This window comes from Pseudophryne corroboree, unplaced genomic scaffold, assembly GCF_028390025.1.
Source record: "Pseudophryne corroboree isolate aPseCor3 unplaced genomic scaffold, aPseCor3.hap2 scaffold_165, whole genome shotgun sequence".
In the NCBI taxonomy this organism is placed as follows: Eukaryota; Metazoa; Chordata; class Amphibia; order Anura; family Myobatrachidae; genus Pseudophryne; species Pseudophryne corroboree.
This window is the reverse complement of record NW_026968285.1, coordinates 723,843-868,021: the sequence shown is the minus strand read 5'-3', so window position 1 is coordinate 868,021 and position 144,179 is coordinate 723,843.

Genomic DNA, 144,179 nt, shown 5'->3' with positions numbered 1-144,179 from the left:
AGGTAGCCACAGCCGTGAACTACCGCACTGTACACTGGTTGATAAAGAGATAGTAGTATACTCGTAACAACTAGTATGACTGACTATGACGGTATAAAGAATGAAAAAAAAACCACGGTTAGGTGGTATATATTATAATACAATTATGGATGGACGGACTGCCTGCCGACTGCCGACACAGAGGTAGCCACAGCCGTGAACTACCGCACTGTACACTGGTTGATAAAGAGATAGTAGTATACTCGTAACAACTAGTATGACACTATGACGGTATAAAGAATGAAAAAAAAACCACGGTTAGGTGGTATATATTATAATAATACAATTATGGATGGACGGACTGCCTGCCGAGTTCCGACACAGAGGTAGCCACAGCCGTGAACTACCGCACTGTACACTGGTTGATAAAGAGATAGTAGTATACTCGTAACAACTAGTATGACTGACTATGACGGTATAAAGAATGAAAAAAAAACCACGGTTAGGTGGTATATATTGTAATACAATTATGGATGGACGGACTGCCTGCCGAGTTCCGACACAGAGGTAGCCACAGCCGTGAACTACCGCACTGTACACTGGTTGATAAAGAGATAGTAGTATACTCGTAACAACTAGTATGACTGACTATGACGGTATAAAGAATGAAAAAAAAACCACGGTTAGGTGGTATATATTATAATACAATTATGGATGGACGGACTGCCTGCCGACTGCCGACACAGAGGTAGCCACAGCCGTGAACTACCGCACTGTACACTGGTTGATAAAGAGATAGTAGTATACTCGTAACAACTAGTATGACACTATGACGGTATAAAGAATGAAAAAAAAACCACGGTTAGGTGGTATATATTATAATAATACAATTATGGATGGACGGACTGCCTGCCAAGTTCCGACACAGAGGTAGCCACAGCCGTGAACTACCGCACTGTACACTGGTTGATAAAGAGATAGTAGTATACTCGTAACAACTAGTATGACTGACTATGACGGTATAAAGAATGAAAAAAAAACCACGGTTAGGTGGTATATATTGTAATACAATTATGGATGGACGGACTGCCTGCCGAGTTCCGACACAGAGGTAGCCACAGCCGTGAACTACCGCACTGTACACTGGTTGATAAAGAGATAGTAGTATACTCGTAACAACTAGTATGACTGACTATGACGGTATAAAGAATGAAAAAAAAACCACGGTTAGGTGGTATATATTATAATACAATTATGGATGGACGGACTGCCTGCCGACTGCCGACACAGAGGTAGCCACAGCCGTGAACTACCGCACTGTACACTGGTTGATAAAGAGATAGTAGTATACTCGTAACAACTAGTATGACACTATGACGGTATAAAGAATGAAAAAAAAACCACGGTTAGGTGGTATATATTATAATACAATTATGGATGGACGGACTGCCTGCCGAGTGCCGACACAGAGGTAGCCACAGCCGTGAACTACCGCACTGTACACTGGTTGATAAAGAGATAGTAGTATACTCGTAACAACTAGTATGACTGACTATGACGGTATAAAGAATGAAAAAAAAACCACGGTTAGGTGGTATATATTATAATACAATTATGGATGGACGGACTGCCTGCCGACTGCCGACACAGAGGTAGCCACAGCCGTGAACTACCGCACTGTACACTGGTTGATAAAGAGATAGTAGTATACTCGTAACAACTAGTATGACTGACTATGACGGTATAAAGAATGAAAAAAAAACCACGGTTAGGTGGTATATATTATAATACAATTATGGATGGACGGACTGCCTGCCGACTGCCGACACAGAGGTAGCCACAGCCGTGAACTACCGCACTGTACACTGGTTGATAAAGAGATAGTAGTATACTCGTAACAACTAGTATGACACTATGACGGTATAAAGAATGAAAAAAAAACCACGGTTAGGTGGTATATATTATAATACAATTATGGATGGACGGACTGCCTGCCGAGTGCCGACACAGAGGTAGCCACAGCCGTGAACTACCGCACTGTACACTGGTTGATAAAGAGATAGTAGTATACTCGTAACAACTAGTATGACTGACTATGACGGTATAAAGAATGAAAAAAAAACCACGGTTAGGTGGTATATATTATAATACAATTATGGATGGACGGACTGCCTGCCGACTGCCGACACAGAGGTAGCCACAGCCGTGAACTACCGCACTGTACACTGGTTGATAAAGAGATAGTAGTATACTCGTAACAACTAGTATGACTGACTATGACGGTATAAAGAATGAAAAAAAAACCACGGTTAGGTGGTATATATTATAATACAATTATGGATGGACGGACTGCCTGCCGACTGCCGACACAGAGGTAGCCACAGCCGTGAACTACCGCACTGTACACTGGTTGATAAAGAGATAGTAGTATACTCGTAACAACTAGTATGACACTATGACGGTATAAAGAATGAAAAAAAAACCACGGTTAGGTGGTATATATTATAATAATACAATTATGGATGGACGGACTGCCTGCCGACTGCCGACACAGAGGTAGCCACAGCCGTGAACTACCGCACTGTACACTGGTTGATAAAGAGATAGTAGTATACTCGTAACAACTAGTATGACTATGACGACGGTATAAAGAAAGAAAAAAAATACCACGGTTAGGTGGTATATAATTATACAATTATGGATGGACGGACTGCCTGCCGAGTGCCGACTGCCGACACAGAGGTAGCCACAGCCGTGAACTACCGCACTGTACTGTGTCTGCTGCTAATATAGACTGGTTGATAAAGAGATAGTATACAACAATATACTACTATACTGGTGGTCAGGCACTGGTCACCACTAGTCACACTGGCAGTGGCACTCCTGCAGCAAAAGTGTGCACTGTTTAATTTTAAATTAATATAATATTATGTACTCCTGGCTCCTGCTATAACAACCTGCAGTGCTCCCCAGTCTCCCCCACAATTATTATAAGCTTTTATACATTGATGTGCAGCACACTGGGCTGAGCTGAGTGCACACAGACTGAGTCACACTGTGTGACTGCTGTGTATCGTTTTTTTCAGGCAGAGAACGGATATAGCAGAGAACGGATATATTAAATAAAAGTTAACTTAACAACAACTGCACTGGTCACTGTGGTAAACTCTGTCTGCACAATCTCTCTCTCTCTCTCTCTCTTCTAATCTATTCTAATGGAGAGGACGCCAGCCACGTCCTCTCCCTATCAATCTCAATGCACGTGTGAAAATGGCGGCGACGCGCGGCTCCTTATATAGAATCCGAGTCTCGCGAGAATCCGACAGCGTCATGATGACGTTCGGGCGCGCTCGGGTTAACCGAGCAAGGCGGGAAGATCCGAGTCGCTCGGACCCGTGAAAAAAAAGTGAAGTTCGTGCGGGTTCGGATTCAAAGAAACCGAACCCGCTCATCTCTAATAAGAATCCTTTTGGAAATCTGCAGTCTTTTATCTGGAGATTCCCAAGCTTTTTTACATAACTCATTCAGCTCGTGTGAGGGGGGAAAGGTTACCTCAGGCTTCTTTCCCTTGTACATATGTACCCTCTTGTCAGCGACAGGGGGTTCCTCTGTGATGTGCAAAACATCTTTTATTGCCATAATCATAAATCGAATGGATTTTGCCAATTTTGGCTGTAACTTTGCATCATCGTAATCGACACTGGAGTCAGAATCCGTGTCGGTATCTGTGTCAACAATCTGGGATAGTGGGCGCTTATGAGACCCTGACAGTCCCTGCAACATAGGATCAGGCATGGGTTGAAACCCTGACTGTCCCAAAGCTTCTGCCTTGTCTAATCTTTTGTGCAATGAGTTTACACTAGCATTTAAAACATTCCACATATCCATCCAATCAGCTGTCGGCGGAGACACCACATTCATTTGCTCCCGCTCCTCTCTAATATAGCCTTCTTCCTCAGACATGTCGACACACGTGTACCGACACACTTCACACACAGGGAATGCTTTTTCTGAAGACAGTTTCCCCACAAGGCCCTTTGGAGAGACAGAGAGAGAGTATGCCAGCACACCCCCCAGCGCTATATAGCCCAGGAATAAAACAGTAACTTAATGTTTGCCCAGTAGTGCTGCTGTATGTAATTTGCGAATTATGTGCCCCCCCCCCCTCTTTTCAACCCTCTTGTCTAACGTGGTATAAGCAGGGTAGAGTCCGGGGAGCTTCCTCTCAGCGGTGCTGTGGAGAAAAAAATGGCGCTGGTGAGTGCTGAGGGAGAAGCCCCGCCCCCTCGGAGGCGGGCTTCTGTCCCGCTTAAACTGTAAAATTGGTGGGGGCTTATACATATATAAAGTGCCCAGCTGTATATATGTTATATTTTTGCGAAAGAGGTTTATATTGCTGCCCAGGGCGCCCCCCCTGCGCCCTGCACCCTTACAGTGACCGGAGTATGTGAGGTGTATGGGAGCAAAGGCGCACAGCTGCAGTGCTGTGCGTTACCTCAGTGAAGATCATGAAGTCTTCTGCCGCCTCTGAAGTCTTCTTTTCTTCTCATACTCACCCGGCTTCTATCTTCCGGCTCTGCGAGGGGGACGGCGGCGCGGCTCTGGGACGGACGGCGAGGGTGAGATCCTGCGTACCAATCCCACTGGAGCTAATGGTGTCCAGTAGCCTAAGAAGCAGGACCTTGCAACTCAGAGAGTAGGGCTGCTTCTCTCCCCTCAGTCCCTCGATGAGGGAGTCTGTTGCCAGCAGTGCTCCCTGAAAATGAAAAACCTAACAAAATACTTTCTGTCAGAAAGCTCAGGAGAGCTCCTGAAAAGCACCCAGTCTCCACTGGGTACAGTATCAAACTGAGGTCTGGAGGAGGGGCATAGAGGGAGGAGCCAGTGCACACCCAGAACTAAAGTCTTTCTTAAAGTGCCCATGTCTCCTGCGGAGCCCGTCTATCCCTATGGTCCTTACGGAGTCCCCAGCATCCTCTAGGACGTTGGAGAAAATAGGATTTTAATACCTACCGGTAAATCCTTTTCTCTTAGTCCGTAGAGGATGCTGGGCACCCGTCCCAGTGCGTACTGTGTCTGCAGTTATTAAATGGCCCTTAACTCCAGAACATTTATGTGGAGATGAAAACATCCAAGGAAGACTTGACCATCTTCCTTGGATGTTTTCCCCCTGTGTGACTGCTCTCCAGCCTCAGAGGGTTGCATCCGTGGTCCCTAGGATCCCGTCCTGGATCCCGAACCATCGCCCCTCTAGGTGGTGAGAACTGTGCAGCCACCAATGGAGTGAGATTCTGGTCTTGGAAGACAGGATTATCCTCCGGTGCATGTGTAGGTGGGATCCGGACCACTTGTCCAACAGGTCCCACTGGAACACTCTGGCATGGAACCTGCCAAACTGAATGGCCTCGTAGGCCGCAACCATCTTCCCCAGCAACTGAATGCAATGATGGATTAACACTCTTGCTGGTTTCAGAATTTGTTTGACCAGACTCTGGATCTCCAGAGCCTTTCCACTAGAAGAAAACCTCTTCTGTGTCCAGTATCACTCCCAAAAACAACAACCGCGTCATTGGGACCAACTGCGATTTTGGCAAGTTTAGGAGCCAACCATGTTGTTGAAGAACTGTCAGGGAGAGTAGATGTTTTGCACCAACTGGTCCCTGGATCTCGCCTTTATCAGGAGATCATCCAAGTACGGGATAATTGTGACTCCTTGCTTGCGAAGGAGAACCATCATTTCCGCCATCACCCTGGTGAAAATCCTCGGAGCCGTGGACAGACCAAACGGCAACGTCTGAAATTGGTAATGACAATCCTGAATTGCAAACCTCAGGTAGCTTGATGCAGTGGCTAAATGGGAACATATAAGTAGGCATCCTTTATGTCTACCAAAACCATGAAATCTCCTTTATCCCCCGGACTGGAGATCACTACCCTGAGAGATTCCATCTTGAAATTGAATTTCTTTAGGTAGAAATTAAGGGATTTCAGATTTAAGATTGGTCTGACTGAGCCGTCCGGCTTCGGGACCACGAAGAGGCTTGAATAAAAACCTTCTCCCTGCTGACTAAGGCTGATTTGAACAATCGGTGAGGGGGAACGTCTTGAAACCCCAGTTTGTACCCTTGGGACACTATTTGTAAAACCCACGAGTCCAGGTCCGAATGAATCCAGAACTGACTGAAGAGTTTTAGACGTGCCCCCCACTGGTGCGGGCTCCTGCAAGAGAGCCCCAGCGTCATGCAGTGGATTTGGCAAAAGCAGAGGACGATCTCTGCTCCTGCGATCTTGAAGAGGCTACAGACCTCTTCCCTCTTTTCCTTCCTCTACCTGCAAAGAAAGGGGAATCTTAACTTCTTGCATATCTATTGGGCCGAAATGACTGCGTCAGATAATGATGCGTCTTCATCCGTTGAGAGGGAACATAGGGCAAGAAGGATGACTTACCTGCGGGAGCTGCCGAGATCAAATTAACTAGGCCGTCGCCAAACAAGGCTTCACCTTCATAGGGAAGAGACTCCCTTTCTTCTTGGAGTCAGCATCAGCATTCCCTTGGTGAATCCACAATGCCCTCCTATCCGAGACTGCCATGAAATTGGCCCGTGAGCACTTGTGCCCGGTGTAGGATTTTTAAATATGTGTAGTTTACTGTATGCAAAGGTTTAAAACCTTTTAGGAACTGAGATCTAAGGTGTATTACATGTAGTTTAAAAAAAACAAAAAAGGTTTATTTTATGGCAGTAGTTTCCAAACTGGGGTTCTTGCACTGGTAGCATAGTTTGGTGGTCCAGGACCAATTAAAATTATTTATACTTTATTAAATTGGCAAAACCATTCCCTCACAACATAACTGAACCTGAGGATGACATGCTATAAACACAATTTACTTAATTTTATATTTTTTTCTGAATTTCTCAATAAAAAAAACTTTGGCCTAGGGGTGCCGTGAAACAAATTTTGATACTCTAGGGCAGGGGTGTCAAACCCATGGGCCGCATGCCGCCCCCAATGCATCCTTTTGTGGCCCACAGGCCGGGGTCCGACAGGGGTCCTTTTGTGGCCCGATCACCTTGCTTAGAGCGAGGGCAGGAGAGTGCAGCCAGAGTCTTTGCTTTCTATGTGCGGCACCATCTTCTCGAAGAGATCACCGGGAAGATAGTGCCCCTTCCACTGGCTACAGCACAGGTATACTGGGGTGGGGTAGCAAACTGGGGGCCCCAATGGGCCCCTCCAGCAGTCCCTCTACCAAAACACGTCTTTTGGTGGTTTTGCGGTGTTGTTATAACTACATGGTGACGATACTGTAGCACAGAGATTTTCAACCATTTACAACTCACGTCACACAGAACAAGATTTAAATATTGACAAGGCACACTGAAATATAATGGTGATGCATGGTGCAGTATCGTGTCCTAGGATGTCATGTCGCAGCTTCTCCATAGGTAACGCCTGAACAGGCCCGGTGACAGGGGGGACAAAGGGGACACTTGTTCAGGGCTCCAAGTATTAAGAACAGAAATAATGGGGCCACAGTGCCAATATTGCTTTTTAAAGTGTATCCACCAACTGCTCAATTTAAGCAGGAAAACAATTAACAGGCCAACTAAACCCTCCCCCCTCCTTTTACCCCATCACTTTGTCCAGTCCCTGTGGTCCACACTGTATTGCCATGATTATGCATGTTGCTGTGCTGGCCCTTTTCTGAATGTCCCTGCCACCGCCACCGAAGAGCTGGATAGCCCAGTATGAAAACCACCTGCCGGCCTCACTGACGGTCCGAGTCAAAGGCTCCATTTTTCTTTAAAGATCCCTCTGCCAAGTTAAGGGGGGGTTGAGGGGGCCCCAGAGATATCAGTGTACTGGGCCCCGAGATTTCTGTTGCTGGCCCTGACCCTCAGGGGCGTATCTACCCCTTGGCCAGGATGGCACTTGCCAGGGGCACCATCCAGCTGTGCCAACCGTGGCTAAGGGATAGAGTTCTGCAGTCTCGGCGTGGGACTGACCAATTAGACGGTGAGGGAAGGATACTGAAATTGTCCCAACCCTGTTACAGTTTGAAACGCCCCTCCACTGCTGTCCACTGCTTCACTCCTAGCTCTGCCCCTTTGAAATTATTAATCCCTACCCCCCGGTAGGCGGAGTTCTCCAGGCCCATACTCAGGAGTTACCACTGCTGTACATTATGTGCCGGTTGTAGAGGCAGAGCGGGGAACATCAGAGAACGCCACAAATTACACAGTGGGCAATGAGATGGCTGGAGACAGCTGCACAGCCATGCCTTGCAAGTTCGAGAGAGCTGTTGAATTTCAGCACTTCAAGTCAGAGCCTGCCCCCTGCTGCCCAAGCAGTCCGTGACAGTTAGTGTCGAGGAGGGGGGGATTTGTGCATGTGTGCTATCAGTGTGTGTGTGGGGGGGTGGAGGATGTGTGTGACTGTGAGGGAGCTGTCAGTGTCAGTGGGGAGAGGAGCAGGAGGGAGTTGTCAGTGTGTGGAAGTGATGAGAGTTGTCAGTACTGGGGAAATGTGTGTGTGTGTGTGTGTGTGTGTGTGTGTGTGTGTGTGTACTAGATTTAGGAGTGTGTGTTTGTGAAAGGTTTCAGTTGGGGAATTAGAGTTCATACAGTAATTAAATGTTTTCATATTGAGAACTACATCTCCCAGCATATACAGTGTGCTGGGGATGCTAACAAGCTTTATTTAAAAGTTTAAAAAACATTGCTTTTATGACTGCAATGGTTAAAAAGGGAGAGCTATAAATCAATTTATCAGTGAATGATCGCAGTTTGAGCTGTTACATTTTACTGAACCACCTATCCCTCCACACTCACTACCTGTCCTCAGGATACATTTACCATCCCGGCAGACGGTATACCGGCGGTCATTTGACCGATGTTGGAATCCTGACACCACTTGGGAGACTGGTGCCGGCACACAGACAGCCAACATCCCGAAGGCGAGTATTGGAGGGAGGGTTAGGACCGGGGGAGGGGGTGTTAGGGAAGGCACTAGGAGGGGGGGGGGGGGGTTAGTCCTAGCTGCCACCCCCTGAGGGTTAGCCCTATCCGCCACCCCCCCAGAGGGTTAGGATTAGGTATCATGTGACTGCTGGAATCCCGAGCGCCGGATGCCATACCCAACCCCCTTTACTTTTTCAGGCATTTCTATCTCTCCTCTCTCTATGGTGTTCCGATTGCCCACTTTCCCTTGTGCTTTTCTCTCTCTCTCTCTCTCTCCTTTGTTTAGAGCATCAGTTTCTGTAGTCCACTTTATCCTTATTTTTTCCAGTGTTTCACTATCTCTCTGATGTAATGAGGATGTATGGTCTAGAGGGATCAGTAATGCATTGTACTGTATAGAGGCGTCAGGGATGTAGCGTAGGGTATAGAGGCGTCAGGGATGTAGCGTAGGTTATAGAGGCATCAGGAATGTAGCGTAGGGAATAGAGGCATCAGGGATGTAGCGTAGGGTATAGAGGCGTCAGGGATGTAGCATAGGGAATAGAGGCGTCAGGGATGTAGCGTAGGGAATAGAGGCGTCACGGATTTAGCTTAGGGAATATAGGCATCAGGGATGTACTAGCAGGTATATAGAGGTCAGTGTACTGTATAGAGGGTAGAGATGAGCGGGTTCGGTTCCTCGGAATCCGAACCCGCCCGAACTTCAGGTTTTTTTACACGGGGCCGAGCGACTCGGATCTTCCCGCCTTGCTCGGTTAACCCGAGCGCGCCCGATCGTCATCATCCCGCTGTCGGATTCTCGCGATGCTCGTATTCTATCGCGAGACTCGGATTCTATATAAGGAGCCGCGCGTCGCCGCCATTTTCACACGTGCATTGAGATTGATAGGGAGAGGACGTGGCTGGCGTCCTCTCCGTTTAGACTAGAGTACTAGAGAGAGACACAAATTTTGGGGAGCATATTATTAGGAGGAGTACTACTTGCTGCTGATAGTGTGACCTGTGACCACCAGTTTAATTAATCCGTTCTCTGCCTGAAAAAAAACGATACACAGTGTGACACAGTCACATACCATATCTGTGCTCAGCCCAGTGTGCTGCATTATATGTAATACTGTATATCATTATCTGACTGTGCTGAGTGCTCACTGCTCACACAGCTTAATTGTGGGGGAGACTGGGGAGCAGTTATAGCAGGAGTACATATTTTAAGTACAGTGCACACTTTTGCTGCCACTGCCAGTGTGACTGACCAGTGACCACTGACCACCAGTATTGTGATTGTCTGCTGACCACCAGTATATTGTGATTGTCTGCCTGAAAAAGTTAAACACTCGTCGTGTGGTGTTTTTATAAACGCATTCTGCAGACAGTGTCCAGCAGGTCCGTCATTACATAATATATACCTGTCCGGCTGCAGTACTAGTGTGATATATATATATATTTTAATTTTATCTCATTATCATCCAGTCTATATTAGCAGCAGACACAGTACGGTAGTCCACGGCTGTAGCTACCTCTGTGTCGGCAGTCGCTCGTCCATCCATAATTGTATACCACCTACCCGTGTTTTTTTTTTTCTATCTTCTTGATACTAGTAGCTTACTTTAGGAGTCTGCAGTGCTGAGTCTGACAGACAGTGTCCAGCAGGTCCGTCATTACATAATATATACCTGTCCGGCTGCAGTACTAGTGTGATATATAATATATATATATTTTAATTTTATCTCATTATCATCCAGTCTATATTAACAGCAGACACAGTACGGTAGTCCACGGCTGTAGCTACCTCTGTGTCGGCAGTCGCTCGTCCATCCATAATTGTATACCACCTACCCGTGGTTTTTTTTTTTCTATCTTCTTGATACTAGTAGCTTACTTTAGGAGTCTGCAGTGCTGACAGACAGTGTCCAGCAGGTCCGTCATTACATAATATATACCTGTCCGGCTGCAGTACTAGTGTGATATATATATATTTTTTAATTTTATCTCATTATCATCCAGTCTATATTAGCAGCAGACACAGTACGGTAGTCCACGGCTGTAGCTACCTCTGTGTCGGCAGTCGCTCGTCCATCCATAATTGTATACCACCTACCCGTGGTTTTTTTTTTTCTATCTTCTTGATACTAGTAGCTTACTTTAGGAGTCTGCAGTGCTGACAGACAGTGTCCAGCAGGTCCGTCATTACATAATATATACCTGTCCGGCTGCAGTACTAGTGTGATATATATAGATATATATTTTAATTTTATCTCATTATCATTAGAGATGAGCGGGTTCGGTTTCTTTGAATCCGAACCCGCACGAACTTCACTTTTTTTTTCACGGGTCCGAGCGACTCGGATCTTCCCGCCTTGCTCGGTTAACCCGAGCGCGCCCGAACGTCATCATGACGCTGTCGGATTCTCGCGAGACTCGGATTCTATATAAGGAGCCGCGCGTCGCCGCCATTTTCACACGTGCATTGAGATTGATAGGGAGAGGACGTGGCTGGCGTCCTCTCCATTTAGATTAGATTTAGAAGAGAGAGAGAGAGAGAGATTGCTGTGATACTGTAGATTAGAAGAGAGTGCAGACAGAGTTTAGTGACTGACGACCACAGTGACCAGTGACCACCAGAGACAGTGCAGTTGTTTGTTTTATTTAATATATCCGTTCTCTGCCTGAAAAAAACGATACACAGTCACACAGTGACTCAGTCTGTGTGCACTGCTCAGCCCAGTGTGCTGCACATCAATGTATTGTATAAAAAGCTTATAATTGTGGGCGAGACTGGGGAGCACTGCAGGTTGTTATAGCAGGAGCCAGGAGTACATGATAAATAATATTATATTAAAATTAAACAGTGCACACTTTTGCTGCAGGAGTGCCACTGCCAGTGTGACTAGTGGTGACCAGTGCCTGACCACCAGTATATTAGTAGTATTGTATACTATCTCTTTATCAACCAGTCTATATTAGCAGCAGACACAGTACAGTGCGGTAGTTCACGGCTGTGGCTACCTCTGTGTCGGCACTCGGCAGGCAGTCCGTCCATCCATAATTGTATTATAATATATACCACCTAACCGTGGTTTTTTTTTCATTCTTTATACCGTCGTCATACTAGTTGTTGTTACGAGTATACTACTATCTCTTTATCAACCAGTGTACAGTGCGGTAGTTCACGGCTGTGGCTACCTCTGTGTCGGCACTCGGCAGGCAGTCCGTCCAACCATAATTGTATTATATACCACCTAACCGTGGTTTTTTATTCATTCTTTATGCCGTCGTCATACTAGTTGTTACGAGTATACTACTATCTCTTTATCAACCAGTGTACAGTGCGGTAGTTCACGGCTGTGGCTACCTCTGTGTCGGCACTCGGCAGGCAGTCCGTCCATCCATAATTGTATTATAATATATACCACCTAACCGTGGTTTTTTTTTCATTCTTTATACCGTCGTCATACTAGTTGTTACGAGTATACTACTATCTCTTTATCAACCAGTGTACAGTGCGGTAGTTCACGGCTGTGGCTACCTCTGTGTCGGCACTCGGCAGGCAGTCCGTCCAACCATAATTGTATTATAATATATACCACCTAACCGTGGTTTTTTTTTCATTCTTTATACCGTCGTCATACTAGTTGTTACGAGTATACTACTATCTCTTTATCAACCAGTGTACAGTGCGGTAGTTCACGGCTGTGGCTACCTCTGTGTCGGCACTCGGCAGGCAGTCCGTCCAACCATAATTGTATTATAATATATACCACCTAACCGTGGTTTTTTTTTCATTCTTTATACCGTCGTCATACTAGTTGTTACGAGTATACTACTATCTCTTTATCAACCAGTGTACAGTGCGGTAGTTCACGGCTGTGGCTACCTCTGTGTCGGCACTCGGCAGGCAGTCCGTCCATCCATAATTGTATTATAATATATACCACCTAACCGTGGTTTTTTTTTCATTCTTTATACCGTCGTCATACTAGTTGTTACGAGTATACTACTATCTCTTTATCAACCAGTGTACAGTGCGGTAGTTCACGGCTGTGGCTACCTCTGTGTCGGCACTCGGCAGGCAGTCCGTCCAACCATAATTGTATTATATACCACCTAACCGTGGTTTTTTTTTCATTCTTTATACCGTCGTCATACTAGTTGTTACGAGTATACTACTATCTCTTTATCAACCAGTGTACAGTGCGGTAGTTCACGGCTGTGGCTACCTCTGTGTCGGCACTCGGCAGGCAGTCCGTCCATCCATAATTGTATTATAATATATACCACCTAACCGTGGTTTTTTTTTCATTCTTTATACCGTCGTCATACTAGTTGTTACGAGTATACTACTATCTCTTTATCAACCAGTGTACAGTGCGGTAGTTCACGGCTGTGGCTACCTCTGTGTCGGCACTCGGCAGTCCGTCCGTCCAACCATAATTGTATTATAATATATACCACCTAACCGTGGTTTTTTTTTCATTCTTTATACCGTCGTCATACTAGTTGTTACGAGTATACTACTATCTCTTTATCAACCAGTGTACAGTGCGGTAGTTCACGGCTGTGGCTACCTCTGTGTCGGCACTCGGCAGGCAGTCCGTCCATCCATAATTGTATTATATACCACCTAACCGTGGTTTTTTTATACCACCTAACCGTGGCAGTCCGTCCATAATTGTATACTAGTATCCAATCCATCCATCTCCATTGTTTACCTGAGGTGCCTTTTAGTTCTGCCTATAAAATATGGAGAACAAAAAAGTTGAGGTTCCAAAATTAGGGAAAGATCAAGATCCACTTCCACCTCGTGCTGAAGCTGCTGCCACTAGTCATGGCCGAGACGATGAAATGCCAGCAACGTCGTCTGCCAAGGCCGATGCCCAATGTCATAGTACAGAGCATGTCAAATCCAAAACACCAAATATCAGAAAAAAAAGGACTCCAAAACCTAAAATAAAATTGTCGGAGGAGAAGCGTAAACTTGCCAATATGCCATTTACCACACGGAGTGGCAAGGAACGGCTGAGGCCCTGGCCTATGTTCATGGCTAGTGGTTCAGCTTCACATGAGGATGGAAGCACTCAGCCTCTCGCTAGAAAACTGAAAAGACTCAAGCTGGCAAAAGCACCGCAAAGAACTGTGCGTTCTTTGAAATCCCAAATCCACAAGGAGAGTCCAATTGTGTCGTTTGCGATGCCTGACCTTCCCAACACTGGACGTGAAGAGCATGCGCCTTCCACTATTTGCATGCCCCCTGCAAGTGCTGGAAGGAGCACCCGCAGTCCAGTTCCTGATAGTCAGATTGAAGATGTCAGTGTTGAAGTACACCAGGATGAGGAGGATATGGGTGTTGCTGGCGCTGGGGAGGAAATTGACCAGGAGGATTCTGATGGTGAGGTGGTTTGTTTAAGTCAGGCACCCGGGGAGACACCTGTTGTCCGTGGGAGGAATATGGCCGTTGACATGCCTGGTGAAAATACCAAAAAAATCAGCTCTTCGGTGTGGAGGTATTTCACCAGAAATGCGGACAACAGGTGTCAAGCCGTGTGTTCCCTTTGTCAAGCTGTAATAAGTAGGGGTAAGGACGTTAACCACCTCGGAACATCCTCCCTTATACGTCACCTGCAGCGCATTCATAATAAGTCAGTGACAAGTTCAAAAACTTTGGGTGACAGCGGAAGCAGTCCACTGACCAGTAAATCCCTTCCTCTTGTAACCAAGCTCACGCAAACCACCCCACCAACTCCCTCAGTGTCAATTTCCTCCTTCCCCAGGAATGCCAATAGTCCTGCAGGCCATGTCACTGGCAAGTCTGACGAGTCCTCTCCTGCCTGGGATTCCTCCGATGCATCCTTGCGTGTAACGCCTACTGCTGCTGGCGCTGCTGTTGTTGCCGCTGGGAGTCGATGGTCATCCCAGAGGGGAAGTCGTAAGCCCACTTGTACTACTTCCAGTAAGCAATTGACTGTTCAACAGTCCTTTGCGAGGAAGATGAAATATCACAGCAGTCATCCTACTGCAAAGCGGATAACTGAGTCCTTGACAACTATGTTGGTGTTAGACGTGCGTCCGGTATCCGCCGTTAGTTCACAGGGAACTAGACAATTTATTGAGGCAGTGTGCCCCCGTTACCAAATACCATCTAGGTTCCACTTCTCTAGGCAGGCGATACCAAGAATGTACACGGACGTCAGAAAAAGACTCACCAGTGTCCTAAAAAATGCAGTTGTACCCAATGTCCAGGAAAACAAAGTTTGGAGCACCTAATAAATGTGCAGGGATGGCTGCCTAAACCGTGACCACCAATAGAGGGGATGTCTCCCTATCCCCAAATGAAGCAAACTGGATAATAATATTTAGGTGGTGACAGTAGGGGGCGCCAAACCACAAGTGACAAAATCCTCTAATACAGATAATTCAAAATAAAACATATATAATTATATGACAGATGGTGGGATACGTCCCTTATATTTACTTGGTTTTGAGCGTGTAGAGAGTTCTTTTACTCTCCTGAGTCGGCCGATCTTTGTTCCCAGGATCTCTTTATAACATCCAATGTCATAGAAAACAAACAAAGGAGGAAAATCCTAGTGTAACACCGTTTTATTCTTTTCTAAAACAAGACTTCTTTAAAAACAACTAAAACATAATCCTAATCCGGTACAGATAGAGCACATGCAGCGGTGTGCAGCTTACTAAATGTGAGAATCGGATAATTACCAGATTGTTAGAGGAAACAAAGTCCTCGTTACAGCAAAAGATCTCAAACACCAGTCGGCCTCCCGGGAAATGGCGTCCTGGGTTTTTGCAGCAATCACCTCTCCCACAGAAAGAAAAACGCCACCTTCAACTGCGCCAACGCGTTTCAGGACTTGCTAGTCCCTTTCTCAAGGCTAGTGTGCTCTCAACTAACAAAATCTCCCCTTTTATTCCCTGATCGACCAATGAAAACATTAATTAACAGTAAATGTGTTTCATGTGTAAAAAACATGGCCACCTCCATTTGTTATACACGGTTACCTTGGCAACCTTCTCTAATGAACTTTCATTCCTCTAGACAAAATAATGCACGATATATCTCATGTAGATCACCCTTGTTAAACTCTTAACCCCACCTTCCATAAAGCAGAAAAAAGGTTCTGAGTAATCCATAAGAATAAGTTCTTTATGATCCCGATACGTCACTTCCGGTTCTCTTGCCCGTGACGTGATTCCAAAGGTTCCTATCGTGTATCCCCGTTGCTAAGTGACGGCTGTATTCAGGCAATGCGTCACGTCATTTCCTGTCCTGACGCTTCTCCCTGTTGCTAAGCGACGGTTGTTTTCAATCACTGCGTCGCGTCACTTCCGGATCTGACGCGACGATACTCTCTGTCTCCCTGGCGAGATGTAAATGATGCCAGAAGCGTTCTGTTGCTAGGTGATTAGTTCTAACAAAATCTGTGCCGTCCCTTGCATATTTGCTCATAATGGGGAATGTCGACCTTTTTTCTGCTTTATGGAAGGTGGGGTTAAGAGTTTAACAAGGGTGATCTACATGAGATATATCGTGCATTATTTTGTCTAGAGGAATGAAAGTTCATTAGAGAAGGTTGCCAAGGTAACCGTGTATAACAAATGGAGGTGGCCATGTTTTTTACACATGAAACACATTTACTGTTAATTAATGTTTTCATTGGTCGATCAGGGAATAAAAGGGGAGATTTTGTTAGTTGAGAGCACACTAGCCTTGAGAAAGGGACTAGCAAGTCCTGAAACGCGTTGGCGCAGTTGAAGGTGGCGTTTTTCTTTCTGTGGGAGAGGTGATTGCTGCAAAAACCCAGGACGCCATTTCCCGGGAGGCCGACTGGTGTTTGAGATCTTTTGCTGTAACGAGGACTTTGTTTCCTCTAACAATCTGGTAATTATCCGATTCTCACATTTAGTAAGCTGCACACCGCTGCATGTGCTCTATCTGTACCGGATTAGGATTATGTTTTAGTTGTTTTTAAAGAAGTCTTGTTTTAGAAAAGAATAAAACGGTGTTACACTAGGATTTTCCTCCTTTGTTTGTTTTCTATGACATTGGATGTTATAAAGAGATCCTGGGAACAAAGATCGGCCGACTCAGGAGAGTAAAAGAACTCTCTACACGCTCAAAACCAAGTAAATATAAGGGACGTATCCCACCATCTGTCATATAATTATATATGTTTTATTTTGAATTATCTGTATTAGAGGATTTTGTCACTTGTGGTTTGGCGCCCCCTACTGTCACCACCTAAATATTATTATCCAGTGTACCCAATGTCCACTTAACCACGGACATGTGGACAAGTGGAGCAGGGCAGGGTCAGGACTATATGACTGTGACAGCCCACTGGGTAGATGTATGGACTCCCGCCGCAAGAACAGCAGCGGAGGCACCAGTAGCAGCATCTCGCAAACGCCAACTCTTTCCTAGGCAGGCTACGCTTTGTATCACCGCTTTCCAGAATACGCACACAGCTGAAAACCTCTTACGGCAACTGAGGAAGATCATCGCGGAATGGCTTACCCCAATTGGACTCTCCTGTGGATTTGTGGCATCGGACAACGCCAGCAATATTGTGTGTGCATTAAATATGGGCAAATTCCAGCACGTCCCATGTTTTGCACATACCTTGAATTTGGTGGTGCAGAATTTTTTTAAAAACGACAGGGGCGTGCAAGAGATGCTGTCGGTGGCCAGAAAAATTGCGGGACACTTTCGGCGTACAGGCACCACGTACAGAAGACTGGAGCACCACCAAAAACTACTGAACCTGCCCTGCCATCATCTGAAGCAAGAAGTGGTAACGAGGTGGAATTCAACCCTCTATATGCTTCAGAGGTTGGAGGAGCAGCAAAAGGCCATTCAAGCCTATACAATTGAGTACGATATAGGAGATGGAATGCACCTGTCTCAAGTGCAGTGGAGAATGATTTCAACGTTGTGCAAGGTTCTGATGCCCTTTGAACTTGCCACACGTGAAGTCAGTTCAGACACTGCCAGCCTGAGTCAGGTCATTCCCCTCATCAGGCTTTTGCAGAAGAAGCTGGAGGCATTGAAGAAGGAGCTAACACGGAGCGATTCCGCTAGGCATGTGGGACTTGTGGATGCAGCCCTTAATTCGCTTAACAAGGATTCACGGGTGGTCAATCTGTTGAAATCAGAGCACTACATTTTGGCCACCGTGCTCGATCCTAGATTTAAAGCCTACCTTGGATCTCTCTTTCCGGCAGACACAGGTCTGCTGGGGTTGAAAGACCTGCTGGTGACAAAATTGTCAAGTCAAGCGGAACGCGACCTGTCAACATCTCCTCCTTCACATTCTCCCGCAACTGGGGGTGCGAGGAAAAGGCTCAGAATTCCGAGCCCACCCGCTGGCGGTGATGCAGGGCAGTCTGGAGCGACTGCTGATGCTGACATCTGGTCCGGACTGAAGGACCTGACAACGATTACGGACATGTCGTCTACTGTCACTGCATATGATTCTCTCAACATTGATAGAATGGTGGAGGATTATATGAGTGACCGCATCCAAGTAGGCACGTCACACAGTCCGTACTTATACTGGCAGGAAAAAGAGGCAATTTGGAGGCCCTTGCACAAACTGGCTTTATTCTACCTAAGTTGCCCTCCCACAAGTGTGTACTCCGAAAGAGTGTTTAGTGCCGCCGCTCACCTTGTCAGCAATCGGCGTACGAGGTTACATCCAGAAAATGTGGAGAAGATGATGTTCATTAAAATGAATTATAATCAATTCCTCCGCGGAGACATTGACCAGCAGCAATTGCCTCCACAAAGTACACAGGGAGCTGAGATGGTGGATTCCAGTGGGGACGAATTGATAATCTGTGAGGAGGGGGATGTACACGGTGATATATCGGAGGGTGAAGATGAGGTGGACATCTTGCCTCTGTAGAGCCAGTTTGTGCAAGGAGAGATTAATTGCTTCTTTTTTGGGGGGGGTCCAAACCAACCCGTCATATCAGTCACAGTCGTGTGGCAGACCCTGTCACTGAAATGATGGGTTGGTTAAAGTGTGCATGTCCTGTTTTGTTTATACAACATAAGGGTGGGTGGGAGGGCCCAAGGATAATTCCATCTTGCACCTCTTTTTTCTTTTCTTTTTCTTTGCATCATGTGCTGATTGGGGAGGGTTTTTTGGAAGGGACATCCTGCGTGACACTGCAGTGCCACTCCTAGATGGGCCCGGTGTTTGTGTCGGCCACTAGGGTCGCTAATCTTACTCACACAGCTACCTCATTGCGCCTCTTTTTTTCTTTGCGTCATGTGCTGTTTGGGGAGGGTTTTTTGGAAGGGACATCCTGCGTGACACTGCAGTGCCACTCCTAGATGTGCCCGGTGTTTGTGTCGGCCACTAGGGTCGCTAATCTTACTCACACAGCTACCTCATTGCGCCTCTTTTTTTCTTTGCGTCATGTGCTGTTTGGGGAGGGTTTTTTGGAAGGGACATCCTGCGTGACACTGCAGTGCCACTCCTAGATGTGCCCGGTGTTTGTGTCGGCCACTAGGGTCGCTAATCTTACTCACACAGTCAGCTACCTCATTGCGCCTCTTTTTTTCTTTGCGTCATGTGCTGTTTGGGGAGGGTTTTTTGGAAGGGCCATCCTGCGTGACACTGCAGTGCCACTCCTAGATGGGCCCGGTGTTTGTGTCGGCCACTAGGGTCGCTAATCTTACTCACACAGCTACCTCATTGCGCCTCTTTTTTTCTTTGCGTCATGTGCTGTTTGGGGAGGGTTTTTTGGAAGGGACATCCTGCGTGACACTGCAGTGCCACTCCTAGATGGGCCCGGTGTTTGTGTCGGCCACTAGGGTCGCTTATCTTACTCACACAGCGACCTCGGTGCAAATTTTAGGACTAAAAATAATATTGTGAGGTGTGAGGTATTCAGAATAGACTGAAAATGAGTGTAAATTATGGTTTTTGAGGTTAATAATACTTTGGGATCAAAATGACCCCCAAATTCTATGATTTAAGCTGTTTTTTAGTGTTTTTGGAAAAAAACACCCGTATCCAAAACACACCCGAATCCGACAAAAATAATTCGGTGAGGTTTTGCCAAAACGCGTTCGAACCCAAAACACGGCCGCGGAACCGAACCCAAAACCAAAACACAAAACCCGAAAAATTTCAGGCGCTCATCTCTAATTATCATCCAGTCTATATTAGCAGCAGCTTACTTTAGGAGTCTGCAGTGCTGAGTCAGACAGACAGTGTCCAGCAGGTCCGTCATTACATAATATATACCTGTCCGGCTGCAGTACTAGTGTGATATATAATATATATATATTTTAATTTTATCTCATTATCATCCAGTCTATATTAGCAGCAGACACAGTACGGTAGTCCACGGCTGTAGCTACCTCTGTGTCGGCAGTCGCTCGTCCATCCATAATTGTATACCACCTACCCGTGGTTTTTTTTTTTTCTATCTTCTTGATACTAGTAGCTTACTTTAGGAGTCTGCAGTGCTGACAGACAGTGTCCAGCAGGTCCGTCATTACATAATATATACCTGTCCGGCTGCAGTACTAGTGTGATATATATATATTTTAATTTTATCTCATTATCATCCAGTCTATATTAGCAGCAGACACAGTACGGTAGTCCACGGCTGTAGCTACCTCTGTGTCGGCAGTCGCTCGTCCATCCATAATTGTATACCACCTACCCGTGGTTTTTTTTTTTCTATCTTCTTGATACTAGTAGCTTACTTTAGGAGTCTGCAGTGCTGACAGACAGTGTCCAGCAGGTCCGTCATTACATAATATATACCTGTCCGGCTGCAGTACTAGTGTGATATATATATATTTTTTAATTTTATCTCATTATCATCCAGTCTATATTAGCAGCAGACACAGTACGGTAGTCCACGGCTGTAGCTACCTCTGTGTCGGCAGTCGCTCGTCCATCCATAATTGTATACCACCTACCCGTGGTTTTTTTTTTTCTATCTTCTTGATACTAGTAGCTTACTTTAGGAGTCTGCAGTGCTGACAGACAGTGTCCAGCAGGTCCGTCATTACATAATATATACCTGTCCGGCTGCAGTACTAGTGTGATATATATATATATATATATTTTAATTTTATCTCATTATCATCCAGTCTATATTAGCAGCAGACACAGTACGGTAGTCCACGGCTGTAGCTACCTCTGTGTCGGCAGTCGCTCGTCCATCCATAATTGTATACCACCTACCCGTGGTTTTTTTTTTTTCTATCTTCTTGATACTAGTAGCTTACTTTAGGAGTCTGCAGTGCTGACAGACAGTGTCCAGCAGGTCCGTCATTACATAATATATACCTGTCCGGCTGCAGTACTAGTGTGATATATATATATATATTTTAATTTTATCTCATTATCATCCAGTCTATATTAGCAGCAGACACAGTACGGTAGTCCACGGCTGTAGTTACCTCTGTGTCGGCAGTCGCTCGTCCATCCATAATTGTATACCACCTACCCGTGGTTTTTTTTTTTCTATCTTCTTGATACTAGTAGCTTACTTTAGGAGTCTGCAGTGCTGAGTCAGACAGACAGTGTCCAGCAGGTCCGTCATTACATAATATATACCTGTCCGGCTGCAGTACTAGTGTGATATATAATATATATATATATTTTAATTTTATCTCATTATCATCCAGTCTATATTAGCAGCAGACACAGTACGGTAGTCCACGGCTGTAGCTACCTCTGTGTCGGCAGTCGCTCGTCCATCCATAATTGTATACCACCTACCCGTGGGTTTTTTTTTTTCTATCTTCTTGATACTAGTAGCTTACTTTAGGAGTCTGCAGTGCTGACAGACAGTGTCCAGCAGGTCCGTCATTACATAATATATACCTGTCCGGCTGCAGTACTAGTGTGATATATATATATTTTAATTTTATCTCATTATCATCCAGTCTATATTAGCAGCAGACACAGTACGGTAGTCCACGGCTGTAGCTACCTCTGTGTCGGCAGTCGCTCGTCCATCCATAATTGTATACCACCTACCCGTGGTTTTTTTTTTTTCTATCTTCTTGATACTAGTAGCTTACTTTAGGAGTCTGCAGTGCTGACAGACAGTGTCCAGCAGGTCCGTCATTACATAATATATACCTGTCCGGCTGCAGTACTAGTGTGATATATATATATATATATATATATATTTTAATTTTATCTCATTATCATCCAGTCTATATTAGCAGCAGACACAGTACGGTAGTCCACGGCTGTAGCTACCTCTGTGTCGGCAGTCGCTCGTCCATCCATAATTGTATACCACCTACCCGTGGTTTTTTTTTCTTCTATCTTCTTGATACTAGTAGCTTACTTTAGGAGTCTGCAGTGCTGACAGACAGTGTCCAGCAGGTCCGTCATTACATAATATATACCTGTCCGGCTGCAGTACTAGTGTGATATATATATATATATATATATATATATTTTAATTTTATCTCATTATCATCCAGTCTATATTAGCAGCAGACACATTACGGTAGTCCACGGCTGTAGCTACCTCTGTGTCGGCAGTCGCTCGTCCATCCATAATTGTATACCACCTACCCGTGTTTTTTTTTCTTTCTATCTTCTTGATACTAGTAGCTTACTTTAGGAGTCTGCAGTGCTGACAGACAGTGTCCAGCAGGTCCGTCATTACATAATATATACCTGTCCGGCTGCAGTACTAGTGTGATATATATATATATTTTAATTTTATCTCATTATCATCCAGTCTATATTAGCAGCAGACACAGTACGGTAGTCCACGGCTGTAGCTACCTCTGTGTCGGCAGTCGCTCGTCCATCCATAATTGTATACCACCTACCCGTGGTTTTTTTTTTTCTATCTTCTTGATACTAGTAGCTTACTTTAGGAGTCTGCAGTGCTGACAGTGTCCAGCAGGTCCGTCATTACATAATATATACCTGTCCGGCTGCAGTACTAGTGTGATATATATATATATATTTTAATTTTATCTCATTATCATCCAGTCTATATTAGCAGCAGACACAGTACGGTAGTCCACGGCTGTAGCTACCTCTGTGTCGGCAGTCGCTCGTCCATCCATAATTGTATACCACCTACCCGTGGTTTTTTTTTTTCTATCTTCTTGATACTAGTAGCTTACTTTAGGAGTCTGCAGTGCTGACAGACAGTGTCCAGCAGGTCCGTCATTACATAATATATACCTGTCCGGCTGCAGTACTAGTGTGATATATATATATATATATATTTTAATTTTATCTCATTATCATCCAGTCTATATTAGCAGCAGACACAGTACGGTAGTCCACGGCTGTAGTTACCTCTGTGTCGGCAGTCGCTCGTCCATCCATAATTGTATACCACCTACCCGTGGTTTTTTTTTTCTATCTTCTTGATACTAGTAGCTTACTTTAGGAGTCTGCAGTGCTGACAGACAGTGTCCAGCAGGTCCGTCATTACATAATATATACCTGTCCGGCTGCAGTACTAGTGTGATATATATATATATTTTAATTTTATCTCATTATCATCCAGTCTATATTAGCAGCAGACACAGTACGGTAGTCCACGGCTGTAGTTACCTCTGTGTCGGCAGTCGCTCGTCCATCCATAATTGTATACCACCTACCCGTGGTTTTTTTTTTCCTATCTTCTTGATACTAGTAGCTTACTTTAGGAGTCTGCAGTGCTGAGTCAGACAGACAGTGTCCAGCAGGTCCGTCATTACATAATATATACCTGTCCGGCTGCAGTACTAGTGTGATATATAATATATATATATTTTAATTTTATCTCATTATCATCCAGTCTATATTAGCAGCAGACACAGTACGGTAGTCCACGGCTGTAGCTACCTCTGTGTCGGCAGTCGCTCGTCCATCCATAATTGTATACCACCTACCCGTGGGTTTTTTTTTCTATCTTCTTGATACTAGTAGCTTACTTTAGGAGTCTGCAGTGCTGACAGACAGTGTCCAGCAGGTCCGTCATTACATAATATATACCTGTCCGGCTGCAGTACTAGTGTGATATATATATATTTTAATTTTATCTCATTATCATCCAGTCTATATTAGCAGCAGACACAGTACGGTAGTCCACGGCTGTAGCTACCTCTGTGTCGGCAGTCGCTCGTCCATCCATAATTGTATACCACCTACCCGTGGTTTTTTTTTTCTATCTTCTTGATACTAGTAGCTTACTTTAGGAGTCTGCAGTGCTGACAGACAGTGTCCAGCAGGTCCGTCATTACATAATATATACCTGTCCGGCTGCAGTACTAGTGTGATATATATATATATATATACATATTTTAATTTTATCTCATTATCATCCAGTCTATATTAGCAGCAGACACAGTACGGTAGTCCACGGCTGTAGCTACCTCTGTGTCGGCAGTCGCTCGTCCATCCATAATTGTATACCACCTACCCGTGGTTTTTTTTTTTTTCTATCTTCTTGATACTAGTAGCTTACTTTAGGAGTCTGCAGTGCTGACAGACAGTGTCCAGCAGGTCCGTCATTACATAATATATACCTGTCCGGCTGCAGTACCAGTGTGATATATATATATATATATATATATATATATTTTAATTTTATCTCATTATCATCCAGTCTATATTAGCAGCAGACACAGTACGGTAGTCCACGGCTGTAGCTACCTCTGTGTCGGCAGTCGCTCGTCCATCCATAATTGTATACCACCTACCCGTGGTTTTTTTTTTTTCTATCTTCTTGATACTAGTAGCTTACTTTAGGAGTCTGCAGTGCTGACAGACAGTGTCCAGCAGGTCCGTCATTACATAATATATACCTGTCCGGCTGCAGTACTAGTGTGATATATATATATATATTTTCATTTTATCTCATTATCATCCAGTCTATATTAGCAGCAGACACAGTACGGTAGTCCACGGCTGTAGTTACCTCTGTGTCGGCAGTCGCTCGTCCATCCATAATTGTATACCACCTACCCGTGGTTTTTTTTTTCTCTATCTTCTTGATACTAGTAGCTTACTTTAGGAGTCTGCAGTGCTGACAGACAGTGTCCAGCAGGTCCGTCATTACATAATATATACCTGTCCGGCTGCAGTACTAGTGTGATATATATATATATATTTTAATTTTATCTCATTATCATCCAGTCTATATTAGCAGCAGACACAGTACGGTAGTCCACGGCTGTAGCTACCTCTGTGTCGGCAGTCGCTCGTCCATCCATAATTGTATACCACCTACCCGTGGTTTTTTTTTTTCTATCTTCTTGATACTAGTAGCTTACTTTAGGAGTCTGCAGTGCTGACAGACAGTGTCCAGCAGGTCCGTCATTACATAATATATACCTGTCCGGCTGCAGTACTAGTGTGATATATATATATATATATATATATATTTTAATTTTATCTCATTATCATCCAGTCTATATTAGCAGCAGACACAGTACGGTAGTCCACGGCTGTAGCTACCTCTGTGTCGGCAGTCGCTCGTCCATCCATAATTGTATACCACCTACCCGTGGTTTTTTTTTTTCTATCTTCTTGATACTAGTAGCTTACTTTAGGAGTCTGCAGTGCTGACAGACAGTGTCCAGCAGGTCCGTCATTACATAATATATACCTGTCCGGCTGCAGTACTAGTGTGATATATATATATATATTTATATATATTTTAATTTTATCTCATTATCATCCAGTCTATATTAGCAGCAGACACAGTACGGTAGTCCACGGCTGTAGCTACCTCTGTGTCGGCAGTCGCTCGTCCATCCATAATTGTATACCACCTACCCGTGGTTTTTTTTCTTTCTATCTTCTTGATACTAGTAGCTTACTTTAGGAGTCTGCAGTGCTGACAGACAGTGTCCAGCAGGTCCGTCATTACATAATATATACCTGTCCGGCTACAGTACTAGTGTGATATATATATATATTTTAATTTTATCTCATTATCATCCAGTCTATATTAGCAGCAGACACAGTACGGTAGTCCACGGCTGTAGCTACCTCTGTGTCGGCAGTCGCTCGTCCATCCATAATTGTATACCACCTACCCGTGGTTTTTTTTTTTCTATCTTCTTGATACTAGTAGCTTACTTTAGGAGTCTGCAGTGCTGACAGACAGTGTCCAGCAGGTCCGTCATTACATAATATATACCTGTCCGGCTGCAGTACTAGTGTGATATATATATATATATATTTTAATTTTATCTCATTATCATCCAGTCTATATTAGCAGCAGACACAGTACGGTAGTCCACGGCTGTAGCTACCTCTGTGTCGGCAGTCGCTCGTCCATCCATAATTGTATACCACCTACCCGTGGTTTTTTTTTTCTATCTTCTTGATACTAGTAGCTTACTTTAGGAGTCTGCAGTGCTGACAGACAGTGTCCAGCAGGTCCGTCATTACATAATATATACCTGTCCGGCTGCAGTACTAGTGTGATATATATATATATATATATTTTAATTTTATCTCATTATCATCCAGTCTATATTAGCAGCAGACACAGTACGGTAGTCCACGGCTGTAGCTACCTCTGTGTCGGCAGTCGCTCGTCCATCCATAATTGTATACCACCTACCCGTGGTTTTTTTTTTTCTATCTTCTTGATACTAGTAGCTTACTTTAGGAGTCTGCAGTGCTGACAGACAGTGTCCAGCAGGTCCGTCATTACATAATATATACCTGTCCGGCTGCAGTACTAGTGTGATATATATATATATTTTAATTTTATCTCATTATCATCCAGTCTATATTAGCAGCAGACACAGTACGGTAGTCCACGGCTGTAGTTACCTCTGTGTCGGCAGTCGCTCGTCCATCCATAATTGTATACCACCTACCCGTGGTTTTTTTTTCCCTATCTTCTTGATACTAGTAGCTTACTTTAGGAGTCTGCAGTGCTGAGTCAGACAGACAGTGTCCAGCAGGTCCGTCATTACATAATATATACCTGTCCGGCTGCAGTACTAGTGTGATATATAATATATATATATTTTAATTTTATCTCATTATCATCCAGTCTATATTAGCAGCAGACACAGTACGGTAGTCCACGGCTGTAGCTACCTCTGTGTCGGCAGTCGCTCGTCCATCCATAATTGTATACCACCTACCCGTGGGTTTTTTTTTCTATCTTCTTGATACTAGTAGCTTACTTTAGGAGTCTGCAGTGCTGACAGACAGTGTCCAGCAGGTCCGTCATTACATAATATATACCTGTCCGGCTGCAGTACTAGTGTGATATATATATATTTTAATTTTATCTCATTATCATCCAGTCTATATTAGCAGCAGACACAGTACGGTAGTCCACGGCTGTAGCTACCTCTGTGTCGGCAGTCGCTCGTCCATCCATAATTGTATACCACCTACCCGTGGTTTTTTTTTTTCTATCTTCTTGATACTAGTAGCTTACTTTAGGAGTCTGCAGTGCTGACAGACAGTGTCCAGCAGGTCCGTCATTACATAATATATACCTGTCCGGCTGCAGTACTAGTGTGATATATATATATATATATATATATATATATTTTAATTTTATCTCATTATCATCCAGTCTATATTAGCAGCAGACACAGTACGGTAGTCCACGGCTGTAGCTACCTCTGTGTCGGCAGTCGCTCGTCCATCCATAATTGTATACCACCTACCCGTGGTTTTTTTTTTTTCTATCTTCTTGATACTAGTAGCTTACTTTAGGAGTCTGCAGTGCTGACAGACAGTGTCCAGCAGGTCCGTCATTACATAATATATACCTGTCCGGCTGCAGTACTAGTGTGATATATATATATATATATATATATATTTTAATTTTATCTCATTATCATCCAGTCTATATTAGCAGCAGACACAGTACGGTAGTCCACGGCTGTAGCTACCTCTGTGTCGGCAGTCGCTCGTCCATCCATAATTGTATACCACCTACCCGTGGTTTTTTTTTTTTCTATCTTCTTGATACTAGTAGCTTACTTTAGGAGTCTGCAGTGCTGACAGACAGTGTCCAGCAGGTCCGTCATTACATAATATATACCTGTCCGGCTGCAGTACTAGTGTGATATATATATATATATTTTAATTTTATCTCATTATCATCCAGTCTATATTAGCAGCAGACACAGTACGGTAGTCCACGGCTGTAGTTACCTCTGTGTCGGCAGTCGCTCGTCCATCCATAATTGTATACCACCTACCCGTGGTTTTTTTTTTCTCTATCTTCTTGATACTAGTAGCTTACTTTAGGAGTCTGCAGTGCTGACAGACAGTGTCCAGCAGGTCCGTCATTACATAATATATACCTGTCCGGCTGCAGTACTAGTGTGATATATATATATATATTTTAATTTTATCTCATTATCATCCAGTCTATATTAGCAGCAGACACAGTACGGTAGTCCACGGCTGTAGCTACCTCTGTGTCGGCAGTCGCTCGTCCATCCATAATTGTATACCACCTACCCGTGGTTTTTTTTTTTCTATCTTCTTGATACTAGTAGCTTACTTTAGGAGTCTGCAGTGCTGACAGACAGTGTCCAGCAGGTCCGTCATTACATAATATATACCTGTCCGGCTGCAGTACTAGTGTGATATATATATATATATATATATATATATATATATATTTTAATTTTATCTCATTATCATCCAGTCTATATTAGCAGCAGACACAGTACGGTAGTCCACGGCTGTAGCTACCTCTGTGTCGGCAGTCGCTCGTCCATCCATAATTGTATACCACCTACCCGTGGTTTTTTTTTTCTATCTTCTTGATACTAGTAGCTTACTTTAGGAGTCTGCAGTGCTGACAGACAGTGTCCAGCAGGTCCGTCATTACATAATATATACCTGTCCGGCTGCAGTACTAGTGTGATATATATATATATATATATATATATATTTTAATTTTATCTCATTATCATCCAGTCTATATTAGCAGCAGACACAGTACGGTAGTCCACGGCTGTAGCTACCTCTGTGTCGGCAGTCGCTCGTCCATCCATAATTGTATACCACCTACCCGTGTTTTTTTTTCTTTCTATCTTCTTGATACTAGTAGCTTACTTTAGGAGTCTGCAGTGCTGACAGACAGTGTCCAGCAGGTCCGTCATTACATAATATATACCTGTCCGGCTGCAGTACTAGTGTGATATATATATATATTTTAATTTTATCTCATTATCATCCAGTCTATATTAGCAGCAGACACAGTACGGTAGTCCACGGCTGTAGCTACCTCTGTGTCGGCAGTCGCTCGTCCATCCATAATTGTATACCACCTACCCGTGGTTTTTTTTTTTCTATCTTCTTGATACTAGTAGCTTACTTTAGGAGTCTGCAGTGCTGACAGACAGTGTCCAGCAGGTCCGTCATTACATAATATATACCTGTCCGGCTGCAGTACTAGTGTGATATATATATATATATATTTTAATTTTATCTCATTATCATCCAGTCTATATTAGCAGCAGACACAGTACGGTAGTCCACGGCTGTAGCTACCTCTGTGTCGGCAGTCGCTCGTCCATCCATAATTGTATACCACCTACCCGTGGTTTTTTTTTTCTATCTTCTTGATACTAGTAGCTTACTTTAGGAGTCTGCAGTGCTGACAGACAGTGTCCAGCAGGTCCGTCATTACATAATATATACCTGTCCGGCTGCAGTACTAGTGTGATATATATATATATATTTTAATTTTATCTCATTATCATCCAGTCTATATTAGCAGCAGACACAGTACGGTAGTCCACGGCTGTAGCTACCTCTGTGTCGGCAGTCGCTCGTCCATCCATAATTGTATACCACCTACCCGTGGTTTTTTTTTTTCTATCTTCTTGATACTAGTAGCTTACTTTAGGAGTCTGCAGTGCTGACAGACAGTGTCCAGCAGGTCCGTCATTACATAATATATACCTGTCCGGCTGCAGTACTAGTGTGATATATATATATATTTTAATTTTATCTCATTATCATCCAGTCTATATTAGCAGCAGACACAGTACGGTAGTCCACGGCTGTAGTTACCTCTGTGTCGGCAGTCGCTCGTCCATCCATAATTGTATACCACCTACCCGTGGTTTTTTTTTTCCTATCTTCTTGATACTAGTAGCTTACTTTAGGAGTCTGCAGTGCTGAGTCAGACAGACAGTGTCCAGCAGGTCCGTCATTACATAATATATACCTGTCCGGCTGCAGTACTAGTGTGATATATAATATATATATATTTTAATTTTATCTCATTATCATCCAGTCTATATTAGCAGCAGACACAGTACGGTAGTCCACGGCTGTAGCTACCTCTGTGTCGGCAGTCGCTCGTCCATCCATAATTGTATACCACCTACCCGTGGTTTTTTTTTTTCTATCTTCTTGATACTAGTAGCTTACTTTAGGAGTCTGCAGTGCTGACAGACAGTGTCCAGCAGGTCCGTCATTACATAATATATACCTGTCCGGCTGCAGTACTAGTGTGATATATATATATTTTAATTTTATCTCATTATCATCCAGTCTATATTAGCAGCAGACACAGTACGGTAGTCCACGGCTGTAGCTACCTCTGTGTCGGCAGTCGCTCGTCCATCCATAATTGTATACCACCTACCCGTGGTTTTTTTTTTTTCTATCTTCTTGATACTAGTAGCTTACTTTAGGAGTCTGCAGTGCTGACAGACAGTGTCCAGCAGGTCCGTCATTACATAATATATACCTGTCCGGCTGCAGTACTAGTGTGATAGATATATATATATATATATATATATTTTAATTTTATCTCATTATCATCCAGTCTATATTAGCAGCAGACACAGTACGGTAGTCCACGGCTGTAGCTACCTCTGTGTCGGCAGTCGCTCGTCCATCCATAATTGTATACCACCTACCCGTGGTTTTTTTTCTTTCTATCTTCTTGATACTAGTAGCTTACTTTAGGAGTCTGCAGTGCTGACAGACAGTGTCCAGCAGGTCCGTCATTACATAATATATACCTGTCCGGCTGCAGTACTAGTGTGATATATACAGTGCCAGATCAAGGTCCTCATGGGCTTGGAGCTGAAGTCTATGATGGGCCTATTGTGTGTCGCCGCAGGGGGTGGGGCTACTGATATGGGGGTGTGACCAGTGCTGTGGGGTGTGGCTAGCATCATGAATTGCATAGCTACCCACCTACCTTCAACCCCCTCAATCTCCCTCCCCTAGGTCTCACGGAGCATTCACACCACAAATGAGCCGTAAACAAAGAATGTGATTAGTACCCTGCTACCCTCTCTCCCCTTAAACTACTCACTCCCTGCTTCCCTCACTCTTAGGGTGTGCTTAACTCTGTATTACTAACTCTGTTCTTCAATTACTCAGCCCTGCACCTCTCCCTCTTTCCATGCCTTGCTCAACACAGTCCTGCTACCCTCTCAGGGGCCTGCTGACACTGGCAGACTCCCATCCAGGGCCCTGCATCCTGAATACAGAGGTGGAGGTGAGCCGTGGGGCAGATGAGAGGGCAAGAGGCTGATGCTGCACTCTGCAGCTGGACAGATAGTGGCTGTCAGTCCTCCTGCGCCCTAATGTGTATTCTTTTGCTCTCAAAAATAGAGCACCGTGGCTTTCCCTCAGTATATCAAACCCTGCCTGACAGCCCCAAGCCACACAGCAGGCTCCATAGAATCAAATATCCTGTGCAGTGAAGAAGATAAGAGGAGGGTGGGAGCCTGGAAAGCACACTCTTGTTGGTCTCCTCCACTTCCTCTGGTGCACGACTGATAGGACAGCGCTGCTGACTGTCCAGAATGCATCCTGAGGGACCCAATATTATTTTTTATTTTATATTTCAAATCAGATATCAAAGTGGCGGTACAGTTCTTTACACACACACACACACACACACACACACACACACACACACACACACACACACCCCGCCCCATTTAAACACATGAAGTAGTCAAAGTGGAAATTTTGAAGTGAGGATATGTAAAAGTGAAGGCTGTAACTTTGTGCGCCGGGGTGAGGCCACTCAAAAGGGGGCGTGTCCTTAAGTGTAGTTTACCACACCATATACCCCTTATACACATTATGCACCACAATAGTAGGACCCCTTATACTATCTAGTACTGGTGCAACTTTCACATTAAGGTGACACAGTATGAGCCGAAATTCACATTATAGCACACAGTATGAGCTGAAATTCACATTATAGCACACAGTATGAGCTGAAATTCACATTATAGCACACAGTATGAGCCGAAATTCACATTATACCACATGGTATGAGCCGAAATTCACATTATACCACACGGTATGAGCTGAAATTCACACTATACCACACAGTATGAGCCAAAATTCACATTATAGCACACAGTATGAGCCGAAATTCACATTATAGCGCACGGTATGAGCCGAAATTCACATTATACCACATGGTATGAGACGAAATTCACATTATATCACACGGTATGAGACGAAATTCACAATATACCACACGGTATGAGACGAAATTCACATTATATCACACGGTATGAGATGAAATTCACAATATACCACACGGTATGAGACGAAATTCACATTATATCACACAGTATGAGAGGAAATTCACATTATAGCACACGGTATGAGCCGAAATTCACATTATAGCACGTGGTATGAGCCGAAATTCACATTATAGGACACTGTATGAGCAGAAATTCACATTAAGCCACACAGTATAAGCCGAAATTCACACTGAATGAGACAAAATTCACATTATGCCACAGTATGAGCCACAGGTCACATTATGCCACACAGTATGAGCCACAATTCACACTGAATGAGACAAAATTCACATTATGCCACACTGAATGAGACAAAATTCAGGTACAGGGAGAGTGACAGCAGGGACATAGAGACAGGGAAAGTGACAGCAGGGACAGGGAGAGTGACAGCAGGGACAGGGAGAGTGATATGGAAAGTGACAACAGGGACAGGGAGATTGACATAGGGACAGAGAAAGTGACAGCAGGGACATAAGGATAGGGAGAGTGGCAGCAGGGACAGGGAGAGTGACAGAAAAAGTGACAGCAGGGACATAGGGACAAGGAAAGTGACAGCAGGGACAGGGAGAGTGACAGCAGGGACAGAGAGAGCAAGGACATACAGTAGGGACTAGGGAGAGAGAAAGACAGCAGGGTAAGAGATTACCTAATGAGCAGCAGTGGTGCGGAGGAAGCTGTGGTCGACGGTGCAGAGGATGAGGAGGCTGTGGGTGGTGGAGGAGGCGGCTGTGGGTGTCTGTGGCGCGGAGGAGGCTGGGGGCATCTGCAGCGGTGTGGAGGAGACTGTGGTGAGTGGTGAGGTGGATGAGGAGGCCCTGGGCCGCAGCGGTGCAGAGAAGGCAGCTGTGGGCGTCTGCGGTGCAGAGGAGGCTGTGGTCGGCGGCCTTAGGTGCGGCTCCTAAGACTGCCACTATTTCTAATCTGCTGCGGACAGGCAGCCAATCAGGAGCGGCCGCTCCTCATTAGCTGCCGGTTCGAGAGCTCCAGTTGGCACGTGAATAGCGCCAAATTTGAAAAGATGCGGCAGGGGTCTTCAATGTCAGTGCTTGCAGTGCCAGTAAGCCATACCGGTGTATACCGGCCCACTTTGAGCACTGAACACACGTATAGAAATATAAACACCGCCACACTTTGACACACATATATTCACACCGCCCCACTTCGACACGCACACATATATATACACCGCCACACTTCAATACACACACATATATATATATATATATATATATATATATACACACACACACATATATATACACACACACACACACACACACACACACATCTCTGCATATATATACCTGTACATGTATGTATAATATGCTTTGCATACTATAATACAGACACTATACATATATTTATTTTATATACATGTTTTGTTTATATAATTATAATTAATATTATATTTTGACTAGAATTTTTTTTATTTTATATATATATATATATATTATATATATGTATATATATATATATATATATATATATATATAATATAAAAATATATACTGTAGCTTTATTAAACAGCTCCTCAACTTGTCCTCAGCATACTGTATCATATTATTAAGAGGCTAGAGCAGGAGCAGCAGCCAGGCAGACAGCAGCCCGGACAGCTCACCTCAGTCATTGCATTACAGAGGGTTATCAGACGCCGGGCCGCCTTCACGGAGCAGCAAACGTACATCACTGCTGTGCTGTGATATGAATGTGAAGTCTGTGGCTGTGCGCACACTGCACAGTAGTGGCGCGGCGGTACCTTTGTGATGTCACACGTGGCGCGAAGGAGGAAGCAGTCCCCGTCCGTATGCGGCACATGAAGGGCTAGGAAAGACTTTCACTGCAACGCTCCATGCAGGAGGCCGGCATTTGATCCACGGGCGCCGCAGCGATGGGGAAAGATGTTGATGCTGGAAGGGGGCGGGGCCTAGGACACTGCAGGCAGGCTGCAGTAGAAGGAAACATTTGTTTCCTATCTACAGCAGCACGGAGCTCTGCAGATGCGGTGGGCCTATTTGGAGTGTGGGCCTGGAGCTGCAGCTCCATCAGCCCCTTTGTTAATCCGGCCCTGGATAGATATATATATATATATATATATATATATATTTTAATTTTATCTCATTATCATCCAGTCTATATTAGCAGCAGACACAGTACGGTAGTCCACGGCTGTAGCTACCTCTGTGTCGGCAGTCGCTCGTCCATCCATAATTGTATACCACCTACCCGTGGTTTTTTTTTTTTCTATCTTCTTGATACTAGTAGCTTACTTTAGGAGTCTGCAGTGCTGACAGACAGTGTCCAGCAGGTCCGTCATTACATAATATATACCTGTCCGGCTGCAGTACTAGTGTGATATATATATATATTTTAATTTTATCTCATTATCATCCAGTCTATATTAGCAGCAGACACAGTACGGTAGTCCACGGCTGTAGTTACCTCTGTGTCGGCAGTCGCTCGTCCATCCATAATTGTATACCACCTACCCGTGGTTTTTTTTTTTTCTATCTTCTTGATACTAGTAGCTTACTTTAGGAGTCTGCAGTGCTGACAGACAGTGTCCAGCAGGTCCGTCATTACATAATATATACCTGTCCGGCTGCAGTACTAGTGTGATATATATATATATATTTTAATTTTATCTCATTATCATCCAGTCTATATTAGCAGCAGACACAGTATGGTAGTCCACGGCTGTAGCTACCTCTTTTGTCGGCAGTCGCTCGTCATCCATAAGTATACTAGTATCCATCCATCTCCATTGTTTACCTGAGGTGCCTTTTAGTTGTGCCTATTAAAATATGGAGAACAAAAATGTTGAGGTTCCAAAAATAGGGAAAGATCAAGATCGACTTCCACCTCGTGCTGAAGCTGCTGCCACTAGTCATGGCCGAGACGATGAAATGCCAGCAACGTTGTCTGCCAAGGCCGATGCCCAATGTCATAGTACAGAGCATGTAAAATCCAAAACACCAAATATCAGTAAAAAAAAGGACTCAAAAATCTAAAATAAAATTGTCGGAGGAGAAGCGTAAACTTGCCAATATGCCATTTACCACACGGAGTGGCAAGGAACGGCTGAGGCCCTGGCCTATGTTCATGGCTAGTGGTTCAGCTTCACATGAGGATGGAAGCACTCAGCCTCTCGCTAGAAAAATGAAAAGACTCAAGCTGGCAAAAGCACAGCAAAGAACTGTGCGTTCTTCGAAATCCCAAATCCACAAGGAGAGTCCAATTGTGTCGGTTGCGATGCCTGACCTTCCCAACACTGGACGTGAAGAGCATGCGCCTTCCACCATTTGCACGCCCCCTGCAAGTGCTGGAAGGAGCACCCTCAGTCCAGTTCCTGATAGTCAGATTGAAGATGTCAGTGTTGAAGTACACCAGGATGAGGAGGATATGGGTGTTGCTGGCGCTGGGGAGGAAATTGACCAGGAGGATTCTGATGGTGAGGTGGTTTGTTTAAGTCAGGCACCAGGGGAGACACCTGTTGTCCGTGGGAGGAATATGGCCATTGACATGCCTGGTGAAAATACCAAAAAAATCAGCTCTTCGGTGTGGAAGTACTTCAACAGAAATGCGGACAACAGGTGTCAAGCCGTGTGTTGCCTTTGTCAAGCTGTAATAAGTAGGGGTAAGGACGTTAACCACCTCGGAACATCCTCCCTTATACGTCACCTGCAGCGCATTCATAATAAGTCAGTGACAAGTTCAAAAACTTTGGGCGACAGCGGAAGCAGTCCACTGACCAGTAAATCCCTTCCTCTTGTAACCAAGCTCACGCAAACCACCCCACCAACTCCCTCAGTGTCAATTTCCTCCTTCCCCAGGAATGCCAATAGTCCTGCAGGCCATGTCACTGGCAATTCTGACGAGTCCTCTCCTGCCTGGGATTCCTCCGATGCATCCTTGCGTGTAACGCCTACTGCTGCTGGCGCTGCTGTTGTTGCTGCTGGGAGTCGATGGTCATCCCAGAGGGGAAGTCGTAAGCCCACTTTTACTACTTCCACCAAGCAATTGACTGTCCAACAGTCCTTTGCGAGGAAGATGAAATATCACAGCAGTCATCCTGTTGCAAAGCGGATAACTGAGGCCTTGACAACTATGTTGGTGTTAGACGTGCGTCCGGTATCCGCCGTTAGTTCACAGGGAACTAGACAATTTCTTGAGGTAGTGTGCCCCCGTTACCAAATACCATCTAGGTTCCACTTCTCTAGGCAGGCGATACCGAGAATGTACACGGACGTCCGAAAAAGACTCACCAGTGTCCTAAAAAATGCAGTTGTACCCAATGTCCACTTAACCACGGACATGTGGACAAGTGGAGCAGGGCAGGGTCAGGACTATATGACTGTGACAGCCCACTGGGTAGATGTATGGACTCCCGCCGCAAGAACAGCAGCGGCGGCACCAGTAGCAGCATCTCGCAAACGCCAACTCTTTCCTAGGCAGGCTACGCTTTGTATCACCGCTTTCCAGAATACGCACACAGCTGAAAACCTCTTACGGCAACTGAGGAAGATCATCGCGGAATGGCTTACCCCAATTGGACTCTCCTGTGGATTTGTGGCATCGGACAACGCCAGCAATATTGTGTGTGCATTAAATATGGGCAAATTCCAGCACGTCCCATGTTTTGCACATACCTTGAATTTGGTGGTGCAGAATTATTTAAAAAACGAGAGGGGCGTGCAAGAGATGCTGTCGGTGGCCAGAAGAATTGCGGGACACTTTCGGCGTACAGGCACCACGTACAGAAGACTGGAGCAACACCAAAAACGCCTGAACCTGCCCTGCCATCATCTGAAGCAAGAAGTGGTAACGAGGTGGAATTCAACCCTCTATATGCTTCAGAGGTTGGAGGAGCAGCAAAAGGCCATTCAAGCCTATACAATTGAGCACGATATAGGAGGTGGAATGCACCTGTCTCAAGCGCAGTGGAGAATGATTTCAACGTTGTGCAAGGTTCTGCTGCCCTTTGAACTTGCCACACGTGAAGTCAGTTCAGACACTGCCAGCCTGAGTCAGGTCATTCCCCTCATCAGGCTTTTGCAGAAGAAGCTGGAGACATTGAAGGAGGAGCTAACACAGCGATTCCGCTAGGCATGTGGGACTTGTGGATGGAGCCCTTAATTCGCTTAACAAGGATTCACGGGTGGTCAATCCGTTGAAATCAGAGCACTACATTTTGGCCACCGTGCTCGATCCTAGATTTAAAACCTACCTTGGATCTCTCTTTCCGGCACACACAAGTCTGCTGGGGTTCAAAGACCTGCTGGTGAGAAAATTGTCAAGTCAAGCGGAACGCGACCTGTCAACATCTCCTCCTTCACATTCTCCCGCAACTGGGGGTGCGAGGAAAAGGCTCAGAATTCCGAGCCCACCCGCTGGCGGTGATGCAGGGCAGTCTGGAGCGACTGCTGATGCTGACATCTGGTCCAGACTGAAGGACCTGACAACGATTACGGAGTCGGACATGTCGTCTACTTGCACTGCATATGATTCTCTCCCCATTGAAAGAATGGTGGAGGATTATATGAGTGACTGCATCCAAGTAGGCACGTCAGACAGTCTGTACTTATACTGGCAGGAAAAAGAGGCAATTTGGAGGCCCTTGCACAAACTGGCTTTATTCTACCTAAGTTGCCCTCCCACAAGTGTGTACTCCGAAAGAGTGTTTAGTGCCGTCGCTCACCTTGTCAGCAATCGGCGTACGAGGTTACTTCCAGAAAATGTGGAGAAGATGATGTTCATTAAAATGAATTATAATCAATTCCTCCGTGGAGACATTGACCAGCAGCAATTGCCTCCACAAAGTACACAGGGAGCTGAGATGGTGGATTCCAGTGGGGACGAATTGATAATCTGTGAGGAGGGGGATGTACACGGTGATATATCGGAGGATGATGATGAGGTGGACATCTTGCCTCTGTAGAGCCAGTTTGTGCAAGGAGAGATTAATTGCTTCTTTTTTGGTGGGGGTCCAAACCAACCCGTCATTTCAGTCACAGTCGTGTGGCAGACCCTGTCACTGAAATGATGGGTTGGTTAAAGTGTGCATGTCCTGTTTATACAACATAAGGGTGGGTGGGAGGGCCCAAGGACAATTCCATCTTGCACCTCTTTTTTCTTTCATTTTTCTTTGCGTCATGTGCTGTTTGGGGAGTATTTTTTTGAAGGGCCATCCTGCGTGACACTGCAGTGCCACTCCTAGATGGGCCAGGTGTTTGTGTCAGCCACTAGGGTCGCTTATCTTACTCACACAGCTACCTCATTGCGCCTCTTTTTTTCTTTGCGTCATGTGCTGTTTGGGGAGTGTTTTTTGGAAGGGCCATCCTGCGTGACACTGCAGTGACACTCCTAGATGGGCCAGGTGTTTGTGTCGGCCGCTAGGGTCGCTTAGCTTACTCACACAGCTACCTCATTGCGCCTCTTTTTTTCTTTGCGTCATGTGCTGTTTGGGGAGTGTTTTTTAGAAGGGCCATCCTGCGTGACACTGCAGTGCCACTCCTAGATGGGCCAGGTGTTTGTGTCGGCCACTAGGGTCGCTTAGCTTAGTCATCCAGCGACCTCGGTGCAAATTTTCGGACTAAAAATAATATTGTGAGGTGTGAGGCGTTCAGAATAGACTGAAAATGAGTGGAAATTATGGTTTTTGAGGTTAATAATACTTTGGGATCAAAATGACCCCCAAATTCTATGATTTAAGCTGTTTTTTAGTGTTTTTTGAAAAAAACACCCGAATCCAAAACACACCCGAATCCGACAAAAAAAATTCGGTGAGGTTTTGCCAAAACGCTGTCGAACCCAAAACACGGCCGCGGAACCGAACCCAAAACCAAAACACAAAACCCGAAAAATTTCAAGTGCACATCTCTAATGTCAGTAATGCAGTGATGGTTATAGAAAGGTCAGTGATGTAGTGTAGGGTATAGAGGGGTCAGTTATGTAGTGTGGGGTAAAGAGGGGTCAGTAAAGATACTAAGCTGAAGTACTTAGAACACTTCTTGAATTAAGACACAACCTGCAAGAAAAAGTATGCAATATGGGTGAAAAGGCAAATGTCAGAGGTCTGATACAAGTGACCAGCTCCACACCTTGCACCACATAGCGTTATGTTAAACTGGGATATGTTCTTTTTTGGTGTGTGTGTGTGTGTGTGTGTGTGTGTGTGTGTGTATGTGTGTGTGTGTGGGGGGGGGGGGGGGTGCCAAAGGAAATTTTTGCCATTGGCTCCTTTGGTCTAGAACCAGCCCTGATCACAAAATATTTTTGTCTGAGCAGACTGGACACTGATCAGCGTTGGCTCATTCTCAGCCCCCCGCCCAGCCTCTGCTGCCAACAGACTGCTATTAGCTAGTTAACCTTCTGCCTTCCCTATCTATGACACAGACTGCTGCTAATGCTACCAGAATGTTCCCAGTGGCTTCACACCAACAGTGAATCCCAGCCGATGATGTAGGGCAGCGTGTGGGGGAGGGGGTCAGTTGCTGTGGCTCCAACATGGTAACCGCCAATGGACTGCAATGCTTTATCGAAAGGGGGGGCGCCAGTCCCTTACTTTGCCAGGGGCGCTTGGACCCCTAGCTACACCACTGTTGACCCTAACCGATACCCCTAAACTAACCATAATTCCTGCAGTAAAAATCCATGTTTCTATGTATATAGGGGGTCATTCCGAGTTGATCGCTTGCTGCCGTTGTTCGCTGCGTAGCAATCAGTTGAAAAAAAATGGCTAATCTGTGCATGCGCATGCTCCGTAATGTGCATGCGCATCGTACGGGTACAAAGTCCATTGTGGTTTTGCACTAGTTCTAGCGATTATTCCAATCACAGAACAGGCCACAAGGAGATTGACAGAAAGAGGGCGTTTCTGGGTGTCAACTGACCGTTTTCAGGGAGTGCTTGGAAAAATGCAGGCGTGGCAGAAGAAATGCAGACGTGGCTGGGCATTCGCTGGATGGGTGTGTGACATCAAAAGCCGTCCCTCGGTTGTTAGAATCAACGCACACGAAGTGTAACTACAGTGCTGGTCTTATTTTGAAACGATTTTGCAGGCGCTCTGCTACTCAAGTATTCACACTTCTCCAAAGTGAATATACACTCTCCAGTGGGCAGCGACAATGCGTTTGCATGGCTGCTAAAAACTGCTAGCGAGCAATCAACTCAGAATGACCCCCATAGTGTATTGCAAGAAAATATCTGTAAATCCAATGGTACCGTAAGTGCGGTATATACTCGCACTTCTTTGCGGGGTGAGAACATCTCCCCTAAGTGAAGTCAGCCCTATGAATAGAGTTTGTGTGATCCCTGTGCAGCAGTCACAGAAAGGGTTCATCTCTGCAGTTTGTCACTCAAATTACATTGCTGCATTTTTTCTAGAAGTGGATCTGAGAGCTGTTACCCGCAGACCAGCTACAATAATTATCCTGGGTACTCACTAGACCAGTGGTTCTCAAACTGCACCCTGGGGTGCCTCAGGACACTTGCAGGGGTGCCTTGGATTGGTGGTCCAGGACCAATTCAAAATATTTATAGTTAGTGTTATAGGCAAAACCAGTGCTGTTGGCTGGCAATCATAACATATGTGCACAAGCAGAAGCAAATCCTGTCCCCTACCAAAGGGCCAGTGCTAGGGTGTTTGGCGCCTCCCTGCAAACTATTAATTTGGGCCCTCTCTCCAATACTTAATAAAGGGACAGTGCGCTCCTTAAAAAAAGAAGGTGTGGTATCACAAGGAAGGGGCATGGCCACACAATAGCACCCCAAATCAAAATACGCCACACAGTAGCACTATCTTATTGTCATTACACCGCATGTAATAATAATAATAATAATAATAATAATAATAATAATACTACCCACAGTCGCAGTGCCCTTTATACACATAACCACCATATCAGTGCAGCTTACACACATAATGCCAACAGTAGCAGTGCCCCTTCTACACATGCCCACGGTGGCAATCCTTTACATGGCAAATATCAACCTGGTTTTGCCATGTAAAGGATTGCCACTTTAAAAACAAACAATCAAACAAACAAAAAAAAAAAACAACAGGAAAAAACACAAAATCTCTCACTTTCTGATTCTCACACCCTATTACATTCCTCCCTATATATTTAAATGTTTCTATTACTGTATGTTCCCTCTTCCCTTCTCCAAACTATACACATCAACATTTTTTAGTATTTCCAGGTAAGTTTTGTGATGTAGGCCATGCACAATTTTAGTTGCCCTAATGTATTTACAGCCTTCTGCAGATATGGCTTCTGGAACTGAACACAGGATTCTAAATGTGGCTGTACCAAGGACCTATACAGTGGCATTACAGGTTGAGTATCCCTTATCCAAAATGCTTGGGACCAGAGGAATTTTGGATATCGGATTTTTCTGTATTTTGGAATAATTGCATACCATAACGAGATATTATGGTGATGGGACCTAAATCTAAGCACAGAAGGCATTTATGTTTCATATACACCTTATACACACAGCCTGAAGGTCATTTTAGCCAATATTTTTTATAACTTTGTGCATTAAACAAAGTGTGTGTACATTCACAGAATTCATTTATGTTTCATATACACCTTATACACACAGTCTGAAGTTCATTTAATACAATATTTTTAATAACTTTGAGTATTAAACAAAGTTTGTGTACACTGAGCCATCAAAACACAAAGGTTTCACTATCTCAGTCTCACTCAAAAAAGTCCGTATTTCGGAATATTCCGTATTTCGGAATATTTGGATATGGGATACTCAACCTGTATTACTTTTTTCTGCTACTGGTTCTTTAACCTATGCAAACAAGCATCTGACTTGCCTTTCCTATTGCTTTGTTACATTGCTCACCTGAAATAGTAATACTTAGATAGCTTTCCTCTTGCCATTATAATGCCCTTAATATTATAGTTAGCCTTTGCATTTTTGAGACGTGTATGATTTTGCATTTTTTGGCATTAAATGTTGCCATGTTCTTGACCATTCCTCTAGTCCAGGGGCGGAACTGCCAGAGACAACGGAGTCAGTTGCCGCCGGGCTCCAGCCCTAAAGGGGCTTCCTCCATTGCCCCCCGGCTGTTACGTGCCCTTCCTACTAAATAGACAAAGGCGCTACCAGCAGGGTCTCGCAGTTTGTACATTCCATGCCGTAACACCCTTCTTTCCACCTTCACAATGAAGCTATTGGTACTTTGCAAAAAAAAAATTATTAGCATTGCAACTCAGCAGATCAATGCAGTGTGCAGCCACACACTCCATATATCTGCTCAGCCACAAAGCTGATTATTTCTTCACAAAGTACAAGGTGAGCTCCAAATAGAATTCTCTAGCTTAGATTATACCTTTCTATGCAAGGGTAAATAGCTCAATTGTTTGACTGCAATGCCACAGGAAATGGTTTGGATCCAAGACAGTGTGAATGAATAATAAAGAAACCTTAAGATGAGTTCATGAATGTTGTATAAGTATTAGTGAGAGAAGGGGTCAGGAGCATGCTAGGCTGCAAAAAATAAGGTAGGCTGCAAGTGAAAGTAATGATCTCCTATATATTTTCCCAGATCTGTCACTCTGTGTGGCTAACTCGGGGGGAAGTCACAGCAATGGGCGGAGACGGCATCTGCAAGACGATACACCAGTGCCAGCAGCAGACCGTAACAAAGTGACAGATCAGGGAGAATATATAGGAGGTAGGGAGGTGGCCATGGTACATGGCTGGCCAAGGGACACTAGCTCATGTACCCCTTTACCACTGAGGCTGGCCACCAAGGATGGACCTGTCACCAGTGCACATGCAATAACCTCTTCTGCTGCCCTCTTTGCAACTCAGATTGCCCAGTGCTCCCCTTCGCTAACAGTCCACAAAGTTTCCCCATCTCACGATCTGCCTCCTCACCCCCACTTTCATCTCTACAGCACACGCGCATATCATACAAGATCCCATCATGCGTACGTAGGTCTGAAATGCAAGAGGGAGGTTGGGGGGAGATTGGCATGCGCCAGCAACACCACACAGCTCACTGTGACCACAGTGGAGAGGCGCTGCAACAGGACAATACACCAACCTCGGAGCAAGGAACTGCGTCGGTCAGGAGGAGAACTATTTCAATAGCATAAAAAGGTTAATGCGTCCCACCCTATGGACACCAGACTCATCAAGTCACTGTTGCCAGAGTCTCATACAATGACTCTGAACCTCTAAGCACACTATTTGACTGTCCACACCCTGCTGTGCCTATTACCCATCTCCTCCACCACCCTCAACACTGACCCACACATCATTCACCCACAAAGATACAATAAAGGTAGTTTGGATAAATTAGCTAAATGAAATGGATTTAACCAATTTATCTAAATGACCATTTTTGGATGTTTTCCAGTGTTTGTGAGCAGATGGTCAATTGTCCTTTGCTGCCACATATTAGCATAATTTTGTTTCAACTAGAAAAAAAAAATTGGACAGATAATCTAAGTGTGGATCCAGTTTAAAGGTCAGTATTCACGGCCCGATTTTGGGGAGAGATGTGTGCTGAGCGAACTGCTCAGCACACATCTCTGCCCCCGCTCAGCACAGCGTGATGTGTGCTGAGCGTACGGGGGGTGGGGGGGGGGCGCTCATTTCACCCCCTGTGTAGGGCATTCTGTGTGTATCCAGTTTAACAGGTGTGAGCATCATACAACTACTGACTTGCGAGTAACTATACAGCAGCTCCATACCTTGTGACTTGAAGAAACACCAGTTAACCCCGGGAATGCTGCAGTCAAAGCAACAATTCCTCTTCTTACAATCTGCTGCACTTATTGTGGGGTAGCCGCAATCCCTTCTGCTGTACGGTTCCACATTACATTGTTTCTTGTCACTTCCTGTTGATGCAGTAAGGAAACATCCAGGAATTACAGCAGCTTAGTTTTTTTTTTTTTTAACTGGGGCAATTTAGCTAGATCACAGGGCAATTTAGCTCCTTTGGTCCTTTTTTAGGACCAGTTAATCAGACAGTTGAGCAAACTGAAAAACAGCTAACAGGAAATTTCCACTTAAATGGTATTTTCTAATCTTATCTGACCATGACTAAGAATAAAGGATACACAAGATAAACTCTTAGAGCCATGGACCTTATCCATGTTTAAGCTCCATCAAATCTGTAATCAATAGCACTACATGCTCCCACTTTACCACTGTACTATATACTCTACCTGTGTTTTTAAGGTAAAAACACCATTTAACCCCAGTGACACTTGAATTAAAGCAGCAGCCTCTGGAATAGCATTCCTTAGCATTAATCCCAGGAAATCTGCAATCTTCACGCTCTTTGATAGCCATGCTACATTGCTGTTTACTTGGATGGAGCAGAGAGCACAACATCAGGACATAGGAAATATTACAATGCATGATAAGAAAGGTGTGAGTTCTACAGCAAGGCCTCTAACCCTTTGCCAGTGCCAAATACATAGGGCTTAACTCAGATCTGATCACAGCAGCAAATTTATTAGCTAAAACCATGTACACTGCAGGGGGGGGGGGTGTATAATATGTGCAGAGAGAGTTAGATTTTGGTGCGGTGTGTTCAAACTGAAATCTAAATTGCAGTGTAAAAACAAAACAGCCAGTATTTACCCTGCACACAAACAATATAACCCACCTAAATCTCTCTGCAAATGTTATATCTGCCCCCCCCCCAACCCTGCAGTGCACATGGTTTTGCCCACTAGCTAACAAATTTGCTGCATCTGGGAATTACAGCAGCTTAATATTTCTTTTTACAGAAGGTTCAGCAAATTAAATTATTTAGTGAAATACTGTAATCATAACAGTTACAGGGATATTGTAGGTAGATTTATTGTCAGTGGATAAATGTAAAAATTAAACCCTTAGGCATAGTTCCAAAATGCTGTCATTGCAATCCAGATTTTAAGGATATCATGCTTGAGCACAGGTGACTTAATTAGAACTTCGGTCAATGTGAATTAACCATTGGACTCAACCATGGTTATCCTTAAAACCCAGGGGTCTATTTAAGATCGATCTTAATCGATGTTGGGCTTCCAGGTTGAAAAAAAAACACACATTTACTAACATTTTAAAATTTATATAAAAAATCATCTGTTCGTAAATGCAGTGCACATGGTTTTGCCCAACTGCTAACAAAAATCCTGCTGCGATCAACTCAGAATTACCCCCCATGGCCCTCATTCCGAGTTGTTCGCTCGCAAGCTGCTTTTAGCAGCATTGCACACGCTAAGCTGCCGCCTACTGGGAGTGAATCTTAGCATCTTAAAATTGCGAACGAAAGATTTGCAATATTGCGATAAGACATCTCTGTGCAGTTTCTGAGTAGCTCGAGACTTACTCTGCCAGTGCGATCAGTTCAGTGCTTGTCGTTCCTGGTTTGACGTCACAAACACACCCAGCGTTCGCCCAGACACTCCTCCGTTTCTCCAGCCACTCCCGCGTTTTTCCCAGAAACGGTAGCATTTTTTCCCACACGCCCCTAAAACGGCCTGTTTCCGCCCAGAAACACCCACTTCCTGTCAATCACATTACGATCACCAGAACGATGAAAAAAACGTGAGTAATATTCCTAACTGCATAGCAAATTTACTTGGCGCAGTCGCAGTGTGAACATTGCGCATGCGCATTAAGCGGAAAATCGCTGCGATGCGAAGAAAATTACCGAGCGAACAACTCGGAATGACCACCTATGTGCACTGCAGGGAAGGCAGATTTAACATGTGCAGAGAGAGTTAGATTTGGGTGTGGTGTGTTCAATCTGCAATCTAATTTGCAGTGTAAAAATAAAGCAGTCAGTATTTACCCTGCACACAAACAAAATAACTCACCCAAATCTTACTCTTTCTGCACATGTTATATCTGCCTCCCCTGCAGTACACATGGTTTTGCCCAACTGCTAACAAAATTCCTGCTGCGATCAACTTGGAATTACCCCCATCGATTGATGTTTTCACACTGCTCGTGTATATAAGACATAGGGCCTAATTCAGTTTGGATCGTAATACGCGTTCCAACCGCAAAAACTATGAAGAGGATGGGGGCATATACGCAAGGTCCATCCTGTGCGTGTGCCTACATTTTCTCCGGGTGCCCCGCAGAAAATGCGAATGCCTCTGCCTGTCAATCAGTAGAGGGCGTACCTTCGCAGGTATATCGCGATCATGAGCCATGTCTCCCATTTTTGTCATTATAGGTGCTCTGTGAGCTGCTGGCCATGCCCCAGCCCCTCTGTCTCCCGTGAATAGAGATTGAGGCTTATTCAGACCAGATCGCTTCAATTTATTTTCACCCAGCGGGCAATCTGGTTTGCACTGCACATGCGTATGCGCCACAATGCGTAAGTGCGACGGTCCGGAGATCACAAGAAGATTGACAAGAAGAGGGTGTTTGTGTGGGTGGCAACTGAATGTTTCTAGGGAGTGTCCGGAAAAACACTGGAGGGACCCGGCGTTTTGTGGGAGGATTTGTGACGTCACCTCAATGGCTGAGTAAGTGCTGAGCTGTGCAGCTCTTGTGCACATGTGATCACACACCTGCACAGCAAATTTTCCCTTCCGCTGTAGGCGACAACTACCTGATTACAGGGATGCAAAAAACACACCCTAGCGATCAGGTCTGAATTACCCACAATGTGCATATTTGCAGAGCAACAAGCTACAGGGAGCCTTCCACCCCCCCCCCCCCCTTTCCCATGGGAAGGGGGGGGGGGTTGTTTGGGTTAGCTGGACATTCCCCAAAAAAGTGACTGTCCTGCAAAAATTGGGATAGTTGGGAGGTATGTTCAAATACATTTATTGTTTTGCATGCAGGGTAAATACTGGCTTCTTTGACATTTAGCCACAAATGCTGCACAGCTGAATTACAGTATTACACTGCAATTAACAGTTATGCTAGGACATTCCCCCTCCCAAATCTACCTCTCTCTGCATGTTACATCTGTCCCACAGTGGCGTGCGGTGAGGTCAGTGGCTAGTGAGGCACTACAGCCATAATGTCCGCCGAATCCTGCCGATGACCCTTAGCCAATGCCCACTACTGCCTCTGAGCTGATACCCGCTGCCACCGCCAATGGCTTACAAACTCGCCCACAATCAACTGACCCAGCCCTCCACCACTAATTTCTATCTCAGTCCGATGCCGCCAATGCCCGCTGCCTGCCTGCTCATTGTTCTCGTTATATATTATAAATTTTTAAAGAAAAAAAAAATGGAGTGAATGGAGTGTTTGGGACTGGGAAGGGTGAGGGAGGAGGACATGAATGCAATTTTGTTGTCCAGGGCTTCCATTAACTTAAAGGAGAAGGGTCTGAATGGGTTAAAAAAAATGCGTGAGGTCCCCCCTCCTTAGTATAACCAGCCTCGGGCTCTTTGAGCCGGTCCTGGTTATTTAAATACTGGGGGAAAAATTGGACAGGGGTTCCCCGTATTTAGACAACCAGCACCGGGCTCTTAGACCGGTCCAGGTTCCAAAAATACGTGGGACAATAGATGTAGGGGTACCCCATATTTTTAAAACCAGCACCGGGCTCCACTAGCCAGAGAGATAATGCCACAGCCGGGGGACACTTTTATGTAGGTCCCTGCGGCCCTGGCATTACCCCTCCAACTAGTCACCCCTGGCCGGGGTTCCCTGGAGGAGTGGGGACCCCTTAAATCAAGTGGTTCCTCCCCTCGAGGCACCCAAGGGCCAGGGGTGAAGCCCGAGGCTGTCCCCAGCACCCCTGGGTGGTGGGTGCCGGGCTGATAGCCATGTGTGTAAAAAAAGAATATTGTTTTTTCGTTGTGGAACTACAAGACCTATAAAAGTGATGGATTGGGTGACTATTACAATACCCACTGTTGCTGTCTGAAAAATGATGGATTTATAGATTGCTCTGCCGAGACATGTTTTTTTCTAAAATGCACCACAGGTATGGATGGATAGTATACTTGACGACACAGAGGTAGGTAGAGCAGTGGCCTACTGTACCGTACTGCTATATATTATATTATTTATTATTATTATTATCCTTTATTTATATGGGGCCACAAGGGTTCCGCAGTGCCCAATTACAGAGTACATAAACAAATAATCAAACAGGAAAACAGCAACTTACAGTTGACGACAATATAGGACAAGTACAGGGTAAATAAACATAGCTACATCAGCAGATGACACTGGAATAAGTATCAGGTGGCAGAAGACAGCTGGATTTGGTGCAGCTGAAGATTATTAAAGTAAGAAAAGAGTAAGCACATGAGGGAAGAGGGCCCTGCTCGTGAGAGCTTACATTCTAAAAGGGAGGGGTAGACAGACAGGGGTGAGACAGATGGGGTACATAGAGAGCATGGAACAGAGGTTTAGGATGAGATTTGGCTGGGTTTGGTGAAGAAGTGGGTCTTGAGAGCCCGTTTGAAGTTTTGTAGAGAGGTGGAGAGTCTGAGGGGGAGAGGTAGGGAATTCCAGAGAAGTGGTGCAGCACGTGAAAAATCTTGGAGGTAGGAGTGGGAGGAAGTAATCCGTAGGCAGGAGAGTCGGTGTGCATTAGCAGAGCGAAGAGGACGGGTGGGAGTGTAAAGCGAGATAAGATCAGAGATGTAGATGGGAGAGGAGTGGGTGAGGGCTTTGTAAGCAAGTGTGAGAAGCTTGAAATGGATTCTGAAAGGGAAGGGGAGCCAGTGAAGGACTAGTAAGAGAGGAGAGGTGGACGTAGTGCGTTTGGTGAGGAAAATGAGCCGGGCAGCAGCATTGAGGATAGATTGGAGTGGAGAGAGGTATTTGTCAGGAATGCCAGTCAGGAAGAGATTACAGCAGTCCAGTCTGGAGATGACCAGTGAGTGGATAAGAGTCTTAGTAGCATCCTGGGTCAGAAAGGGTCTGATCCTGGAAATATTTTTTAGATGAAAACGGCAGGTTTGTGAGAGGTGCTGAATGTGTGGTTTGAAGGATAGGAAGGAGTCAAGGATTACTCCAAGACAGCGCGCTTGGGGGGTAGAGGAGATAGTAGTGCCATCAATAGATAATGAGATTGTAGGAGGTGAGATTATGCGGGAGGGAGGGAAGATGATCAGCTCGGTCTTAGACATGTTAAGTTTAAGAAAGCGCTGGGATATCCAGGAAGAGATAGCAGAGAGACAGTTGGAGATACGAGTGAGGAGAGTAGGGGAGAGGTCTGGAGAGGAAAGATAGATTTGAGTGTCATCAGCATAGAGATGATATTGGAAACCAAAAGAACTAATGAGCTTACCCAGTGAGGACGTATAGAGAGAGAAGAGAAGAGGACCAAGGACAGAACCTTGGGGTACCCCTAGTTAGTGGAAGTGAGGGGGAGGTGGAGTCATAAGAGGAGACAGAGAATGAACGGTCAGAAAGGTAGGACGACAACCAAGAGAGGGCAGTGTTACGCAGACCAATGGAGTGAAGGATTTGCAGTAGGAGAGGATGGTCCACAGTGTCAAAAGCAGCAGAGAGATCAAGTAGAATAAGTAGAGAGTAGTGTCCCTTAGATTTAGCAGCATGGAGGTCATTGCATACTTTTGTAAGGGCAGTTTCAGTGGAGTGGAGAGGACGGAAGCCAGACTGGAATGGGTCAAGCAGTGAGTGTGAGGAAAGAAAGGAAGTAAGGCGGTTGTAGACAATACGCTCAAGGAGTTTGGAGGCAAAAGGGAGGAGAGAGATGGGTCGGTAGTTGGAGAGAGTGTTTGGATCAAGGGTAGGTTTTTTAAGAATAGGAGAGATGAGAGCGTGCTTGAAGGCAGAGGGGACAGTGCCTGATGAGAGGGAGAGATTGAGAAGGTGGGAAAGATGGGAACAAGCAGAAGAAGAGAGGTGGCAAAGGAGGCGGGAGGGGATAGGGTCAAGTGGGGAGGTGGTGAGTGGACAGGAACGAATGAGGGCCATGACTTCCTCTCCAGATGCATGGGAGAAAGATGACAGAGTTGGTGCGAGGGATGGGGAGGGTTGGTAAGGGATGGGAGAAGGCTGGTTACTGATAGTCTGGTGTGATGTGATGTCCTGACGTATGGAGTCAATTTTGGATGTGAAGTAAGTGGCAAAGTCAAGAGCAGAGAGTGAGGAAGGGAGACGAGGTGGAGGTGGGCAGAGGAGTGAGTTGAGAGTGGCAAAGAGGCGCCGGGGGTTGGAAGACTGGGAGGAGATGAGGTTCTTGAAGTATGACTGTTTAGCAAGAGAAAGGGCAGCACTGAAGGATGAGAGCATAAGTTTGAAATGGAGGAAGTCTGCCTTAGAGCGTGATTTCCTCCAGTGTCGCTCAGCAGTACATGAGCATTTTTGCAGATATCTGGTGCATTTGGTGTGCCAGGGTTGAGGTGTTAATTTGCAAGGGTGAATAGTGGTTGGTGGAGCAACAGAGTCAAGAGCAGAAGTAAGGGAAGCATTGTATGTTGAAAGTGGCTTGTTCAGGGCATGAGAGAGAGAGAATAGGAGAGAGAAGTGAGTCAAACAGGGAGGAAAGGAATGTGGTGTCAATAGCTTCAATGTTACGCTTAGTGATGGTAGCCTTAGGAGGTAGAGATGGGGAAGTCGAGAGAGATAGGTTGAAGGAGAGCAGGTGGTGGTCAGAGAGGGGAAATGGGGAGTTGGAAAAATCAGAAATATCACAGCGGTGAGTGAAGACCAGATCCAGTGAGCTCCCATTCACATGGGAGGGTGAGGAGGTCCACTGGGAGAGACCAAGTGAAGAGGTGAGGTTAAGGAGTTTAGAGGCAGGGGATTGTGTGGGGATGTCAATAGGGATGTTGAAATCGCCTAGGATAATGGTGGGAATGTCAGAAGAGAGGAAGTGAGGAAGCCAGGAAGCAAAGTTGTCGATGAATTTGGAAGCAGTGCCAGGGGGGCGGTAAATGACAGCTACTCTAAGATGGACTGGTTGGAAGAGGCATATGGCGTGGACCTCAAATGTAGAGAATATAAGGGATGGTTCTGGTGGTATGAGTTGGTAGGAGTAACTAGAAGGTAAAAGGACCCCAACACCACCCCCATGGCGACCCCCAGGTCGGGGTGTGTATGTGAATGTAAGGCCCCCAGCAGAGAGAGCAGCAGCAGAAGTAGTGTCAGAGGGCATAATCCAAGTTTCAGTAATGGCTAGTAGGTGTAGGGAGTTGGAAATGAAAAGGTCATGAGTGGGGACCAGTTTGTTACAAACAGATCTGGCATTCCAGAGGGCACAGGATAGGGGGTATGAGTTTGTGGGAGAGATGTGAATTAGATTTTCAGGGTTGCTGTAGCGATGAGGTGGGATTAACTTTGAAGGCAGGGATGATGAGAGAGTAGTGATGGTACGGGTGCCTGAGCTAGGAGGGGAAACTGCAGGAGGTGGGCAGGGAGGGAGGTCAGTGTGATGTGGATGGGGGTGTGGGGAGGTGACAGGGAAGGGAGAGAGAGAGCAGGGCTGAGTTGTGGGGTAGCAGGACCATGGGGCAGAGGTGAATGAAAGTGGGGTAACAGGAAAGGTGGGGGAAGGAAACAGAGGGATGGAGGGGAGACAGAGGAGGGGAGAGAGGAGGAGGTGGAGGAGACTAGTGGGGAAGGATAAAGATACATTATTAGGTAGACACTGAGTGATGTGGGGAGTATAAGAAAACCTTGACATAGTGTTAAGTAGGTAAATAGGTTGAAGTAGTGGAAGTAGGAGAGGAGACTGTAAGGCAATCCGAGCAGAAGAATTGCAGAAATGCAGGTGAGAAAAGCAGTGTAGGCTCAAGGGGTGTAGATTTAGTATGAAATGAGTCAAAAGCGTAGATAAAGTGGGTGCAGAAATGTATTTGGAGTGTAAGAAATGAAAGGATTGTGAGAGGTTTAAGAAGCAATGGTAATTATGTTAGATGTTTTAAGTGTTTGCAGGTAAAATTGCATTGGTGCAGCTGTGCTTAAAAAACAAAATTACAATAATACAGATACAGGCATTTGTAGGTGAAATGGATGGTTTATGAAATGTCCAAGTAAGGTAGTTCTGTGCTATGTAATCAGATGCAACAATCAGGAGGTGAGTGATCTGAGGAGTAAGTGACTCACATTTGTTATTAGTTCTTCAGTTTTCTTTGTTTTGTTAGATTGGTGTGCTTCTGTTTTCCTTCTTTTTCACTTCGATTGAACGCTGATTGAACACTGCTGTTATGTGTCAATTTTATCATGCTTTGATAAAAATGCACGCTTAGATCAATAAATGCACAGCCAAATGGCTTTGCACAGCCTACACCATTGGACTTAAGTAGAAGACTATTACAAGTGAAACCAATAATTGAAATCTGTAACCACACCCCACCCCCTCAAATGCCAGGCAATAAATTACCTTAAAAACAACAACCAGGCATTCCACAAAGATTAAACTGGGTCTATATCATTAAAAACTTTAAAAAAGTACTTCAAAATCACATACTATGCAATAATGTTTCAATTTGCATAACCCAGCAGAATTAGCTTTGCATATATAGATATAGTGCAGCAGAATATATTGGTGGTTGTAGTCAATTGTAATTACCTGTAGGTGACAAGAAGAGAAGAAACGTCAATTCACAATCGATATCAGCTGAAGATAAATTAACGCTGATTGAACGCTGCTGTTATGTGTCAATTTTATCACGCTTTGATAAAAATGCACGCTTAGATCAATAAATGCACAGCCAAACGGCTTTGCACAGCCTACACCATTGGACTTAAGTAGAAGACTATTACAAGTGAAACCAATAATTGAAATCTGTAACCACACCCCACCCCCTCAAATGCCAGGCAATAAATTACCTTAAAAACAACAACCAGGCATTCCACAAAGATTAAACTGGGTCTATATCATTCAAAACTTTAAAAAAGTACTTAAAAATCACATACTATGCAATAATGTTTCAATTTGCATTACCCAGCAGAATTAGCTTTGCATATATAGATATAGTGCAGCAGAATATATTGGTGGTTGTAGTCAATTGTAATTACCTGTAGGTGACAAGAAGAGAAGAAACGTCAATTCACAATCGATATCAGCTGAAGATAAATTAACGCTGATTGAACGCTGCTGTTATGTGTCAATTTTATCACGCTTTGATAAAAATGCACGCTTGGATCAATAAATGCACAGCCAAACGGCTTTGCACAGCCTACACCATTGGACTTAAGTAGAAGACTATTACAAGTGAAACCAATAATTGAAATCTGTAACCACACCCCACCCCCTCAAATGCCAGGCAATAAATTACCTTAAAAACAACAACCAGGCATTCCACAAAGATTAAACTGGGTCTATATCATTCAAAACTTTAAAAAAGTACTTAAAAATCACATACTATGCAATAATGTTTCAATTTGCATTACCCAGCAGAATTAGCTTTGCATATATAGATATAGTGCAGCAGAATATATTGGTGGTTGTAGTCAATTGTAATTACTCAGCAGAATTAGCTTTTCATATATAGATATAGTGCAGCAGAATATATTTGTGGTTGTAGTCAATTGTAATTACCCAGCAGAATTAGCTTTGCAAATATAGATATAGTGCAGCAGAATATATTGGTGGTTGTAGTCAATTGTAATTACCCAGCAGAATTAGCTTTGCATATATATAGTGCAGCAGAATATATTGGTGGTTGTAGTAAATTGTAATTACCCAGCAGCAGCTCTACTGCACTCAACATCACCAGTGCTCACAATATATATAATGCTATATACTATGCCATAGTGGTGCTTACTATATAACACCCCCTACTGCGTTCCCCCTGGCAATGAGCATGACACCCAGAGAGTGAAACCCCTGGCAATGAGCATGACACCCAGCACGTGAAACTCTTGGCATTGAGCAGTTTTTGTAAAAGTAATTAGAAGCTTTACTGTAGGGCATAGTGTATCACAGATATTGTGGTGAGTGACATAATATGTTCCAAAGGGCATTAATGTGTGGGGCTTAACATGGTGGAAATTACTGTACTTTTTTCCCTGTGGTGGCCGAGGTCTGTTGGTGCAGGGTCAAGAACTGGGGTGTAAGGTAGTCTTTGCCTGCAAGGCTACGCTCATTTTATGGAGACCATACCCATACATTTAAGTGTGGCATATACCTGCGCTTGCTCGCGGGGTGAGAACATCTCCCTAATTGAATTCAGCGATATGAATAGAGGTTGTGCAGCAGCAAGCGCAGGTATATGCCACACTTATGGTAACATTGGATTTGCAGATATTTTCTTGCAGGGGTGTTTCTAAACAATTTGGCTTCAAATGCGAGATTTAAAAATGCGTGCCCCCCGCAACCATTGGCATTAAAAATTGTGCCCCTTCCCCATATATATATATATATAAAAAAAACTATATTTGCGTGAGCGCTCCGGACGGGATGGGGGGGGGGGGCGTGACCTCGCAAAAATGGGTATGGTCTCCATAAAATGGGCGTAGCCTTGCAGGCAAAGACTACCTTACACCCCAGTTCTTGACCCTGCACCAACAGACCTCGGCCACCACAGGGAAAAAAGTACAGTAATTTCCACCATGTTAAGCCCCACACATTAATGCCCTTTGGAACATATTATGTCACTCACCACAATATCTGTGATACACTATGCCCTACAGTAAAGCTTCTAATTACTTTTACAAAAACTGCTCAATGCCAAGAGTTTCACGTGCTGGGTGTCATGCTCATTGCCAGGGGTTTCACTCTCTGGGTGTCATGCTCATTGCCAGGGGGAACGCAGTAGGAGGTGTTATATAGTAAGCACCACTATGGCATAGTATATAGCATTATATATATTGTGAGCACTGGTGATGTTGAGTGCAGTAGAGCTGCTGCTGGGTAATTACAATTTACTACAACCACCAATATATTCTGCTGCACTATATATATGCAAAGCTAATTCTGCTGGGTAATTACAATTGACTACAACCACCAATATATTCTGCTGCACTATATCTATATTTGCAAAGCTAATTCTGCTGGGTAATTACAATTGACTACAACCACCAATATATTCTGCTGCACTATATCTATATATGCAAAGCTAATTCTGCTGGGTAATGCAAATTGAAACAATATTGCATAGTATGTGATTTTTAAGTACTTTTTTAAAGTTTTGAATGATATAGACCCAGTTTAATCTTTGTGGAATGCCTGGTTGTTGTTTTTAAGGTAATTTATTGCCTGGCATTTGAGGGGGTGGGGTGTGGTTACAGATTTCAATTATTGGTTTCACTTGTAATAGTCTTCTACTTAAGTCCAATGGTGTAGGCTGTGCAAAGCCGTTTGGCTGTGCATTTATTGATCTAAGCGTGCATTTTTATCAAAGCGTGATAAAATTGACACATAACAGCAGCGTTCAATCAGCGTTAATTTATCTTCAGCTGATATCGATTGTGAATTGACGTTTCTTCTCTTCTTGTCACCTACAGGTAATTACAATTGACTACAACCACCAATATATTCTGCTGCACTATATCTATATATGCAAAGCTAATTCTGCTGGGTTATGCAAATTGAAACATTATTGCATAGTATGTGATTTTGAAGTACTTTTTTAAAGTTTTGAATGATATAGACCCAGTTTAATCTTTGTGGAATGCCTGGTTGTTGTTTTTAAGGTAATTTATTGCCTGGCATTTGAGGGGGTGGAGTGTGGTTACAGATTTCAATTATTGGTTTCACTTGTAATAGTCTTCTACTTAAGTCCAATGGTGTAGGCTGTGCAAAGCCATTTGGCTGTGCATTTATTGATCTAAGCGTGCATTTTTATCAAAGCGTGCTAAAATTGACACATAACAACAGTGTTCAATCAGCGTTCAATCGAAGTGAAAAAGAAGGAAAACAGAAGCACACCAATCTAACAAAACAAAGAAAACTGAAGAACTAATAACAAATGTGAGTCACTTACTCCTCAGATCACTCACCTCCTGATTGTTGCATCTGATTACATAGCACAGAACTACCTTACTTGGACATTTCATAAACCATCCATTTCACCTACAAATGCCTGTATCTGTATTATTGTAATTTTGTTTTTTAAGCACAGCTGCACCAATGCAATTTTACCTGCAAACACTTAAAACATCTAACATAATTACCATTGCTTCTTAAACCTCTCACAATCCTTTCATTTCTTACACTCCAAATACATTTCTGCACCCACTTTATCTACGCTTTTGACTCATTTCATACTAAATCTACACCCCTTGAGCCTACACTGCTTTTCTCACCTGCATTTCTGCAATTCTTCTGCTCGGATTGCCTTACAGTCTCCTCTCCTACTTCCACTACTTCAACCTATTTACCTACTTAACACTATGTCAAGGTTTTCTTATACTCCCCACATCACTCAGTGTCTACCTAATAATGTATCTTTATCCTTCCCCACTAGTCTCCTCCACCTCCTCCTCTCTCCCCTCCTCTGTCTCCCCTCCATCCCTCTGTTTCCTTCTCCCACCTTTCCTGTTACCCCACTTTCATTCACCTCTGCCCCATGGTCCTGCTACCCCACAACTCAGCCCTGCTCCCTCTCTCCCTTCCCTGTCACCTCCCCACACCCCCATCCACATCACACTGACCTCCCTCCCTGCCCACCTCCTGCAGTTTCCCCTCCTAGCTCAGGCACCCGTACCATCACTACTCTCTCATCATCCCTGCCCTCAAAGTTAATCCCACCTCATCGCTACAGCAACCCTGAAAATCTAATTCACATCTCTCCCACAAACTCATACCCCCTATCCTGTGCCCTCTGGAATGCCAGATCTGTTTGTAACAAACTGGTCCCCACTCATGACCTTTTCATTTCCAACTCCCTACACCTACTAGCCATTACTGAAACTTGGATTATGCCCTCTGACACTACTTCTGCTGCTGCTCTCTCTGCTGGGCGCCTTACATTCACACACACACCCCGACCTGGGGGTTGCCATGGGGGTGGTGTTGGGGTCCTTTTACCTTCTAGTTACTCCTACCAACTCATACCACCAGAACCATCCCTTATATTCTCTACATTTGAGGTCCACGCCATATGCCTCTTCCAACCAGTCCATCTTAGAGTAGCTGTCATTTACCGCCCCCCTGGCACTGCTTCCAAATTCATCGACAACTTTGCTTCCTGGCTTCCTCACTTCCTCTCTTCTGACATTCCCACCATTATCCTAGGCGATTTCAACATCCCTATTGACATCCCCACACAATCCCCTGCCTCTAAACTCCTTAACCTCACCTCTTCACTTGGTCTCTCCCAGTGGACCTCCTCACCCTCCCATGTGAATGGGAGCTCACTGGATCTGGTCTTCACTCACCGCTGTGATATTTCTGATTTTTCCAACTCCCCATTTCCCCTCTCTGACCACCACCTGCTCTCCTTCAACCTATCTCTCTCGACTTCCCCATCTCTACCTCCTAAGGCTACCATCACTAAGCGTAACATTGAAGCTATTGACACCACATTCCTTTCCTCCCTGTTTGACTCACTTCTCTCTCCTATTCTCTCTCTCTCATGCCCTGAACAAGCCACTTTCAACATACAATGCTTCCCTTACTTCTGCTCTTGACTCTGTTGCTCCACCAACCACTATTCACCCTTGCAAATTAACACCTCAACCCTGGCACACCAAATGCACCAGATATCTGCAAAAATGCTCATGTACTGCTGAGCGACACTGGAGGAAATCACGCTCTAAGGCAGACTTCCTCCATTTCAAACTTATGCTCTCATCCTTCAGTGCTGCCCTTTCTCTTGCTAAACAGTCATACTTCAAGAACCTCATCTCCTCCCAGTCTTCCAACCCCCGGCGCCTCTTTGCCACTCTCAACTCACTCCTCTGCCCACCTCCACCTCGTCTCCCTTCCTCACTCTCTGCTCTTGACTTTGCCACTTACTTCACATCCAAAATTGACTCCATACGTCAGGACATCACATCACACCAGACTATCAGTAACCAGCCTTCTCCCATCCCTTACCAACCCTCCCCATCCCTCGCACCAACTCTGTCATCTTTCTCCCATGCATCTGGAGAGGAAGTCATGGCCCTCATTCGTTCCTGTCCACTCACCACCTCCCCACTTGACCCTATCCCCTCCCGCCTCCTTTGCCACCTCTCTTCTTCTGCTTGTTCCCATCTTTCCCACCTTCTCAATCTCTCCCTCTCATCAGGCACTGTCCCCTCTGCCTTCAAGCACGCTCTCATCTCTCCTATTCTTAAAAAACCTACCCTTGATCCAAACACTCTCTCCAACTACCGACCCATCTCTCTCCTCCCTTTTGCCTCCAAACTCCTTGAGCGTATTGTCTACAACCGCCTTACTTCCTTTCTTTCCTCACACTCACTGCTTGACCCATTCCAGTCTGGCTTCCGTCCTCTCCACTCCACTGAAACTGCCCTTACAAAAGTATGCAATGACCTCCATGCTGCTAAATCTAAGGGACACTACTCTCTACTTATTCTACTTGATCTCTCTGCTGCTTTTGACACTGTGGACCATCCTCTCCTACTGCAAATCCTTCACTCCATTGGTCTGCGTAACACTGCCCTCTCTTGGTTGTCGTCCTACCTTTCTGACCGTTCATTCTCTGTCTCCTCTCATGACTCCACCTCCCCCTCACTTCCACTAACTAGGGGTACCCCAAGGTTCTGTCCTTGGTCCTCTTCTCTTCTCTCTCTATACGTCCTCACTGGGTAAGCTCATTAGTTCTTTTGGTTTCCAATATCATCTCTATGCTGATGACACTCAAATCTATCTTTCCTCTCCAGACCTCTCCCCTACTCTCCTCACTCGTATCTCCAACTGTCTCTCTGCTATCTCTTCCTGGATATCCCAGCGCTTTCTTAAACTTAACATGTCTAAGACCGAGCTGATCATCTTCCCTCCCTCCCGCATAATCTCACCTCCTACAATCTCATTATCTATTGATGGCACTACTATCTCCTCTACCCCCCAAGCGCGCTGTCTTGGAGTAATCCTTGACTCCTTCCTATCCTTCAAACCACACATTCAGCACCTCTCACAAACCTGCCGTTTTCATCTAAAAAATATTTCCAGGATCAGACCCTTTCTGACCCAGGATGCTACTAAGACTCTTATCCACTCACTGGTCATCTCCAGACTGGACTGCTGTAATCTCTTCCTGACTGGCATTCCTGACAAATACCTCTCTCCACTCCAATCTATCCTCAATGCTGCTGCCCGGCTCATTTTCCTCACCAAACGCACTACGTCCACCTCTCCTCTCTTACTAGTCCTTCACTGGCTCCCCTTCCCTTTCAGAATCCATTTCAAGCTTCTCACACTTGCTTACAAAGCCCTCACCCACTCCTCTCCCATCTACATCTCTGATCTTATCTCGCTTTACACTCCCACCCGTCCTCTTCGCTCTGCTAATGCACACCGACTCTCCTGCCTACGGATTACTTCCTCCCACTCCTACCTCCAAGATTTTTCACGTGCTGCACCACTTCTCTGGAATTCCCTACCTCTCCCCCTCAGACTCTCCACCTCTCTACAAAACTTCAAACGGGCTCTCAAGACCCACTTCTTCACCAAACCCAGCCAAATCTCATCCTAAACCTCTGTTCCATGCTCTCTATGTACCCCATCTGTCTCACCCCTGTCTGTCTACCCCTCCCTTTTAGAATGTAAGCTCTCACGAGCAGGGCCCTCTTCCCTCATGTGCTTACTCTTTTCTTACTTTAATAATCTTCAGCTGCACCAAATCCAGCAGTCTTCTGCCACCTGATACTTATTCCAGTGTCATCTGCTGATGTAGCTATGTTTATTTACCCTGTACTTGTCCTATATTGTCGTCAACTGTAAGTTGCTGTTTTCCTGTTTGATTATTTGTTTATGTACTCTGTAATTGGGCACTGCGGAACCCTTGTGGCGCCATATAAATAAAGGATAATAATAATAATAAATAATATAATATATAGCATTACGGTACAGTAGGCCACTGCTCTACCTACCTCTGTGTCGTCAAGTATACTATCCATCCATACCTGTGGTGCATTTTAGAAAAAAACATGTCTCGGCAGAGCAATCTATAAATCCATCATTTTTCAGACAGCAACAGTGGGTATTGTCATAGTCACCCAATCCATCACTTTTATAGGGTTACATGCACCCACATGCTACAGCCTGTCTCAATAATTTTACTGTCACGCTGTGTGTGTTTGTGTTTTTATTTGGGTATTTTTTGTTGTTGTAGAACTACAGGTACCAGCAAGCCCGTTATTTCCCCGCCTGCTGGTACTTGAGGTTCTCCAAGTACCAGCAAGCGGGGGAGGCTTGCTGGGCCTTGTAGTTTCACAACGAAAAAACAATATTCTTTTTTTACACACATGGCTATCAGCCCGGCACCCACCACCCAGGGGTGCTGGGGACAGCCTCGGGCTTCACCCCTGACCCTTGGGTGCCTCGAGGGGAGGAACCTCTTGATTTAAGGGGTCCCCACTCCTCCAGGGAACCCCGGCCAGGGGTGACTAGTTGGAGGGGTAATGCCAGGGCCGCAGGGACCTACATAAAAGTGTCCCCCGGCTGTGGCATTATCTCTCTGGCTAGTGGAGCCCGGTGCTGGTTTAAAAAATATGGGGGACCCCTACATCTATTGTCCCACGTATTTTTGGAACCTGGACCGGTCTAAGAGCCCGGTGCTGGTTGTCTAAATATGGGGAACCCCTGTCCAATTTTTCCCCCAGTATTTATTTAACCAGGACCGGCTCAAAGAGCCCGAGGCTGGTTATACTAAGGAGGGGGGACCTCACGCATTTTTTTTTAACCCATTCAGACCCTTCTCCTTTAAGTTAATGGAAGCCCTGGACAACAAAATTGCATTCATGTCCTCCTCCCTCACCCTTCCCAGTCCCAAACACTCATTTTTTTTTTCTTTAAAAATTTATAATATATAACGAGAACAATGAGCAGGCAGGCAGCGGGCATTGGCGGCATCGGACTGAGATAGAAATTAGTGGTGGAGGGCTGGGTCAGTTGATTGTGGGCGAGTTTGTAAGCCATTGGCGGTGGCAGCGGGTATCGGCTCAGAGGCAGTAGCGGGCATTGGCTAAGGGTCATCGGCAGGATTCGGCGGACATTATGGCTGTAGTGCCTCACTAGCCACTGACCTCACCGCACGCCACTGTGGGACAGATGTAACATGCAGAGAGAGGTAGATTTGGGAGGGGGAATGTCCTAGCATAACTGTTAATTGCAGTGTAATACTGTAATTCAGCTGTGCAGCATTTGTGGCTAAATGTCAAAGAAGCCAGTATTTACCCTGCATGCAAAACAATAAATGTATTTGAACATACCTCCCAACTATCCCAATTTTTGCAGGACAGTCACTTTTTTGGGGAATGTCCAGCTAACCCAAACAACCCACCCCCCCTTCCCATGGGGGAGGGGGGGGGGGTGGAAGGCTCCCTGTAGCTTGTTGCTCTGCAAATATGCACATTGTGGGTAATTCAGACCTGATCGCTAGGGTGTGTTTTTTGCATCCCTGTAATCAGGTAGTTGTCGCCTACAGCGGAAGGGAAAATTTGCTGTGCAGGTGTGTGATCACATGTGCACAAGAGCTGCACAGCTCAGCACTTACTCAGCCATTGAGGTGACGTCACAAATCCTCCCACAAAACGCCGGGTCCCTCCAGTGTTTTTCCGGACACTCCCTAGACACATTCAGTTGCCACCCACACAAACACCCTCTTCTTGTCAATCTTCTTGTGATCTCCGGACCGTCGCACTTACGCATTGTGGCGCATACGCATGTGCAGTGCAAACCAGATTGCCCGCTGGGTGAAAATAAATTGAAGCGATCTGGTCTGAATAAGCCTCAATCTCTATTCACGGGAGACAGAGGGGCTGGGGCATGGCCAGCAGCTCACAGAGCACCTATAATGACAAAAATGGGAGACATGGCTCATGATCGCGATATACCTGCGAAGGTACGCCCTCTACTGATTGACAGGCAGAGGCATTCGTATTTTCTGCGGGGCACCCGGAGAAAATGTAGGCACACGCACAGGATGGACCCTGCGTATATGCCCCCATCCTCTTCATAGTTTTTGCGGTTGGAACGCGTATTACGATCCAAACTGAATTAGGCCCTATGTCTTATATACACGAGCAGTGTGAAAACATCAATCGATGGGGGTAATTCCAAGTTGATCGCAGCAGGAATTTTGTTAGCAGTTGGGCAAAACCATGTGTACTGCAGGGGAGGCAGATATAACATGTGCAGAAAGAGTTAGATTTGGGTGAGTTATTTTGTTTCTGTGCAGGGTAAATACTGACTGCTTTATTTTTACACTGCAAATTAGATTGCAGATTGAACACACCACACCCAAATCTAACTCTCTCTGCACATGTTAAATCTGCCTTCCCTGCAGTGCACATAGGTGGTCATTCCGAGTTGTTCGCTCGGTAATTTTCTTCGCATCGCAGCGATTTTCCGCTTAATGCGCATGCGCAATGTTCACACTGCGACTGCGCCAAGTAAATTTGCTATGCAGTTAGGAATATTACTCACGGTTTTTTCATCGTTCTGGTGATCGTAATGTGATTGACAGGAAGTGGGTGTTTCTGGGCGGAAACAGGCCATTTTAGGGGCGTGTGGGAAAAAATGCTACCGTTTCTGGGAAAAACGCGGGAGTGGCTGGAGAAACGGAGGAGTGTCTGGGCGAACGCTGGGTGTGTTTGTGACGTCAAACCAGGAACGACAAGCACTGAACTGATCGCACTGGCAGAGTAAGTCTCGAGCTACTCAGAAACTGCACAGAGATGTCTTATCGCAATATTGCAAATCTTTCGTTCGCAATTTTAAGATGCTAAGATTCACTCCCAGTAGGCGGCAGCTTAGCGTGTGCAATGCTGCTAAAAGCAGCTTGCGAGCGAACAACTCGGAATGAGGGCCATGGGGGGTAATTCTGAGTTGATCGCAGCAGGATTTTTGTTAGCAGTTGGGCAAAACCATGTGCACTGCATTTACGAACAGATGATTTTTTATATAAATTTTAAAATGTTAGTAAATGTGTGTTTTTTTTTCAACCTGGAAGCCCAACATCGATTAAGATCGATCTTAAATAGACCCCTGGGTTTTAAGGATAACCATGGTTGAGTCCAATGGTTAATTCACATTGACCGAAGTTCTAATTAAGTCACCTGTGCTCAAGCATGATATCCTTAAAATCTGGATTGCAATGACAGCATTTTGGAACTATGCCTAAGGGTTTAATTTTTACATTTATCCACTGACAATAAATCTACCTACAATATCCCTGTAACTGTTATGATTACAGTATTTCACTAAATAATTTAATTTGCTGAACCTTCTGTAAAAAGAAATATTAAGCTGCTGTAATTCCCAGATGCAGCAAATTTGTTAGCTAGTGGGCAAAACCATGTGCACTGCAGGGTTGGGGGGGGGCAGATATAACATTTGCAGAGAGATTTAGGTGGGTTATATTGTTTGTGTGCAGGGTAAATACTGGCTGTTTTGTTTTTACACTGCAATTTAGATTTCAGTTTGAACACACCGCACCAAAATCTAACTCTCTCTGCACATATTATACACCCCCCCCCCCCCTGCAGTGTACATGGTTTTAGCTAATAAATTTGCTGCTGTGATCAGATCTGGGTTAAGCCCTATGTATTTGGCACTGGCAAAGGGTTAGAGGCCTTGCTGTAGAGCTCACACCTTTCTTATCATGCATTGTAATATTTCCTATGTCCTGATGTTGTGCTCTCTGCTCCATCCAAGTAAACAGCAATGTAGCATGGCTATCAAAGAGCGTGAAGATTGCAGATTTCCTGGGATTAATGCTAAGGAATGCTATTCCAGAGGCTGCTGCTTTAATTCAAGTGTCACTGGGGTTAAATGGTGTTTTTACCTTAAAAACACAGGTAGAGTATATAGTACAGTGGTAAAGTGGGAGCATGTAGTGCTATTGATTACAGATTTGATGGAGCTTAAACATGGATAAGGTCCATGGCTCTAAGAGTTTATCTTGTGTATCCTTTATTCTTAGTCATGGTCAGATAAGATTAGAAAATACCATTTAAGTGGAAATTTCCTGTTAGCTGTTTTTCAGTTTGCTCAACTGTCTGATTAACTGGTCCTAAAAAAGGACCAAAGGAGCTAAATTGCCCTGTGATCTAGCTAAATTGCCCCAGTTAAAAAAAAAAAAAAACTAAGCTGCTGTAATTCCTGGATGTTTCCTTACTGCATCAACAGGAAGTGACAAGAAACAATGTAATGTGGAACCGTACAGCAGAAGGGATTGCGGCTACCCCACAATAAGTGCAGCGGAATGTAAGAAGAGGAATTGTTGCTTTGACTGCAGCATTCCCGGGGTTAACTGGTGTTTCTTCAAGTCACAAGGTATGGAGCTGCTGTATAGTTACTCGCAAGTCAGTAGTTGTATGATGCTCACACCTGTTAAACTGGATACACACAGAATGCCCTACACAGGGGGTGAAATGAGCGCCCCCCCCCACCCCCCGTACGCTCAGCACACATCACGCTGTGCTGAGCGGGGGCAGAGATGTGTGCTGAGCAGTTCGCTCAGCACACATCTCTCCCCAAAATCGGGCCGTGAATACGGACCTTTAAACTGGATCCACACTTAGATTATCTGTCCAATTTTTTTTTTCTAGTTGAAACAAAATTATGCTAATATGTGGCAGCAAATGACAATTGACCATTTGCTCACAAACACTGGAAAACATCCAAAAATGGTCATTTAGATAAATTGGTTAAATCCATTTCATTTAGCTAATTTATCCAAACTACCTTTATTGTATCTTTGTGGGTGAATGATGTGTGGGTCAGTGTTGAGGGTGGTGGAGGAGATGGGTAATAGGCACAGCAGGGTGTGGACAGTCAAATAGTGTGCTTAGAGGTTCAGAGTCATTGTATGAGACTCTGGCAACAGTGACTTGATGAGTCTGGTGTCCATAGGGTGGGACGCATTAACCTTTTTATGCTATTGAAATAGTTCTCCTCCTGACCGACGCAGTTCCTTGCTCCGAGGTTGGTGTATTGTCCTGTTGCAGCGCCTCTCCACTGTGGTCACAGTGAGCTGTGTGGTGTTGCTGGCGCATGCCAATCTCCCCCCAACCTCCCTCTTGCATTTCAGACCTACGTACGCATGATGGGATCTTGTATGATATGCGCGTGTGCTGTAGAGATGAAAGTGGGGGTGAGGAGGCAGATCGTGAGATGGGGAAACTTTGTGGACTGTTAGCGAAGGGGAGCACTGGGCAATCTGAGTTGCAAAGAGGGCAGCAGAAAAGGTTATTGCATGTGCACTGGTGACAGGTCCATCCTTGGTGGCTAGCCTCAGTGGTAAAGGGGTACATGAGCTAGTGTCCCTTGGCCAGCCATGTACCATGGCCACCTCCCTACCTCCTATATATTCTCCCTGATCTGTCACTTTGTTACGGTCTGCTGCTGGCACTGGTGTATCGTCCTGCAGATGCCGTCTCCGCCCATTGCTGTGACTTCCCCCAGAGATAGCCACACAGAGTGACAGATCTGGGAAAATATATAGGAGATCATTACTTTCACTTGCAGCCTACCTTATTTTTTGCAGCCTAGCATGCTCCTGACCCCTTCTCTCACTAATACTTATACAACATTCATGAACTCATCTTAAGGTTTCTTTATTATTCAGTCACACTGTCTTGGATCCAAACCATTTCCTGTGGCATTGCAGTCAAACAATTGAGCTATTTACCCTTGCATAGAAAGGTATAATCTAAGCTAGAGAATTCTATTTGGAGCTCACCTTGTACTTTGTGAAGAAATAATCAGCTTTGTGGCTGAGCAGATATATGGAGTGTGTGGCTGCACACTGCATAGATCTGCTGAGTTGCAATGCTAATAATTTTTTTTTTGCAAAGTACCAATAGCTTCATTGTGAAGGTGGAAAGAAGGGTGTTACGGCATGGAATGTACAAACTGCGAGACCCTGCTGGTAGCGCCTTTGTCTATTTAGTAGGAAGGGCACGTAACAGCCGGGGGGCAATGGAGGAAGCCCCTTTAGGGCTGGAGCCCGGCGGCAACTGACTCCGTTGTCTCTGGCAGTTCCGCCCCTGGACTAGAGGAATGGTCAAGAACATGGCAACATTTAATGCCAAAAAATGCAAAATCATACACGTCTCAAAAATGCAAAGGCTAACTATAATATTAAGGGCATTATAATGGCAAGAGGAAAGCTATCTAAGTATTACTATTTCAGGTGAGCAATGTAACAAAGCAATAGGAAAGGCAAGTCAGATGCTTGTTTGCATAGGTTAAAGAACCAGTAGCAGAAAAAAGTAATACAGGTTGAGTATCCCATATCCAAATATTCCGAAATACGGAATATTCCGAAATACGGACTTTTTTGAGTGAGACTGAGATAGTGAAACCTTTGTGTTTTGATGGCTCAGTGTACACAAACTTTGTTTAATACTCAAAGTTATTAAAAATATTGTATTAAATGAACTTCAGACTGTGTGTATAAGGTGTATATGAAACATAAATGAATTCTGTGAATGTACACACACTTTGTTTAATGCACAAAGTTATAAAAAATATTGGCTAAAATGACCTTCAGGCTGTGTGTATAAGGTGTATATGAAACATAAATGCCTTCTGTGCTTAGATTTAGGTCCCATCACCATAATATCTCGTTATGGTATGCAATTATTCCAAAATACAGAAAAATCCGATATCCAAAATTCCTCTGGTCCCAAGCATTTTGGATAAGGGATACTCAACCTGTAATGCCACTGTATAGGTCCTTGGTACAGCCACATTTAGAATCCTGTGTTCAGTTCCAGAAGCCATATCTCCAGAAGGCTGTAAATACATTAGGGCAACTAAAATTGTGCATGGCCTACATCACAAAACTTACCTGGAAATACTAAAAAATGTTGATGTGTATAGTTTGGAGAAGGGAAGAGGGAACATACAGTAATAGAAACATTTAAATATATAGGGAGGAATGTAATAGGGTGTGAGAATCAGAAAGTGAGAGATTTTGTGTTTTTTCCTGTTGTTTTTTTTGTTTTGTTTGTTTGATTGTTTGTTTTTAAAGTGGCAATCCTTTACATGGCAAAACCAGGTTGATATTTGCCATGTAAAGGATTGCCACCGTGGGCATGTGTAGAAGGGGCACTGCTACTGTTGGCATTATGTGTGTAAACTGCACTGATATGGTGGTTATGTGTATAAAGGGCACTGCGACTGTGGGTATTATTATTATTATTATTATTATTATTATTATTATTACATGCGGTGTAATGACAATAAGATAGTGCTACTGTGTGGCGTATTTTGATTTGGGGTGCTATTGTGTGGCCATTAGAGATGAGCGCCGGAAATTTTTCGGGTTTTGTGTTTTGGTTTTGGGTTCGGTTCCGCGGCCGTGTTTTGGGTTCGACCGCGTTTTGGCAAAACCTCACCGAATTTTTTTTGTCGGATTCGGGTGTGTTTTGGATTCGGGTGTTTTTTTAAAAAAACCCTAAAAAACAGCTTAAATCATAGAATTTGGGGGTAATTTTGATCCCAAAGTATTATTAACCTCAAAAAACATAATTTACACTCATTTTCAGCCTATTCTGAACACATCACACCTCACAATATTATTTTTAGTCCTAAAATTTGCACCGAGGTCGCTGTGTGAGTAAGATAAGCGACCCTAGTGGCCGACACAAACACCGGGCCCATCTAGGAGTGGCACTGCAGTGTCACGCAGGATGGCCCTTCCAAAAAACCCTCCCCAAACAGCACATGACGCAAAGAAAAAAAGAGGCGCAATGAGGTAGCTGACTGTGTGAGTAAGATTAGCGACCCTAGTGGCCGACACAAACACCGGGCACATCTAGGAGTGGCACTGCAGTGTCACGCAGGATGTCCCTTCCAAAAAACCCTCCCCAAACAGCACATGACGCAAAGAAAAAAAGAGGCGCAATGAGGTAGCTGTGTGAGTAAGATTAGCGACCCTAGTGGCCGACACAAACACCGGGCCCATCTAGGAGTGGCACTGCAGTGTCACGCAGGATGTCCCTTCCAAAAAACCCTCCCCAATCAGCACATGATGCAAAGAAAAAGAAAAGAAAAAAGAGGTGCAAGATGGAATTATCCTTGGGCCCTCCCACCCACCCTTATGTTGTATAAACAAAACAGGACATGCACACTTTAACCAACCCATCATTTCAGTGACAGGGTCTGCCACACGACTGTGACTGATATGACGGGTTGGTTTGGACCCCCCCCAAAAAAGAAGCAATTAATCTCTCCTTGCACAAACTGGCTCTACAGAGGCAAGATGTCCACCTCATCTTCACCCTCCGATATATCACCGTGTACATCCCCCTCCTCACAGATTATCAATTCGTCCCCACTGGAATCCACCATCTCAGCTCCCTGTGTACTTTGTGGAGGCAATTGCTGCTGGTCAATGTCTCCGCGGAGGAATTGATTATAATTCATTTTAATGAACATCATCTTCTCCACATTTTCTGGATGTAACCTCGTACGCCGATTGCTGACAAGGTGAGCGGCGGCACTAAACACTCTTTCGGAGTACACACTTGTGGGAGGGCAACTTAGGTAGAATAAAGCCAGTTTGTGCAAGGGCCTCCAAATTGCCTCTTTTTCCTGCCAGTATAAGTACGGACTGTGTGACGTGCCTACTTGGATGCGGTCACTCATATAATCCTCCACCATTCTATCAATGTTGAGAGAATCATATGCAGTGACAGTAGACGACATGTCCGTAATCGTTGTCAGGTCCTTCAGTCCGGACCAGATGTCAGCATCAGCAGTCGCTCCAGACTGCCCTGCATCACCGCCAGCGGGTGGGCTCGGAATTCTGAGCCTTTTCCTCGCACCCCCAGTTGCGGGAGAATGTGAAGGAGGAGATGTTGACAGGTCGCGTTCCGCTTGACTTGACAATTTTGTCACCAGCAGGTCTTTCAACCCCAGCAGACCTGTGTCTGCCGGAAAGAGAGATCCAAGGTAGGCTTTAAATCTAGGATCGAGCACGGTGGCCAAAATGTAGTGCTCTGATTTCAACAGATTGACCACCCGTGAATCCTTGTTAAGCGAATTAAGGGCTGCATCCACAAGTCCCACATGCCTAGCGGAATCGCTCCGTGTTAGCTCCTTCTTCAATGCCTCCAGCTTCTTCTGCAAAAGCCTGATGAGGGGAATGACCTGACTCAGGCTGGCAGTGTCTGAACTGACTTCACGTGTGGCAAGTTCAAAGGGCATCAGAACCTTGCACAACGTTGAAATCATTCTCCACTGCACTTGAGACAGGTGCATTCCATCTCCTATATCGTGCTCAATTGTATAGGCTTGAATGGCCTTTTGCTGCTCCTCCAACCTCTGAAGCATATAGAGGGTTGAATTCCACCTCGTTACCACTTCTTGCTTCAGATGATGGCAGGGCAGGTTCAGTAGTTTTTGGTGGTGCTCCAGTTTTCTGTACGTGGTGCCTGTACGCCGAAAGTGTCCCGCAATTTTTCTGGCCACCGACAGCATCTCTTGCACGCCCCTGTCGTTTTTTAAAAAATTCTGCACCACCAAATTCAAGGTATGTGCAAAACATGGGACGTGCTGGAATTTGCCCATATTTAATGCACACACAATATTGCTGGCGTTGTCCGATGCCACAAATCCACAGGAGAGTCCAATTGGGGTAAGCCATTCCGCGATGATCTTCCTCAGTTGCCGTAAGAGGTTTTCAGCTGTGTGCGTATTCTGGAAAGCGGTGATACAAAGCGTAGCCTGCCTAGGAAAGAGTTGGCGTTTGCGAGATGCTGCTACTGGTGCCGCCGCTGCTGTTCTTGCGGCGGGAGTCCATACATCTACCCAGTGGGCTGTCACAGTCATATAGTCCTGACCCTGCCCTGCTCCACTTGTCCACATGTCCGTGGTTAAGTGGACATTGGGTACAACTGCATTTTTTAGGACACTGGTGAGTCTTTTTCTGACGTCCGTGTACATTCTCGGTATCGCCTGCCTAGAGAAGTGGAACCTAGATGGTATTTGGTAACGGGGGCACACTGCCTCAATAAATTGTCTAGTTCCCTGTGAACTAACGGCGGATACCGGACGCACGTCTAACACCAACATAGTTGTCAAGGACTCAGTTATCCGCTTTGCAGTAGGATGACTGCTGTGATATTTCATCTTCCTCGCAAAGGACTGTTGAACAGTCAATTGCTTACTGGAAGTAGTACAAGTGGGCTTACGACTTCCCCTCTGGGATGACCATCGACTCCCAGCGGCAACAACAGCAGCGCCAGCAGCAGTAGGCGTTACACGCAAGGATGCATCGGAGGAATCCCAGGCAGGAGAGGACTCGTCAGACTTGCCAGTGACATGGCCTGCAGGACTATTGGCATTCCTGGGGAAGGAGGAAATTGACACTGAGGGAGTTGGTGGGGTGGTTTGCGTGAGCTTGGTTACAAGAGGAAGGGATTTACTGGTCAGTGGACTGCTTCCGCTGTCACCCAAAGTTTTTGAACTTGTCACTGACTTATTATGAATGCGCTGCAGGTGACGTATAAGGGAGGATGTTCCGAGGTGGTTAACGTCCTTACCCCTACTTATTACAGCTTGACAAAGGGAACACACGGCTTGACACCTGTTGTCCGCATTTCTGGTGAAATACCTCCACACCGAAGAGCTGATTTTTTTGGTATTTTCACCTGGCATGTCAACGGCCATATTCCTCCCACGGACAACAGGTGTCTCCCCGGGTGCCTGACTTAAACAAACCACCTCACCATCAGAATCCTCCTGGTCAATTTCCTCCCCAGCGCCAGCAACACCCATATCCTCCTCATCCTGGTGTACTTCAACACTGACATCTTCAATCTGACTATCAGGAACTGGACTGCGGGTGCTCCTTCCAGCACTTGCAGGGGGCATGCAAATAGTGGAAGGCGCATGCTCTTCACGTCCAGTGTTGGGAAGGTCAGGCATCGCAAACGACACAATTGGACTCTCCTTGTGGATTTGGGATTTCAAAGAACGCACAGTTCTTTGCGGTGCTTTTGCCAGCTTGAGTCTTTTCAGTTTTCTAGCGAGAGGCTGAGTGCTTCCATCCTCATGTGAAGCTGAACCACTAGCCATGAACATAGGCCAGGGCCTCAGCCGTTCCTTGCCACTCCGTGTGGTAAATGGCATATTGGCAAGTTTACGCTTCTCCTCCGACAATTTTATTTTAGGTTTTGGAGTCCTTTTTTTTCTGATATTTGGTGTTTTGGATTTGACATGCTCTGTACTATGACATTGGGCATCGGCCTTGGCAGACGACGTTGCTGGCATTTCATCGTCTCGGCCATGACTAGTGGCAGCAGCTTCAGCACGAGGTGGAAGTGGATCTTGATCTTTCCCTAATTTTGGAACCTCAACTTTTTTGTTCTCCATATTTTATAGGCAGAACTAAAAGGCACCTCAGGTAAACAATGGAGATGGATGGATTGGATACTAGTATACAATTATGGACGGACTGCCACGGTTAGGTGGTATAAAAAAACCACGGTTAGGTGGTATATATTATAATAATAATACAATTATGGATGGACGGACTGCCTGCCGACTGCCGACACAGAGGTAGCCACAGCCGTGAACTACCGCACTGTACACTGGTTGATAAAGAGATAGTAGTATACTCGTAACAACTAGTATGACACTATGACGACGGTATAAAGAATGAAAAAAAAACCACGGTTAGGTGGTATATATTATAATAATAATACAATTATGGATGGACGGACTGCCTGCCGACTGCCGACACAGAGGTAGCCACAGCCGTGAACTACCGCACTGTACACTGGTTGATAAAGAGATAGTAGTATACTCGTAACAACTAGTATGACACTATGACGACGGTATAAAGAATGAAAAAAAAACCACGGTTAGGTGGTATATATTATAATAATAATACAATTATGGATGGACGGACTGCCTGCCGACTGCCGACACAGAGGTAGCCACAGCCGTGAACTACCGCACTGTACACTGGTTGATAAAGAGATAGTAGTATACTCGTAACAACTAGTATGACACTATGACGACGGTATAAAGAATGCAAAAAAAACCACGGTTAGGTGGTATATATTATAATAATAATACAATTATGGATGGACGGACTGCCTGCCGACTGCCGACACAGAGGTAGCCACAGCCGTGAACTACCGCACTGTACACTGGTTGATAAAGAGATAGTAGTATACTCGTAACAACTAGTATGACACTATGACGACGGTATAAAGAATGAAAAAAAAACCACGGTTAGGTGGTATATATTATAATAATAATACAATTATGGATGGACGGACTGCCTGCCGACTGCCGACACAGAGGTAGCCACAGCCGTGAACTACCGCACTGTACACTGGTTGATAAAGAGATAGTAGTATACTCGTAATAATTAGGATGACACTATGACGGTATAAAGAATGAAAAAAAAACCACGGTTAGGTGGTAGGTATATAATAATAAATAATACAATTCTGGTCGGACGGACTGCCTGCCGTGTGCCGACACAGAGGTAGCCACAGCCGTGAACTACCGCACTGTACACTGGCTGATAAAGAGATAGTAGTATACTCGTAACAATTAGGATGACACTATGACGGTATAAAGAATGAAAAAAAAACCACGGTTAGGTGGTAGGTATATAATAATAAATAATACAATTCTGGTCGGACGGACTGCCTGCCGTGTGCCGACACAGAGGTAGCCACAGCCGTGAACTACCGCACTGTACACTGGTTGATAAAGAGATAGTAGTATACTCGTAACAATTAGGATGACACTATGACGGTATAAAGAATGAAAAAAAAACCACGGTTAGGTGGTAGGTATATAATAATAAATAATACAATTCTGGTCGGACGGACTGCCTGCCGTGTGCCGACACAGAGGTAGCCACAGCCGTGAACTACCGCACTGTACACTGGCTGATAAAGAGATAGTAGTATACTCGTAACAATTAGGATGACACTATGACGGTATAAAGAATGAAAAAAAAACCACGGTTAGGTGGTAGGTATATAATAATAAATAATACAATTCTGGTCGGACGGACTGCCTGCCGTGTGCCGACACAGAGGTAGCCACAGCCGTGAACTACCGCACTGTACACTGGTTGATAAAGAGATAGTAGTATACTCGTAACAATTAGGATGACACTATGACGGTATAAAGAATGAAAAAAAAACCACGGTTAGGTGGTAGGTATATAATAATAAATAATACAATTCTGGTCGGACGGACTGCCTGCCGTGTGCCGACACAGAGGTAGCCACAGCCGTGAACTACCGCACTGTACACTGGTTGATAAAGAGATAGTAGTATACTCGTAACAACTAGTATGACACTATGACGACGGTATAAAGAATGCAAAAAAAACCACGGTTAGGTGGTATATATTATAATAATAATACAATTATGGATGGACGGACTGCCTGCCGACTGCCGACACAGAGGTAGCCACAGCCGTGAACTACCGCACTGTACACTGGTTGATAAAGAGATAGTAGTATACTCGTAACAACTAGTATGACACTATGACGACGGTATAAAGAATGAAAAAAAAACCACGGTTAGGTGGTATATATTATAATAATAATACAATTATGGATGGACGGACTGCCTGCCGAGTGCCGACACAGAGGTAGCCACAGCCGTGAACTACCGCACTGTACACTGGTTGATAAAGAGATAGTAGTATACTCGTAACAACTAGTATGACGACGGTATAAAGAATGAAAAAAAAACCACGGTTAGGTGGTATATAATACAATTATGGTTGGACGGACTGCCTGCCGAGTGCCGACACAGAGGTAGCCACAGCCGTGAACTACCGCACTGTACACTGGCTGATAAAGAGATAGTAGTATACTCGTAACAATTAGGATGACACTATGACGGTATAAAGAATGAAAAAAAAACCACGGTTAGGTGGTAGGTATATAATAATAAATAATACAATTCTGGTCGGACGGACTGCCTGCCGTGTGCCGACACAGAGGTAGCCACAGCCGTGAACTACCGCACTGTACACTGGTTGATAAAGAGATAGTAGTATACTCGTAACAATTAGGATGACACTATGACGGTATAAAGAATGAAAAAAAAACCACGGTTAGGTGGTAGGTATATAATAATAAATAATACAATTCTGGTCGGACGGACTGCCTGCCGTGTGCCGACACAGAGGTAGCCACAGCCGTGAACTACCGCACTGTACACTGGTTGATAAAGAGATAGTAGTATACTCGTAACAATTAGGATGACACTATGACGGTATAAAGAATGAAAAAAAAACCACGGTTAGGTGGTAGGTATATAATAATAAATAATACAATTCTGGTCGGACGGACTGCCTGCCGTGTGCCGACACAGAGGTAGCCACAGCCGTGAACTACCGCACTGTACACTGGCTGATAAAGAGATAGTAGTATACTCGTAACAATTAGGATGACACTATGACGGTATAAAGAATGAAAAAAAAACCACGGTTAGGTGGTAGGTATATAATAATAAATAATACAATTCTGGTCGGACGGACTGCCTGCCGTGTGCCGACACAGAGGTAGCCACAGCCGTGAACTACCGCACTGTACACTGGTTGATAAAGAGATAGTAGTATACTCGTAACAATTAGGATGACACTATGACGGTATAAAGAATGAAAAAAAAACCACGGTTAGGTGGTAGGTATATAATAATAAATAATACAATTCTGGTCGGACGGACTGCCTGCCGTGTGCCGACACAGAGGTAGCCACAGCCGTGAACTACCGCACTGTACTGTGTCTGCTGCTAATATAGACTGGTTGATATTTAAAGAGATATTAGTAGTATACAACAATACTATACTGGTGGTCAGGCACTGGTCACCACTCCTGCAGCAAAAGTGTGCACTGTTAATTAATATAATTGTACTCCTGGCTCCTGCTAACAACCTGCAGTGCTCCCCAGTCTCCCCCACAATTAATTATAAGCTTTTAATTTATACATTGATGACTGTGCAGCACACTGGGCTGAGCTGAGTGCACACAGACTGAGTCACACTGTGTGACTGACTGTGCTGTGTATCGTTTTTTTTTTCAGGCAGAGAACGGATATAGCAGAGAGAAGTGAACGGATATATTATATTAAATAAAAGTTAACTAGCAACTGCACTGGTCACTGACTGTGGTAAACTAACTCTGTCTGCGACTCTGCACAATCTCTCTCTATCTAATCTATCTATCTCTATTCTAATGGAGAGGACGCCAGACACGTCCTCTCCCTATCAATCTCAATGCACGAGTGAAAATGGCGGCGACGCGCGGCTCCTTATATAGAATCCGAGTCTCGCGATAGAATCCGAGCCTCGCGAGAATCCGACAGCGTCATGATGACGTTCGGGCGCGCTCGGGTTAACCGAGCAAGGCGGGAAGATCCGAGTCGCTCGGACCCGTGGAAAAAAAAGTGAAGTTCGTGCGGGTTCGGATTCAAAGAAACCGAACCCGCTCATCTCTAGTGGCCATGCCCCTTCCTTGTGATACCACACCTTCTTTTTTTAAGGTTCGCACTGTCCCTTTATTAAGTATTGGAGAGAGGGCCCAAATTAATAGTTTGCAGGGAGGCGCCAAACACCCTAGCACTGGCCCTTTGGTAGGGGACAGGATTTGCTTCTGCTTGTGCACATATGTTATGATTGCCAGCCAACAGCACTGGTTTTGCCTATAACACTAACTATAAATATTTTGAATTGGTCCTGGACCACCAATCCAAGGCACCCCTGCAAGTGTCCTGAGGCACCCCAGGGTGCAGTTTGAGAACCACTGGTCTAGTGAGTACCCAGGATAATTATTGTAGCTGGTCTGCGGGTAACAGCTCTCAGATCCACTTCTAGAAAAAATGCAGCAATGTAATTTGAGTGACAAACTGCAGAGATGAACCCTTTCTGTGACTGCTGCACAGGGATCACACAAACTCTATTCATAGGGCTGACTTCACTTAGGGGAGATGTTCTCACCCCGCAAAGAAGTGCGAGTATATACCGCACTTACGGTACCATTGGATTTACAGATATTTTCTTGCAATACACTATGGGGGTCATTCTGAGTTGATTGCTCGCTAGCAGTTTTTAGCAGCCATGCAAACGCATTGTCGCTGCCCACTGGAGAGTGTATATTCACTTTGGAGAAGTGCGAATACTTGAGTAGCAGAGCGCCTGCAAAATCGTTTCAAAATAAGACCAGCACTGTAGTTACACTTCGTGTGCGTTGATTCTAACAACCGAGGTACGGCTTTTGATGTCACACACCCATCCAGCGAATGCCCAGCCACGTCTGCATTTCTTCTGCCACGCCTGCATTTTTCCAAGCACTCCCTGAAAACGGTCAGTTGACACCCAGAAACGCCCTCTTTCTGTCAATCTCCTTGTGGCCTGTTCTGTGATTGGAATAATCGCTAGAACTAGTGCAAAACCACAATGGACTTTGTACCCGTACGATGCGCATGCACATTACGGAGCATGCGCATGCACAGATTAGCCATTTTTTTTCAACTGATTGCTACGCAGCGAACAATGGCAGCAAGCGATCAACTCGGAATGACCCCCTATATACATAGAAACATGGATTTTTACTGCAGGAATTATGGTTAGTTTAGGGGTATCGGTTAGGGTCAACAGAGGTGTAGCTAGGGGTCCAAGCGCCCCTGGCAAAGTAAGGGACTGGCGCCCCCCCTTTCGATAAAGCATTGCAGTCCATTGGCGGTTACCATGTTGGAGCCACAGCAACTGACCCCCTCCCCCACACGCTGCCCTACATCATCGGCTGGGATTCACTGTTGGTGTGAAGCCACTGGGAACATTCTGGTAGCATTAGCAGTAGTCTGTGTCATAGATAGGGAAGGCAGAAGGTTAACTAGCTAATAGCAGTCTGTTGGCAGCAGAGGCTGGGCGGGGGGCTGAGAATGAGCCAACGCTGATCAGTGTCCAGTCTGCTCAGACAAAAATATTTTGTGATCAGGGCTGGTTCTAGACCAAAGAAGCCAATGGCAAAAATTTCCTTTGGCACCCCCCCCCCCCCCCCCCCCCCCCCCCCCCCCCCCCCCCACACACACACACACACACACACACACACACACACACACACACACACACCAAAAAAGAACATATCCCAGTTTAACATAACGCTATGTGGTGCAAGGTGTGGAGCTGGTCACTTGTATCAGACCTCTGACATTTGCCTTTTCACCCATATTGCATACTTTTTCTTGCAGGTTGTGTCTTAATTCAAGAAGTGTTCTAAGTACTTCAGCTTAGTATCTTTACTGACCCCTCTTTACCCCACACTACATAACTGACCCCTCTATACCCTACACTACATCACTGACCTTTCTATAACCATCACTGCATTACTGACCCCCTAGAGATGTGCACTTGAAATTTTTCGGGTTTTGTGTTTTGGTTTTGGGTTCGGTTCCGCGGCCGTGTTTTGGGTTCGACCGCGTTTTGGCAAAATTTCAACGAATTTTTTTTGTCGGATTCGGGTGTGTTTTGGATTCGGGTGTTTTTTTCAAAAAACACTAAAAAACAGCTTAAATCATAGAATTTGGGGGTCATTTTGATCCCAAAGTATTATTAACCTCAAAAACCATAAATTTCCACTCATTTTCAGTCTATTCTGAACGCCTCACACCTCACAATATTATTTTTAGTCCTAAAATTTGCACCGAGGTCGCTGGATGACTAAGCTAAGCGACCCTAGTGGCCGACACAAACACCTGGCCCATCTAGGAGTGGCACTGCAGTGTCACGAAGGATGGCCCTTCCAAAAAACACTCCCCAAACAGCACATGACGCAAAGAAAAAAAGAGGCGCAATGAGGTAGCTGTGTGAGTAAGCTAAGCGACCCTAGCGGCCGACACAAACACCTGGCCCATCTAGGAGTGGCACTGCAGTGTCACGCAGGATGGCCCTTCCAAAAAACACTCCCCAAACAGCATATGATGCAAAGAAAAAAAGAGGCGCAATGAGGTAGCTGTGTGAGTAAGATAAGCGACCCTAGTGGCCGACACAAACACCTGGCCCATCTAGGAGTGGCACTGCAGTGTCACGCAGGATGGCCCTTCCAAAAAACACTCCCCAAACAGCACATGACGCAAAGAAAAAAAGAGGCGCAATGAGGTAGCTGTGTGAGTAAGATAAGCGACCCTAGTGGCCGACACAAACACCTGGCCCATCTAGGAGTGGCACTGCAGTGTCACGCAGGATGGCCCTTCAAAAAAATACTCCCCAAACAGCACATGACGCAAAGAAAAATGAAAGAAAAAAGAGGTGCAAGATGGAATTGTCCTTGGGCCCTCCCATCCACCCTTATGTTGTATAAACAGGACATGCACACTTTAACCAACCCATCATTTCAGTGACAGGGTCTGCCACACGACTGTGACTGAAATGACGGGTTGGTTTGGACCCCCACCAAAAAAGAAGCAATTAATCTCTCCTTGCACAAACTGGCTCTACAGAGGCAAGATGTCCACCTCATCATCATCCTCCGATACATCACCGTGTACATCCCCCTCCTCACAGATTATCAATTCGTCCCCACTGGAATCCACCATCTCAGCTCCCTGTGTACTTTGTGGAGGCAATTGCTGCTGGTCAATGTCTCCACGGAGGAATTGATTATAATTCATTTTAATGAACATCATCTTCTCCACATTTTCTGGAAGTAACCTCTTACGCCGATTGCTGACAAGGTGAGCGGCGGCACTAAACACTCTTTCGGAGTACACACTTGTGGGAGGGCAACTTAGGTAGAATAAAGCCAGTTTGTGCAAGGGCCTCCAAATTGCCTCTTTTTCCTGCCAGTATAAGTACGGACTGTCTGACGTGCCTACTTGGATGCGGTCACTCATATAATCCTCCACCATTCTTTCAATGGGGAGAGAATCATATGCAGTGCCAGTAGACGTAGACGACATGTCCGACTCCGTAATCGTTGTCAGGTCCTTCAGTCCGGACCAGATGTCAGCATCAGCAGTCGCTCCAGACTGCCCTGCATCACCGCCAGCGGGTGGGCTCGGAATTCTGAGCCTTTTCCTCGCACCCCCAGTTGCGGGAGAATGTGAAGGAGGAGATGTTGACAGGTCGCGTTCCGCTTGACTTGACAATTTTCTCACCAGCAGGTCTTTGAACCCCAGCAGACTTGTGTGTGCCGGAAAGAGAGATCCAAGGTAGGTTTTAAATCTAGGATCGAGCACGGTGGCCAAAATGTAGTGCTCTGATTTCAACGGATTGACCACCCGTGAATCCTTGTTAAGCGAATTAAGGGCTCCATCCACAAGTCCCACATGCCTAGCGGAATCGCTCTGTGTTAGCTCCTCCTTCAATGTCTCCAGCTTCTTCTGCAAAAGCCTGATGAGAGGAATGACCTGACTCAGGCTGGCAGTGTCTGAACTGACTTCACGTGTGGCAAGTTCAAAGGGCAGCAGAACCTTGCACAACGTTGAAATCATTCTCCACTGCGCTTGAGACAGGTGCATTCCACCTCCTATATCGTGCTCAATTGTATAGGCTTGAATGGCCTTTTGCTGCTCCTCCAACCTCTGAAGCATATATAGGGTTGAATTCCACCTCGTTACCACTTCTTGCTTCAGATGATGGCAGGGCAGGTTCAGGCGTTTTTGGTGTTGCTCCAGTCTTCTGTACGTGGTGCCTGTACGCCGAAAGTGTCCCGCAATTCTTCTGGCCACCGACAACATCTCTTGCATGCCCCTCTCGTTTTTTAAATAATTCTGCACCACCAAATTCAAGGTATGTGCAAAACATGGGACGTGCTGGAATTTGCCCATATTTAATGCACACACAATATTGCTGGCGTTGTCCGATGCCACAAATCCACAGGAGAGTCCAATTGGGGTAAGCCCTTCCGCGATGATCTTCCTCAGTTGCCGTAAGAGGTTTTCAGCTGTGTGCGTATTCTGGAAAGCGGTGATACAAAGCGTAGCCTGCCTAGGAAATAGTTGGCGTTTGCGAGATGCTGCTACTGGTGCCGCCGCTGCTGATCTTGCGGCGGGAGTCCATACATCTACCCAGTGGGCTGTCAGTCATATAGTCCTGACCCTGCCCTGTTCCACTTGTCCACATGTCCGTGGTTAAGTGGACATTGGGTACAGCTGCATTTTTTAGGACACTGGTGAGTCTTTTTCTGACGTCCGTGTACATTCTCGGTATCGCCTGCCTAGAGAAGTGGAACCTAGATGGTATTTGGTAACGGGGGCACACTACCTCAAGAAATTGTCTAGTTCCCTGTGAACGAACGGCGGATACCGGACGCACGTCTAACACCAACATAGTTGTCAAGGCCTCAGTTATCCGCTTTGCAACAGGATGACTGCTGTGATATTTCATCTTCCTCGCAAAGGACTGTTGGACAGTCAATTGCTTGGTGGAAGTAGTAAAAGTGGGCTTACGACTTCCCCTCTGGGATGACCATCGACTCCCAGCAGCAACAACAGCAGCGCCAGCAGCAGTAGGCGTTACACGCAAGGATGCATCGGAGGAATCCCAGGCAGGAGAGGACTCGTCAGACTTGCCAGTGACATGGCCTGCAGGACTATTGGCATTCCTGGGGAAGGAGGAAATTGACACTGAGGGAGTTGGTGGGGTGGTTTGCGTGAGCTTGGTTACAAGAGGAAGGGATTTACTGGTCAGTGGACTGCTTCCGCTGTCGCCCAAAGTTTTTGAACTTGTCACTGACTTATTATGAATGCGCTGCAGGTGACGTATAAGGGAGGATGTTCCGAGGTGGTTAACGTCCTTACCCCTACTTATTACAGCTTGACAAAGGCAACACACGGCTTGACACCTGTTGTCCGCATTTCTGTTGAAATACTTCCACACCGAAGAGCTGATTTTTTTGGTATTTTCACCAGGCATGTCAATGGCCATATTCCTCCCACGGACAACAGGTGTCTCCCCGGGTGCCTGACTTAAACAAACCACCTCACCATCAGAATCCTCCTGGTCAATTTCCTCCCCAGCGCCAGCAACACCCATATCCTCCTCATCCTGGTGTACTTCAACACTGACATCTTCAATCTGACTATCAGGAACTGGACTGCGGGTGCTCCTTCCAGCACTTGCAGGGGGCGTGCAAATGGTGGAAGGCGCATGCTCTTCACGTCCAGTGTTGGGAAGGTCAGGCATCGCAACCGACACAATTGGACTCTCCTTGTGGATTTGGGATTTCGAAGAACGCACAGTTCTTTGCTGTGCTTTTGCCAGCTTGAGTCTTTTCATTTTTCTAGCGAGAGGTTGAGTGCTTCCATCCTCATGTGAAGCTGAACCACTAGCCATGAACATAGGCCAGGGCCTCAGCCGTTCCTTGCTACTCCGTGTGGTAAATGGCATATTGGCAAGTTTACGCTTCTCCTCCGACAATTTTATTTAAGATTTTTGAGTCCTTTTTTTACTGATATTTGGTGTTTTGGATTTTACATGCTCTGTACTATGACATTGGGCATCGGCCTTGGCAGACAACGTTGCTGGCATTTCATCGTCTCGGCCATGACTAGTGGCAGCAGCTTCAGCACGAGGTGGAAGTCGATCTTGATCTTTCCCTATTTTTGGAACCTCAACATTTTTGTTCTCCATATTTTAATAGGCACAACTAAAAGGCACCTCAGGTAAACAATGGAGATGGATGGATACTAGTATACTTATGGATGACGAGCGACTGCCGACACAGAGGTAGCTACAGCCGTGGACTACCGTACTGTGTCTGCTGCTAATATAGACTGGATGATAATGAGATAAAATTAAAATATATATATATATCACACTAGTACTGCAGCCGGACAGGTATATATTATGTAATGACGGACCTGCTGGACACTGTCTGTCAGCACTGCAGACTCCTAAAGTAAGCTACTAGTATCAAGAAGATAGAAAAAAAAAAAAAACCACGGGTAGGTGGTATACAATTATGGATGGACGAGCGACTGCCGACACAGAGGTAGCTAAAGCCGTGGACTACCGTACTGTGTCTGCTGCTAATATAGACTGGATGATAATGAGATAAAATTAAAATATATATATATATCACACTAGTACTGCAGCCGGACAGGTATATATTATGTAATGACGGACCTGCTGGACACTGTCAGCACTGCAGACTCCTAAAGTAAGCTACTAGTATCAAGAAGATAGAAAAAAAAAAAACCACGGGTAGGTGGTATACAATTATGGATGGACGAGCGACTGCCGACACAGAGGTAGCTACAGCCGTGGACTACCGTACTGTGTCTGCTGCTAATATAGACTGGATGATAATGAGATAAAATTAAAATATATATATATATATATATATATATATCACACTAGTACTGCAGCCGGACAGGTATATATTATGTAATGACGGACCTGCTGGACACTGTCTGTCAGCACTGCAGACTCCTAAAGTAAGCTACTAGTATCAAGAAGATAGAAAGAAAAAAAAACCACGGGTATGTGGTATACAATTATGGATGGACGAGCGACTGCCGACACAGAGGTAGCTACAGCCGTGGACTACCGTACTGTGTCTGCTGCTAATATAGACTGGATGATAATGAGATAAAATTAAAATATATATATATATCACACTAGTACTGCAGCCGGACAGGTATATATTATGTAATGACGGACCTGCTGGACACTGTCTGCAGAATGCGTTTATAAAAACACCACACGACGAGTGTTTAACTTTTTCAGGCAGACAATCACAATATACTGGTGGTCAGCAGACAATCACAATACTGGTGGTCAGTGGTCACTGGTCAGTCACACTGGCAGTGGCACTCTGGCAGCAAAAGTGTGCACTGTACTTAAAATATGTACTCCTGCTATAACTGCTCCCCAGTCTCCCCCACAATTAAGCTGTGTGAGCAGTGAGCACTCAGCACAGTCAGATAATGATATACAGTATTACATATAATGCAGCACACTGGGCTGAGCACAGATATGGTATGTGACTGTGTCACACTGTGTATCGTTTTTTTTCAGGCAGAGAACGGATTAATTAAACTGGTGGTCACTGGTCACACTATCAGCAGCAAGTAGTACTCCTCCTAATAATATGCTCCCCAAAATTTGTGTCTCTCTCTAGTACTCTAGTCTAAACGGAGAGGACGCCAGCCACGTCCTCTCCCTATCAATCTCAATGCACGTGTGAAAATGGCGGCGACGCACGGCTCCTTATATAGAATCCGAGTCTCGCGATAGAATACGAGCCTCGCAAGAATCCGACAGCGGGATGATGACGTTCGGGCGCGCTCGGGTTAACCGAGCAAGGCGGGAAGATCCGAGTCGCTCGGCCCCGTGTAAAAAAACCTGAAGTTCGGGCGGGTTCGGATTCTGAGGAACCGAACCCGCTCATCTCTACCCTCTATACAGTACACTGACCTCTATATACCTGCTAGTACATCCCTGATGCCTATATTCCCTAAGCTAAATCCCAGACGCCTCTATTCCCTACGCTACATCCCTGACGCCTCTATTCCCTATGCTACATCCCTGACGCCTCTATACCCTACGCTACATCCCTGATGCCTCTATTCCCTACGCTACATTCCTGATGCCTCTATAACCTACGCTACATCCCTGACGCCTCTATACAGTACAATGCATTACTGATCCCTCTAGACCATACATCCTCATTACATCAGAGAGATAGTGAAACACTGGAAAAAATAAGAATTTACTTACCGATAATTCTATTTCTCATAGTCCGTAGTGGATGCTGGGGACTCCGTAAGGACCATGGGGAATAGCGGCTCCGCAGGAGACTGGGCACATCTAAAGAAAGCTTTAGGACTAGCTGGTGTGCACTGGCTCCTCCCCCTATGACCCTCCTCCAAGCCTCAGTTAGGATACTGTGCCCGGACGAGCGTACACAATAAGGAAGGATTTTGAATCCCGGGTAAGACTCATACCAGCCACACCGATCACACCGTATAACTTGTGATCTGAACCCAGTTAACAGTATGATAACAGAGGAGCCTCTGAAAAGATGGCTCCCAACAATAATAACCCGATTTTTGTAACAATAACTATGTACAAGTATTGCAGACAATCCGCACTTGGGATGGGCGCCCAGCATCCACTACGGACTATGAGAAATAGAATTATCGGTAAGTAAATTCTTATTTTCTCTAACGTCCTAAGTGGATGCTGGGGACTCCGTAAGGACCATGGGGATTATACCAAAGCTCCCAAACGGGCGGGAGAGTGCGGATGACTCTGCAGCACCGAATGAGAGAACTCCAGGTCCTCCTCAGCCAGGGTATCAAATTTGTAGAATTTAGCAAACGTGTTTGCCCCTGACCAAGTAGCTGCTCGGCAAAGTTGTAAAGCCGAGACCCCTCGGGCAGCCGCCCAAGATGAGCCCACTTTCCTTGTGGAACGGGCTTTTACAGATTTTAGCTGTGGCAGGCCTGCCACAGAATGTGCAAGCTGAATTGCACTACAATCCAACGAGCAATAGTCTGCTTAGAAGCAGAAACACCAAGCATGTTGGGTGCATACAGGATAAACAGCGAGTCAGATTTCCTGACTCCAGCCGTCCTGGAAACATCTTTTTCAGGGCCCTGACAACATCCAGCAACCTGGATTCCTCCAAGTCCCTAGTAGCCGCAGGCACCACAATAGGTTGGTTCAGGTGAAAACGCTGGAACCACCTTAGGGAGAAACTGAGGACGAGTCCTCAATTCCGCCCTGTCCGAATGGAAAATCAGATAAGGGCTTTCACAGGATAAAGCCGCCAATTCTGACACGCGCCTGGCCGAGGCCAGGGCCAACAGCATGACCACTTTCCATGTGAGATATTTTAACTCCACAGATTTAAGTGGTTCAAACCAATGTGACTTTTGGAACCCAAACTACATTGAGATCCCAAATTGCCACTGGAGGCACAAAAGGAGGCTGTATATGCAGTACCCCTTTTACAAACGTCTAAACTTCAGGGACTGAAGCTAGTTCTTTTTTGGAAGAAAATTGACAGGGCCGAAATCTGAACCTTAATGGACCCCAATTTCAGGCCCATAAACACTCCTGTTTGCAGGAAATGTAGGAATCGACCCAGTTGAATTTCCTCCGTCGGGCCTTACTGGCCTCGCACTACGCAACATATTTTCGCCAATTGCGGTGATAATGTTTTTTGCGGTTACATCCTTCCTGGCTATTGATCAGGATAGGGATGACTTCATCCGGAATGCCTTTTTTCCTTCAGGGTCCGGTGTTCAACCGCCATGCCGTCAAACGCAGCCGCGGTAAGTCTTGGAACAGACAGGGTCCTTGCTGGAGCAGGTCCCTTCTTAGAGGTAGAGGCCACGGATCCTCCGTGAGCATCTCTTGAAGTTCCGGTTACCAAGTCCTTCTTGGCCAATCCGGAGCCACGAATATAGTGCTTTCTCCTCTCCATCTTATCAATCTCAGTACCTTGGGTATGAGAGGCAGAGGAGGGAACACATATACTGACTGGTACACCCACGGTGTTACCAGAGCGTCTACAACTATTGCCTGAGGGTCTCTTGACCTGGCGCAATACCTGTCGAGTTTTTTAATCATGTGGATGACTTCTGGGTGAAGTCCCCACTCTCCCGGGTGGAGGTCGTGCTGAGGAAGTCTGCTTCCCAGTTGTCCACTCCCGGAATGAATACTATTGACAGTGCTATCACATGATTTTCCGCCCAGCGAAGAATCCTTGCAGCTTCTGCCATTGCCCTCCTGCTTCTTGTGCCACCCTGTCTGTTTACGTGGGTGACTGCCATGATGTTGTCCGACTGGATCAACACCGGCTGACCTTGAAGCAGAGGTCTTGCTAAGCTTAGAGCATTGTAAATGGCCCTTAGCTTCAGGATATTTATGTGAAGTGATGTATCCCGGCTTGACCCTAAGCCCTGGATATTCCTTCCCTGTGTGACTGCTCCCCAGCCTCGCAGGCTGGCATCCGTGGTCACCAGGACCCAGTCCTGAATGCCGAATCTGCGGCCCTCTAGAAGATGAGCACTCTGCAACCACCACAGGATGGATACCCTTGTCCTTGGTGACAGGGTTATCCGCTGATGCATCTAAAAATGCGACCCGGACCATTTGTCCAGTAGGTTCCACTGGAAAGTTCTTGCGTGGAATCTAACGAATGGGATTGCTTCGTATGAAGCCATCATTTTTTCCCAGAACCCTTGTGCATTGATGCACTGAGACTTGGTTCGGTTTTAGGAGGTTCCTGATTAGCACGGATAACTCCCTGGCTTTCTCTTCCGGGAGAAACACCTTTTTTCTGGACTGTGTCCAGGATCATCCCTAGGAAACAGAAGACAAGTCGTCGGAACCAGCTGCGATTTTGGAATATTGAGAATCCAATCGTGCTGCCGCAACACTACCTGAGATAGTGCTACACCGACCTCCAACTGTTCCCTGGATCTTACCCTTATCAGGGAATCGTCCAAGTAAGGGATAACTAAAATTCCCTTCCTTCGAAGGGATATCATTTCGTCCATTACCTTGGTAAAGACCCGGGGTGCCGTGGACCATCCCTACGGCAGCGTCTGAACTGATAGTGACAGTTCTGTACCATAACCTGAGGTACCCTTGGTGAGAAGGGTAAATTTTAACATGAAGGTAAGCATCCTTGATGTCCCGAGACATCATGTAGTCCCCTTCTTCCAGGTTCGCAATCACTACTCTGAGTGACTCAATCTTGAATTTGAACCTCTGTATGTAAGTGTTCAAAGATTTTAGATTTTAGATTTAGAATCGGTCTCACCGAGCCGTCTGGCTTCGGTACCACAATAGTGTGGAATAATACCCCGTTCCCTGTTGCAGGAGGGGTACCTTGATTATCACCTGCTGGGAATACAGCTTGTGAATGGCTTCCAAAACTGCCTCCCTGTCAGAGGGAGACGTCGGTAAAGCCAACTTTTGGAAACGGCGAGGGGGAGACGTCTCGAATTCCAATATGTACCCCTGAGATATTACCTGAAGGATCCAGGGGTCTACTTGCGAGTGAGCCCACTGCGCACTGAAATTCATTGAGAACGGGCCCCCACCGTGCCTGAGCTTGTATAGCCCTAGCGTCATACTGAGGGCTTGGCAGAGGCGGGAAAGGGTTTCTGTTCCTGGGAACTGGCTGATCTCTGCAGCCTTTTTCCTCTCCGTCTGTCACGAGCAGAAAAGAGGAACCTTTTGTCCGCTTGCCAACAAAGGACTGCGCCTGATAATACGGCGTCTTATTTTGAGAGGCGACCTGGGGTATAAACGTGGATTTCCCAGCTGTTGCCGTGGCCACCAGGTCTAAAGGACCGACCCCAAATGTCCCCTTTCAAAGGCAATACTTCCAAATGCCGTTTGGAATCCGCATCACCTGACCATTTTACTGGTAGAATTGGACAACGCACTTATACTTGATGCCAGTCGGCAATTATTCCGCTGTGCATCATGCATATATAGAAATGCATCTTTTAAATGCTCTATAGGCAATAATATACTATCCTTATCTAGGATATCAATATTTCCAGTCAGGGAATCCGACCATGCCAACCCAGCACTGCACCTCCAGGCTGAGGCGATAGCTAGTCGCAGTATAACACCAGTATGTGTGTAAATACATTTTTGGATACCCTCCTGCTTTCTATCAGCAGGATCCTAAAGGGCGGCCATCTCATGAGAGGGTAGAGCCCTTGTTCTTACAAGCGTGTGAGCGCCTTATTCCCCGTAGGGGGTGTTTCCCAACGCACCCTAACCTCTGGCGGGAAAGGGTATGCAGCCAATACTTTTTAAGAAATTATCAAGTGTTATCGGGGGGAAACCCACGCATCATCACACACCTCATTTTATTTTTCAGATTTAGGAAAACTACAGGTAGTTTTTCCCCCACCGAACATAATACCCCTTTTTGGTGGTACTCGTATTATCAGAAATGTATAAAAACATTTTCCATTGTATCAATCATGTAACGTGTGGCCCTACTGGAAATCACGGTTGTCTCTTCACCGTCGACACAGGAGTCAGTATCCGTGTCGGCGTCTGTATCTGCCATCTGAGGTAACGGCCGCTTTAGAGCCCCTGACGGCCTATGAGACGTCTGGACAGGCACAAGCTGAGTAGCCGGCTGTCTCATGTCAACCACTGTTTTTATATAGAGCTGACACTGTCACGTAATTTTCAACAGTACATCCACTCAGGTGTCGACCCCCTAGGGGGTGACATCACTGTTACAGACACTCTGCTCCATCTCCACATCATTTTTCTCCTCATATATGTCGACACAAACGTACCGACACACAGCACACACACAGGGAATGCTCTGATAGAGGACAGGACCCCACTAGCCCTTTGGGGAGACAGAGGGAGAGTATGCCAGCACACACCAGAGCGCTATATATATACAGGGATAACCTTATATAAGTGTTTTTCCCCTTATAGCTGCTGTATGTTTTAATACTGCGCCTAATTAGTGCCCCCCTCTCTTTTTTAACCCTTTCTGTAGTGTAGTGACTGCAGGGGAGAGCCAGGGGAGCTTCCCTCCAACTGAGCTGTGAGGGAAAATGGCGCCAGTGTGCTGAGGAGATAGGCTCCGCCCCCTTTCCGGCGGCCTTATCTCCCGGTTTTTTGTATATTTTGGCAGGGGTTAAATGCATCCATATAGCCCAGGAGCTATATGTGATGTATTTTTTGCCATGTAAGGTATTTCTGTCGTGTTTTATTGCGTCTCAGGGCGCCCCCCCCCAGCGCCCTGCACCCTCAGTGACCGGAGTATGAAGTGTGCTGAGAGCAATGGCGCACAGCTGCAGTGCTGTGCGCTACCTTATTGAAGACAGGAACGTCTTCTGCCGCCGATTTTTCCGGACCTCTTCGCTCTTCTGGCTCTGTAAGGGGGCCGGCGGCGCGGCTCCGGGACCCATCCAGGCTGGACCTGTGATCGTCCCTCTGGAGCTAATGTCCAGTAGCCAAGAAGCCCAATCCACTCTGCACGCAGGTGAGTTCGCTTCTTCTCCCCTTAGTCCCTCGATGCAGTGAGCCTGTTGCCAGCAGGTCTCACTGAAAATAACAAACCTAAACTAAAACTTTCACTAAGAAGCTCAGGAGAGCCCCTAGTGTGCACCCTTCTCGTCGGGCACAGAAATCTAACTGAGGCTTGGAGGAGGGTCATAGGGGGAGGAGCCAGTGCACACCAGCTAGTCCTAAAGCTTTCTTTAGATGTGCCCAGTCTCCTGCGGAGCCGCTATTCCCCATGGTCCTTACGAAGTCCCCAGCATCCACTTAGGACGTTAGAGAAAATAAGGATAAAGTGGACTACAGAAACTGATGCTCTAAACAAAGGAGAGAGAGAGAGAGAGAGAGAGAGAAAAGCACAAGGGAAAGTGGGCAATCGGAACACCATAGAGAGAGGAGAGATAGAAATGCCTGAAAAAGTAAAGGGGGTTGGGTATGGCATCCGGCGCTCGGGATTCCAGCAGTCACATGATACCTAATCCTAACCCTCTGGGGGGGTGGCGGACAGGGCTAACCCTCAGGGGGTGGCAGCTAGGACTAACCCCCCCCCCACCTCCTAGTGCCTTCCCTAACACCCCCTCCCCCGGTCCTAACCCTCCCTCCAATACTCACCTTCGGGATGTTGGCTGTCTGTGTGCCGGCACCAGTCTCCCAAGTGGTGTCAGGATTCCAACATCGGTCAAATGACCGCCGGTATACCGTCTGCCGGGATGGTAAATGTATCCTGAGGACAGGTAGTGAGTGTGGAGGGATAGGTGGTTCAGTAAAATGTAACAGCTCAAACTGCGATCATTCACTGATAAATTGATTTATAGCTCTCCCTTTTTAACCATTGCAGTCATAAAAGCAATGTTTTTTAAACTTTTAAATAAAGCTTGTTAGCATCCCCAGCACACTGTATATGCTGGGAGATGTAGTTCTCAATATGAAAACATTTAATTACTGTATGAACTCTAATTCCCCAACTGAAACCTCTCACAAACACACACTCCTAAATCTAGTACACACACACACACACACACACACACACACACACACACACACACACACACACACACACACACACACATTTCCCCAGTACTGACAACTCTCATCACTTCCACACACTGACAACTCCCTCCTGCTCCTCTCCCCACTGACACTGACAGCTCCCTCACAGTCACACACATCCTCCACCCCCCCACACACACACTGATAGCACACATGCACAAATCCCCCCCTCCTCGACACTAACTGTCACGGACTGCTTGGGCAGCAGGGGGCAGGCTCTGACTTGAAGTGCTGAAATTCAACAGCTCTCTCGAACTTGCAAGGCATGGCTGTGCAGCTGTCTCCAGCCATCTCCTTGCCCACTGTGTAATTTGTGGCGTTCTCTGATGTTCCCCGCTCTGCCTCTACAACCGGCACATAATGTACAGCAGTGGTGACTCCTGAGTATGGGCCTGGAGAACTCCGCCTACCGGGGGGTAGGGATTAATAATTTCAAAGGGGCAGAGCTAGGAGTGAAGCAGTGGACAGCAGTTGAGGGGCGTTTCAAACTGTAACAGGGTTGGGACAATTTCAGTATCCTTCCCTCACCGTCTAATTGGTCAGTCCCACGCTGATTGCCATAGCGCCCTTTTGAGACAGCAGAACTCTATCCCTTAGCCACGGTTGGCACAGCTGGATGGTGCCCCTGGCAAGTGCCATCCTGGCCAAGGGGTAGATACGCCCCTGAGGGTCAGGGCCAGCAACAGAAATCTCGGGGCCCAGTACACTGATATCTCTGGGGCCCCCTCAACCCCCCCTTAACTTGGCAGACGGATCTTTAAAAAAAAATGGAGCCTTTGACTCGGACCGTCAGTGAGGCCGGCAGGTGGTTTTCATACTGGGCTATCCAGCTCTTCGGTGGCGGTGGCAGGGACATTCAGCAAAGGGCCAGCACAGCAACATGCATAATAATGGCAATACAGTATGGACCACAGGGACTGGACAAAGTGATGGGGTAAAAGGAGGGGGGAGGGTTTAGTTGGCCTGTTAATTGTTTTCCTGCTTAAATTGAGCAGTTGGTGGATACACTTTAAAAAGCAATATTGGCACTGTGGCCCCATAATACTTGGAGCCCTGAACAAGTGTCCCCTTTGTCCCCCCTGTCACCGGGCCTGTTCAGGCGTTACCTATGGAGAAGCTGCGACATGACATCCTAGGACACAATACTGCACCATGCATCACCATTATATTTCAGTGTGCCTTGTCAATATTTAAATCTTGTTCTGTGTGACGTGAGTTGTAAATGGTTGAAAATCTCTGTGCTACAGTATCGTCACCATGTAGTTATAACAACACCGCAAAACCACCAAAAGACGTGTTTTGGTAGAGGGACTGCTGGAGGGGCCCATTGGGGCCCCCAGTTTGCTACCCCACCCCAGTATACCTGTGCTGTAGCCAGTGGAAGGGGCACTATCTTCCCGGTGATCTCTTCGGGAAGATGGTGCCGCACATAGAAAGCAAAGACTCTGGCTGCACTCTCCTGCCCTCGCTCTAAGCAAGGTGATCGGGCCACAAAAGGACCCCTGTCGGACCCCGGCCTGTGGGCCACAAAAGGATGCATTGGGGGCGGCATGCGGCCCATGGGTTTGACACCCCTGCCCTAGAGTATCAAAATTTGTTTCACGGCACCCCTAGGCCAAAGTTTTTTTTATTGAGAAATTCAGAAAAAAATATAAAATTAAGTAAATTGTGTTTATAGCATGTCATCCTCAGGTTCAGTTATGTTGTGAGGGAATGGTTTTGCCAATTTAATAAAGTATAAATAATTTTAATTGGTCCTGGACCACCAAACTATGCTACCAGTGCAAGAACCCCAGTTTGGAAACTACTGCCATAAAATAAACCTTTTTTGTTTTTTTTAAACTACATGTAATACACCTTAGATCTCAGTTCCTGAAAGGTTTTAAACCCTTGCATACAGTAAACTACACATATTTAAAAATCCTACACCGGGCACAAGTGCTCACGGGCCAATTTCATGGCAGTCTCGGATAGGAGGGCATTGTGGATTCACCAAGGGAATGCTGATGCTGACTCCAAGAAGAAAGGGAGTCTCTTCCCTATGAAGGTGAAGCCTTGTTTGGCGACGGCCTAGTTAATTTGATCTCGGCAGCTCCCGCAGGTAAGTCATCCTTCTTGCCCTATGTTCCCTCTCAACGGATGAAGACGCATCATTATCTGACGCAGTCATTTCGGCCCAATAGATATGCAAGAAGTTAAGATTCCCCTTTCTTTGCAGGTAGAGGAAGGAAAAGAGGGAAGAGGTCTGTAGCCTCTTCAAGATCGCAGGAGCAGAGATCGTCCTCTGCTTTTGCCAAATCCACTGCATGACGCTGGGGCTCTCTTGCAGGAGCCCGCACCAGTGGGTGGCACGTCTAAAACTCTTCAGTCAGTTCTGGATTCATTCGGACCTGGACTCGTGGGCTTTACAAATAGTGTCCCAAAGGTACAAACTGGGGTTTCAAGACGTTCCCCCTCACCGATTGTTCAAATCAGCCTTAGTCAGCAGGGAGAAGGTTTTTATTCAAGCCTCTTCGTGGTCCCGAAGCCGGACGGCTCAGTCAGACCAATCTTAAATCTGAAATCCCTTAATTTCTACCTAAAGAAATTCAATTTCAAGATGGAATCTCTCAGGGTAGTGATCTCCAGTCCGGGGGATAAAGGAGATTTCATGGTTTTGGTAGACATAAAGGATGCCTACTTATATGTTCCCATTTAGCCACTGCATCAAGCTACCTGAGGTTTGCAATTCAGGATTGTCATTACCAATTTCAGACGTTGCCGTTTGGTCTGTCCACGGCTCCGAGGATTTTCACCAGGGTGATGGCGGAAATGATGGTTCTCCTTCGCAAGCAAGGAGTCACAATTATCCCGTACTTGGATGATCTCCTGATAAAGGCGAGATCCAGGGACCAGTTGGTGCAAAACATCTACTCTCCCTGACAGTTCTTCAACAACATGGTTGGCTCCTAAACTTGCCAAAATCGCAGTTGGTCCCAATGACGCGGTTGTTGTTTTTGGGAGTGATACTGGACACAGAAGAGGTTTTCTTCTAGTGGAAAGGCTCTGGAGATCCAGAGTCTGGTCAAACAAATTCTGAAACCAGCAAGAGTGTTAATCCATCAATGCATTCAGTTGCTGGGGAAGATGGTTGCGGCCTACGAGGCCATTCAGTTTGGCAGGTTCCATGCCAGAGTGTTCCAGTGGGACCTGTTGGACAAGTGGTCCGGATCCCACCTACACATGCACCGGAGGATAATCCTGTCTTCCAAGACCAGAATCTCACTCCATTGGTGGCTGCACAGTTCTCACCACCTAGAGGGGCGATGGTTCGGGATCCAGGACGGGATCCTAGGGACCACGGATGCAACCCTCTGAGGCTGGAGAGCAGTCACACAGGGGGAAAACATCCAAGGAAGATGGTCAAGTCTTCCTTGGATGTTTTCATCTCCACATAAATGTTCTGGAGTTAAGGGCCATTTAATAACTGCAGACACAGTACGCACTGGGACGGGTGCCCAGCATCCTCTACGGACTAAGAGAAAAGGATTTACCGGTAGGTATTAAAATCCTATTTTCTCTAACGTCCTAGAGGATGCTGGGGACTCCGTAAGGACCATGGGGATAGACGGGCTCCGCAGGAGACATGGGCACTTTAAGAAAGACTTTAGTTCTGGGTGTGCACTGGCTCCTCCCTCTATGCCCCTCCTCCAGACCTCAGTTTGATACTGTACCCAGTGGAGACTGGGTGCTTTTCAGGAGCTCTCCTGAGCTTTCTGACAGAAAGTATTTTGTTAGGTTCTTAATTTTCAGGGAGCACTGCTGGCAACAGACTCCCTCATCGAGGGACTGAGGGGAGAGAAGCAGCCCTACTCTCTGAGTTGCAAGGTCCTGCTTCTTAGGCTACTGGACACCATTAGCTCCAGTGGGATTGGTACGCAGGATCTCACCCTCGCCGTCCGTCCCAGAGCCGCGCCGCCGTCCCCCTCGCAGAGCCGGAAGATAGAAGCCGGGTGAGTATGAGAAGAAAAGAAGACTTCAGAGGCGGCAGAAGACTTCATGATCTTCACTGAGGTAACGCACAGCACTGCAGCTGTGCGCCTTTGCTCCCATACACCTCACATACTCCGGTCACTGTAAGGGTGCAGGGCGCAGGGGGGGCGCCCTGGGCAGCAATATAAACCTCTTTCGCAAAAATATAACATATATACAGCTGGGCACTTTATATATGTATAAGCCCCCACCAATTTTACAGTTTAAGCGGGACAGAAGCCCGCCTCCGAGGGGGCGGGGCTTCTCCCTCAGCACTCACCAGCGCCATTTTTTCTCCACAGCACCGCTGAGAGGAAGCTCCCCGGACTCTACCCTGCTTATACCACGTTAGACAAGAGGGTTGAAAAGAGGGGAAGGGGGGGGGGGGGCACATAATTCGCAAATTACATACAGCAGCACTACTGGGCAAACATTAAGTTACTGTTTTATTCCTGGGTTATATAGCGCTGGGGGGGTGCTGGCATACTCTCTCTCTGTCTCTCCAAAGGGCCTTGTGGGGAAACGGTCTTCAGAAAAAGCATTCCCTGTGTGTGAAGTGTGTCGGTACACGTGTGTCGACATGTCTGAGGAAGTGTTATGATTCCCGTACTCCAGACCAGAAGAGATCTTATGGCAGAGGTCTGAGTACTGGGAAGATATGCTGGTTGTGGGAGCAGGAGAGCCTAGTAACCCCTGGCGCCCTAACTCCGTTGTCTCGCCCGTGTTATCAGAAATCCCTTGCGAGACTATGGTTGCTTGAGCCCATGGCAGCCGCGTTCGAAGGGCGGATTATGTCTGCCCAACCCCGACCCCCGCAGGTCTTAATGGGAGACAAAGGGAAATCCGAGACAGGGTGATAACAAGGGGCCCTCTGACTAAGCAACCAGGCCAGGGGTTACAAGCTAACTAACTTTAACCAAAGGTATGTGCGGACTAGCCGCCAGGGAAAAGGACAACCAAAGAACCACTGATCCGTTACTCCTATCCAGCACCGCTGGATACCAGAGTGGATCTGTGGGAGCGGAATCCTCCGCAAAAGCTCCAGAACACAAATTAACTAAATAATAAACAGTAAGCGGACAAGCCGCAACACACGGCTGAGCCGCGACTCACGAACACCACAGGATGTTAAAGGTGCTCGGTCAGACTCCAGGAATAGATGGCAAACTTCCGAGTACAGGATCTCTGAGGACAGGAACAACCGGATTGAGCAGGACTGGAAACTCTCTGTAGCAGACACAGGCAAACAGGAAGCTATCACCGGCGTCTGTAAGAAGTCCTGAGGGTGCCTTTATTCAGGAACCCTCCAATCAAGATCCTGACAGGGTAATCAATGGAAATGCCGTGCAGCTTGCATGCTGCACGGCCAGCACAAAATCAGGTAATTTTAATTTAGGACAGACCCAGCAACGGGGAACGCGGCTGAACGTGGCGTCCCCGTTGCTAAGGTCAGAGCGGCTCTGTGCGCCCGGCGTCTAGCGTTGCCAGGGAGCCGGCGGCTGAACGCGCACGGCGTCCCTGGTTGCTAGGCGCCGGGCCGCACCGACGAGCGGACCCCGGCGCCTAACAGGAAGAAGGCTATATTAGAGAGGAGCGGGAGCAAATGAATGTGGTGTCTCCGCCGACAGCTGATTGGATGGATATGTGGAATGTTTTAAATGCTAGTGTAAACTCATTGCACAAAAGATTAGACAAGGCAGAAGCTTTGGGACAGTCAGGGTTTCAACCCATGCCTGATCCTATGTTGCAGGGACTGTCAGGGTCTCATAAGCGCCCACTATCCCAGATTGTTGACACAGATACCGACACGGATTCTGACTCCAGTGTCGATTACGATGATGCAAAGTTACAGCCAAAATTGGCAAAATCCATTCGATTTATGATTATGGCAATAAATAAGAATTTACTTACCGATAATTCTATTTCTCATAGTCCGTAGTGGATGCTGGGGACTCCGTCAGGACCATGGGGTTTAGCGGCTCCGCAGGAGACAGGGCACAATAATAAAAGCTTTAGGATCAGGTGGTGTGCACTGGCTCCTCCCCCTATGACCCTCCTCCAAGCCTCAGTTAGGATACTGTGCCCGGACGAGCGTGCATAATAAGGAAGGATATTGAATCCCGGGTAAGACTCATACCAGCCACACCAATCACACCGTACAACCTGTGATCTGAACCCAGTTAACAGTATGATAACAACGAAGGAGCCTCTGAAAAGATGGCTCACAACAAGAATAACCCGATTTTTGTAACAATAACTATGTACAAGTATTGCAGACAATCTGCACTTGGGATGGGCGCCCAGCATCCACTACGGACTACGAGAAATAGAATTATCGGTAAGTAAATTCTTATTTTCTCTAACGTCCTAAGTGGATGCTGGGGACTCCGTCAGGACCATGGGGATTATACCAAAGCTCCCAAACGGGCGGGAGAGTGCGGATGACTCTGCAGCACCGAATGAGAGAACTCCAAGGTCCTCCTCAGTCAGGGTGTGCCCCTGACCAAGTAGCAGCTCGGCAAAGTTGTAAAGCCGAGACCCCTCGGGCAGCCGCCCAAGATGAGCCCACTTCCTTGTGGAATGGGCTTTTACTGATTTTGGCTGTGGCAAGCCTGCCACAGAATGTGCAAGCTGAATTGTACTACAAATCCAGCGAGTAATCGTCTGCTTAGAAGCAGGAACACCCATCTTGTTGGGTGCATACAGGCTAAACAGCGAGTCAGATTTTCTGACTCCAGTCGTCCTGGAAACATATATTTTCAGGGCCCTGACAACGTCAAGTAACTTGGAGTCCTCCAAGTCCCTAGTAGCCGCAGGTACCACAATAGGTTGGTTCATGTGAAAAACAGAAAACACCTTAAGGAGAAATTGAGGACGAGTCCTCAATTCTGCCCTGTCAGAATAAAAAAATTAAGTAAGGGCTTTTATATGATAAAGCCGCCCATTCTGACACACGCCTGGCTGAAGCCAGGGCTAATAGAATCTTCACCTTCCATGTGAAATATTTTAATTCCACAGTGGTGAGTGGATCCAACCAATGTGACTTTAGGAAACTCAAAACAACATTGAGATCCCAAGGTGCCACTGGGGGCACAAAAGGAGGCTGTATATGCAGTATCCCTTTTACAAACGTCTGAACTTCAGGCACTGAAGCCAGTTCTTTCTGGAAGAAATTCGACAGGGTCGAAATTTGAACCTTAATGGACCCTAATTTTAGGCCCATAGACAGTCCTGTTTTCAGGAAATGTAGGAAACGACCCAGTTGGAATTCCTCTGTAGGGACCTTCTTGGCCTCACACCACGCAACATATTTTCGCCCAATGCGGTGAAAATGTTTTGCGATTACATCCTTCCTGGCTTCGACCAGGGTAGGGATGACTTCATCTGGAATGCCCTTTCAGGATCCGGCGTTCAACTGCCATGACGTCAAACGCAGCCGCGGTAAGTCTTGGAACAGACAAGGCCCCTGCTGGAGCAGGTCCTCTCTTAAAGGTAGAGGCCACGGTTCTTCCGTGAGCATCTCTTGAAGTTCCGGGTACCAAGTCCTTCTTGACCCATCCGGAACCACGAGTATCGTTCTTACTCATCTCCTTCTTATGATTCTCAGTACTTTTGGTATGAGATGCATAGGAGGGAACACATACCCTGACTGGTACACCCACAGTGTTACCAGAGCGTCCACCGCTATTGCCTGAGGGTCCCTTGACCTGGCGCAATATCTGTCTAGTTTTTTGTTCAGGCGGGACGCCATCATGTCCACCTTTGGTTTTTCCCAACGGTTTACAATCATGTGGAAGACTTCCCGCTGAAGTCCCCGCTCTCCCGGGTGGAGGTTATGCCTGCTGAGGAAGTCTGCTTCCCAGTTTTCCACTCCCGGAATTAACACTGCTGAGAGTGTTATCACATGATTTTTCGCCCAGCGAAGAATCCTTGCAGTTTCTGCCATTTCCCTCCTGCTTCATGTGCCGCCCTGTCTGTTTACGTGGGCGACTGCCGTGATGTTGTCCCACTGGATCAATACCGGCTGACCTTGAAGCAGAGGTCTTGCTAAGCTTAGAGCCTTGTAAATTGCCCTTAGCTCCAGTATATTTATGTGGAGAGAAGTCTCCAGACTTGATCACACTCCCTGGAAATTTTTTCCTTGCGTGACTGCTCCCCAGCCACTCAGGCTGGCATCCGTGGTCACCAGGACCCAGTCCTGAATGTCGAATCTGCGGCCCTTTCATAGATGAGCACTCTGCAGCCACCGCAGAAGAAAACACCCTTGTCCTTGGAGACAGGGTTATCCGCTGATGCATCTGAAGATGCGATCCGGACCATTTTCCCAGCAGATTCCACTGAAAGGTTCTTGCGTGAAATCTACCGAATGGGATCGCTTTGTAAGAAACCACCATTTTTCACAGGACCCTTGTGTAAGTATGCACTGATACTTTTCCTGGTTTTAGGAGGTTCCTGACTAGCTCGGATAACTCCCTGGCCTTCTTCTCCGGGAGAAAACATCCTTTTCTGGACTGTGTCCAGAATCATTCCTAGGAACATTAGACGTGTCGTCGGAAAAGCTGCGATTTTGGAATATTTAGAAACCACTCGCGCTGTCGTAGAACTACTTGAGATAGTGCTACTCCGACCGCCAACTGTTCTCTGGACCTTGCCCTTATCAGGAAAGCGTCCATATTTCTTTTAGGAAGAATCATCATTTCGGCCATTACCATGGTAAAGACCCGGGGTGCCATGGACAATCCAAACGGCAGCGTCTGAACTGATAGTGACAGTTCTGTACCACGAACCTGAGATACCCTTGGTGAGAAGGGCAAAATTTGGACATGTAGGTAAGCGTCCCTGATATCCAGTGACACCATATCGTCCTGGTTCGCTATCACTGCTCTGAGTGACTCCATCTTGATTTGAACCCTTGTATGTAATTGTTCAAATCTTTTAGATCTCACCGAGCCGTTTGGCTTCAGTACCACAATATAGTGTGGAATAATACCCCTTCCCTTGTTGTAGGAGGGGTACTTTGATTATCACCTGCTGGGAATACAGCCTGTGAATTTTTTCCCAATACTGCCTCCCTGTCGGAGGGAGACGTTGGTAAAGCAGACTTCAGGAACTTGTGAGGGGAAGACGTCTCGAATTTCCAATGTACACCTGGGATACTACGTGTAGGATCCAGGAGTCCACTTGCGAGTGAGCCCACTGCGTGCTGAAACTCTTGAGATGACCCCCCACCGCACCTGAGTCCGCTTGTATGGCCCCAGCGTCATGCTGCGGACTTGGCAGAAGCTGTGGAGGACTTCTGTTCCTGGGAATGGGCTGCCTGCTGCAGTCTTCTTCCCTTTCCTCTAACCCTGGGCAGATATGACTGGCCTTTTGCCCGCCTGCCTTTATGGGTACGAAAGGACTGAGACTGAAAAGACTGTGTCCTTTTCTGCTGAGATGTGACTTGGGGTAACAAAAGTGGATTTTCCAGCTGTTGCCATGGCCACCAGGTCCGATGGACCGCCCCTTTATACGGCAATACTTCCATGTGCCGTCTGGAATCTGCATCACCTGACCACTGTCGTGTCTATAAACATCGTCTGGCAGATATGGACATCACATCTACTCTTGATGCCAGAATGCAAATATCCCTCTGCGCATCTCGCATATATAGAAATGCATCCTTAAAATGCTCTATAGTCAATAAAATATTGTTCCTGTCAAGGGTATTAATATTTTCAGTCAGGAAATCCGACCAAGCCCCCCCAGCGCTGCACATCCAGGCTGAGGCGATTGCTGGTCGTAGTATAACACCAGTATGTGTGTATATACTTTTTAGGATATTTTTCAGCTTCCTATCAGCTGGCTCCTTGAGGGCGGCCGTATCTGGAGACGGTAACGCCACTTGTTTTTATAAGCGTGTGAGCGCCTTATCCACCCTAAGGTGTGTTTCCCAACTCGCCCTCACTTCTGGCGGGAAAGGGTATACCTCCAATAATTTTCTATCGGAGGAAACCCACGTATCATCACACACTTTAATTTATCTGATTCAGGAAAAACTACAAGTAGATTATTCCCACCCTACATAATACCCTTATTTGTGGTACTTGTAGTATCAGAAATATGTAACACCTCCTTCATTGCCCTTAACATGTAACGTGTGGCCCTAAAGGAAAATACGTTTGTTTCTTCACTGTCGACACTGAAGTCAGTGTCCGTGTCTGTGTCGACCAACTGAGGTAAATGGGCGTTTTTACAAGCCCCTGACGGTGTCTGAGACGCCTGGACAGGTACTAATTTGTTTGCCGGCCGTCTCATGTCGTCAACCGACCTTGCATCGTGTTGACATTATCACGTAATTCCTAAATAAGCCATCCATTCCGGTGTCGACTCCCTAGAGAGTGACATCACCAATACAGGCAATATGCTCCGCCTCCTCACCAACATCGTCCTCCTACATGTCGACACACACGTACCGACACACAGCACACACACAGGGAATGCTCTGATAGAGGACAGGACCCCACTAGCCCTTTGGGGAGACAGAGGGAGAGTTTGCCAGCACACACCAAAAACGCTATAATTATACAGGGACAACCCCTTATACAAGTGTTTTCCCTTATAGCATTTTCACATATGTAATCATATCGCCAAAAAAGTGCCCCCCCCTCTCTGTTTTAACCCTGTTTCTGTAGTGCAGTGCAGGGGAGAGCCTGGGAGCCTTCCTCACAGCAGAGCTGAGCAGGAAAATGGCGCCGTGTGCTGAGGAGAATAGGCCCCGCCCCCTAAAACGGCGGGCTCTTCTCCCGGAGTTTGTGAGATCTGGCAGGGGTTAAATACATCCATATAGCCTCAAGGGCTATATGTGATGTATTTTAGCCATAAAAAAGGTATAATATATTGCTGCCCAGGGCGCCCCCCCCAGCGCCCTGCACCCTCAGTGACCGCTGGTATGAAGTGTGCTGACAACAATGGCGCACAGCTGCAGTGCTGTGCGCTACCTTATGAAGACTGAAAGTCTTCTGCCGCCTGTTTCTGGACCTCTGGACCTCTTCAACTTCGGCATCTGCGGGGGGGGTCGGCGGCACGGCTCCGGGACGAACCCCAGGGTGAGACCTGTGTTCCGACTCCCTCTGGAGCTAATGGTGTCCAGTAGCCTAAGAAGCAAATCCATCCTGCACGCAGGTGAGTTTACTTCTCTCCCCTAAGTCCCTCGTAGCAGTGAGCCTGTTGCCAGCAGGACTCACTGAAAATAAAAAACCTAACTTAAACTTTTATTCTAAGCAGCTCAGGAGAGCCACCTAGATTGCACCCTTCTCGGCCGGGCACAAGAATCTAACTGAGGCTTGGAGGAGGGTCATAGGGGGAGGAGCCAGTGCACACCACCTGATCCTAAAGCTTTTATTATTGTGCCCTGTCTCCTGCGGAGCCGCTAAACCCCATGGTCCTGACGGAGTCCCCAGCATCCACTTAGGACGTTAGAGAAAAAGATGTTTTGCACATCACAGAGGAACCCCCTGTCGCTGACAAGAGGGTACATATGTACAAGGGAAAGAAGCCTGAGGTAACCTTTCCCCCCTCACACGAGCTGAACGAGTTATGTGAAAAAGCTTGGGAATCTCCAGATAAAAGACTGCAGATTTCCAAAAGGATTCTTATGGCGTATCCTTTCCCATCAACGGATAGGTTACGATGGGAATCCTCCCCTAGGGTGGACAAAGCATTAACACGCTTATCCAAGAAGGTAGCCCTCCCGTCCCAGGATACGGCTACCCTCAAAGAGTGTGCTGACCGCAAACAGGAGATTACCCTGAAGTCCATTTATACACATTCAGGTACCTTACTCAGACCGGCAATTGCGTCGGCCTGGGTGTGTAGTGCTGTAGCGGCATGGACAAATACCTTATCTGAGGGGATGGATAGCCTAGACAAGGATACTATTTTATTGACCCTGGGGCATATAAGAGATGCTGTCCTATATATGTGTGTATGCAAACTACAGGTGGTGCTGCAGGGCCCACACCCTTTTACTTGTCTTGTAGAGCAGCTCTGAAGCTGTTACAGTGCCCAGCTGCTGCAAGAAATCAGCTTGAATGCTTCAGGGGCTTGGGCATGGCCAACATGAGCCCCACACCGAAGGAGGGTGGGGGTGTTGAATGCAAACTTGGGGTTATCCAAGCGCCGCAAAAGGCCGCCATGCCCTGCATGCCCCTTTTCTCTTTTCATATACAGATGAGGGTTCCAGCCAACTTTGGCCCACTGCTTGGATGACATCACCGTATGCAAATCCGTCTGCTGCAGACCTTCCCCCAGGAATGCTTGCAATAGTTGTTGCATATGGTTTAATGTCTGAGGGTGCTTCAGTATTAGGCAGCCTTCCGCCCTCCCATGTTCATCTGAAAAGATGTGGTCTCCCTGCAGTTGTTGTCCCCAGACGAGACAGACGAGAGTTCCCTTGTGCTTCCTCAGTTAAATCTCCTTAACTTGACGGGGGTGTGCCCGAGCAGCCACCCTCCCCAGCCCTATCCCAACACATACTTATCTTGCATATGAGATCTCTTGATCATGAAGATAGTTCTCACAGGTTGAGGTTCATCCTGGCCCCGCTCCCCGCTGGAGAGCGCTGATGGGGACAGCAGCGGGGCTTCAGCAGAAGGGTGAGTACGTGTGGCCAGAGACCTCCCTTCCCATGTGCAGGCCTGCAGAGTCTGCCGCGCAGGATGGGGCATGTGGCACTCTCCCTCCCAGGGGCTCTTCCAGATGTAGCTCCTCAGCAGTATTTTTCCCGGGCTGCGCGGCGCTCTCCCCGACTGGCATCCGCCCTGGAACACTGCCTTCCTCAACGCAACATCAGCAGGGGGCCCTGGCCTCATCACCATCCCAGGTCTTTCTCATGTATGTATCATGTATGTGTGTGTGATATATGTATGAATCATATATGTTTGTGATATATATATATATATGTATCTATCTATCTATCTATCTATCTATCTATCTATCTATCTATCTATCGTATGTGTGTGTATATATATGTATGTATGTATCTATCTATCTATCGTATGTGTGTGTATATATATGTATCTATCATGTATGTATATATGTATCTATCTTGTATGTATGTGTTCTATCTATCTATCGTGTGTGTGATATATGTATGTATCATGTATGTGTTATATGTATGTATCACACCTTCCTCTATACATATACATACATACATACATACACACACACACCTATATCTGTACGTACACTGACATACACACACCAACATCTATACATTAACACGCTGACCCCTAAACGTACACCAACGTACCCACACCTGCATCTATACCTACACATGCTGACACGTGGACGTACACCGGCTTACCCACATGTGAATCTATACATACATGTGCTGACACCTGGACATACACTGATGTACCCACACCTAACATCTATACATACACATGCTAACACCTGGACGTATACAGACGTACCCACATTTGCATCCATGCATATATAGATGTAGGTGTGTGTACGTCAGTGTACGTCCAGGTGTCAACGCGTGTATGTATAGATGCAGGTGTGGGTACGTCTGTGTATGTCCAGGTGTCAGAATGTGTATGTATAGATGCAGGTGTGGGAAGGTCAGTGTAGGTTCAGGTGTCAGCGCGTGTATGTATAGATGCAGGTGCTTGTATGTCCAGATGTCAGTGCATGTATGTATAGATGCAAGTGTGGGTACGTCGGTGTATGTCCATTTGTCAGCGCGTGTATATATAGATGCAGGTGCTTGTATGTTGGTGTATGTCCAGGTGTCAGCATGTGTATGTATAGATGCAGGTGTGGGAATGTTGGTGTATGTCCAGGTGTCAGGGCGTGTATGTATGGATATTAGGTGTGGGTACATCAGTGTATGTCCAGGTGTTAGCGCATGTATGTATAGATGTATATATACACATACGATAGATAGATAGATAGATAGATATTATAAGGGCACGGTCGTGCCCTTATATTAAGGCTGAATCGAACAAACGGAATTCTCCCATAGGGAACTTCTGAGATGGGGGCATGGTGTTTGAGGGGCTACACCTCAAAACTGATTGGACGTACTGAGCTGAAATTTGGCATGGGCGTGTAGAATCGTCACCCGGTGCTGCATGCCAAATTTCAGGGCAAAATAATAAAAAATGAGGAATTGGGAGTAACCTAAAGTTCCAACTGTCAGTTTTTTTCTGTGACTTCCTTTGTGGCTTTTTGACACCGTTTTCCTATAGAGTGAATTAGATATTTTTTGGGAAGGCATAACTCCGGATAGAGGACGAATTAAGACTTGGGGTTTGTTTTACTAGATAGAGTATGCCCCAGTGTAGTGCCTTTTGGGGTTGTGGTTTTTCAGAAAGTTATAGGGTTTTTTTAATTAAGAGAAATATGCCCCATTATAGAGATAGGGCTTTTCAATTTGTTGCGGCTGCGCAGTGGCCGCCAGGAGAGCGAGAGTGAGTGAGGGAAGGGGTCTCGTGCAGGCTGAGGTTATAAAAAATAAGAATTTACTTACCGATAATTCTATTTCTCGTAGTCCGTAGTGGATGCTGGGAACTCCGTAAGGACCATGGGGAATAGCGGCTCCGCAGGAGACAGGGCACATCTAAAGAAAGCTTTAGGATCACCTGGTGTGCACTGGCTCCTCCACCTATGACCCTCCTCCAAGCCTCAGTTAGGATACTGTGCCCGGACGAGCGTACACAATAAGGAAGGATTTTGAATCCCGGGTAAGACTCATACCAGCCACACCAATCACACTGTACAACTTGTGATCTGAACCCAGTTAACAGCATGATAATAGAGAAGCCTCTATAAAAGATGGCTCACTACAACAATAACCCGAATTTTTTTTGGTAACAATAATTATGTACCAGTATTGCAGACAATCCGCACTTGGGATGGGCGCCCAGCATCCACTACGGACTACGAGAAATAGAATTATCGGTAAGTAAATTCTTATTTTCTCTGACGTCCTAGTGGATGCTGGGAACTCCGTAAGGACCATGGGGATTATACCAAAGCTCCCAAACGGGCGGGAGAGTGCGGATGACTCTGCAGCACCGAATGAGAGAACTCCAGGTCCTCCTCAGCCAGGGTATCAAATTTGTAGAATTTTACAAACGTATTTGCTCCTGACCAAGTAACTGCTCGGCAAAGTTGTAAAGCCGAGACCCCTCGGGCAGCTGCCCAAGATGAGCCCACCTTCCTTGTGGAGTGGGCATTTTAAGATTTTTGGCTGTGGCAGGCCTGCCACAGAATGTGCAAGCTGAATTGTACTACAAATCCAACAAGCAATCGTCTGCTTAGAAGCAGGAGCACCCAGTTTGTTGGGTGCATACAGGATAAACAGCGAGTCAGATTTTCTGACTCCAGCCGTCCTGGAAACATATATTTTCAGGGCCCTGACCACGTCAAGCAACTTGGAATCCTCCAAGTCCTTAGTAGCCGCAGGTACCACAATAGGTTGCTTCATGTGAAATGCAGAAACCACCTTAGGTAGAAATTGAGGACAAGTCCTCAATTCTGCCCTGTCAGAATGAAATATTAAATAAGGGCTTTTATATGATAATGCCGCCAATTCTGACACACGCCTGGCTGAAGCCAGGGCTAACAGCATCGTCACCTTCCATGTGAGATATTTTAAGTCCACAGTGGTGAGTGGTTCAAACCAATGTGACTTTAGGAAACTCAACACAACATTGAGATCCCAAGGTGCCACTGGAGGCACAAAAGGAGGCTGTATATGCAGTACCCCTTTTACAAATGTCTGAACTTCAGGCTCTGAAGCCAGTTCCTTTTGGAAGAAAATCGACAGGGCCGAAATTTGAACCTTAATGGACCCTAATTTTAGGCCCATAGACAGTCCTGTTTGCAGGAAATGGAGGAAACGACCCAGTTGAAATTCCTCTGTAGGGGCCTTCTTGGCCTCCCACCACGCAACATATTTTCGCCAAATGCGGTGATAATGTTTTGCGGTTACGTCCTTCCTGGCCTTGACCAGGGTAGGGATGACTTCATCTGGAATGCCTTTTTCCTTCAGGATCCGGCGTTCAACCGCCAAGCCGTCAAACGCAGCCGCGGTAAGTCTTGGAACAGACAAGGCCCCTGTTGGAGCAGCTCCTTTCTTAGAGGTAGAGGCCACGGTTCGTCCGTGAGCATCTCTTGAAGTTCCGGATACCAAGTCCTTCTTGGCCAATCCGGAACCACGAGTATAGTTCTTACTCCTCTCCTTCTTATGATTCTCAGTACTTTTGGTATGAGAGGCAGAGGAGGGAACACATACACTGACTGGTACACCCACGGTGTTACCAGAGCGTCCACCGCTATTGCCTGAGGGTCCCCTGACCTGGCGCAATATCTGTCTAGTTTTTTGTTTAGACGGGACGCCATTATGTCCACCTTTGGTTTTTTCCAACGGTTTACAATCAGGTGGAAGACTTCTGGGTGAAGTCCCCACTCTCCCGGGTGAAGATCGTGTCTGCTGAGGAAGTCTGCTTCCCAGTTGTCCACTCCTGGAATGAACACTGCTGACAGTGCTATCACATGATTTTCCGCCCAGCGAAGAATCCTTGCAGCTTCTGCCATTGCCCCCCTGCTTCCCGTGCCGCCCTGTCTGTTTACGTGGGCGACTGACGTGATGTTGTCCGATTGGATCAATACCGCCTGACCCTGAAGCAGGGGTTTCGCTTGACTTAGGGCATTGTAAATGGCCCTTAGTTCCAGAATGTTTATATGAAGAGATGTCTCCAGGCTTGACCATAAGCCCTGGAAATTCCTTCCCTGTGTGACTGCTCCCCAGCCTCGCAGGCTGGCATCCGTGGCCACCAGGACCCAGTCCCGAATGCCGAATCTGCGGCCCTCTAGAAGATGAGCACTCTGCAACCACCACAGGAGGGATACCCTTGTCCCCGGTGACAGGGTTATCCGCTGAAGCATCTGAAGATGCGACCCGGACCATTTGTCCAGTAGGTTCCACTGGAAAGTCTTGCGTGGAATCTGCCGAATGGGATTGCTTCGTAGGAAGCCACCATTTTTACCCAGAACCCTTGTGCATTGATGCACTGAGACTTGGTTCGGTTTTAGGAGGTTCCTGACTAGCTCGGATAACTCCCTGGCTTTCTCCTCCGGGAGAAACACCTTCTTTCTGGACTGTGTCCAGGATCATCCCTAGGAACAGAAGACAAGTCGTCGGAACCAGCTGCGATTTTGGAATATTGAGAATCCAATCGTGCTGCCGCAACACTACCTGATATAGTGCTACACCGATCTCCAACTGTTCCCTGGATCTTACCCTTATCAGGGAATCGTCCAAGTAACGGATAACTAAAATTCCCTTCCTTCGAAGGAATATCATCATTACGGTCATTACTTCAGTAAAGACCCGGGGTGCCGTGGACCATCCCTACGGCAGCGTCCGAACTGATAGTGACAGTTCTGTACCATAACCTGAAATACCCTTGGTGAGAAGGGTAAATTTTGACATGAAGGTAAGCATCCTTGATGTCCCGAGACATCATGTAGTCCCCTTCTTCCAGGTTTGCAATCACTGCTCTGAGTGACTCAATTTTGAATTTGATCCTCTGTATGCAAGTGTTCAAAGATTTTAGATTTTAGATTTTAAAATCGGTCTCACCGAGCCGTCTGGCTTCGGTACCACAATAGTGTGGAATAATACCCCGTTCCCTGTTGCAGGAGGGGTACCTTGATTATCACCTGCTGGGAATACAGCTTGTGAATGGTTTCCAAAACTGCCTCCCTGTCAGCGGGAGACGTCGGTAAAATAGACCTTTGGAAACGGCGAGGGGGATACGTCTCGAATTCCAATTTGTACCCCTGAAATATTACCTGAAGGATCCAGGGGTCTACTTGCGAGTGAGCCCACTGCGCACTGAAATTCATTGAGAACGGGACCCCACCGTGCCTGAACTTGTAAAGCCCTAGCGTCATACTGAGGGCTTGGCAGAGGCGGAAAAGAGTTTCTGTTCCTTGGAACTGGCTGATCTCTGCAGCCATTTTCCTCTCCCTCTGTCACGAGCAGAAAAGAGGAACCCTTTTGTCCGCTTGCCAACCAGGCCTGCGCCTGATAATACGGCGTCTTATTTTTAGAGGCGACCTGGGGTACATCCCCTCTTTTAAGGCAATACTTCCAAATGCCGTTTGGAATCCGCATCACCTGACCACTTTACTGGTATAATTGGACAACGCACTTATACTTGATGCCAGTCGGCAAATATTCCGCTGTGCATCATGCATATATAGAAATGCATCTTTTAATTGCTCTATAGGCAATAATATACTGTCCTTATCTAGGATATCATATTTCCAGTCAGGGAATCCGACCACGCCAACCCAGCACTGCACATCCAGGCTGAGGCGATTGCTGGTCGCAGTATAACACCAGTATGTGTGTAAATACATTTTAGGATACCCTCCTGCTTTCTATCAGCAGGATCCTTAAGGGCGGCCATCTCAAGAGAGGGTAGAGCCCTTGTTCTTACAAGCGTGTGAGCGCCTTATCCCCCCTAGGGGGTGTTTCCCAACGCACCCTAACCTCTGGTGGGAAAAGGTATACTGCCAATAACTTTTTAGAAATTATCAATTGTTATCGGGGGGAAACCCACGCATTTTATTTCTCAGATTCAGGAAAACTACAGGAAGTTTTTCCTCACCAACATAATACCCCTTTTTTTTTTGGTGGTATTCATTAGAGATGAGCGGGTTCGGTTCCTCGGAATCCGAACCCGCCCGAACTTCATGTTTTTTTTCACGGGTCCGAGCGACTCGGATCTTCCCGCCTTGCTCGGTTAACCCGAGCGCGCCCGAACGTCATCATGACGCTGTCGGATTCTCGCGAGGCTCGGATTCTATCGCGAGACTCGGATTCTATATAAGGAGCCGCGCGTCGCCGCCATTTTCACTCGTGCATTGAGATTGATAGGGAGAGGACGTGTCTGGCGTCCTCTCCATTAGAATAGAGATAGATTAGATAGAGAGAGAGAGAGATTGTGCAGAGTCGCAGACAGTTAGTTTACCACAGTCAGTGACCAGTGCAGTTGCTAGTTAACTTTTATTTAATATAATATATCCGTTCACTTCTCTCTGCTATATCCGTTCTCTGCCTGAAAAAAAAAACGATACACAGCACAGTCAGTCACACAGTGTGACTCAGTCTGTGTGCACTCAGCTCAGCCCAGTGCGCTGCACAGTCATCAATGTATAAATTAAAAGCTTATAATTAATTGTGGGGGAGACTGGGGAGCACTGCAGGTTGTTAGCAGGAGCCAGGAGTACAATTATATTAATTAACAGTGCACACTTTTGCTGCAGGAGTGGTGACCAGTGCCTGACCACCAGTATAGTATTGTTGTATACTACTAATATCTCTTTAAATATCAACCAGTCTATATTAGCAGCAGACACAGTACAGTGCGGTAGTTCACGGCTGTGGCTACCTCTGTGTCGGCACACGGCAGGCAGTCCGTCCGACCAGAATTGTATTATTTATTATTATATACCTACCACCTAACCGTGGTTTTTTTTTCATTCTTTATACCGTCATAGTGTCATCCTAATTGTTACGAGTATACTACTATCTCTTTATCAACCAGTGTACAGTGCGGTAGTTCACGGCTGTGGCTACCTCTGTGTCGGCACACGGCAGGCAGTCCGTCCGACCAGAATTGTATTATTTATTATTATATACCTACCACCTAACCGTGGTTTTTTTTTCATTCTTTATACCGTCATAGTGTCATCCTAATTGTTACGAGTATACTACTATCTCTTTATCAACCAGTGTACAGTGCGGTAGTTCACGGCTGTGGCTACCTCTGTGTCGGCACACGGCAGGCAGTCCGTCCGACCAGAATTGTATTATTTATTATTATATACCTACCACCTAACCGTGGTTTTTTTTTCATTCTTTATACCGTCATAGTGTCATCCTAATTGTTACGAGTATACTACTATCTCTTTATCAACCAGTGTACAGTGCGGTAGTTCACGGCTGTGGCTACCTCTGTGTCGGCACACGGCAGGCAGTCCGTCCGACCAGAATTGTATTATTTATTATTATATACCTACCACCTAACCGTGGTTTTTTTTTCATTCTTTATACCGTCATAGTGTCATCCTAATTGTTACGAGTATACTACTATCTCTTTATCAACCAGTGTACAGTGCGGTAGTTCACGGCTGTGGCTACCTCTGTGTCGGCACACGGCAGGCAGTCCGTCCGACCAGAATTGTATTATTTATTATTATATACCTACCACCTAACCGTGGTTTTTTTTTCATTCTTTATACCGTCATAGTGTCATCCTAATTGTTACGAGTATACTACTATCTCTTTATCAACCAGTGTACAGTGCGGTAGTTCACGGCTGTGGCTACCTCTGTGTCGGCACACGGCAGGCAGTCCGTCCGACCAGAATTGTATTATTTATTATTATATACCTACCACCTAACCGTGGTTTTTTTTTTCATTCTTTATACCGTCATAGTGTCATCCTAATTGTTACGAGTATACTACTATCTCTTTATCAACCAGTGTACAGTGCGGTAGTTCACGGCTGTGGCTACCTCTGTGTCGGCACACGGCAGGCAGTCCGTCCGACCAGAATTGTATTATTTATTATTATATACCTACCACCTAACCGTGGTTTTTTTTTCATTCTTTATACCGTCATAGTGTCATCCTAATTGTTACGAGTATACTACTATCTCTTTATCAACCAGTGTACAGTGCGGTAGTTCACGGCTGTGGCTACCTCTGTGTCGGCACACGGCAGGCAGTCCGTCCGACCAGAATTGTATTATTTATTATTATATACCTACCACCTAACCGTGGTTTTTTTTTCATTCTTTATACCGTCATAGTGTCATCCTAATTGTTACGAGTATACTACTATCTCTTTATCAACCAGTGTACAGTGCGGTAGTTCACGGCTGTGGCTACCTCTGTGTCGGCACACGGCAGGCAGTCCGTCCGACCAGAATTGTATTATTTATTATTATATACCTACCACCTAACCGTGGTTTTTTTTTTCATTCTTTATACCGTCATAGTGTCATCCTAATTGTTACGAGTATACTACTATCTCTTTATCAACCAGTGTACAGTGCGGTAGTTCACGGCTGTGGCTACCTCTGTGTCGGCACACGGCAGGCAGTCCGTCCGACCAGAATTGTATTATTTATTATTATATACCTACCACCTAACCGTGGTTTTTTTTTCATTCTTTATACCGTCATAGTGTCATCCTAATTGTTACGAGTATACTACTATCTCTTTATCAACCAGTGTACAGTGCGGTAGTTCACGGCTGTGGCTACCTCTGTGTCGGCACACGGCAGGCAGTCCGTCCGACCAGAATTGTATTATTTATTATTATATACCTACCACCTAACCGTGGTTTTTTTTTTCATTCTTTATACCGTCATAGTGTCATCCTAATTGTTACGAGTATACTACTATCTCTTTATCAACCAGTGTACAGTGCGGTAGTTCACGGCTGTGGCTACCTCTGTGTCGGCACACGGCAGGCAGTCCGTCCGACCAGAATTGTATTATTTATTATTATATACCTACCACCTAACCGTGGTTTTTTTTTCATTCTTTATACCGTCATAGTGTCATCCTAATTGTTACGAGTATACTACTATCTCTTTATCAACCAGTGTACAGTGCGGTAGTTCACGGCTGTGGCTACCTCTGTGTCGGCAGTCGGCAGGCAGTCCGTCCATCCATAATTGTATTATTATTATAATATATACCACCTAATCGTGGTTTTTTTATACCACCTAACCGTGGCAGTCCGTCCATAATTGTATACTAGTATCCAATCCATCCATCTCCATTGTTTACCTGAGGTGCGTTTTAGTTCTGCCTATAAAATATGGAGAACAAAAAAGTTGAGGTTCCAAAATTAGGGAAAGATCAAGATCCACTTCCACCTCGTGCTGAAGCTGCTGCCACTAGTCATGGCCGAGACGATGAAATGCCAGCAACGTCGTCTGCCAAGGCCGATGCCCAATGTCATAGTACAGAGCATGTCAAATCCAAAACACCAAATATCAGAAAAAAAAGGACTCCAAAACCTAAAATAAAATTGTCGGAGGAGAAGCGTAAACTTGCCAATATGCCATTTACCACACGGAGTGGCAAGGAACGGCTGAGGCCCTGGCCTATGTTCATGGCTAGTGGTTCAGCTTCACATGAGGATGGAAGCACTCAGCCTCTCGCTAGAAAACTGAAAAGACTCAAGCTGGCAAAAGCACCGCAAAGAACTGTGCGTTCTTTGAAATCCCAAATCCACAAGGAGAGTCCAATTGTGTCGTTTGCGATGCCTGACCTTCCCAACACTGGACGTGAAGAGCATGCGCCTTCCACTATTTGCATGCCCCCTGCAAGTGCTGGAAGGAGCACCCGCAGTCCAGTTCCTGATAGTCAGATTGAAGATGTCAGTGTTGAAGTACACCAGGATGAGGAGGATATGGGTGTTGCTGGCGCTGGGGAGGAAATTGACCAGGAGGATTCTGATGGTGAGGTGGTTTGTTTAAGTCAGGCACCCGGGGAGACACCTGTTGTCCGTGGGAGGAATATGGCCGTTGACATGCCAGGTGAAAATACCAAAAAAATCAGCTCTTCGGTGTGGAGGTATTTCACCACAAATGCGGACAACAGGTGTCAAGCCGTGTGTTCCCTTTGTCAAGCTGTAATAAGTAGGGGTAAGGACGTTAACCACCTCGGAACATCCTCCCTTATACGTCACCTGCAGCGCATTCATAATAAGTCAGTGACAAGTTCAAAAACTTTGGGTGACAGCGGAAGCAGTCCACTGACCAGTAAATCCCTTCCTCTTGTAACCAAGCTCACGCAAACCACCCCACCAACTCCCTCAGTGTCAATTTCCTCCTTCCCCAGGAATGCCAATAGTCCTGCAGGCCATGTCACTGGCAAGTCTGACGAGTCCTCTCCTGCCTGGGATTCCTCCGATGCATCCTTGCGTGTAACGCCTACTGCTGCTGGCGCTGCTGTTGTTGCCGCTGGGAGTCGATGGTCATCCCAGAGGGGAAGTCGTAAGCCCACTTGTACTACTTCCAGTAAGCAATTGACTGTTCAACAGTCCTTTGCGAGGAAGATGAAATATCACAGCAGTCATCCTACTGCAAAGCGGATAACTGAGGCCTTGGCATCCTGGGTGGTGAGAAACGTGGTTCCGGTATCCATCATTACTGCAGAGCCAACCAGAGACTTGTTGGAGGTACTGTGTCCCCGGTACCAAATACCATCTAGGTTCCATTTCTCTAGGCAGGCGATACCGAAAATGTACACAGACCTCAGAAAAAGAGTCACCAGTGTCCTAAAAAATGCAGCTGTACCCAATGTCCACTTAACCACGGACATGTGGACAAGTGGAGCAGGGCAGGGTCAGGACTATATGACTGTGACAGCCCACTGGGTAGATGTATGGACTCCCGCCGCAAGAACAGCAGCGGCGGCACCAGTAGCAGCATCTCGCAAACGCCAACTCTTTCCTAGGCAGGCTACGCTTTGTATCACCGCTTTCCAGAATACGCACACAGCTGAAAACCTCTTACGGCAACTGAGGAAGATCATCGCGGAATGGCTTACCCCAATTGGACTCTCCTGTGGATTTGTGGCATCGGACAACGCCAGCAATATTGTGTGTGCATTAAATCTGGGCCAATTCCAGCACGTCCCATGTTTTGCACATACCTTGAATTTGGTGGTGCAGAATTTTTTAAAAAACGACAGGGGCGTGCAAGAGATGCTGTCGGTGGCCAGAAGAATTGCGGGACACTTTCGGCGTACAGGCACCACGTACAGAAAACTGGAGCACCACCAAAAACTACTGAACCTGCCCTGCCATCATCTGAAGCAAGAAGTGGTAACGAGGTGGAATTCAACCCTCTATATGCTTCAGAGGTTGGAGGAGCAGCAAAAGGCCATTCAAGCCTATACAATTGAGCACGATATAGTAGGTGGAATGCACCTGTCTCAAGTGCAGTGGAGAATGATTTCAACGTTGTGCAAGGTTCTGATGCCCTTTGAACTTGCCACACGTGAAGTCAGTTCAGACACTGCCAGCCTGAGTCAGGTCATTCCCCTCATCAGGCTTTTGCAGAAGAAGCTGGAGGCATTGAAGGAGGAGCTAACACGGAGCGATTCCGCTAGGCATGTGGGACTTGTGGATGCAGCCCTTAATTCGCTTAACAAGGATTCACGGGTGGTCAATCTGTTGAAATCAGAGCACTACATTTTGGCCACCGTGCTCGATCCTAGATTTAAAGCCTACCTTGGATCTCTCTTTCCGGCAGACACAGGTCTGCTGGGGTTGAAAGACCTGCTGGTGACAAAATTGTCAAGTCAAGCGGAACGCGACCTGTCAACATCTCCTCCTTCACATTCTCCCGCAACTGGGGGTGCGAGGAAAAGGCTCAGAATTCCGAGCCCACCCGCTGGCGGTGATGCAGGGCAGTCTGGAGCGACTGCTGATGCTGACATCTGGTCCGGACTGAAGGACCTGACAACGATTACGGACATGTCGTCTACTGTCACTGCATATGATTCTCTCAACATTGATAGAATGGTGGAGGATTATATGAGTGACCGCATCCAAGTAGGCACGTCACACAGTCCGTACTTATACTGGCAGGAAAAAGAGGCAATTTGGAGGCCCTTGCACAAACTGGCTTTATTCTACCTAAGTTGCCCTCCCACAAGTGTGTACTCCGAAAGAGTGTTTAGTGCCGCCGCTCACCTTGTCAGCAATCGGCGTACGAGGTTACATCCAGAAAATGTGGAGAAGATGATGTTCATTAAAATGAATTATAATCAATTCCTCCGCGGAGACATTGACCAGCAGCAATTGCCTCCACAAAGTACACAGGGAGCTGAGATGGTGGATTCCAGTGGGGACGAATTGATAATCTGTGAGGAGGGGGATGTACACGGTGATATATCGGAGGGTGAAGATGAGGTGGACATCTTGCCTCTGTAGAGCCAGTTTGTGCAAGGAGAGATTAATTGCTTCTTTTTTGGGGGGGGTCCAAACCAACCCGTCATATCAGTCACAGTCGTGTGGCAGACCCTGTCACTGAAATGATGGGTTGGTTAAAGTGTGCATGTCCTGTTTTGTTTATACAACATAAGGGTGGGTGGGAGGGCCCAAGGATAATTCCATCTTGCACCTCTTTTTTCTTTTCTTTTTCTTTGCATCATGTGCTGATTGGGGTGGGTTTTTTGGAAGGGACACCCTGCGTGACACTGCAGTGCCACTCCTAGATGGGCCCGGTGTTTGTGTCGGCCACTAGGGTCGCTAATCTTACTCACACAGCTACCTCATTGCGCCTCTTTTTTTCTTTGCGTCATGTGCATTTTGGGGAGGGTTTTTTGGAAGGGACATCCTGCGTGACACTGCAGTGCCACTCCTAGATGTGCCCGGTGTTTGTGTCGGCCACTAGGGTCGCTAATCTTACTCACACAGTCAGCTACCTCATTGCGCCTCTTTTTTTCTTTGCGTCATGTGCTGTTTGGGGAGGGTTTTTTGGAAGGGACATCCTGCGTGACACTGCAGTGCCACTCCTAGATGGGCCCGGTGTTTGTGTCGGCCACTAGGGTCGCTTATCTTACTCACACAGCGACCTCGGTGCAAATTTTAGGACTAAAAATAATATTGTGAGGTGTGAGGTATTCAGAATAGACTGAAAATGAGTGTAAATTATGGTTTTTGAGGTTAATAATACTTTGGGATCAAAATGACCCCCAAATTCTATGATTTAAGCTGTTTTTTAGTGTTTTTTGAAAAAAACACCCGAATCCAAAACACACCCGAATCCGACAAAAAAAATTCGGTGAGGTTTTGCCAAAACGCGTTCGAACCCAAAACACGGCCGCGGAACCGAACCCAAAACCAAAACACAAAACCCGAAAAATTTCAGGCGCTCATCTCTAGTATTCATATTATCAGAAAAGTGTAAACTTTTTTCATTGCCTCAATCATGCAATGTGTGGCCCTATTTGGAAATCACGGTTGTCTCTTCACCGTCGACACAGGAGTCAGTATCCGTGTCGGCGTCTGTATCTGAGGTAACGGGCGCTTTAGAGCCCCTATATGAGACGTCTGGACATGCACAAGCTGAGTAGCCGGCTGTCTCATGTCAACCACTGTCTTTTATACAAAGCTGACACTGTCACGCAATTTCCACAGTACATCCACTCAGGTGTCGACCCCCCAGGGGGTGACAACACTATTACAGACACTCTACTCCGTCTCCTCATCATTTTTCTCCTCATACATGTCGACACAAACGTACCGACACACAGCACACACACAGGGAATGCTCTGATAGAGGACAGGACCCCACTAGCCCTTTGGGGAGACAGAGGGAGAGTTTGCCAGCACACACCAGAGCGCTATATATATACAGGGATAACCTTATATAAGTGTTTTTCCCTTTTTAGCTGCTGTATTGTTTATACTGCGCCTAATTTGTGCCCCCCTCTCTTTTTTAACCCCTTTCTGTAGTGTAGTGACTGCAGGGGAGAGCCAGGGAGCTTCCCTCCAACTGAGCTGTGAGGGAAAATGGCGCCAGTGTGCTGAGGAGATAGGCTCCGCCCCTTTCTCGGCGTCCTTATCATCCGTTTTCTTGTATGTTTTGGCAGGGGTTAAATGCATCCATATAGCCCAGGAGTTATATGTGATGCATTTATTTTAGCCATAAAAGGTTTTCTAACGATTTATTGCGTCTCAGGGCGCTGCCCCCCCAGCGCCCTGCACCCTCAGTGACCGGAGTGTGAAGTGTGCTGAGAGCAATGGCGCACAGCTGCGGTGCTGTGCGCCTACCTTTATCTGAAGACAGGAAAGTCTTCTGCCGCCGATTTTTCCGGACCTCTTCGCTCTTCTGGCTCTGTAAGGGGGCCGGCGGCGCGGCTCCGGTGACCCATCCAGGCTGAACCTGTGATCGTCCCTCTGGAGCTAATGTCCAGTAGCCTAAGAAGCCCAATCCACTCTGCACGCAGGTGAGTTCGCTTCTTCTCCCCTTAGTCCCTCGATGCAGTGAGCCTGTTGCCAGCAGGTCTCACTGAAAATAATAAACCTAAACTAAAACTTTCACAAAGAGCTCAGGAGAGCCCCTAGTGTGCACCCTTCTCGTCGGGCACAGAAATCTAACTGAGGCTTGGAGGAGGGTCATAGGGGGAGGAGCCAGTGCACACCAGGTGATCCTAAAGCTTTCTTTAGATGTGCCCTGTCTCCTGCGGAGCCGCTATTCCCCATGGTCCTTACGGAGTTCCCAGCATCCACTAGGACGTCAGAGAAATAAGATTTTACTTACCGATAAATCTATTTCTCGTAGTCCGTAGTGGATGCTGGGGACTTCGTCAGGACCATGGGGATTAGCGGCTCCGCAGGAGACAGGGCACAAAACTAAAGCTTTAGGATCAGGTGGTGTGTACTGGCTCCTCCCCCTATGACCCTCCTCCAAGCCTCAGTAAGGATACTGTGCCCGGACGAGCGTACACAATAAGGAAGGATATTGAATCCCGGGTAAGACTCATACCAGCCACACCAATCACACCGTATAACTTGTGATCTAAACCCAGTTAACAGTATGACAAACGTAGGAGCCTCTGAACAGACGGCTCACAACAATAACAACCCGATTTTTTTGTAACAATAACTATGTACAAGTATTGCAGACAATCCGCACTTGGGATGGGCGCCCAGCATCCACTACGGACTACGAGAAATAGATTTATCGGTAAGTAAAATCTTATTTTCTCTGACGTCCTAAGTGGATGCTGGGGACTCCGTCAGGACCATGGGGATTATACCAAAGCTCCCAAACGGGCGGGAGAGTGCGGATGACTCTGCAGCACCGAGTGAGAGAACTCCAGGTCCTCCTCAGCCAGGGTGTGCCCCTGACCAAGTAGCAGCTCGGCAAAGTTGTAAAGCCGAGACCCCTCGGGCAGTCGCCCAAGATGAGCCCCCTTCCTTGTGGAATGGGCATTTATATATTTTGGCTGTGGCAATCCTGCCACAGAATGTGCAAGCTGAATTGTACTACACATTCAACTAGCAATCTTCTGCTTAGAAGCAAGAGCACCCAGTTTTTTGGGTGCATACAGGATAACAGCAAGTCAGTTTTCCTGACTCCAGCCGTCCTGGAAATCTATATTTTCAGGGCCCTGACAACATCTAGCAACTTGGAGTCCTCCAAGTCTCTAGTAGCCGCAGGTACCACAATAAGCTGGTTCAGATGAAACGCTGACACCAACTTAGGGAGAAACTGGGGACGAGTCCGCAGTAGAGATGAGCGGGTTCGGTTTCTTTGAATCCGAACCCGCACGAACTTCACTTTTTTTTTCACGGGTCCGAGCGACTCGGATCTTCCCGCCTTGCTCGGTTAACCCGAGCGCGCCCGAACGTCATCATGACGCTGTCGGATTCTCGCGAGACTCGGATTCTATATAAGGAGCCGCGCGTCGCCGCCATTTTCACACGTGCATTGAGATTGATAGGGAGAGGACGTGGCTGGCGTCCTCTCCATTAGAATAGATTAGAAGAGAGAGAGAGAGAGAGAGATTGTGCAGACAGAGTTTACCACAGTGACCAGTGCAGTTGTTGTTAAGTTAACTTTTATTTAATATATCCGTTCTCTGCTATATCCGTTCTCTGCCTGAAAAAAACGATACACAGCAGTCACACAGTGTGACTCAGTCTGTGTGCACTCAGCTCAGCCCAGTGTGCTGCACATCAATGTATAAAAGCTTATAATAATTGTGGGGGAGACTGGGGAGCACTGCAGGTTGTTATAGCAGGAGCCAGGAGTACATAATATTATATTAATTTAAAATTAAACAGTGCACACTTTTGCTGCAGGAGTGCCACTGCCAGTGTGACTAGTGGTGACCAGTGCCTGACCACCAGTATAGTAGTATATTGTTGTATACTATCTCTTTATCAACCAGTCTATATTAGCAGCAGACACAGTACAGTGCGGTAGTTCACGGCTGTGGCTACCTCTGTGTCGGCAGTCGGCACTCGGCAGGCAGTCCGTCCATCCATAATTGTATAATTATATACCACCTAACCGTGGTATTTTTTTTTCTTTCTTTATACCGTCGTCATAGTCATACTAGTTGTTACGAGTATACTACTATCTCTTTATCAACCAGTGTACAGTGCGGTAGTTCACGGCTGTGGCTACCTTTGTGTCGGCAGTCGGCAGGCAGTCCGTCCATCCATAATTGTATTATAATATATACCACCTAACCGTGTTTTTTTTTTTCATTCTTTATACCGTCATAGTGTCATACTAGTTGTTACGAGTATACTACTATCTCTTTATCAACCAGTGTACAGTGCAGTAGTTCACGGCTGTGGCTACCTCTGTGTCGGCAGTCGGCAGGCAGTCCGTCCATCCATAATTGTATTATAATATATACCACCTAACCGTGGTTTTTTTTTCATTCTTTATACCGTCATAGTCAGTCATACTAGTTGTTACGAGTATACTACTATCTCTTTATCAACCAGTGTACAGTGCGGTAGTTCACGGCTGTGGCTACCTCTGTGTCGGCACTCGGCAGGCAGTCCGTCCATCCATAATTGTATTATGATATATACCACCTAACCGTGGTTTTTTTTTCATTCTTTATACCGTCATAGTGTCATACTAGTTGTTACGAGTATACTACTATCTCTTTATCAACCAGTGTACAGTGCGGTAGTTCACGGCTGTGGCTACCTCTGTGTCGGCAGTCGGCAGGCAGTCCGTCCATCCATAATTGTATAATATATACCACCTAACCGTGGTTTTTTTTTCATTCTTTATACCGTCATAGTGTCATACTAGTTGTTACGAGTATACTACTATCTCTTTATCAACCAGTGTACAGTGCGGTAGTTCACGGCTGTGGCTACCTCTGTGTCGGAACTCGGCAGGCAGTCCGTCCATCCATAATTGTATTATTATAATATATACCACCTAACCGTGGTTTTTTTTTCATTCTTTATACCGTCATAGTGTCATACTAGTTGTTACGAGTATACTACTATCTCTTTATCAACCAGTGTACAGTGCGGTAGTTCACGGCTGTGGCTACCTCTGTGTCGGCAGTCGGCAGGCAGTCCGTCCATCCATAATTGTATTATTATAATATATACCACCTAACCGTGGTTTTTTTTTCATTCTTTATACCGTCATAGTGTCATACTAGTTGTTACGAGTATACTACTATCTCTTTATCAACCAGTGTACAGTGCGGTAGTTCACGGCTGTGGCTACCTCTGTGTCGGCAGTCGGCAGGCAGTCCGTCCATCCATAATTGTATTATAATATATACCACCTAACCGTGGTTTTTTTTTCATTCTTTATACCGTCATAGTCAGTCATACTAGTTGTTACGAGTATACTACTATCTCTTTATCAACCAGTGTACAGTGCGGTAGTTCACGGCTGTGGCTACCTCTGTGTCGGCACTCGGCAGGCAGTCCGTCCATCCATAATTGTATTATAATATATACCACCTAACCGTGGTTTTTTTTTCATTCTTTATACCGTCATAGTGTCATACTAGTTGTTACGAGTATACTACTATCTCTTTATCAACCAGTGTACAGTGCGGTAGTTCATGGCTGTGGCTACCTCTGTGTCGGCAGTCGGCAGGCAGTCCGTCCATCCATAATTGTATTATAATATATACCACCTAACCGTGGTTTTTTTTTCATTCTTTATACCGTCATAGTCAGTCATACTAGTTGTTACGAGTATACTACTATCTCTTTATCAACCAGTGTACAGTGCGGTAGTTCACGGCTGTGGCTACCTCTGTGTCGGCACTCGGCAGGCAGTCCGTCCATCCATAATTGTATTATAATATATACCACCTAACCGTGGTTTTTTTTTCATTCTTTATACCGTCATAGTGTCATACTAGTTGTTACGAGTATACTACTATCTCTTTATCAACCAGTGTACAGTGCGGTAGTTCACGGCTGTGGCTACCTCTGTGTCGGCAGTCGGCAGGCAGTCCGTCCATCCATAATTGTATTATAATATATACCACCTAACCGTGGTTTTTTTTTCATTCTTTATACCGTCATAGTGTCATACTAGTTGTTACGAGTATACTACTATCTCTTTATCAACCAGTGTACAGTGCGGTAGTTCACGGCTGTGGCTACCTCTGTGTCGGCAGTCGGCAGGCAGTCCGTCCATCCATAATTGTATTATAATATATACCACCTAACCGTGGTTTTTTTTTCATTCTTTATACCGTCATAGTCAGTCATACTAGTTGTTACGAGTATACTACTATCTCTTTATCAACCAGTGTACAGTGCGGTAGTTCACGGCTGTGGCTACCTCTGTGTCGGCACTCGGCAGGCAGTCCGTCCATCCATAATTGTATTATAATATATACCACCTAACCGTGGTTTTTTTTTCATTCTTTATACCGTCATAGTCAGTCATACTAGTTGTTACGAGTATACTACTATCTCTTTATCAACCAGTGTACAGTGCGGTAGTTCACGGCTGTGGCTACCTCTGTGTCGGCACTCGGCAGGCAGTCCGTCCATCCATAATTGTATTATAATATATACCACCTAACCGTGGTTTTTTTTTCATTCTTTATACCGTCATAGTGTCATACTAGTTGTTACGAGTATACTACTATCTCTTTATCAACCAGTGTACAGTGCGGTAGTTCACGGCTGTGGCTACCTCTGTGTCGGCAGTCGGCAGGCAGTCCGTCCATCCATAATTGTATCATAATATATACCACCTAACCGTGGTTTTTTTTTCATTCTTTATACCGTCATAGTGTCATACTAGTTGTTACGAGTATACTACTATCTCTTTATCAACCAGTGTACAGTGCGGTAGTTCACGGCTGTGGCTACCTCTGTGTCGGCACTCGGCAGGCAGTCCGTCCAACCATAATTGTATTATAATATATACCACCTAACCGTGGTTTTTTTTTCATTCTTTATACCGTCGTCATACTAGTTGTTACGAGTATACTACTATCTCTTTATCAACCAGTGTACAGTGCGGTAGTTCACGGCTGTGGCTACCTCTGTGTCGGCACTCGGCAGGCAGTCCGTCCATCCATAATTGTATTATATACCACCTAACCGTGGTTTTTTTATACCACCTAACCGTGGCAGTCCGTCCATAATTGTATACTAGTATCCAATCCATCCATCTCCATTGTTTACCTGAGGTGCCTTTTAGTTCTGCCTATAAAATATGGAGAACAAAAAAGTTGAGGTTCCAAAATTAGGGAAAGATCAAGATCCACTTCCACCTCGTGCTGAAGCTGCTGCCACTAGTCATGGCCGAGACGATGAAATGCCAGCAACGTCGTCTGCCAAGGCCGATGCCCAATGTCATAGTACAGAGCATGTCAAATCCAAAACACCAAATATCAGAAAAAAAAGGACTCCAAAACCTAAAATAAAATTGTCGGAGGAGAAGCGTAAACTTGCCAATATGCCATTTACCACACGGAGTGGCAAGGAACGGCTGAGGCCCTGGCCTATGTTCATGGCTAGTGGTTCAGCTTCACATGAGGATGGAAGCACTCAGCCTCTCGCTAGAAAACTGAAAAGACTCAAGCTGGCAAAAGCACCGCAAAGAACTGTGCGTTCTTTGAAATCCCAAATCCACAAGGAGAGTCCAATTGTGTCGTTTGCGATGCCTGACCTTCCCAACACTGGACGGGAAGAGCATGCGCCTTCCACTATTTGCATGCCCCCTGCAAGTGCTGGAAGGAGCACCCGCAGTCCAGTTCCTGATAGTCAGATTGAAGATGTCAGTGTTGAAGTACACCAGGATGAGGAGGATATGGGTGTTGCTGGCGCTGGGGAGGAAATTGACCAGGAGGATTCTGATGGTGAGGTGGTTTGTTTAAGTCAGGCACCCGGGGAGACACCTGTTGTCCGTGGGAGGAATATGGCCGTTGACATGCCAGGTGAAAATACCAAAAAAATCAGCTCTTCGGTGTGGAGGTATTTCACCAGAAATGCGGACAACAGGTGTCAAGCCGTGTGTTCCCTTTGTCAAGCTGTAATAAGTAGGGGTAAGGACGTTAACCACCTCGGAACATCCTCCCTTATACGTCACCTGCAGCGCATTCATAATAAGTCAGTGACAAGTTCAAAAACTTTGGGTGACAGCGGAAGCAGTCCACTGACCAGTAAATCCCTTCCTCTTGTAACCAAGCTCACGCAAACCACCCCACCAACTCCCTCAGTGTCAATTTCCTCCTTCCCCAGGAATGCCAATAGTCCTGCAGGCCATGTCACTGGCAAGTCTGACGAGTCCTCTCCTGCCTGGGATTCCTCCGATGCATCCTTGCGTGTAACGCCTACTGCTGCTGGCGCTGCTGTTGTTGCCGCTGGGAGTCGATGGTCATCCCAGAGGGGAAGTCGTAAGCCCACTTGTACTACTTCCAGTAAGCAATTGACTGTTCAACAGTCCTTTGCGAGGAAGATGAAATATCACAGCAGTCATCCTACTGCAAAGCGGATAACTGAGTCCTTGACAACTATGTTGGTGTTAGACGTGCGTCCGGTATCCACCGTTAGTTCACAGGGAACTAGACAATTTATTGAGGCAGTGTGCCCCCGTTACCAAATACCATCTAGGTTCCACTTCTCTAGGCAGGCGATACCGAGAATGTACACGGACGTCAGAAAAAGACTCACCAGTGTCCTAAAAAATGCAGTTGTACCCAATGTCCACTTAACCACGGACATGTGGACAAGTGGAGCAGGGCAGGGTCAGGACTATATGACTGTGACAGCCCACTGGGTAGATGTATGGACTCCCGCCGCAAGAACAGCAGCGGCGGCACCAGTAGCAGCATCTCGCAAACGCCAACTCTTTCCTAGGCAGGCTACGCTTTGTATCACCGCTTTCCAGAATACGCACACAGCTGAAAACCTCTTACGGCAACTGAGGAAGATCATCGCGGAATGGTTTATCCCAATTGGACTCTCCTGTGGATTTGTGGCATCGGACAACGCCAGCAATATTGTGTGTGCATTAAATATGGGCAAATTCCAGCACGTCCCATGTTTTGCACATACCTTGAATTTGGTGGTGCAGAATTTTTAAAAAAACGACAGGGGCGTGCAAGAGATGCTGTCGGTGGCCAGAAAAATTGCGGGACACTTTCGGCGTACAGGCACCACGTACAGAAGACTGGAGCACCACCAAAAACTACTGAACCTGCCCTGCCATCATCTGAAGCAAGAAGTGGTAACGAGGTGGAATTCAACCCTCTATATGCTTCAGAGGTTGGAGGAGCAGCAAAAGGCCATTCAAGCCTATACAATTGAGCACGATATAGGAGATGGAATGCACCTGTCTCAAGTGCAGTGGAGAATGATTTCAACGTTGTGCAAGGTTCTGATGCCCTTTGAACTTGCCACACGTGAAGTCAGTTCAGACACTGCCAGCCTGAGTCAGGTCATTCCCCTCATCAGGCTTTTGCAGAAGAAGCTGGAGGCATTGAAGAAGGAGCTAACACGGAGCGATTCCGCTAGGCATGTGGGACTTGTGGATGCAGCCCTTAATTCGCTTAACAAGGATTCACGGGTGGTCAATCTGTTGAAATCAGAGCACTACATTTTGGCCACCGTGCTCGATCCTAGATTTAAAGCCTACCTTGGATCTCTCTTTCCGGCAGACACAGGTCTGCTGGGGTTGAAAGACCTGCTGGTGACAAAATTGTCAAGTCAAGCGGAACGCGACCTGTCAACATCTCCTCCTTCACATTCTCCCGCAACTGGGGGTGCGAGGAAAAGGCTCAGAATTCCGAGCCCACCCGCTGGCGGTGATGCAGGGCAGTCTGGAGCGACTGCTGATGCTGACATCTGGTCCGGACTGAAGGACCTGACAACGATTACGGACATGTCGTCTACTGTCACTGCATATGATTCTCTCAACATTGATAGAATGGTGGAGGATTATATGAGTGACCGCATCCAAGTAGGCACGTCACACAGTCCGTACTTATACTGGCAGGAAAAAGAGGCAATTTGGAGGCCCTTGCACAAACTGGCTTTATTCTACCTAAGTTGCCCTCCCACAAGTGTGTACTCCGAAAGAGTGTTTAGTGCCGCCGCTCACCTTGTCAGCAATCGGCGTACGAGGTTACATCCAGAAAATGTGGAGAAGATGATGTTCATTAAAATGAATTATAATCAATTCCTCCGCGGAGACATTGACCAGCAGCAATTGCCTCCACAAAGTACACAGGGAGCTGAGATGGTGGATTCCAGTGGGGACGAATTGATAATCTGTGAGGAGGGGGATGTACACGGTGATATATCGGAGGGTGAAGATGAGGTGGACATCTTGCCTCTGTAGAGCCAGTTTGTGCAAGGAGAGATTAATTGCTTCTTTTTTGGGGGGGGTCCAAACCAACCCGTCATATCAGTCACAGTCGTGTGGCAGACCCTGTCACTGAAATGATGGGTTGGTTAAAGTGTGCATGTCCTGTTTTGTTTATACAACATAAGGGTGGGTGGGAGGGCCCAAGGATAATTCCATCTTGCACCTCTTTTTTCTTTTCTTTTTCTTTGCATCATGTGCTGATTGGGGAGGGTTTTTTGGAAGGGCCATCCTGCGTGACACTGCAGTGCCACTCCTAGATGGGCCCGGTGTTTGTGTCGGCCACTAGGGTCGCTAATCTTACTCACACAGCTACCTCATTGCGCCTCTTTTTTTCTTTGCGTCATGTGCTGTTTGGGGAGGGTTTTTTGGAAGGGACATCCTGCGTGACACTGCAGTGCCACTCCTAGATGGGCCCGGTGTTTGTGTCGGCCACTAGGGTCGCTTATCTTACTCACACAGCGACCTCGGTGCAAATTTTAGGACTAAAAATAATATTGTGAGGTGTGAGGTATTCAGAATAGACTGAAAATGAGTGTAAATTATGGTTTTTGAGGTTAATAATACTTTGGGATCAAAATGACCCCCAAATTCTATGATTTAAGCTGTTTTTTAGTGTTTTTGGAAAAAAACACCCGAATCCAAAACACACCCGAATCCGACAAAAATAATTCGGTGAGGTTTTGCCAAAACGCGTTCGAACCCAAAACACGGCCGCGGAACCGAACCCAAAACCAAAACACAAAACCCGAAAAATTTCAGGCGCTCATCTCTAGTCCGCAGCTCTGCCCTGTCCGAATGGAAATCAGATATGGGCTTTTGTGAGACAAAGCCGCCAATTCTGACACTCGCCTGGCCGAGGCCAGGGCCAACATCATGGTCACTTTCCATGTGAGATATTTCAAATCCACAGATTTGAGCGGTTTAAACCAACGTGATTTGAGGAATCCCAGGACTACGTTGAGATCCCACAGTGCCACTGGAGGCACAAAAGGGGGTTGTATATGCAGTACTCCCTTGTCAAATTTCTGGACTTCAGGAACTGAAGCCAATTCTTTCTGGAAGAAAATTGACAGGGCCGAAATTTGAACCTTAATGGACCCCAATTTGAGGCCCATAGACACTCCTGTTTGCAGGAAATGCAGGAATCGACCGAGTTGAAATTTCTTCGTGGGGCCTTCCTGGCCTCACACCACGCAACATATTTTCGCCACATGTGGTGATAATGTTGTGCGGTCACCTCCTTCCTGGCTTTGACCAGGGTAGGAATGACCTCTTCCGGAATGCCTTTTTCCCTTAGGATCCGGCGTTCAACCGCCATGCCGTCAAACGCAGCCGCGGTAAGTCTTGGAACAGACATGGTACTTGCTGAAACAAGTCCCTTCTTATCGGCAGAGGCCCTGAGTCCTCTGTGAGCATCTCTTGAAGTTCCGGGTACCAAGTCCTTCTTGGCCCATCCGGAGCCACGAGTATAGTTCTTACTCCTCTACGTCTTATAATTCTCAGTACCTTTGGTATGAGAAGCAGAGGAGGGAACACATACACCGACTGGTACACCCCTGGTGTTACCAGAACGTCCACAGCTATTGCCTGAGGGTCTCTTGACCTGGCGCAATACCTGTCCAGTTTTTTGTTCAGGCGGGACGCCATCATGTCCACCTTTGGTCTTTCCCAACGGTGCACAATCATGTGGAAAAAACTTCTCGATGAAGTCCCCACTCTCCCGGGTGGAGGTCGTGCTGAGGAAGTCTGCTTCCCAGTTGTCCACTCCCGGAATGAAAACTGCTGACAGTGCTATCACATGATTTTCCGCCCAGCGAAGAATCCTTGCAGTTTCTGCCATTGTCCTCCTGCTTCTTGTGCCGCCCTGTCTGTTTACGTGGGCGACTGCCGTGATGTTGTCCCACTGGATCAATACCGGCTGACCTTGAAGCAGAGGTCTTGCTAAGCTTAGAGCATTGTAAATTGCTCTTAGCTCCAGTATATTTATGCGGAGAGAAGTCCCCAGACTTGATCACACTCCCTGGAAATTTTTTTCCCTGTGTGACTGCTCCCCAGCCTTTCAAGCTGGAATCCGTGGTCACCAGGACCCAGTCCTGAATGCATAACTGTGGCCCTTTAGTAGATGAGCACTCTGCAGCCACCACAGAAGAGACACCCTTGTCCTTGGAGACAGGGTTATCCGCTGATGCATCTGAAGATGCGATCCGGACCATTTGTCCAGCAGATCCCACTGAAAAGTTCTTGCGTGAAATCTGCCGAATGGAATCGCTTCGTAAGAAGCCACCATTTTTCCCAGGACCCTTGTGCAATGATGCACTGACACTTTTCCTGGTTTTTTGGAGGATCCTGACTAGCTCGGATAACTCCCTGGCTTTCTCCTCCGGGAGAAACACCTTTTTCTGGACTGTGTCCAGAATCATCCCTAGGGACAGCAGACGTGTCGTCGGAGACAGCTGCGATTTTGGAATATTTAGAATCCACCCGTGCTGTCATAGAACTACTTGAGATAGTGCTACTCAGACCTCCAACTGTTCTCTGGACCTTGCCCTTATCAGGAGATCGTCCAAGTAAGGGATAATTAAGACGCCTTTTCTTTGAAGAAGAATCATCATTTCGGCCATTACCTTGGTAAAGACCCGGGGTGCCGTAGACAATCCAAACGGCAGCGTCTGAAACTGATAGTGACAGTTTTGTACCACGAACCTGAGGTACCCTTTGTGAGAAGGGCAAATTTGGACATGGAGGTAAGCATCCTTGATGTCCAGGGACACCATATAGTCCCCTTCTTCCTGGTTCACGATCACTGCTCTGAGTGACTCCATTTAGAATAGGTCTCACCGAGCCGTCTGGCTTCAGTACCACAATATAGTGTGGAATAATACCCCTTTACTTGTTGTAGGAGGGGTACTTTGATTATCACCTGCTGGGAATACAGCTTGTGAATTGTTTCCAATACTGCCTCCCTGTCGGATGTAGACGTTGGTAAAGCAAACTTCAGGAACCTGCGAGGGGAAGACGTCTCGAATTTCCAATCTGTACCCCTGGGATACTACTTGTAGGATCCAGGGGTCCACTTGCGAGTGAGCCCACTGCGTGCTGAAACTCTTGAGACGACCCCCCACCGCACCTGTTTGTACGGCCCCAGCGTCATGCTGAGGACTTGGCAGAAGCGGTGGAAGGCTTCTGTTCCTGGGAATGGGCTGCCTGCTGCAGTCTTCTTCCCTTACCTCTATCCCTGGGCAGATATTATGGGGACGAAAGGACTGAGGCTGAAAAGACTATGTCTTTTTCTGCTGAGATGTGACTTGGGGTAAAAAAGGTGGATTTTCTAGCTGTTGCCGTGGCCACCAGGTCCGATGGACCGACCCCAAATAACTCCTCCCCTTTATACGGCAATACTTCCATGTGCCGTTTGGAATCTGCATCACCTGACCACTGTCGTGTCCATAAACATCGTCTGGCAGATATGGACATCGCACTTACTCTTGATGCCAGAGTTTCGCATATATAGAAATGCATCTTTTAAATGCTCTATAGTCAATAAAATACTGTCCCTGTCAAGGGTATCAATATTTCCAGTCAGGGAATCCGACCAAGCCACCCCAGCGCTGCCCATCCAGGCTGAGGCGATCGCTGGTCGCAGTATAACACCAGTATGTGTGTATATACTTTTTAGGATATTTTCCAACCTCCTATCAGTTGGCTCCTTGAGGGCGTCCGTATCTGGAGACGGTAACGCCACTTGTTTTTATAAGCGTGTGAGCGCCTTATCCACCCTAAGGTGTGTTTCCCAACGCGCCATAACTTCTGGCGGGAAAGGGTATACCGCCAATAATTTTCTATCGGGGGAAACCCACGCATCATCACACACTTCATTTAATTTATCTGATTCAGGAAAAACCACATGTAGTTTTTTCACACTCCACATAATACCCTTTTTTGTGGTACTTGTAGTATCAGAAATATGTAACATCTCCTTCATTGCCCTTAACAAGTAACGTGTGGCCCTAAAGGAAAATACGTTTGTTTCTTCACCGTCGACACTGGAGTCAGTGTCCGTGTCTGTGTCTGTGTCGACCGACTGAGGTAAAAAGGACGTTTTAACGCCCCTGACGGTGTTTTAGACGCCTGGACAGGTACTAATTGGTTTGCCGGCCGTCTCATGTCGTCAACCGACCTTGCAGCGTGTTGACATTATCACGTAATTCCTTAATTAAGCCATCCATTCCGGTGTCGACTCCCTAGAGAGTGACATCACCATTACCGGCAATTGCTCCGCCTCCTCACCAACATCGTCCTCATACATGTCGACACACAAGTACCGACACACAGCACACACACAGGGAATGCTCTGATAGAGGACAGGACCCCACTAGCCCTTTGGGGAGACAGAGGGAGAGTTTGCCAGCACACACCAAAAATAAGATTTTACTTACCGATAAATCTATTTCTCGTAGTCCGTAGTGGATGCTGGGCTCCGTAAGGACCATGGGGAATAGCGGCTCCGCAGGAGACAGGGCACAAAATAAAAGCTTAAGGATCAGGTGGTGTGCACTGGCTCCTCCCCCTATGACCCTCCTCCAAGCCTCAGTTAGGATACTGTGCCCGGACGAGCGTACATAATAAGGAAGGATATTGAATCCCGGGTAAGACTCATACCAGCCACACCAATCACACCGTACAACTTGTGATCTGAACCCAGTTAACAGTATGATAAACGCAAAGGAGCCTCTGAAAAGATGGCTCACAACAATAATAACCCGAATTTTTGTAACAATAACTATATACAAGTATTGCAGACAATCCGCACTAGGGATGGGCGCCCAGCATCCACTACGGACTACGAGAAATAGATTTATCGGTAAGTAAAATCTTATTTTCTCTGACGTCCTAGTGGATGCTGGGACTCCGTAAGGACCATGGGGATTATACCAAAGCTCCCAAACGGGCGGGAGAGTGCGGATGACTCTGCAGCACCGAATGAGAGAACTCCAGGTCCTCCTCAGCCAGGGTATCAAATTTGTAGAATTTAGCAAACGTGTTTGCCCCTGACCAAGTAGCTGCTCGGCAAAGTTGTAAAGCCGAGACCCCTCGGACAGTCGCCCAAGATGAGCCCACTTTCCTTGTGGAATGGGCTTTTACTGATTTTGGCTGTGGCAATCCTGCCACAGAATGTGCAAGCTGAATTGTACTACAAATCCAACGAGCAATCGTCTGCTTAGAAGCAGGAGCACCCAGCTTGTTGGGTGCATACAGGATAAACAGCGAGTCAGATTTTCTGACTCCAGCCGTCCTGGAAACATATATTTTCAAGGCCCTGACAACGTCAAGCAACTTAGAGTCCTCTAAGTCCCTGGTAGCCGCAGGTACAGGTTGAGTATCCCATATCCAAATATTCCGAAATACGGAATATTCCGAAATACGGACTTTTTTGAGTGAGAGTGATATAGTGAACCCTTTGTTTTTTGATGGCTCAATGTACACAAACTTTGTTTAATGCACAAAGTTATTAAAAATATTGTATTAAATGACCTTCAGGCTGTGTGTATAAGGTGTATATGAAACATAAATGAATTGTGTAAATGTAGACACACTTTGTTTAATGCACAAAGTTACAAAAAATATTGGCTAAAATGACCTTCAGGCTGTGTGTATAAGGTGTATATGAAACATAAATGCATTCTGTGCTTAGACTTGGGTCCCATCGCCATGATATCTCATTATGGTATGCAATTATTCCAAAATACGGAAAAATCCCATATCCAAAATACCTCTGGTCCCAAGCATTTTGGATAAGGGATACTCAACCTGTACCACAATAGGTTGGTTCATGTGAAATGCAGAAACCACCTTAGGTAGAAATTGAGGACGAGTCCTCAATTCCGCCCTGTCAGAATGAAAAATTAAGTAAGGGCTTTTATATGATAAAGCCGCCAATTCTGACACACGCCTGGCTGAAGCCAAGGCTAACAGCATCGACACCTTCCATGTGAGATATTTTAAGTCCACAGTGGAAAGTGGTTCAAACCAATGTGACTTTAGAAAACTCAACACCACATTGAGATCCCAAGGTGCCACTGGAGGCACAAAAGGAGGCTGTATGTGCAGCACCCCTTTTACAAATGTCTGAACTTCAGGTACTGAAGCCAGTTCTTTCTGGAAGAAAATCGACAGGGCCGAAATTTGAACCTTAATGGACCCTAATTTTAGGCCCATAGACAGTCCTGTTTGCAGGAAATGAAGGAAACGACCCAGTTGAAATTCCTCTGTAGGGGCCTTCTTGGCCTCACACCACGCAACATATTTACGCCAAATGCGGTGATAATGTTTTGCGGTTACGTCCTTCCTGGCTTTGACCAGAGTAGGGATGACTTCTTCTGGAATGCCTTTTTCCCTCAGGATCCGGCGTTCAACCGCCATGCCGTCAAACGCAGCCGCGGTAAGTCTTGGAACAGACAAGGCCCCTGCAGTAGCAGGTCCTTTCTTAGAGGTCGAGGCCACGGTTCGTCCGTGAGCATCTCTTGAAGTTCCGGGTACCAAGTCCTTCTTGGCCAATCCGGAACCACGAGTATAGTTCTTACTCCTCTCCTTCTTATGATTCTCAGTACTTTTGGTATGAGAGGCAGAGGAGGGAACACATACACTGACTGGTACACCCACGGCGTTACCAGAGCGTCCACTGCTATTGCCTGAGGGTCCCTTGACCTGGCGCAATATCTGTCCAGTTTTTTGTTTAGACGTGACGCCATCATGTCCACCTTTGGTTTTTCCCAACGGTTTACAATCAGGTGGAAGACTTCTGGGTGAAGTCCCCACTCTCCCGGGTGAAGGTCGTGTCTGCTGAGGAAGTCTGCTTCCCAGTTGTCCACTCCCGGAATGAACACTGCTGACAGTGCTATCACATGATTTTCCGCCCAGCGAAGAATCCTTGCAGCTTCTGCCATTGCCCTCCTGCTTCTCGTGCCGCCCTGTCTGTTTACGTGGGCGACTGACGTGATGTTGTCCGATTGGATCAACACCGCCTGACCCTGAAGCAGAGGTTTTGCTTGACTTAGGGCATTGTAAATGGCCCTTAGTTCCAGAATGTTTATATGAAGAGATGTTTCCATGCTTGACCACAAGCCCTGGAAATTCCTTCCCTGTGTGACTGCTCCCCAGCCTCTCAGGCTGGCATCCGTGGTTACCAGGATCCAATCCTGAATGCCAAATCTGCGGCCCTCTAGTAGATGAGCACTCTGCAGCCACCACAGGAGAGACACCCTTGTCCTTGGCGACAGGGTTATCCGCTGATGCATCTGCAGATGCGATCCGGACCATTTGTCCAGTAGATCCCACTGAAACGTTCTTGCATGGAATCTTCCGAATGGAATCGCTTCGTAAGAAGCCACCATTTTTCCCAGGACCCTCGTGCACTGATGCACTGAGACCTGGCCTGGTTTTAGGAGGTTCCTGACTAGCTCGGATAACTCCCTGGCCTTCTCCTCCGTGAGAAACACCTTCTTCTGGACTGTGTCCAGAATCATTCCTAGGAACAGTAGACGTGTCGTTGGAATCAGCTGCGATTTTGGAATATTTAGAATCCACCCGTGCTGACGTAACACTACCTGAGATAGTGCTACTCCGACTTCTAACTGTTCCCTGGATCTTGCCCTTATCAGGAGATCGTCCAAGTAAGGGATAATTAAAATGCCTTTTCTTCGTAGAAGAATCATCATTTCGGCCATTACCTTGGTAAAGACCCGAGGTGCCGTGGACAATCCAAACGGCAGCGTCTGAAACTGATAATGACAGTTTTGTACTACAAACCTGAGGTACCCTTGGTGAGAAGGGTATATTGGGACGTGGAGATAAGCATCTTTGATGTCCAGAGACACCATATAGTCCCCTTCTTCCAGGTTCGCTATCACTGCTCTGAGTGACTCCATCTTGAATTTGAACCTTTTTATGTAAGTGTTCAAGGATTTCAGATTTAAAATTGGTCTCACCGAGCCGTCCGGCTTCGGTACCACAAACAGCGTGGAATAATACCCCTTTCCTTGTTGCAGGAGGGGTACCTTGATTATCACCTGCTGGGAATACAGCTTGTGAATGGCTTCCAAAACTGCCTCCCTGTCTTCAGGAACCGACGAGGGGGAAACGCCTCGAATTCCAATTTGTACCCCTGCGATACTACCTGTAGAATCCAGGGATCCACTTGCGAGTGAGCCCACTGCGCGTTGAAATTCTTGAGACGGGCCCCCACCATATCTGAGTCTGCTTGTAAAGCCCCAGCGTCATGCTGAAGACTTGGCAGAAGCAGGGGAGGGCTTCTGCTCCTGGGAAGCGGCTGCATGGTGCAGTCTTTTTCCTCTTCCTCTGCCCCGGGGCAGAAAGGAGTGGCCTTTTGCTCGCTTGTACTTATGGGAACGAAAGGACTGAGTTTGAAAAGACGGTGTCTTTTTCTGCTGATGTGAAGTGACCTGGGGTAAAAAGGTGGATTTTCCAGCCGTTGCCGTGGCCACCAGGTCCGATAGACCAGCCCCAAATAACTCCTCCCCTTTATACGGCAATACTTCCATGTGCCGTTTGGAATCCGCATCCCCTGACCACTGTCGCGTCCATAACGCTCTTCTGGCAGAGATGGACATAGCACTTACTCTTGATGCCAGGGTGCAAATATCCCTCTGTGCATCACGCATATATAGTAATGCATCCTTTAAATGTTCTATAGTTAACAAAATATTGTCCCTATCCAGGGTATCAATATTCTCAGTCAGGGAATCCGACCATGCGACTCCAGCACTGCACATCCAGGCTGAGGCGATTGCTGGTCGCAGTATAACACCAGTATGTGTGTATATACTTTTTAGGATATTTTCCAGCCTTCTATCAGCTGGTTCTTTGAGGGTGGCCGTATCAGGAGACGGTAACGCTACTTGTTTAGATAAACGTGTGAGCGCCTTATCTACCCTAGGGGGTGTTTCCCAACGCGCCCTAACCTCTGGCGGGAAGGGATATAATGCTAATAATTTTTTAGAAATTAGCTGTTTTTTATCGGGGGAAACCCACGCTTTATCACACACCTCATTTATTTCCTCTGACTCAGGAAAAACTATTGGTAGTTTTTTCACACCCCACATAATACCCTTCTTTGTGGTACTTGTAGTGTCAGAAAGGTTCAATGCCTCTTTCATTGCCGTGATCATGTAACGTGTGGCCCTACTGGACATTACGTTTGTCTCGTCACCGTTGACACTAGACTCAGTATCTGTGTCAGGGTCTGTGTCGACCCACTGAGGTAACGGGCGTTTTAGCGCCCCTGACGGTGTCTGAGACGCCTGGACAGGCACTAATTGATTTGCCGGCTGTCTCATGTCGTCAACAGTTTTTTGCAAATTGCTGACATTATCACTTAATTGTTTAAATACAATCATCCAGTCAGGTGTCGACTCCCTAGGGGGTGACATCACCAACACAGGCAACTGCTCCGCCTCCACATCATTTTCCTCCTCATACATGTCGACACACGCGTACCGACACACAGCACACACACCGGGAATGCTCTGATAGAGGACAGGACCCCACTTAGCCCTTTGGAGAGACAGAGGGAGAGTCTGCCAGCACACACCCAGCGCTATATATATATACAGGGATAACCTTATATAAGTGTTATTCCCTTATAGCTGCTGTTATTATCGTTATTTGCTGCCAAAAATGCCCCCCCTTCTCTTTTTTACCCTGATTCTGAAGCAGGACTGCAGGGGAGAGTCAGGGAGCCGTCCTTCCAGCGGAGCTGTGAGGGAAAATGGCGCTTGTGTGCTGAGGAGATAGGCTCCGCCCCTTCACGACGTCCTTATCTCCCGCTTTTTTGTGTAAAAATGGCAGGGGTTAAAATACATCCATATAGCCCAGGAGCTATATGTGATGTATTCTTTTTGCCACCTAAGGTATATACTGTTATATTGCGTCTCAGGGCGCTCCCCCCCAGCGCCCTGCACCCTCAGTGACCGGAGTGTGAAGTGTGCTGAGAGCAATGGCGCACAGCTGCGGTGCTGTACGCTACCTTAGTCTGAAGACAGGATGTCTTCTGCCGCCGATTTCACCGGACCTCTTCGTCTCTTCTGGCTCTGTAAGGGGGACGGCGGCGCGGCTCCGGTGACCCATCCAGGCTGAACCTGTGATCGTCCCTCTGGAGCTAATGTCCAGTAGCCTAAGAAACCCGATCCACTCTGCACTCAGGTGAGTCCGTTTCTTCTCCCCTTAGTCCCACGATGCAGTGAGCCTGTTGCCAGCAGGACTCACTGAAAAAAAAAAAAAAAAAAAAACTAAACTTTTATTCTAAGCAGCTCAGGAGAGCCACCTAGATTGCACCCTTCTCGGCCGGGCACAAAAATCTAACTGAGGCTTGGAGGAGGGTCATAGGGGGAGGAGCCAGTGCACACCACCTGATCCTTAAGCTTTTATTTTGTGCCCTGTCTCCTGCGGAGCCGCTATTCCCCATGGTCCTTACGGAGCCCAGCATCCACTAGGACGTCAGAGAAAACGCTATATTATACAGGGACAACCTTTATATAAGTGTTTTTCCCTTATAGCATTTTAATATATATATACATATCGCCAAATAAGTGCCCCCCCTCTCTGTTTTAACCCTGTTTCTGTAGTGCAGTGCAGGGGAGAGCCTGGGAGCCTTCCCACCAGCATTTCTGTGAGGGAAAATGGCGCTGTGTGCTGAGGAGAATAGGCCCCGCCCCCTTTTCGGCGGGCTTCTTCTCCCGTTTTTCTGAGACCTGGCAGGGGTTAAATACATCCATATAGCCTCCAGGGACTATATGTGATGTATTTTTAGCCAGAATAAGGTATTATACATTGCTGCCAAGGGCGCCCCCAGCAACGCCCTGCACCCTCCGTGACCGTTGGTGTGAAGTGTGTGACAACAATGGCGCACAGCTGCAGTGCTGTGCGCTACCTTCATGAAGACTGAAAAGCCTTCTGCCGCCGGTTTCTGGACCTTCAATCTTCAGCATCTGCAAGGGGGGTCGGCGGCGCGGCTCCGGGACGAACCCCAGGGTGAGACCTGTGTTCCGACTCCCTCTGGAGCTAATGGTGTCCAGTAGCCTAAGAAGCCAATCCATCCTGCACGCAGGTGAGTTGAACTTCTCTCCCCTAAGTCCCTCGATGCAGTGAGCCTGTTGCCAGCAGGACTCACTGAAAATAAGAAACCTAAAAACTTTTTCTAAGCAGCTCCTTAAGAGAGCCACCTAGATTGCACCCTGCTCGGACGGGCACAAAAACCTAACTGAGGCTTGGAGGAGGGTCATAGGGGGAGGAGCCAGTACACACCACCTGATCCTAAAGCTTTAGTTTTGTGCCCTGTCTCCTGCGGAGCCGCTAATCCCCATGGTCCTGACGGAGTCCCCAGCATCCACTTAGGACGTCAGAGAAAGTAGCTGCTGGCGGCGGGAGGAGAGCCAGCGGTTCCTGGGTGTGTGCACCTGCGGTCCCTTACAGACTGCAGCGACCCATTAGGCATACTTGCCTACCTGACCCGCTCCATGAGGGAGAAAATGCTCTGCTCCTGGACTTTCCTGGTAATGTATGATTGCCATCACCTGTGGTGAGCTAGTTCATTGATGAGAAAGGTGTTTCACCACAGGTGATGGCAATCATACATTACCAGAAAAGTCCAGGAACAGAGCATTTTCTCCCTCATGGAGAGGGTCAGGTAGGCAAGTATGCCATTAGGACTGTGGAGGAGAGGGGTAGCGGCATAGCAGCCGCAGGCTTACCGAAAGTGCTCACTACTGAGAAATATGGTCCCCTTACCCGAAGTGGGAGCCGCAGCGGGAGGAATAGCTGGAGTTGCGCCGCAGGAGAAAGTCAGAGGACATCCAGAAGAGACATCCGGTGCAGCGCTGACTCCTGACTGACAGCGCTTGCCTACTGAGCGGTGTGGTACCCCCACACCTGAAGCGGGTGCGGGAGCGGCAGCGGCAGCCGGAGAAGACAGCTGTGCTCAGGGCCGGCGCTTCCATTAGGCAGCTTTAGGCAGCTGCCTATGGGCGCCTGGACCTGAGGGGGCGGTACGCTGAGGCTGCCCCCCCTCCCCCGCCATATAGCCCCCACGCAATAGCAGCAGCAGGGCACCCGGCGTCATAGACACACATAGCAACGCTGCGGGTAGTCCTGCAATTCTGCTAAGTGGACTGACAGGCAGCTGATGCACTATACACTACCCTGTGTCCTGGGATCCACCAGTGATTTTCTTTCATTCACCACCGCTCCACTATGTAGTGTGAGCAGAGAGGTGGTTTCCCCCTCGGCCAGTCCGGTGTTTCCTCTCTACCGGGTAGCTCTATAGCCTGCTGCTTGATGGGTTTTTAAAAAAAGGGGGCGTGGCCACACCTCCGTGATTAGGCCACGCCCCTGAGTATGCTAGGTTCTCCATAGTCTGTCTCTGTGGCTCTGCTGCCTGGCATGCCTACTCTTTCGGAGACTGGCTCCTGTGATCTGAGCTGCCTGAAGGTTACTACTGTGCTACTGTGTGTGTGTCTCTCGGTATAAGTGTGTGTATGTGTGTCTCAGTATGAGTCTGTGGGTGCCTCTGCCTCAGTATGTGTGTCAGTGCGTGTGTGTCTCTCAATATCAGTGTGTGCCTCAGTATGAGTGTGTGTGCCCCAGTGTGAGTGTGTATTTGTGTGCCTCAATGTGAGTGTACGTGTGCCTCTGACTAAGTATGAGTGTCAGTGTGTGTGTCTCAGTATCACTGTGTGTGTGTGTCTCAGTATGAGTGTGTGTGACTCTTCCTCAGTATGAGTGTCAGTGTGTGTGTGCCTCTGCCTCAGTATGAGTGTCAGTGTGTCTCAGTATCACTGTGCGTGTCTCAGTATCACTGTGTGTGTGTGTGTGTGTCTCAGTATGAGTGTGTGTATGCCTCTGCCTCAGTATGAGTGTCAGTGTGTCTCAGTCTCAGTATGTGTGCCTCTGCCTCAGTATGAGTATCAGTGTGTGTATCAGTATCACTGTGTGTGTCTCAGTATGAGTGTGTGTGTCTCTCTGTCACTGTGTGTCTCAGTATGAGCGTGTGTGCCTCTGCCTCAGTATGTGTGTCAGTGCGTGTGTCTCTCAATATCAGTGTGTGCCTCAGTATGAGTGTGCCTCAGTGTGAGTGTGTGTTTGTGTGCCTCAATGTGAGTGTACATGTGCCTCTGACTCAGTATCACTGTGGGTCTCAGTATGAGTGTGTGTCTCTCTCTGTCACTTTGTGTGTCAGTGTGTGTCTCAGTATCACTGTGTGTCTCAGTATGAGTGTGTGTGTGTCTCTCTGTCACTGTGTGTGTGTCTCAGTATGAGTGTGTGTGTATGTGTGTGCCTCTGCCTCAGTATGAGTGTCAGTGTGAGTGTGTCTCAGTCTCAGTTTGAGTGTGTGTGTGCCTCTGCCTCAGTATGAGTGTCAGCGTGTCTCAGTATCACTGTGTGTGTGTCTCAGTATGAGTGTGTGTATGCCTCTGCCTCAGTATGAGTGTGTCTCAGTCTCAGTATGAGTGTATGTGTGCCTCTGCCTCAGTATGAGTATCAGTGTGTGTCTCAGTATCACTGTGTGTGTGTCAGTATGAGTGTGTGTGTGTGTGTGTGTCTCTCTATCACTGTGGGTGTCTCAGTATGAGTGTGTGTGCCTCTGCCTCAGTATATGTGTCAGTGCGTGTGTGCCTCAGTATGAGTGTGTGTGCCTCAGAATGAGTGTGTGTGTGCCTCTGCCTCAGTATGAGTGTCAGTGTGTGTCTCAGTCTCAGTATGAGTGTATGTGTGCCTCTGCCTCAGTATGAGTATCAGTGTGTGTCTCAGTATCAGTGTGTGTGTGTGTGTGTGTGTGTGTGTGTGTGTGTGTGTGTGTGTCTGTCACTGTGGGTGTCTCAGTATGAGTGTGTGTGCCTCTGCCTTAGTATATGTGTCAGTGCGTGTGTGTCTCTCAATATCAGTGTGTGCCTCAGAATGAGTGTGTGTGTTCCTCAGTGTGAGTGTGTGTTTGTGTGCCTCAATGTGAGTGTACATGTGCCTCTGACTCAGTATCACTGTGTGTCTCTGTCACTGTGTGTGTCTCTGTCACTGTGTGTGTCTCTGTCACTGTGTGTGTCTCTGTCACTGTGTGTGTCTCAGTATCACTGTGTGTGTCTCAGTATGTGTGTGTGTGTGTGTGTGTGTGTCTCAGTATCACTGTGTGTGTCTCAGTATCACTGTGTGTGTCTCAGTATGAGTGTGTGTGTGTGTGTGTGTGTGTGTGTGTGTGTCTCTCTGTCACTGTGTGTATCTCAGTATCACTGTGTGTGTGTATCAGTATGAGTGTGTGTCTCCGTTTCACTGTGTGTGTGTCTCAGTATGAATGTATGTGTGTCTCTGCCTCAGTATGAGTGTCAGTGTGTATGTCTCAGTATCACTGTGTGTGTGTCTCAGTATGAGTGTGTGTGCCTCTGCCTCAGTATGAGCGTGTCTCAGTTTCAGTGTGTGTGTGTGTGCCTCTGCCTCAGTATGAGTGTCAGTATGTGTGTGTGTGTATCAGTATGAGTGTGAGTGTGCCTCTGCCTCAGTGTGAGTGTGTCTCAGTCTCAGTATGAGCGTGTGTGCCTCTGCCTCAGTATGTGTGTCAGTGCGTGTGTGTCTCTCAATATCAGTGTGTGCCTCAGAATGAGTGTGTGTGTTCCTCAGTGTGAGTGTGTGTTTGTGTGCCTCAATGTGAGTGTACATGTGCCTCTGACTCAGTATCACTGTGGGTCTCAGTATGAGTGTGTGTCTCTCTCTGTCACTTTGTGTGTCAGTGTGTGTCTCAGTATCACTGTGTGTCTCAGTATGAGTGTGTGTGTGTGTGTGTGTGTGTGTGTGTCTCTCTGTCACTGTGTGTGTGTCTCAGTATGAGTGTGTGTGTATGTGTGTGCCTCTGCCTCAGTATGAGTGTCAGTGTGAGTGTGTCTCAGTCTCAGTTTGAGTGTGTGCATGCCTCTGCCTCAGTATGAGTGTGTCTCAGTCTCAGTATGAGTGTATGTGTGCCTCTGCCTCAGTATGAGTATCAGTGTGTGTCTCAGTATGAGTGTGTGTGTGTGTGTGTGTGTGTGTGTGTCTCTCTATCACTGTGGGTGTCTCAGTATGAGTGTGTGTGCCTCTGCCTCAGTATATGTGTCAGTGCGTGTGTGTCTCTCAATATCAGTGTGTGCCTCAGTATGAGTGTGTGTGCCTCAGAATGAGTGTGTGTGTGCCTCTGCCTCAGTATGAGTGTATGTGTGCCTCTGCCTCAGTATGAGTATCAGTGTGTGTCTCAGTATCAGTGTGTGTGTGTGTGTGTGTGTGTGTGTCTGTCACTGTGGGTGTCTCAGTATGAGTGTGTGTGCCTCTGCCTTAGTATATGTGTCAGTGCGTGTGTGTCTCTCAATATCAGTGTGTGCCTCAGAATGAGTGTGTGTGTTCCTCAGTGTGAGTGTGTGTTTGTGTGCCTCAATGTGAGTGTACATGTGCCTCTGACTCAGTATCACTGTGCGTCTCAGTATGAGTGTGTGTCTCTGTCACTGTGTGTGTCTCAGTATCACTGTGTGTGTCTCAGTATGAGTGTGTGTGTGTGTCTCTCTGTCACTGTGTGTGTCTCAGTATGAGTGTGTGTGTGTCTCTCTGTCACTGTGTGTGTCTCAGTATCACTGTGTGTGTGTATCAGTATGAGTGTGTGTGTCTCCGTTTCACTGTGTGTGTCTCAGTATGAATGTATGTGTGTCTCTGCCTCAGTATGAGTGTCAGTGTGTATGTCTCAGTATCACTGTGTGTGTGTCTCAGTATGAGTGTGTGTGCCTCTGCCTCAGTATGAGCGTGTCTCAGTTTCAGTGTGTGTGTGTGCCTCTGCCTCAGTATGAGTGTCAGTATGTGTGTGTGTGTGTATCAGTATGAGTGTGTGTGTGCCTCTGCCTCAGTGTGAGTGTGTCTCAGTCTCAGTATGAGTGTGTGTGCCTCTGCCTCAGTATGAGTGTATGTGTGCCTCTGCCTCAGTATAAGTGTCAGTGTGTGTGTGCTCCAGTATGAATGTGTGTGCCTCTGACTCCGTATGAGTGTCAGTGTGAGTGTGTCTCAGTCTCAGTATGAGTGTGTGTGCGTGTGCCTCTGCCTTAGTATGAGTGTCAGTGTGTGTGTGTCTCAGTATGAGTGTGTGTGTGTGTGTGTGTGTCTCTCAGTATGTCCTTTGTCGCCTCCTTTACAGAAAGTGCCCTAGTGGTCCAGTGGTTTATGTGTCTGCCGCCTAATCCCACTGTCACTGTGGGACCAGCACCAGCCTGTGATCCTACTACAGACTTTTTTTTACTTTGTCCTACAGAGCTACGGAACACCTGTAGGTCCATAGGCTGTGATGGATGCTGACTGATTGCTTCTCCATCTGATGGTTTCTCCTCCTTACAAGTAGGTAGTGGAGTTTTTTTTCCATGTGTCATCTGTAGCTAATGTGAAACTACATTTCCCAGTATGACCTGCTTCTTTTTAGCAGGATATGCTGGGACTCGTATTTCCACATTGGCTGGGGGGGCACATTTCCCTATATTTGCAAATAAAAACTGTTTGTTAATGCACCAACATAGTATATCACCAGATATATAGTGTATGGCTGAACAAGACATCCGTACCTGTTGCTTAGAAAACGCATTTGTCAATTTGTCGTGTTCTATTTTTTTGCCATACAGTATATTAGTACTGAAATCTAACTGCACACACTAAAAAAAGGTGCTGCCCGACAACGCTCAGAATCCCGATGCCGGAATCACAAGAGTCAGCATACTGAATGTAAGTGTGCTGGGGAGGGTAGTTAGGTTGCAGGGGGGAAGTTAGGGTTAGGCTGCAGGAAGGGGAGGGAAGGGGAGAGGATTAGCATACTTTCCAACGAGGTGTTGGGATTCTAAGCGGCAGGATCCCTTTCCCAACCTGCTGTAGGGTGTATTCTCTATGCAGCCTGCAACATTTTTTATACGTTATAATCCAATCCGCGGGACAGTGGCATAGGGTAAGCATTACCGCCTCAGCACTCAGGTCATTAGTTCAATTCCTGGTCATGGCCTGAATGTGCGGAGTTTGCATTTTCTTTTTGTGTGGGTTTCCTCTGGGTATTCCTGTTTCCTCCCACACTCCAAAAACATATGGGAAGGTTATGTGGATTTGTCTGTGTGTGTTTTTATTTTAGGGAATATCACTCTCATTCCAGTGGGACAGGGAGTGATACGAATTCTGATGTTGTTATGTGTACAGCGCTGTGCAAATTAGTGGCACTATCTAAGTAAACAATAACAATAGTTTTGATACTTTAAGATAGGGCCTTGCACACATGTTGGAGAAGCCATCACATTTTCCCTTTGTACTTAGCAGGAGGACATTAATTTGCTGTTCTGTCAATAATAAAGGGGTAAATGCAAATTATGTACTGGGGAGCAAATGTGTATGTTTTTTTATTGTGTGGAGGCCAAAGTGTTTTTTTCCTGAAAGGGGCCAATGTATTTGTTATACATTTTCCTGTGGATGCCAATGTGTTTTATTTTTTCCTGTGGTGCCCAATGGGGGTGGTGGGGGGGGGTTGGGGTTTGGGGAGGGGGGCGGAGGGAGGGAGGCTGAAGTTTTGCCTAGGGTGCCGAGAAACCTTGCACCGGCCCTGGCTGTGCTGCACGGAAGAAGTCAGGCAGCAGCAGCAGCACCAGCTGGCTGAGGTGGGGAGGATCAGTATGGTCCCTTACGTGCGGCTCACATTCAGATCCATCCGGCTCCATTCCCCTCCTCCCCTGCACCCTTAGCAGCCTGCCCCCACATCTCATTCACCCACCGCCGCAGACTCCTCCCCCACACGGTTATTATAATAAGGCCACCCCCCTACCCCCTTCCCTCCCTGCTGTGTGTCCAGCCACCCCCCCCCCCTCACCTGCTGTGTGTCCGGCCTACCCCCCCCTCACCTGCTGTGTGTCCAGCCCCCCCCCTCACCTGCTGTGTGTCCAGCCCCCCCCCCCCCTCACCTGCTGCGTGTCCGGCCTACCCCCCCCCCTCCCTGCTGTGTGTCCAGCCACCCCCCCTCACCTGCTGTGTGTCTGGCCTACCCCCCCCCCCTTGCTGTGTGTCCAGCCCCCCCCCCCCTCCCTGCTGTGTGTCCGGCCTACCCCCCCCTCCCTGCTGTTTGTCCGGCCTACCCCCCCCCCTCCCTGCTGTGTGTCCAGACCCCCCCCTCACCTGCTGTGTGTCCAGCCA